At 33.4% G+C, this 132,115-nt stretch overlaps 3 protein-coding genes across 8 annotated transcripts; 1 reads left to right on the top strand and 2 right to left on the bottom strand.

Moving 5' to 3' along the window:
• Positions 1-49,787: 49,787 nt before the first annotated feature.
• On the bottom strand, positions 49,788-96,799 carry LOC125062473 (forkhead box protein L2-like). The gene is made up of 11 exons (XM_047668440.1): positions 96,396-96,799; positions 91,365-91,534; positions 76,961-77,069; positions 66,248-66,356; positions 65,407-65,720; positions 64,997-65,207; positions 59,611-59,731; positions 54,759-54,828; positions 53,647-53,751; positions 52,570-52,686; positions 49,788-51,820 (listed from the first exon to the last, which is right to left on the bottom strand). The coding sequence occupies exons 2-11, from the start codon at positions 91,446-91,448 to the stop codon at positions 51,777-51,779; spliced, it is 1,284 nt and encodes a 427-aa protein (XP_047524396.1). The 5' UTR covers positions 91,449-91,534; positions 96,396-96,799; the 3' UTR covers positions 49,788-51,776.
• A 1,760-nt stretch (positions 96,800-98,559) lies between these two features.
• Positions 98,560-110,822, bottom strand: LOC125062673 (major facilitator superfamily domain-containing protein 6-A-like). 2 transcript variants are annotated; one of them, XM_047668740.1, is made up of 14 exons: positions 110,648-110,822; positions 110,332-110,431; positions 109,780-109,918; positions 108,732-108,951; positions 108,013-108,187; positions 107,633-107,841; positions 106,849-107,062; positions 105,332-105,429; positions 104,667-104,823; positions 103,954-104,138; positions 103,601-103,856; positions 102,704-102,915; positions 102,104-102,287; positions 98,560-99,498 (listed from the first exon to the last, which is right to left on the bottom strand). In XM_047668740.1, the coding sequence occupies exons 2-14, from the start codon at positions 110,402-110,404 to the stop codon at positions 99,425-99,427; spliced, it is 2,196 nt and encodes a 731-aa protein (XP_047524696.1). In that variant the 5' UTR covers positions 110,405-110,431; positions 110,648-110,822; the 3' UTR covers positions 98,560-99,424. The 2 variants fall into 2 exon arrangements, with proteins under 2 accessions (XP_047524696.1, XP_047524697.1); XM_047668741.1 differs by lacking the exons at positions 109,780-109,918; positions 110,648-110,822.
• Positions 110,823-112,203: 1,381 nt separating this feature from the next.
• On the top strand, positions 112,204-127,450 carry LOC125062462 (DENN domain-containing protein 1A-like). 5 transcript variants are annotated; one of them, XM_047668420.1, is made up of 15 exons: positions 112,204-112,503; positions 113,485-113,631; positions 113,762-113,899; positions 114,793-114,976; positions 115,225-115,482; positions 115,960-116,061; positions 116,417-116,529; positions 117,412-117,517; positions 118,505-118,693; positions 118,781-118,813; positions 120,885-120,991; positions 122,053-122,239; positions 123,228-123,569; positions 125,673-125,759; positions 125,922-126,059. In XM_047668420.1, the coding sequence occupies exons 1-14, from the start codon at positions 112,487-112,489 to the stop codon at positions 125,724-125,726; spliced, it is 1,977 nt and encodes a 658-aa protein (XP_047524376.1). In that variant the 5' UTR covers positions 112,204-112,486; the 3' UTR covers positions 125,727-125,759; positions 125,922-126,059. The 5 variants fall into 5 exon arrangements, with proteins under 5 accessions (XP_047524376.1, XP_047524373.1, XP_047524375.1 ...); XM_047668417.1 differs by lacking the exon at positions 125,673-125,759 and having other exon boundaries at positions 125,922-127,449; XM_047668419.1 differs by lacking the exon at positions 125,922-126,059 and having other exon boundaries at positions 125,673-125,915.
• Positions 127,451-132,115: the final 4,665 nt, after the last annotated feature.

Below are 132,115 nucleotides of genomic sequence, written 5' to 3'. Positions count from 1 at the left end.
GAACTGATCAATCACGCTAATGTTACGAAGCTTAGACGGCAACCGATTAAACAATTGCACACCCTCATACCTAATAGATCTCTTTAAATAATTTGTGCGCGGCTTTGGCAAGATAAGCAAACTCGCTCGACGAGTATTGCGTGTAGTGGTGTATTTGATTTTATTAAATGATAAGTTACTATGTAGAGAGTTATTTAAAATTTTTTTAATAAGGATACAGGTGCTATAAACATATAGTTGTTTAATCGTCATAATTTTAGTTTCTTGGTAGATTTTATTAGTAGGTGTTAAAAAATTGTATCTGAATAGTGCTTTTATTAATTTATTTTGTAGTGTTTGTATTGTAGAAATTTTGTTTTTGCATGCTGTACCCCATATTTCAATTAGGTATATGAAATGTGGCTTGACTAAACAATTATAGATCAAATGACGTACAGATTGCGGAATGCATTTAGATATTGACCAAAATCTGCCTATAAGTGATTTTAGTTTGGTAATTATGTGTGATATATGAAAGTTCCATTTTAAATTTGTATCCATTCTAAGACCCAGATATTTCTCCCATTTTTTGTTATGGATTTCAACGTCTTGAACTTTAAGCGGTTGAAAGATAGGAATGAGTTTATTTGTTGCCTTGAATATTACATAAGATGTTTTTGAAATATTAATTGTTAGAAGATTTTGTTGAAACCAAGAAGATAGAACATTTAGGTCTGATTGAGCTTGAGCAACCATAGTCTGGATATTTGAACCAAAGTAAAATAAGCAGGTGTCATCAGCGTAGAGAGTGATTCGGCCGTGTAAACCGAGTTCGTGAATGTTGTTAATATATATTAAAAATAACAATGGACCTAATATAGATCCTTGTGGGACGCCGCATGTTATTGGTATTTCTGAACTTTGAGCATTACCTATTTTTACTATCTGGGTTCTGTTTGATAGATATGATTTGAATAATTTTAGTGCACGATCTTTTATTCCTATGCATTCTAATTTTTTAAGCAATAAGTTGTGGCTTACGGTGTCAAACGCTTTTTTCAGATCAATAAAGACACCCAGCACCATTTTCTTAGAGTCAATATTTTGTTTTATGTCGCTAACGAGATCGGCTGTGGCTGATAAAGTGCTGCTTTTTGATCTAAAACCATATTGACGTTTAAAAATGAAATTGTTAGTTTGCAAGTAAGTGTCAAGTCGTGAGTAAATAATCTTTTCTAATATTTTTGATATTGTAGGTAGAATAGATATTGGTCTGTAATTGCCGGGTTCGGTTTTGGGGCCAGATTTATGGATAGGAGCAACTCTGGCCTTTTTAAGAGAATCCGGAAATTCACCATTATGCAGCAGCTTATTAAAGCAGATCGAGAGATATTCAGAAATATGATCAACTACGCATTTTATTGTTTTAGTATTGATCCCATCTATTCCACTACTACAATTCGTGTTTAGTGTTTTTATTATATTAGTGATTTCAAGTGTTGTGCATGGATTAAAGTTAGATAGTTCAGAGTTAAGACTTTGAGGAAGTGCTAGTGTAAAATTAATGTGAAATTGTGTTGGTATTTCATTGGCTAGTTTTAGCCCTATGGTAGAAAAGTATGTATTAAAAGCAGCACAAATATCAGTTGTTTGAGTTAACTCTTTAGTGTCTATAATAAGTTTGGAAGGTGTGCAATCTTTATTTAGCTTGTTACTAGCCAATTTATTTATTAGACTCCACATTTTTTTAGGGTTTTTAGCGTGTTTAATAAATTCGTTGGAGAAGTAATTATCTTTAGTTTCCCTTATTTTCCTTTTGACCGTATCTCTTGTAGTAGTATATTGTGCTTGAACAACTATATTTGTAGGATCTTTTTTTAGTTCAGCCCATAATTGGTTTCTAAAGTGAATTGCACTAATGACTTCTCCACTTATCCAATCTTTCTGAGGTGGATTAAGTATCTTTTTCTTTACTTGTTTGCATTTCCTTACACAGTCCTTAATCGTATCTTCTAGTAAAGAATAATCAAGTGTTGCTACATCTAAATTGTAGGTCGTGAATAGTTTGTTAAATTTAGCATAGTCAATGGCTTCATATTCAGAGTATATTAACTGCGGGGCTTTGGATTTTTTTAACTCGATATAAAGTTGCCTATGGTCGGACATTCCTGTCTCAATAAATGCCATATGAAAACGGTCACTTCTTAAATTTGAGCACACGTGGTCGATTATTGATTTACGTGTTTTCGAGTCACGTGTACAATATTTTTTCCTAATTTTATTTATGATGTTATATCCAGCCTCGTCCATTACATCCATATACTGCTTAGTTTGTTTTTCATTCTTTTTCACTAGATCTATATTAAAATCCCCAAAGACTACAGCCCTCTTTCTTTCTCTTAGTTGCAAGCGAAGTTCTTCCAAAAACTTTGAGAAGTTTGTATCTCCAGGATTATACACAAGTCCAATTTCGGTGGCATATCTGTCTAATTTGACCCATAGGTAGTTGTTGCCATCTTTATATGTTGACTCTTTATATTGTTAATCGTACCGTATCACAATGGTGCAAGACTAACTACATGTATTTAAATATAGACAAGTGTTTTGTCATATCGTTTACTAATAAACGAAACAAAATCGTATGGAACTACGACATAGATGGTCAATTAGTTAACAGATCAGATGTTGCAAAAGACCTAGGTATCCTGTTCGATGACAAGCTTTCATTCCGTGCCCACTATAGTCACATCACGTCTAAAGCAAACCATCTACTGGGTTTTATTCTTAGATCCACAAAAGGTTTTAAAAATCTTCGTAGCACCTTGTACTTATACTTCAGCCTCGTAAGAAGTATATTAGAATACGGTAGTCGTATATGGTCGCCGAATTATAAGGTACAAATTGACGAAATTGAACGAATTCAGAGGAAATTTGTTTTGTATTTATATTGTTAATCGTTGTAAAATTTCAGGACACAATATGGCAAGCTACAGACGGCTCTCGCAAGGTTTCGAAGTATAGACTTGGATCATTGTCTGTAGTATAACCGGTGCATCTACCAGCGAGGCATTGGTCCCAATTTAAGTACGAGTGTGTTAATATTTTCGTGCTTGACCTGGGATCTCTTGCCTAGCTTGTTTTCGAAATCAACTTTCATTCTTAAATATGCAATTTCATCAACCTTTATTTTGTTTTGTATTTATATTGTTAATCGTACCGTATCACAATGGTGCAAGACTAACTACATGTATTTAAATATAGACAAGTGTTTTGTCATATCGTTTACTAATAAACGAAACAAAATCGTATGGAACTACGACATAGATGGTCAATTAGTTAACAGATCAGATGTTGCAAAAGACCTAGGTATCCTGTTCGATGACAAGCTTTCATTCCGTGCCCACTATAGTCACATCACGTCTAAAACAAACCATCTACTGGGTTTTATTCTTAGATCCACAAAAGGTTTTAAAAATCTTCGTAGCACCTTGTACTTATACTTCAGCCTCGTAAGAAGTATATTAGAATACGGTAGTCGTATATGGTCGCCGAATTATAAGGTACACATTGACGAAATTGAACGAATTCAGAGGAAATTTGTTTTGTATTTATATTGTTAATCGTTGTAAAATTTCAGGACACAATATGGCAAGCTACAGACGGCTCTCGCAAGGTTTCGAAGTATAGACTTGGATCATTGTCTGTAGTATAACCGGTGCATCTACCAGCGAGGCATTGGTCCCAATTTAAGTACGAGTGTGTTAATATTTTCGTGCTTGACCTGGGATCTCTTGCCTAGCTTGTTTTCGAAATCAACTTTCATTCTTAAATATGCAATTTCATCAACCTTTATTTTGTTTTGTATTTATATTGTTAATCGTACCGTATCACAATGGTGCAAGACTAACTACATGTATTTAAATATAGACAAGTGTTTTGTCATATCGTTTACTAATAAACGAAACAAAATCGTATGGAACTACGACATAGATGGTCAATTAGTTAACAGATCAGATGTTGCAAAAGACCTAGGTATCCTGTTCGATGACAAGCTTTCATTCCGTGCCCACTATAGTCACATCACGTCTAAAGCAAACCATCTACTGGGTTTTATTCTTAGATCCACAAAAGGTTTTAAAAATCTTCGTAGCACCTTGTACTTATACTTCAGCCTCGTAAGAAGTATATTAGAATACGGTAGTCGTATATGGTCGCCGAATTATAAGGTACACATTGACGAAATTGAACGAATTCAGAGGAAATTTGTTTTGTATTTATATTGTTAATCGTTGTAAAATTTTAGGACACAATATGGCAAGCTACAGACGGCTCTCGCAAGGTTTCGAAGTATAGACTTGGATCATTGTCTGTAGTATAACCGGTGCATCTACCAGCGAGGCATTGGTCCCAATTTAAGAACGAGTGTGTTAATATTTTCGTTCTTGACCTGGGATCTCTTGCCTAGCTTGTTTTCGAAATCAACTTTCATTCTTAAATATGCAATTTCATCAACCTTTATTTTGTTTTGTATTTATATTGTTAATCGTACCGTATCACAATGGTGCAAGACTAACTACATGTATTTAAATATAGACAAGTGTTTTGTCATATCGTTTACTAATAAACGAAACAAAATCGTATGGAACTACGACATAGATGGTCAATTAGTTAACAGATCAGATGTTGCAAAAGACCTAGGTATCCTGTTCGATGACAAGCTTTCATTCCGTGCCCACTATAGTCACATCACGTCTAAAGCAAACCATCTACTGGGTTTTATTCTTAGATCCACAAAAGGTTTTAAAAATCTTCGTAGCACCTTGTACTTATACTTCAGCCTCGTAAGAAGTATATTAGAATACGGTAGTCGTATATGGTCGCCGAATTATAAGGTACACATTGACGAAATTGAACGAATTCAGAGGAAATTTGTTTTGTATTTATATTGTTAATCGTTGTAAAATTTCAGGACACAATATGGCAAGCTACAGACGGCTCTCGCAAGGTTTCGAAGTATAGACTTGGATCATTGTCTGTAGTATAACCGGTGCATCTACCAGCGAGGCATTGGTCCCAATTTAAGTACGAGTGTGTTAATATTTTCGTGCTTGACCTGGGATCTCTTGCCTAGCTTGTTTTCGAAATCAACTTTCATTCTTAAATATGCAATTTCATCAACCTTTATTTTGTTTTGTATTTATATTGTTAATCGTACCGTATCACAATGGTGCAAGACTAACTACATGTATTTAAATATAGACAAGTGTTTTGTCATATCGTTTACTAATAAACGAAACAAAATCGTATGGAACTACGACATAGATGGTCAATTAGTTAACAGATCAGATGTTGCAAAAGACCTAGGTATCCTGTTCGATGACAAGCTTTCATTCCGTGCCCACTATAGTCACATCACGTCTAAAGCAAACCATCTACTGGGTTTTATTCTTAGATCCACAAAAGGTTTTAAAAATCTTCGTAGCACCTTGTACTTATACTTCAGCCTCGTAAGAAGTATATTAGAATACGGTAGTCGTATATGGTCGCCGAATTATAAGGTACACATTGACGAAATTGAACGAATTCAGAGGAAATTTGTTTTGTATTTATATTGTTAATCGTTGTAAAATTTCAGGACACAATATGGCAAGCTACAGACGGCTCTCGCAAGGTTTCGAAGTATAGATTTGGATCATTGTCTGTAGTATAACCGGTGCATCTACCAGCGAGGCATTGGTCCCAATTTAAGAACGAGTGTGTTAATATTTTCGTTCTTGACCTGGGATCTCTTGCCTAGCTTGTTTTCGAAATCAACTTTCATTCTTAAATATGCAATTTCATCAACCTTTATTTTGTTTTGTATTTATATTGTTAATCGTACCGTATCACAATGGTGCAAGACTAACTACATGTATTTAAATATAGACAAGTGTTTTGTCATATCGTTTACTAATAAACGAAACAAAATCGTATGGAACTACGACATAGATGGTCAATTAGTTAACAGATCAGATGTTGCAAAAGACCTAGGTATCCTGTTCGATGACAAGCTTTCATTCCGTGCCCACTATAGTCACATCACGTCTAAAGCAAACCATCTACTGGGTTTTATTCTTAGATCCACAAAAGGTTTTAAAAATCCTCGTAGCACCTTGTAGTTATACTTCAGCCTCGTAAGAAGTATATTAGAATACGGTAGTCGTATATGGTCGCGGAATTATAAGGTGCACATTGACGAAATTGAACGAATTCAGAGGAAATTTGTTTTGTATTTATATTGTTAATCGTTGTAAAATTTCAGGACACAATATGGCAAGCTACAGACGGCTCTCGCAAGGTTTCGAAGTATAGACTTGGATCATTGTCTGTAGTATAACCGGTGCATCTACCAGCGAGGCATTGGTCCCAATTTAAGTACGAGTGTGTTAATATTTTCGTGCTTGACCTGGGATCTCTTGCCTAGCTTGTTTTCGAAATCAACTTTCATTCTTAAATATGCAATTTCATCAACCTTTATTTTGTTTTGTATTTATATTGTTAATCGTACCGTATCACAATGGTGCAAGACTAACTACATGTATTTAAATATAGACAAGTGTTTTGTCATATCGTTTACTAATAAACGAAACAAAATCGTATGGAACTACGACATAGATGGTCAATTAGTTAACAGATCAGATGTTGCAAAAGACCTAGGTATCCTGTTCGATGACAAGCTTTCATTCCGTGCCCACTATAGTCACATCACGTCTAAAGCAAACCATCTACTGGGTTTTATTCTTAGATCCACAAAAGGTTTTAAAAATCCTCGTAGCACCTTGTACTTATACTTCAGCCTCGTAAGAAGTATATTAGAATACGGTAGTCGTATATGGTCGCCGAATTATAAGGTGCACATTGACGAAATTGAACGAATTCAGAGGAAATTTGTTTTGTATTTATATTGTCAATCGTTGTAAAATTTCAGGACACAATATGGCACGCTACAGACGGCTCTCGCAAGGTCACGCTCTACAGACATTAAACACTATCTGCAATCCAACTGCGGCTGAAAATATCAACTCACTGGAACATGACTGGAAAGATAAAAGGCAAGTGTGTTAAAATTTTTACCTCGACTCATCCTGTCTTGCTTCGCTTGTTTTCGAAATCAAGTATTGAATCTAAAATATGCAATTTCATTAACCTTTATTTTGTTTTGTATTTATATTGTCAATCGTTGTAAAATTTCAGGACACAATATGGCAAGCTACAGACGGCTCTCACAAGGTCACGCTCTACAGACATTAAACACTATCTGCAATCTAACTGCGGCTGAAAATATCAACTCACTGGAATATGACTGGCAAGATAAAAGGCAAGTGTGTTAAAATTTTTACCTCGACTCATCCTGTCTTGCTTCGCTTGTTTTCGAAATCAAGTTTTTAATCTAAAATATGCAATTTGATTAACCTTTATTTTGTTTTGTATTTATATTGTCAATCGTTGTAAAATTTCAGGACACAATATGGCAAGCTACAGACGGCTCTCACAAGGTCACGCTCTACAGACATTAAACACTATCTGCAATCTAACTGCGGCTGAAAATATCAACTCACTGGAATATGACTGGCAAGATAAAAGGCAAGTGTGTTAAAATTTTTACCTCGACTCATCCTGTCTTGCTTCGCTTCTTTTCGAAATCAACTTTGAATCTTAAATATGCAATTTCATCAACCTTTATTTTGTTTTGTATTTATATTGTTTATCATTGTAAAATTTCAGGACACAATATGGCAAGCTACAGACGGCTCTCGCAAGGTCACGCTCTACAGACATTAAACAGTATCTGCAATCTAACTGCGGCTGAAAATATCAACTCACTGGAACTTGACTGGAAAGATAAAAGGCAAGTGTGTTAATATTTTTACCTCGACTCATCCTGTCTTGCCTAGCTTGTACTCTGCATCAAGTTTTGAATCTAAAATATGCAATTTCATCAAGCTATATTTTGTTTTGTATTTAAATTGTTAATCATTGTTAAATTTCAGGACACAAAATGGCAAGCTACACACGGCTCTTGCAAGGTTTCGAAGTATAGACTTGGATCATTGTCTGTAGTATAACCGGTGCATCTACCAGCGAGGCATTAGACCACAAATTAAGTACGAGTGTGTTAATATTTTCGCGCTTGACCTGTGATCTCTTGCCAAGCTTGTTCTCATCTCTTCTTCTCATCAAGGTTTGTATCGAAAACATGCAATTTCATCCAATTATATTTTGTTTTCTATTTGAATTGTTAATCATTGTACAACTTCAGGACACAATATGGCAAGCTACAGACGGCTCTCGCAAAGTTACGCTCTACAGACATTAATCACTATCTGCAATCTAACTGCGGCTGAAAATATCAACTCACTGGGACAGTACTGAAAAGATAAAAGGCAAGTGTGTTAATATTTTTACCTCGACTCATCCTGTCTTGCTTCGCTTGTTTTCGAAATCAAGTTTTGAATCTTAAATATGAAATTTCATCAAGCTTTTTTTTGTTTTGTATTAATATTGTCAATCGTTGTAAAATTTCAGGACACAATATGGCACGCTACAGACGGCTCTCACAAGGTCACGCTCTACAGACATTAAACACTATCTGCAATCTAACTGCGACTGAAAATATCAACTCACTGGAACATGACTGGAAAGATAAAAGGCAAGTGTGTTAATATTTTTACCTCGACTCATCCTGTCTTGCTTCGCTTGTTTTCGAAATCAAGTTTTTAATCTAAAATATGCAATTTCATTAACCTTTATTTTGTTTTGTATTTATATTGTTAATCGTTGTAAAATTTCAGGACACAATATGGCAAGCTACAGACGGCTCTCGCAAGGTCACGCTCTACAGACATTTAACACTATCTGCAATCTAACTGCGGCTGAAAATATCAACTCACTGGAACGTGACTGGAAAGATAAAAGGCAAGTGTGTTAATATTTTTACCTCGACTCATCCTGTTTTGCTTCGCTTGTTTTCGAAATGAAGTGTATTTATATTGTTAATCGTTGTAAAATTTCTGGACACAATGTGGAAAGCTACAGACGGCTCTCGCAAGGTTTTGAAGTATAGACTTGGATCATTGTCTGTAGTATAACCGGTGCATCTACCAGTGAGGCATTTGGTCCCAATTTAAGTACGAGTGTGTTAATATTTTCGCGCTTGACCTGGGATCTCTTGTCTAGCTTGTTTTCGAAATCAACTTTCATTCTTAAATATGCAATTTTATCAACCTTTATTTTGTTTTGTATTTATATTGTTAATCGTTGTAAAATTTCAGGATACAATATGGCAAGCTACAGACGGCTCTCGCAAGGTCACGCTCTACAGACATTAGACACTATCTGCAATCTAACTGCGGCTGAAAATATGAACTCACTGGGACAGTACTGAAAAGATAAAAGGCAAGTGTGTTAATATTTTTACCTCGACTCATCCTGTCTTGCTTCGCTTGTTTTCGAAATCAAGTTTTGAATCTTAAATATGAAATTTCATCAAGCTTTTTTTTGTTTTGTATTAATATTGTCAATCGTTGTAAAATTTCAGGACACAATATGGCACGCTACAGACGGCTCTCACAAGGTCACGCTCTACAGACATTAAACACTATCTGCAATCTAACTGCGACTGAAAATATCAACTCACTGGAACATGACTGGAAAGATAAAAGGCAAGTGTGTTAATATTTTTACCTCGACTCATCCTGTCTTGCTTCGCTTGTTTTCGAAATCAAGTTTTTAATCTAAAATATGCAATTTCATTAACCTTTATTTTGTTTTGTATTTATATTGTTAATCGTTGTAAAATTTCAGGACACAATATGGCAAGCTACAGACGGCTCTCGCAAGGTCACGCTCTACAGACATTTAACACTATCTGCAATCTAACTGCGGCTGAAAATATCAACTCACTGGAACGTGACTGGAAAGATAAAAGGCAAGTGTGTTAATATTTTTACCTCGACTCATCCTGTTTTGCTTCTAGTATAAGATCCCGCTATACAACGACCTTCACCGAGATGCTTATTTAATGAAACGTATTTTATATTTAATTTAAAATGTCAATAAATATAATCCATATGGGTTGTCTAGCAAATTTCAGTCCAGAGTATGTTTAATTAATAATTTAAAAAAAATATTTTTTGAAACATTTCACCGGTGTGATTATTAGATAAATTCTATACCAATCGAAAGTATGAAGCCCATAGAATATGCAAACTTTATGCTGCCCATTCTTTTCCGGTCACAACTATCGGGTTGCCAGGTATAAACAGGTAAATCTGTACTAGCATTTGCAACGGTCTGTTTATTGAATGAAATTTAAATGAAATTAAAGATTATTTTATTCTGAACACGGTGGTATAGGGTTGGCTGCGAAAAATCAGTCCAGAATTGCGGTTGTCGAATTTTAAAAAGTAAAATATTGCTCCAAGTGAATGTGTGCGACTTAGAGGTCCCAACCGACCATCCCATGCGATAGAAGAGGACACAGCATAGCAGCTGTTTAAAGTCCACCCACTTAAAGAAAGAGAGTGCGCATGCTATTTGGGCTTGGAAAAGAAAAGGATAGCGATGGACTCGTATATACTATGCATCATTTTGAAGTAGTTTATTATTTAAATAGAGAAATAGTTATTTAAGTTTTTTTTAATAAATTAATTATTTATGTGTACCTATATTTTTTGTGACACTAAAGTATATATATGTCACCGTAAAATTGTAAACACCGTTAGATTGTAATCTATCTCGCGAGATTGTAAACTGTCGAAATATTGTGAACCTCAACGAACTGCTTACAATTTAACGTATTATTATTCGGTAGATTGTAATCTATCGAAGTGAAACCGTCAAATTGTGAAACGGATCGCACCTCGCGCGCTGATTAATAGAACAGAATATGCCCCGCGCCACCATATTTGTTTGTTTGTTGTCGAATGTAAATTGATTGTTTTGATGAATGTAAATTGATGTCGTGTTGTAAGTAACTCACAGCTTTAGAATTAGTTATATGAAATTATTGGGAAGTAAAATTAATCTGTGATTGACCAAAGAAGTTTGAATGATAACTAAGTTAGTGTTGGAAATGAAATGAAAGAAAATTGAACTAATTTTTCAATTTTAATTTGTGTTTGAAGAGAAAATATTGTTACGTTTCTGATTTTTTTTATTTTGATATATTTTTTTTTATCATGTGATGTCAGAATTATTGATTACCTACTAAGTAATAAATACTAATTTTTGAAGTGCATTAATTTTATTTGACCGATACCCTTGTTTCATTCCTAACTCTATGGACATATAACGGTCTACTATAAAGCCGACCAATCAGCGCTCGAGGTGCGTACCGTTTCACAATTTGACGGCTTCACTTCGATAGATTACAATCTACCGAATAATAATACGTTAAATTGTAAGCAGTACGCTGAGGTTCACAATCTTTCGACAGTTTATAATCTCGCGAAATAGATTACAATCTAACGGTATTTACAATTTTACGTTAACATATACATCTTTAGTAAAAAAGAAGGTTATAGTGATTCATATATAATACTAGCCTGATTAAAAATATTGATTGAAAAAAATTCAAAAATTGACTACATGCAAATTATAAATGTATAAATGTAAACAGAGAAATTGAAATCAATTGAAACTATTGGAAACAATTCAAAACCCATAAAAGTGAATTTTTTTAATCAGGGTAATCTTGCAAATTTTATTTTTATCATAAGAAGAAAAAATAAAAAAACAACAATTAAAAAATTACTTCTATTTATTGTAAAAAATTAAAAATACAATTTTTTTTTTTAATTATTCAGAATCCGAGTCATCGGACATAAAACTACGATCTTCAACTTCTGAATCTTCTTCGTCATCACTCTCTGTTTCACTTTTTTCGACAATGTCTTCTATCTTTAAAGGTGTATGATCCCCAATGAATCCTACTGGTTTTAAATATTCATCTAAGAACCATCCGCACTTCTCAGGCTCAAGTTTCACATATATTTATAGATTTATAATTTGCATGTAGTGATTTTTTTAATTTTTTTCAATCAATATTTTTAATCAGGCTAGTATTATATATGAATCACTATAACCTTCTTTTTTACTAAAGATGTAAATATACTTTAGTGTCACATAAAAAATATACAAATAAATAATTAATTGATAAAAAAAAATTAAATAACAATTTCTCTATTTAAATAATAAACTACTCCAAAATGATGCATAGTATATACGAGTCCATCGCTATCCTTTTCTTTTCCAAGCCCAAATAGCATGCGCACTCTCTTTCTTTAAGTGGGTGGACTTTAAACAGCTGCTATGCTGTGTCCTCTTCTATCGCATGGGATGGTCGGTTGGGACCTCTAAGTCGCACACATTCACTTGGAGCAATATTTTACTTTTTAAAATTCGACAACCGCAATTCTGGACTGATTTTTCGCAGCCAACCCTATACCACCGTGTTCAGAATAAAATAATCTTTAATTTCATTTAAATTTCATTCAATAAACAGACCGTTGCAAATGCTAGTACAGATTTACCTGTTTATACCTGGCAACCCGATAGTTGTGACCGGAAAAGAATGGGCAGCATAAAGTTTGCATATTCTATGGGCTTCATACTTTCGATTGGTATAGAATTTATCTAATAATCACACCGGTGAAATGTTTCAAAAAATATTTTTTTTAAATTATTAATTAAACATACTCTGGACTGAAATTTGCTAGACAACCCATATGGATTATATTTATTGACATATTAAATTAAATATAAAATACGTTTCATTAAATAAGCATCTCGGTGAAGGTCGTTGTATAGCGGGATCTTAGACCATTCGCTTGTTTTCGAAATGAAGTGTATTTATATTGTTAATCGTTGTAAAATTTCTGGACACAATGTGGAAAGCTACAGACGGCTCTCGCAAGGTTTTGAAGTATAGACTTGGATCATTTTCTGTAGTATAACCGGTGCATCTACCAGTGAGGCATTTGGTCCCAATTTAAGTACGAGTGTGTTAATATTTTCGCGCTTGACCTGGGATCTCTTGTCTAGCTTGTTTTCGAAATCAACTTTCATTCTTAAATATGCAATTTTATCAACCTTTATTTTGTTTTGTATTTATATTGTTAATCGTTGTAAAATTTCAGGATACAATATGGCAAGCTACAGACGGCTCTCGCAAGGTCACGCTCTACAGACATTAGACACTATCTGCAATCTAACTGCGGCTGAAAATATGAACTCACTGGGACAGTACTGAAAAGATAAAAGGCAAGTGTGTTAATATTTTTACCTCGACTCATCCTGTCTTGCTTCGCTTGTTTTCGAAATCAAGTTTTGAATCTTAAATATGAAATTTCATCAAGCTTTTTTTTGTTTTGTATTAATATTGTCAATCGTTGTAAAATTTCAGGACACAATATGGCACGCTACAGACGGCTCTCACAAGGTCACGCTCTACAGACATTAAACACTATCTGCAATCTAACTGCGACTGAAAATATCAACTCACTGGAACATGACTGGAAAGATAAAAGGCAAGTGTGTTAATATTTTTACCTCGACTCATCCTGTCTTGCTTCGCTTGTTTTCGAAATCAAGTTTTTAATCTAAAATATGCAATTTCATTAACCTTTATTTTGTTTTGTATTTATATTGTCAATCGTTGTAAAATTTCAGGACACAATATGGCAAGCTACAGACGGCTCTCGCAAGGTTTCGAAGTATAGACTTGGATCATTGTCTGTAGTATAACCGGTGCATCTACCAGCGAGGCATTGGTCCCAATTTAAGAACGAGTGTGTTAATATTTTCGTTCTTGACCTGGGATCTCTTGCCTAGCTTGTTTTCGAAATCAACTTTCATTCTTAAATATGCAATTTCATCAACCTTTATTTTGTTTTGTATTTATATTGTTAATCGTACCGTATCACAATAGTGCAAGACTAACTACATGTATTTAAATATAGACAAGTGTTTTGTCATATCGTTTACTAATAAACGAAACAAAATCGTATGGAACTACGACATAGATGGTCAATTAGTTAACAGATCAGATGTTGCAAAAGACCTAGGTATCCTGTTCGATGACAAGCTTTCATTCCGTGCCCACTATAGTCACATCACGTCTAAAGCAAACCATCTACTGGGTTTTATTCTTAGATCCACAAAAGGTTTTAAAAATCTTCGTAGCACCTTGTACTTATACTTCAGCCTCGTAAGAAGTATATTAGAATACGGTAGTCGTATATTATGGTCGCCGAATTATAAGGTGCACATTGACGAAATTGAACGAATTCAGAGGAAATTTGTTTTGTATTTATATTGTTAATCGTTGTAAAATTTCAGGACACAATATGGCAAGCTACAGACGGCTCTCGCAAGGTTTCGAAGTATAGACTTGGATCATTGTCTGTAGTATAACCGGTGCATCTACCAGCGAGGCATTGGTCCCAATTTAAGTACGAGTGTGTTAATATTTTCGTGCTTGACCTGGGATCTCTTGCCTAGCTTGTTTTCGAAATCAACTTTCATTCTTAAATATGCAATTTCATCAACCTTTATTTTGTTTTGTATTTATATTGTTAATCGTACCGTATCACAATGGTGCAAGACTAACTACGTGTATTTAAATATAGACAAGTGTTTTGTCATATCGTTTACTAATAAACGAAACAAAATCGTATGGAACTACGACATAGATGGTCAATTAGTTAACAGATCAGATGTTGCAAAAGACCTAGGTATCCTGTTCGATGACAAGCTTTCATTCCGTGCCCACTATAGTCACATCACGTCTAAAGCAAACCATCTACTGGGTTTTATTCTTAGATCCACAAAAGGTTTTAAAAATCCTCGTAGCACCTTGTACTTATACTTCAGCCTCGTAAGAAGTATATTAGAATACGGTAGTCGTATATGGTCGCCGAATTATAAGGTGCACATTGACGAAATTGAACGAATTCAGAGGAAATTTGTTTTGTATTTATATTGTCAATCGTTGTAAAATTTCAGGACACAATATGGCACGCTACAGACGGCTCTCGCAAGGTCACGCTCTACAGACATTAAACACTATCTGCAACCTAACTGCGGCTGAAAATATCAACTCACTGGAATATGACTGGCAAGATAAAAGGCAAGTGTGTTAAAATTTTTACCTCGACTCATCCTGTCTTGCTTCGCTTGTTTTCAAAATCAAGTTTTTAATCTAAAATATGCAATTTGATTAACCTTTATTTTGTTTTGTATTTATATTGTCAATCGTTGTAAAATTTCAGGACACAATATGGCAAGCTACAGACGGCTCTCACAAGGTGACGCTCTACAGACATTAAACACTATCTGCAATCTAACTGCGGCTGAAAATATCAACTCACTGGAATATGACTGGCAAGATAAAAGGCAAGTGTGTTAAAAATTTACCTCGACTCATCCTGTGTTGCTTCGCTTGTTTTCGAAATCAAGTTTTTAATCTAAAATATGCAATTTCATTAACCTTTATTTTGTTTTGTATTTATATTGTCAATCGTTGTAAAATTTCAGGACACAATATGGCAAGCTACAGACGGCTCTCACAAGGTCACGCTCTACAGACATTAAACACTATCTGCAATCTAATTGCGGCTGAAAATATCAACTCACTGGAATATGACTGGCAAGATAAAAGGCAAGTGTGTTAAAATTTTTACCTCGACTCATCCTGTCTTGCTTCGCTTGTTTTCGAAATGAAGTGTATTTATATTGTTAATCGTTGTAAAATTTCAGGACACAATATGGCAAGCTACAGACGGCTCTCGCAAGGTTTCGAAGTATAGACTTGGATCATTGTCTGTAGTATAACCGGTGCATCTACCAGCGAGGCATTTGGTCCCAATTTAAGTACGAGTGTGTTAATATTTTCGCGCTTGACCTGGGATCTCTTGCCTAGCTTGTTTTCGAAACCATTTTTCATTCTTAAATATGCAATTTCATCAACCTTTATTTTGTTTTGTATTTATATTGTTAATCGTTGTAAAATTTCAGGATACAATATGGCAAGCTACAAACGGCTCTCACAAGGTCACGCTCTACAGACATTAAACACTATCTGCAATCTTACTGCGGCTGAAAATATCAACTCACTGGAATATGACTGGCAAGATAAAAGGCAAGTGTGTTAAAATTTTTACCTCGACTCATCCTGTCTTGCTTCGCTTGTTTTCGAAATCAAGTTTTTAATCTAAAATATGCAATTTCATTAACCTTTATTTTGTTTTGTATTTATATTGTTAATCGTTGTAAAATTTCAGGACACAATATGGCAAGCTACAGACGGCTCTCGCAAGGTTTCGAAGTATAGACTTGGATCATTGTCTGTAGTATAACCGGTGCATCTACCAGCGAGGCATTTGCTCCCAATTTAAGTACGAGTGTGTTAATATTTTCGTGCTTGACCTGGGATCTCTTGCCTAGCTTGTTTTCGAAATCAACTTTCATTCTTAAATATGCAATTTCATCAACCTTTATTTTGTTTTGTATTTATATTGTTAATCGTACCGTATCACAATGGTGCAAGACTAACTACATGTATTTAAATATAGACAAGTGTTTTGTCATATCGTTTACTAATAAACGAAACAAAATCGTATGGAACTACGAACTAGATGGTCAATTAGTTAACAGATCAGATGTTGCAAAAGACCTAGGTATCCTGTTCGATGACAAGCTTTCATTCCGTGCCCACTATAGTCACATCACGTCTAAAGCAAACCATCTACTGGGTTTTATTCTTAGATCCACAAAAGGTTTTAAAAATCCTCGTAGCACCTTGTACTTATACTTCAGCCTTGTAAGAAGTATATTAGAATACGGTAGTCGTATATGGTCGCCGAATTATAAGATGCACATTGACGAAATTGAACGAATTCAGAGGAAATTTGTTTTGTATTTATATTGTCAATCGTTGTAAAATTTCAGGACACAATATGGCACGCTACAGACGGCTCTCGCAAGGTCACGCTCTACAGACATTAAACACTATCTGCAATCTAACTGCGGCTGAAAATATCAACTCACTGGAACATGACTGGAAAGATAAAAGGCAAGTGTGTTAAAATTTTTACCTCGACTCATCCTGTCTTGCTTCGCTTGTTTTCGAAATCAAGTTTTGAATCTAAAATATGCAATTTCATTAACCTTTATTTTGTTTTGTATTTATATTGTTAATCGTTGTAAAATTTCAGGACACAATATGGCAAGCTACAGACGGCTCTCACAAGGTCACGCTCTACAGACATTAAACACTATCTGCAATCTAATTGCGGCTGAAAATATCAACTCACTGGAATATGACTGGCAAGATAAAAGGCAAGTGTGTTAAAATTTTTACCTCGACTCATCCTGTCTTGCTTCGCTTGTTTTCGAAATCAAGTTTTTAATCTAAAATATGCAATTTCATTAACCTTTATTTTGTTTTGTATTTATATTGTCAATCGTTGTAAAATTTCAGGACACAATATGGCAAGATACAGACGGCTCTCACAAGGTCACGCTCTACAGACATTAAACACTATCTGCAATCTAATTGCGGCTGAAAATATCAACTCACTGGAATATGACTGGCAAGATAAAAGGCAAGTGTGTTAAAATTTTTACCTCGACTCATCCTGTCTTGCTTCGCTTGTTTTCGAAATGAAGTGTATTTATATTGTTAATCGTTGTAAAATTTCAGGACACAATATGGCAAGCTACAGACGGCTCTCGCAAGGTTTCGAAGTATAGACTTGGATCATTGTCTGTAGTATAACCGGTGCATCTACCAGCGAGGCATTGGTCCCAATTTAAGAACGAGTGTGTTAATATTTTCGTTCTTGACCTGGGATCTCTTGCCTAGCTTGTTTTCGAAATCAACTTTCATTCTTAAATATGCAATTTCATCAACCTTTATTTTGTTTTGTATTTATATTGTTAATCGTACCGTATCACAATGGTGCAAGACTAACTACATGTATTTAAATATAGACAAGTGTTTTGTCATATCGTTTACTAATAAACGAAACAAAATCGTATGGAACTACGAACTAGATGGTCAATTAGTTAACAGATCAGATGTTGCAAAAGACCTAGGTATCCTGTTCGATGACAAGCTTTCATTCCGTGCCCACTATAGTCACATCACGTCTAAAGCAAACCATCTACTGGGTTTTATTCTTAGATCCACAAAAGGTTTTAAAAATCCTCGTAGCACCTTGTACTTATACTTCAGCCTTGTAAGAAGTATATTAGAATACGGTAGTCGTATATGGTCGCCGAATTATAAGATGCACATTGACGAAATTGAACGAATTCAGAGGAAATTTGTTTTGTATTTATATTGTCAATCGTTGTAAAATTTCAGGACACAATATGGCACGCTACAGACGGCTCTCGCAAGGTCACGCTCTACAGACATTAAACACTATCTGCAATCTAACTGCGGCTGAAAATATCAACTCACTGGAACATGACTGGCAAGATAAAAGGCAAGTGTGTTAAAATTTTTACCTCGACTCATCCTGTCTTGCTTCGCTTGTTTTCGAAATCAAGTTTTGAATCTAAAATATGCAATTTCATTAACCTTTATTTTGTTTTGTATTTATATTGTCAATCGTTGTAAAATTTCAGGACACAATATGGCAAGCTACAGACGGCTCTCACAAGGTGACGCTCTACAGACATTAAACACTATCTGCAATCTAACTGCGGCTGAAAATATCAACTCACTGGAATATGACTGGCAAGATAAAAGGCAAGTGTGTTAAAATTTTTACCTCGACTCATCCTGTCTTGCTTCGCTTGTTTTCGAAATCAAGTTTTTAATCTAAAATATGCAATTTCATTAACCTTTATTTTGTTTTGTATTTATATTGTCAATCGTTGTAAAATTTCAGGACACAATATGGCAAGCTACAGACGGCTCTCACAAGGTCACGCTCTACAGACATTAAACACTATCTGCAATCTAATTGCGGCTGAAAATATCAACTCACTGGAATATGACTGGCAAGATAAAAGGCAAGTGTGTTAAAATTTTTACCTCGACTCATCCTGTCTTGCTTCGCTTGTTTTCGAAATGAAGTGTATTTATATTGTTAATCGTTGTAAAATTTCAGGACACAATATGGCAAGCTACAGACGGCTCTCGCAAGGTTTCGAAGTATAGACTTGGATCATTGTCTGTAGTATAACCGGTGCATCTACCAGCGAGGCATTGGTCCCAATTTAAGAACGAGTGTGTTAATATTTTCGTTCTTGACCTGGGATCTCTTGCCTAGCTTGTTTTCGAAATCAACTTTCATTCTTAAATATGCAATTTCATCAACCTTTATTTTGTTTTGTATTTATATTGTTAATCGTACCGTATCACAATGGTGCAAGACTAACTACATGTATTTAAATATAGACAAGTGTTTTGTCATATCGTTTACTAATAAACGAAACAAAATCGTATGGAACTACGACATAGATGGTCAATTAGTTAACAGATCAGATGTTGCAAAAGACCTAGGTATCCTGTTCGATGACAAGCTTTCATTCCGTGCCCACTATAGTCACATCACGTCTAAAGCAAACCATCTACTGGGTTTTATTCTTAGATCCACAAAAGGTTTTAAAAATCCTCGTAGCACCTTTTACTTATACTTCAGCCTCGTAAGTATTATATTAGAATACGGTAGTCGTATATTATGGTCGCCGAATTATAAGGTGCACATTGACGAAATTGAACGAATTCAGAGGAAATTTGTTTTGTATTTATATTGTTAATCGTTGTAAAATTTCAGGACACAATATGGCAAGCTACAGACGGCTCTCGCAAGGTTTCGAAGTATAGACTTGGATCATTGTCTGTAGTATAACCGGTGCATCTACCAGCGAGGCATTGGTCCCAATTTAAGTACGAGTGTGTTAATATTTTCGTGCTTGACCTGGGATCTCTTGCCTAGCTTGTTTTCGAAATCAACTGTCATTCTTAAATATGCAATTTCATCAACCTTTATTTTGTTTTGTATTTATATTGTTAATCGTACCGTATCACAATGGTGCAAGACTAACTACGTGTATTTAAATATAGACAAGTGTTTTGTCATATCGTTTACTAATAAACGAAACAAAATCGTATGGAACTACGACATAGATGGTCAATTAGTTAACAGATCAGATGTTGCAAAAGACCTAGGTATCCTGTTCGATGACAAGCTTTCATTCCGTGCCCACTATAGTCACATCACGTCTAAAGCAAACCATCTACTGGGTTTTATTCTTAGATCCACAAAAGGTTTTAAAAATCCTCGTAGCACCTTGTACTTATACTTCAGCCTCGTAAGAAGTATATTAGAATACGGTAGTCGTATATGGTCGCCGAATTATAAGGTGCACATTGACGAAATTGAACGAATTCAGAGGAAATTTGTTTTGTATTTATATTGTCAATCGTTGTAAAATTTCAGGACACAATATGGCACGCTACAGACGGCTCTCGCAAGGTCACGCTCTACAGACATTAAACACTATCTGCAATCTAACTGCGGCTGAAAATATCAACTCACTGGAATATGACTGGCAAGATAAAAGGCAAGTGTGTTAAAATTTTTACCTCGACTCATCCTGTCTTGCTTCGCTTGTTTTCGAAATCAAGTTTTTAATCTAAAATATGCAATTTGATTAACCTTTATTTTGTTTTGTATTTATATTGTCAATCGTTGTAAAATTTCAGGACACAATATGGCAAGCTACAGACGGCTCTCACAAGGTGACGCTCTACAGACATTAAACACTATCTGCAATCTAACTGCGGCTGAAAATATCAACTCACTGGAATATGACTGGCAAGATAAAAGGCAAGTGTGTTAAAAATTTACCTCGACTCATCCTGTCTTGCTTCGCTTGTTTTCGAAATCAAGTTTTTAATCTAAAATATGCAATTTCATTAACCTTTATTTTGTTTTGTATTTATATTGTCAATCGTTGTAAAATTTCAGGACACAATATGGCAAGCTACAGACGGCTCTCACAAGGTCACGCTCTACAGACATTAAACACTATCTGCAATCTAATTGCGGCTGAAAATATCAACTCACTGGAATATGACTGGCAAGATAAAAGGCAAGTGTGTTAAAATTTTTACCTCGACTCATCCTGTCTTGCTTCGCTTGTTTTCGAAATGAAGTGTATTTATATTGTTAATCGTTGTAAAATTTCAGGACACAATATGGCAAGCTACAGACGGCTCTCGCAAGGTTTCGAAGTATAGACTTGGATCATTGTCTGTAGTATAACCGGTGCATCTACCAGCGAGGCATTTGGTCCCAATTTAAGTACGAGTGTGTTAATATTTTCGCGCTTGACCTGGGATCTCTTGCCTAGCTTGTTTTCGAAACCAACTTTCATTCTTAAATATGCAATTTCATCAACCTTTATTTTGTTTTGTATTTATATTGTTAATCGTTGTAAAATTTCAGGATACAATATGGCAAGCTACAAACGGCTCTCACAAGGTCACGCTCTACAGACATTAAACACTATCTGCAATCTTACTGCGGCTGAAAATATCAACTCACTGGAATATGACTGGCAAGATAAAAGGCAAGTGTGTTAAAATTTTTACCTCGACTCATCCTGTCTTGCTTCGCTTGTTTTCGAAATCAAGTTTTTAATCTAAAATATGCAATTTCATTAACCTTTATTTTGTTTTGTATTTATATTGTCAATCGTTGTAAAATTTCAGGACACAATATGGCAAGATACAGACGGCTCTCACAAGGTCACGCTCTACAGACATTAAACACTATCTGCAATCTAATTGCGGCTGAAAATATCAACTCACTGGAATATGACTGGCAAGATAAAAGGCAAGTGTGTTAAAATTTTTACCTCGACTCATCCTGTCTTGCTTCGCTTGTTTTCGAAATGAAGTGTATTTATATTGTTAATCGTTGTAAAATTTCAGGACACAATATGGCAAGCTACAGACGGCTCTCGCAAGGTTTCGAAGTATAGACTTGGATCATTGTCTGTAGTATAACCGGTGCATCTACCAGCGAGGCATTGGTCCCAATTTAAGAACGAGTGTGTTAATATTTTCGTTCTTGACCTGGGATCTCTTGCCTAGCTTGTTTTCGAAATCAACTTTCATTCTTAAATATGCAATTTCATCAACCTTTATTTTGTTTTGTATTTATATTGTTAATCGTACCGTATCACAATGGTGCAAGACTAACTACATGTATTTAAATATAGACAAGTGTTTTGTCATATCGTTTACTAATAAACGAAACAAAATCGTATGGAACTACGAACTAGATGGTCAATTAGTTAACAGATCAGATGTTGCAAAAGACCTAGGTATCCTGTTCGATGACAAGCTTTCATTCCGTGCCCACTATAGTCACATCACGTCTAAAGCAAACCATCTACTGGGTTTTATTCTTAGATCCACAAAAGGTTTTAAAAATCCTCGTAGCACCTTGTACTTATACTTCAGCCTTGTAAGAAGTATATTAGAATACGGTAGTCGTATATGGTCGCCGAATTATAAGATGCACATTGACGAAATTGAACGAATTCAGAGGAAATTTGTTTTGTATTTATATTGTCAATCGTTGTAAAATTTCAGGACACAATATGGCACGCTACAGACGGCTCTCGCAAGGTCACGCTCTACAGACATTAAACACTATCTGCAATCTAACTGCGGCTGAAAATATCAACTCACTGGAACATGACTGGAAAGATAAAAGGCAAGTGTGTTAAAATTTTTACCTCGACTCATCCTGTCTTGCTTCGCTTGTTTTCGAAATCAAGTTTTTAATCTAAAATATGCAATTTCATTAACCTTTATTTTGTTTTGTATTTATATTGTCAATCGTTGTAAAATTTCAGGACACAATATGGCAAGCTACAGACGGCTCTCACAAGGTCACGCTCTACAGACATTAAACACTATCTGCAATCTTACTGCGGCTGAAAATATCAACTCACTGGAATATGACTGGCAAGATAAAAGGCAAGTGTGTTAAAATTTTTACCTCGACTCATCCTGTCTTGCTTCGCTTGTTTTCGAAATCAAGTTTTTAATCTAAAATATGCAATTTCATTAACCTTTATTTTGTTTTGTATTTATATTGTCAATCGTTGTAAAATTTCAGGACACAATATGGCAAGATACAGACGGCTCTCACAAGGTCACGCTCTACAGACATTAAACACTATCTGCAATCTAATTGCGGCTGAAAATATCAACTCACTGGAATATGACTGGCAAGATAAAAGGCAAGTGTGTTAAAATTTTTACCTCGACTCATCCTGTCTTGCTTCGCTTGTTTTCGAAATGAAGTGTATTTATATTGTTAATCGTTGTAAAATTTCAGGACACAATATGGCAAGCTACAGACGGCTCTCGCAAGGTTTCGAAGTATAGACTTGGATCATTGTCTGTAGTATAACCGGTGCATCTACCAGCGAGGCATTGGTCCCAATTTAAGAACGAGTGTGTTAATATTTTCGTTCTTGACCTGGGATCTCTTGCCTAGCTTGTTTTCGAAATCAACTTTCATTCTTAAATATGCAATTTCATCAACCTTTATTTTGTTTTGTATTTATATTGTTAATCGTACCGTATCACAATGGTGCAAGACTAACTACATGTATTTAAATATAGACAAGTGTTTTGTCATATCGTTTACTAATAAACGAAACAAAATCGTATGGAACTACGACATAGATGGTCAATTAGTTAACAGATCAGATGTTGCAAAAGACCTAGGTATCCTGTTCGATGACAAGCTTTCATTCCGTGCCCACTATAGTCACATCACGTCTAAAGCAAACCATCTACTGGGTTTTATTCTTAGATCCACAAAAGGTTTTAAAAATCCTCGTAGCACCTTTTACTTATACTTCAGCCTCGTAAGTATTATATTAGAATACGGTAGTCGTATATTATGGTCGCCGAATTATAAGGTGCACATTGACGAAATTGAACGAATTCAGAGGAAATTTGTTTTGTATTTATATTGTTAATCGTTGTAAAATTTCAGGACACAATATGGCAAGCTACAGACGGCTCTCGCAAGGTTTCGAAGTATAGACTTGGATCATTGTCTGTAGTATAACCGGTGCATCTACCAGCGAGGCATTGGTCCCAATTTAAGTACGAGTGTGTTAATATTTTCGTGCTTGACCTGGGATCTCTTGCCTAGCTTGTTTTCGAAATCAACTGTCATTCTTAAATATGCAATTTCATCAACCTTTATTTTGTTTTGTATTTATATTGTTAATCGTACCGTATCACAATGGTGCAAGACTAACTACGTGTATTTAAATATAGACAAGTGTTTTGTCATATCGTTTACTAATAAACGAAACAAAATCGTATGGAACTACGACATAGATGGTCAATTAGTTAACAGATCAGATGTTGCAAAAGACCTAGGTATCCTGTTCGATGACAAGCTTTCATTCCGTGCCCACTATAGTCACATCACGTCTAAAGCAAACCATCTACTGGGTTTTATTCTTAGATCCACAAAAGGTTTTAAAAATCCTCGTAGCACCTTGTACTTATACTTCAGCCTCGTAAGAAGTATATTAGAATACGGTAGTCGTATATGGTCGCCGAATTATAAGGTGCACATTGACGAAATTGAACGAATTCAGAGGAAATTTGTTTTGTATTTATATTGTCAATCGTTGTAAAATTTCAGGACACAATATGGCACGCTACAGACGGCTCTCGCAAGGTCACGCTCTACAGACATTAAACACTATCTGCAATCTAACTGCGGCTGAAAATATCAACTCACTGGAATATGACTGGCAAGATAAAAGGCAAGTGTGTTAAAATTTTTACCTCGACTCATCCTGTCTTGCTTCGCTTGTTTTCGAAATCAAGTTTTTGATCTAAAATATGCAATTTGATTAACCTTTATTTTGTTTTGTATTTATATTGTCAATCGTTGTAAAATTTCAGGACACAATATGGCAAGCTACAGACGGCTCTCACAAGGTGACGCTCTACAGACATTAAACACTATCTGCAATCTAACTGCGGCTGAAAATATCAACTCACTGGAATATGACTGGCAAGATAAAAGGCAAGTGTGTTAAAAATTTACCTCGACTCATCCTGTCTTGCTTCGCTTGTTTTCGAAATCAAGTTTTTAATCTAAAATATGCAATTTCATTAACCTTTATTTTGTTTTGTATTTATATTGTCAATCGTTGTAAAATTTCAGGACACAATATGGCAAGCTACAGACGGCTCTCACAAGGTCACGCTCTACAGACATTAAACACTATCTGCAATCTAATTGCGGCTGAAAATATCAACTCACTGGAATATGACTGGCAAGATAAAAGGCAAGTGTGTTAAAATTTTTACCTCGACTCATCCTGTCTTGCTTCGCTTGTTTTCGAAATGAAGTGTATTTATATTGTTAATCGTTGTAAAATTTCAGGACACAATATGGCAAGCTACAGACGGCTCTCGCAAGGTTTCGAAGTATAGACTTGGATCATTGTCTGTAGTATAACCGGTGCATCTACCAGCGAGGCATTTGGTCCCAATTTAAGTACGAGTGTGTTAATATTTTCGCGCTTGACCTGGGATCTCTTGCCTAGCTTGTTTTCGAAACCAACTTTCATTCTTAAATATGCAATTTCATCAACCTTTATTTTGTTTTGTATTTATATTGTTAATCGTTGTAAAATTTCAGGATACAATATGGCAAGCTACAAACGGCTCTCACAAGGTCACGCTCTACAGACATTAAACACTATCTGCAATCTTACTGCGGCTGAAAATATCAACTCACTGGAATATGACTGGCAAGATAAAAGGCAAGTGTGTTAAAATTTTTACCTCGACTCATCCTGTCTTGCTTCGCTTGTTTTCGAAATGAAGTGTATTTATATTGTTAATCGTTGTAAAATTTCAGGACACAATATGGCAAGCTACAGACGGCTCTCGCAAGGTTTCGAAGTATAGACTTGGATCATTGTCTGTAGTATAACCGGTGCATCTACCAGCGAGGCATTTGGTCCCAATTTAAGTACGAGTGTGTTAATATTTTCGCGCTTGACCTGGGATCTCTTGCCTAGCTTGTTTTCGAAACCAACTTTCATTCTTAAATATGCAATTTCATCAACCTTTATTTTGTTTTGTATTTATATTGTTAATCGTTGTAAAATTTCAGGATACAATATGGCAAGCTACAAACGGCTCTCACAAGGTCACGCTCTACAGACATTAAACACTATCTGCAATCTTACTGCGGCTGAAAATATCAACTCACTGGAATATGACTGGCAAGATAAAAGGCAAGTGTGTTAAAATTTTTACCTCGACTCATCCTGTCTTGCTTCGCTTGTTTTCGAAATCAAGTTTTTAATCTAAAATATGCAATTTCATTAACCTTTATTTTGTTTTGTATTTATATTGTTAATCGTTGTAAAATTTCAGGACACAATATGGCAAGCTACAGACGGCTCTCGCAAGGTTTCGAAGTATAGACTTGGATCATTGTCTGTAGTATAACCGGTGCATCTACCAGCGAGGCATTTGCTCCCAATTTAAGTACGAGTGTGTTAATATTTTCGTGCTTGACCTGGGATCTCTTGCCTAGCTTGTTTTCGAAATCAACTTTCATTCTTAAATATGCAATTTCATCAACCTTTATTTTGTTTTGTATTTATATTGTTAATCGTACCGTATCACAATGGTGCAAGACTAACTACATGTATTTAAATATAGACAAGTGTTTTGTCATATCGTTTACTAATAAACGAAACAAAATCGTATGGAACTACGAACTAGATGGTCAATTAGTTAACAGATCAGATGTTGCAAAAGACCTAGGTATCCTGTTCGATGACAAGCTTTCATTCCGTGCCCACTATAGTCACATCACGTCTAAAGCAAACCATCTACTGGGTTTTATTCTTAGATCCACAAAAGGTTTTAAAAATCCTCGTAGCACCTTGTACTTATACTTCAGCCTTGTAAGAAGTATATTAGAATACGGTAGTCGTATATGGTCGCCGAATTATAAGATGCACATTGACGAAATTGAACGAATTCAGAGGAAATTTGTTTTGTATTTATATTGTCAATCGTTGTAAAATTTCAGGACACAATATGGCACGCTACAGACGGCTCTCGCAAGGTCACACTCTACAGACATTAAACACTATCTGCAATCTAACTGCGGCTGAAAATATCAACTCACTGGAACATGACTGGAAAGATAAAAGGCAAGTGTGTTAAAATTTTTACCTCGACTCATCCTGTCTTGCTTCGCTTGTTTTCGAAATCAAGTTTTGAATCTAAAATATGCAATTTCATTAACCTTTATTTTGTTTTGTATTTATATTGTCAATCGTTGTAAAATTTCAGGACACAATATGGCAAGCTACAGACGGCTCTCACAAGGTCACGCTCTACAGACATTAAACACTATCTGCAATCTAACTGCGGCTGAAAATATCAACTCACTGGAATATGACTGGCAAGATAAAAGGCAAGTGTGTTAAAATTTTTACCTCGACTCATCCTGTCTTGCTTCGCTTGTTTTCGAAATCAAGTTTTTAATCTAAAATATGCAATTTCATTAACCTTTATTTTGTTTTGTATTTATATTGTCAATCGTTGTAAAATTTCAGGACACAATATGGCAAGATACAGACGGCTCTCACAAGGTCACGCTCTACAGACATTAAACACTATCTGCAATCTAATTGCGGCTGAAAATATCAACTCACTGGAATATGACTGGCAAGATAAAAGGCAAGTGTGTTAAAATTTTTACCTCGACTCATCCTGTCTTGCTTCGCTTGTTTTCGAAATGAAGTGTATTTATATTGTTAATCGTTGTAAAATTTCAGGACACAATATGGCAAGCTACAGACGGCTCTCGCAAGGTTTCGAAGTATAGACTTGGATCATTGTCTGTAGTATAACCGGTGCATCTACCAGCGAGGCATTTGGTCCCAATTTAAGTACGAGTGTGTTAATATTTTCGCGCTTGACCTGGGATCTCTTGCCTAGCTTGTTTTCGAAACCAACTTTCATTCTTAAATATGCAATTTCATCAACCTTTATTTTGTTTTGTATTTATATTGTTAATCGTTGTAAAATTTCAGGATACAATATGGCAAGCTACAGACGGCTCTCACAAGGTCACGCTCTACAGACATTAAACACTATCTGCAATCTAACTGCGGCTGAAAATATCAACTCACTGGAATATGACTGGCAAGATAAAAGGCAAGTGTGTTAAAATTTTTACCTCGACTCATCCTGTCTTGCTTCGCTTGTTTTCGAAATCAAGTTTTTAATCTAAAATATGCAATTTCATTAACCTTTATTTTGTTTTGTATTTATATTGTTAATCGTTGTAAAATTTCAGGACACAATATGGCAAGCTACAGACGGCTCTCGCAAGGTTTCGAAGTATAGACTTGGATCATTGTCTGTAGTATAACCGGTGCATCTACCAGCGAGGCATTGGTCCCAATTTAAGTACGAGTGTGTTAATATTTTCGTGCTTAACCTGGGATGTCTTGCCTAGCTTGTTTTCGAAATCAACTTTCATTCTTAAATATGCAATTTCATCAACCTTTATTTTGTTTTGTATTTATATTGTTAATCGTTGTAAAATTTCAGGACACAATATGGCAAGCTACAGACGGCTCTCGCAAGGTCACGCTCTACAGACATTAAACACTATCTGCAATCTAATTGCGGCTGAAAATATCAACTCACTGGAATATGACTGGCAAGATAAAAGGCAAGTGTGTTAAAATTTTTACCTCGACTCATCCTGTCTTGCTTCGCTTGTTTTCGAAATGAAGTGTATTTATATTGTTAATCGTTGTAAAATTTCAGGACACAATATGGCAAGCTACAGACGGCTCTCGCAAGGTTTCGAAGTATAGACTTGGATCATTGTCTGTAGTATAACCGGTGCATCTACCAGCGAGGCATTTGCTCCCAATTTAAGTACGAGTGTGTTAATATTTTCGCGCTTGACCTGGGATCTCTTGCCTAGCTTGTTTTCGAAATCAACTTTCATTCTTAAATATGCAATTTCATCAACCTTTATTTTGTTTTGTATTTATATTGTTAATCGTTGTAAAATTTCAGGATACAATATGGCAAGCTACAGACGGCTCTCACAAGGTCACGCTCTACAGACATTAAACACTATCTGCAATCTAACTGCGGCTGAAAATATCAACTCACTGGAATATGACTGGCAAGATAAAAGGCAAGTGTGTTAAAATTTTTACCTCGACTCATCCTGTCTTGCTTCGCTTGTTTTCGAAATCAAGTTTTTAATCTAAAATATGCAATTTCATTAACCTTTATTTTGTGTTGTATTTATATTGTTAATCGATGTAAAATTTCAGGACACAATATGGCAAGCTACAGACGGCTCTCGCAAGGTATATACTTGGATCATTGTCTGTAGTATAACCGGTGCATCTACCAGCGAGGCATTGGTCCCAATTTAAGTACGAGTGTGTTAATATTTTCGTGCTTGACCTGGGATCTCTTGCCTAGCTTGTTTTCGAAATCAACTTTCATTCTTAAATATGCAATTTCATCAACCATTATTTTGTTTTGTATTTATATTGTTAATCGTACCGTATCACAATGGTGCAAGACTAACTACATGTATTTAAATATAGACAAGTGTTTTGTCATATCGTTTACTAATAAACGAAACAAAATCGTATGGAACTACGACATTGATGGTCAATTAGTTAACAGATCAGATGTTGCAAAAGACCTAGGTATCCTGTTCGATGACAAGCTTTCATTCCGTGCCCACTATAGTCACATCACGTCTAAAGCAAACCATCTACTGGGTTTTATTCTTAGATCCACAAAAGGTTTTAAAAATCCTCGTAGCACCTTGTACTTATACTTCAGCCTCGTAAGAAGTATATTAGAATACGGTAGTCGTATATGGTCGCCGAATTATAAGGTGCACATTGACGAAATTGAACGAATTCAGAGGAAATTTGTTTTGTATTTTATTTTGTTTTGTATTTATATTGTTAATCGTACCGTATCACAATGGTGCAAGACTAACTACGTGTATTTAAATATAGACAAGTGTTTTGTCATATCGTTTACTAATAAACGAAACAAAATCGTATGGAACTACGACATAGATGGTCAATTAGTTAACAGATCAGATGTTGCAAAAGACCTAGGTATCCTGTTCGATGACAAGCTTTCATTCCGTGCCCACTATAGTCACATCACGTCTAAAGCAAACCATCTACTGGGTTTTATTCTTAGATCCACAAAAGATTTTAAAAATCCTCGTAGCACCTTGTACTTATACTTCAGCCTCGTAAGAAGTATATTAGAATACGGTAGTCGTATATGGTCGCCGAATTATAAGGTGCACATTGACGAAATTGAACGAATTCAGAGGAAATTTCTCAGAATTTTATGTTATCGTATAAAACCTGGCCGGTCTAACTTAAATTATTGCGATAGACTCCTGAAATTTTAAGTTCAACCATTAGAATCCAGACGCATAGTCTTCGACTTAGTTTACCTTTACAAAATCACCCACTCCATTATAGACTCTCCCGAACTACTAGCTTACATAAGCCTTAATATTAAATTTAGTGCCCGTAGATCTAATGAAGTCAATTTATTTTCCCTACAAATTTATAAAATAACATCTCGTTTTACAACCCTTTGACCAGGATGGCTCGTCAATATAACGAGATGGCAAAGAGCAACCATTTACTCGTGGACATATTCTGTCACAATATTAATAAATTCATTAGTGTAATTAAAGACATCCTCCATCGTAGGTTAAGTGCTGACCCTTGTGGTCCTGGTTGACGTTAACGTTAAATTGGTATCGAGGAACTTATTATTATTTTTTTTACTATGTTACCTTTGATTGTTATGAGCCTTTTATTATTGTAACATTAATTTTGCAGTGTGCACATGGTTTTACATTAGAATCCTGTTCATAACTTTTAGTTTTAAGTTTATTTTTGTAAAGATTATAATGTGTTTTGTGCATCAAATAAATAAATAAATAAATAAATAAATCGTTGTAAAATTTCAGGATACAATATGGCAAGCTACAGACGGCTCTCGCAAGTTTCGAAGTATAGACTTGGATCATTGTCTGTAGTTTAACCGGTGCATCTACCAGCGAGGCATTAGGTCCCAATTTAAGTACGAGTGTGTTAATATTTTCGCACTTGACCTGGGATCTCTTGCCTAGCTTGTTTTCGAAATCAACTTTCATTCTTAAATATGCAATTTCATCAACCTTTATTTTGTTTTGTATTTAAATTGTTAATCGTTGTAAAATTTCAGGACACAATATGGCAAGCTACAGACGGCTCTCGCAAGGTCACGCTCTACAGACATTAAACACTATCTGCAATCTAACTGCGGCTGTAAATATCAACTCACTGGAATATGACTGGCAAGATAAAAGGCAAGTCTGTTAAAATTTTTACCTCGACTCATCCTGTCTTGCTTCGCTTGTTTTCGAAATGAAGTGTATTTATATTGTTAATCGTTGTAAAATTTCAGGACACAATATGGCAAGCTACAGACGGCTCTCGCAAGGTTTCGAAGTATAGACTTGGATCATTGTCTGTAGTATAACCGGTGCATCTACCAGCAAGGCATTTGGTCCCAATTTAAGTACGAGTGTGTTAATATTTTCGCGCTTGACCTGGGATCTCTTGCCTAGCTTGTTTTCGAAATCAACTTTCATTCTTAAATATGCAATTTCATCAACCTTTATTTTGTTTTGTATTTATATTGTTAATCGTTGTAAAATTTCAGGACACAATATGGCAAGCTACAGACGGCTCTCACAAGGTCACGCTCTACAGACATTAAACACTATCTGCAATCTAACTGCGGCTGAAAATATCAACTCACTGGAATATGACTGGCAAGATAAAAGGCAAGTGTGTTAAAATTTTTACCTCGACTCATCCTGTCTTGCTTCGCTTGTTTTCGAAATCAAGTTTTTAATCTAAAATATGCAATTTCATTAACCTTTATTTTGTTTTGTATTTATATTGTTAATCGTTGTAAAATTTCAGGACACAATATGGCAAGCTACAGACGGCTCTCGCAAGGTCACGCTCTACAGACATTAAACACTATCTGCAATCTAACTGCGGCTGAAAATATCAACTCACTGGAACATGACTGGAAAGATAAAAGGCAAGTGTGTTAAAATTTTTACCTCGACTCATCCTGTCTTGCTTCGCTTGTTTTCGAAATGAAGTGTATTTATATTGTTAATCGTTGTAAAATTTCAGGACACAATATGGCAAGCTACAGACGGCTCTCGCAAGGTTTCGAAGTATAGACTTGGATCATTGTCTGTAGTATAACCGGTGCATCTACCAGCGAGGCATTTGGTCCCAATTTAAGTACGAGTGTGTTAATATTTTCGCGCTTGACCTGGGATCTCTTGCCTAGCTTGTTTTCGAAATCAACTTTCATTCTTAAATATGCAATTTCATCAACCTTTATTTTGTTTTGTATTTATATTGTTAATCGTTGTAAAATTTCAGGACACAATATGGCAAGCTACAGACGGCTCTCACAAGGTCACGCTCTACAGACATTAAACACTATCTGCAATCTAACTGCGGCTGAAAATATCAACTCACTGGAATATGACTGGCATGATGTTAAAATTTTTACCTCGACTCATCTTGTCTTGCTTCGCTTGATTTCGAAATCAAGTTTTTAATCTAAAATATGCAATTTCATTAACCTTTATTTTGTTTTGTATTTATATTGTTAATCGTTGTAAAATTTCAGGACACAATATGGCAAGCTACAGACGGCTCTCGCAAGGTCACGCTCTACAGACATTAAACACTATCTGCAATCTAACTGCGGCTGAAAATATCAACTCACTGGAACGTGACTGGAAAGATAAAAGGCAAGTGTGTTAAAATTTTTACCTCGACTCATCCTGTCTTGCTTCGCTTGTTTTCGAAATCAAGTTTTGAATCTAAAATATGCAATTTCATTAACCTTTATTTTGTTTTGTATTTATATTGTCAATCGTTGTAAAATTTCAGGACACAATATGGCAAGCTACAGACGGCTCTCACAAGGTCACGCTCTACAGACATTAAACACTATCTGCAATCTAACTGCGGCTGAAAATATCAACTCACTGGAATATGACTGGCAAGATAAAAGGCAAGTGTGTTAAAATTTTTACCTCGACTCATCCTGTCTTGCTTCGCTTGTTTTCGAAATCAAGTTTTTAATCTAAAATATGCAATTTCATTAACCTTTATTTTGTTTTGTATTTATATTGTCAATCGTTGTAAAATTTCAGGACACAATATGGCAAGATACAGACGGCTCTCACAAGGTCACGCTCTACAGACATTAAACACTATCTGCAATCTAATTGCGGCTGAAAATATCAACTCACTGGAATATGACTGGCAAGATAAAAGGCAAGTGTGTTAAAATTTTTACCTCGACTCATCCTGTCTTGCTTCGCTTGTTTTCGAAATGAAGTGTATTTATATTGTTAATCGTTGTAAAATTTCAGGACACAATATGGCAAGCTACAGACGGCTCTCGCAAGGTTTCGAAGTATAGACTTGGATCATTGTCTGTAGTATAACCGGTGCATCTACCAGCGAGGCATTTGGTCCCAATTTAAGTACGAGTGTGTTAATATTTTCGCGCTTGACCTGGGATCTCTTGCCTAGCTTGTTTTCGAAACCAACTTTCATTCTTAAATATGCAATTTCATCAACCTTTATTTTGTTTTGTATTTATATTGTTAATCGTTGTAAAATTTCAGGATACAATATGGCAAGCTACAGACGGCTCTCACAAGGTCACGCTCTACAGACATTAAACACTATCTGCAATCTAACTGCGGCTGAAAATATCAACTCACTGGAATATGACTGGCAAGATAAAAGGCAAGTGTGTTAAAATTTTTACCTCGACTCATCCTGTCTTGCTTCGCTTGTTTTCGAAATCAAGTTTTTAATCTAAAATATGCAATTTCATTAACCTTTATTTTGTTTTGTATTTATATTGTTAATCGTTGTAAAATTTCAGGACACAATATGGCAAGCTACAGACGGCTCTCGCAAGGTTTCGAAGTATAGACTTGGATCATTGTCTGTAGTATAACCGGTGCATCTACCAGCGAGGCATTGGTCCCAATTTAAGTACGAGTGTGTTAATATTTTCGTGCTTAACCTGGGATGTCTTGCCTAGCTTGTTTTCGAAATCAACTTTCATTCTTAAATATGCAATTTCATCAACCTTTATTTTGTTTTGTATTTATATTGTTAATCGTTGTAAAATTTCAGGACACAATATGGCAAGCTACAGACGGCTCTCGCAAGGTCACGCTCTACAGACATTAAACACTATCTGCAATCTAATTGCGGCTGAAAATATCAACTCACTGGAATATGACTGGCAAGATAAAAGGCAAGTGTGTTAAAATTTTTACCTCGACTCATCCTGTCTTGCTTCGCTTGTTTTCGAAATGAAGTGTATTTATATTGTTAATCGTTGTAAAATTTCAGGACACAATATGGCAAGCTACAGACGGCTCTCGCAAGGTTTCGAAGTATAGACTTGGATCATTGTCTGTAGTATAACCGGTGCATCTACCAGCGAGGCATTTGCTCCCAATTTAAGTACGAGTGTGTTAATATTTTCGCGCTTGACCTGGGATCTCTTGCCTAGCTTGTTTTCGAAATCAACTTTCATTCTTAAATATGCAATTTCATCAACCTTTATTTTGTTTTGTATTTATATTGTTAATCGTTGTAAAATTTCAGGATACAATATGGCAAGCTACAGACGGCTCTCACAAGGTCACGCTCTACAGACATTAAACACTATCTGCAATCTAACTGCGGCTGAAAATATCAACTCACTGGAATATGACTGGCAAGATAAAAGGCAAGTGTGTTAAAATTTTTACCTCGACTCATCCTGTCTTGCTTCGCTTGTTTTCGAAATCAAGTTTTTAATCTAAAATATGCAATTTCATTAACCTTTATTTTGTGTTGTATTTATATTGTTAATCGATGTAAAATTTCAGGACACAATATGGCAAGCTACAGACGGCTCTCGCAAGGTATATACTTGGATCATTGTCTGTAGTATAACCGGTGCATCTACCAGCGAGGCATTGGTCCCAATTTAAGTACGAGTGTGTTAATATTTTCGTGCTTGACCTGGGATCTCTTGCCTAGCTTGTTTTCGAAATCAACTTTCATTCTTAAATATGCAATTTCATCAACCATTATTTTGTTTTGTATTTATATTGTTAATCGTACCGTATCACAATGGTGCAAGACTAACTACATGTATTTAAATATAGACAAGTGTTTTGTCATATCGTTTACTAATAAACGAAACAAAATCGTATGGAACTACGACATTGATGGTCAATTAGTTAACAGATCAGATGTTGCAAAAGACCTAGGTATCCTGTTCGATGACAAGCTTTCATTCCGTGCCCACTATAGTCACATCACGTCTAAAGCAAACCATCTACTGGGTTTTATTCTTAGATCCACAAAAGGTTTTAAAAATCCTCGTAGCACCTTGTACTTATACTTCAGCCTCGTAAGAAGTATATTAGAATACGGTAGTCGTATATGGTCGCCGAATTATAAGGTGCACATTGACGAAATTGAACGAATTCAGAGGAAATTTGTTTTGTATTTTATTTTGTTTTGTATTTATATTGTTAATCGTACCGTATCACAATGGTGCAAGACTAACTACGTGTATTTAAATATAGACAAGTGTTTTGTCATATCGTTTACTAATAAACGAAACAAAATCGTATGGAACTACGACATAGATGGTCAATTAGTTAACAGATCAGATGTTGCAAAAGACCTAGGTATCCTGTTCGATGACAAGCTTTCATTCCGTGCCCACTATAGTCACATCACGTCTAAAGCAAACCATCTACTGGGTTTTATTCTTAGATCCACAAAAGATTTTAAAAATCCTCGTAGCACCTTGTACTTATACTTCAGCCTCGTAAGAAGTATATTAGAATACGGTAGTCGTATATGGTCGCCGAATTATAAGGTGCACATTGACGAAATTGAACGAATTCAGAGGAAATTTCTCAGAATTTTATGTTATCGTATAAAACCTGGCCGGTCTAACTTAAATTATTGCGATAGACTCCTGAAATTTTAAGTTCAACCATTAGAATCCAGACGCATAGTCTTCGACTTAGTTTACCTTTACAAAATCACCCACTCCATTATAGACTCTCCCGAACTACTAGCTTACATAAGCCTTAATATTAAATTTAGTGCCCGTAGATCTAATGAAGTCAATTTATTTTCCCTACAAATTTATAAAATAACATCTCGTTTTACAACCCTTTGACCAGGATGGCTCGTCAATATAACGAGATGGCAAAGAGCAACCATTTACTCGTGGACATATTCTGTCACAATATTAATAAATTCATTAGTGTAATTAAAGACATCCTCCATCGTAGGTTAAGTGCTGACCCTTGTGGTCCTGGTTGACGTTAACGTTAAATTGGTATCGAGGAACTTATTATTATTTTTTTTACTATGTTACCTTTGATTGTTATGAGCCTTTTATTATTGTAACATTAATTTTGCAGTGTGCACATGGTTTTACATTAGAATCCTGTTCATAACTTTTAGTTTTAAGTTTATTTTTGTAAAGATTATAATGTGTTTTGTGCATCAAATAAATAAATAAATAAATAAATAAATCGTTGTAAAATTTCAGGATACAATATGGCAAGCTACAGACGGCTCTCGCAAGTTTCGAAGTATAGACTTGGATCATTGTCTGTAGTTTAACCGGTGCATCTACCAGCGAGGCATTAGGTCCCAATTTAAGTACGAGTGTGTTAATATTTTCGCACTTGACCTGGGATCTCTTGCCTAGCTTGTTTTCGAAATCAACTTTCATTCTTAAATATGCAATTTCATCAACCTTTATTTTGTTTTGTATTTAAATTGTTAATCGTTGTAAAATTTCAGGACACAATATGGCAAGCTACAGACGGCTCTCGCAAGGTCACGCTCTACAGACATTAAACACTATCTGCAATCTAACTGCGGCTGTAAATATCAACTCACTGGAATATGACTGGCAAGATAAAAGGCAAGTCTGTTAAAATTTTTACCTCGACTCATCCTGTCTTGCTTCGCTTGTTTTCGAAATGAAGTGTATTTATATTGTTAATCGTTGTAAAATTTCAGGACACAATATGGCAAGCTACAGACGGCTCTCGCAAGGTTTCGAAGTATAGACTTGGATCATTGTCTGTAGTATAACCGGTGCATCTACCAGCAAGGCATTTGGTCCCAATTTAAGTACGAGTGTGTTAATATTTTCGCGCTTGACCTGGGATCTCTTGCCTAGCTTGTTTTCGAAATCAACTTTCATTCTTAAATATGCAATTTCATCAACCTTTATTTTGTTTTGTATTTATATTGTTAATCGTTGTAAAATTTCAGGACACAATATGGCAAGCTACAGACGGCTCTCACAAGGTCACGCTCTACAGACATTAAACACTATCTGCAATCTAACTGCGGCTGAAAATATCAACTCACTGGAATATGACTGGCAAGATAAAAGGCAAGTGTGTTAAAATTTTTACCTCGACTCATCCTGTCTTGCTTCGCTTGTTTTCGAAATCAAGTTTTTAATCTAAAATATGCAATTTCATTAACCTTTATTTTGTTTTGTATTTATATTGTTAATCGTTGTAAAATTTCAGGACACAATATGGCAAGCTACAGACGGCTCTCGCAAGGTCACGCTCTACAGACATTAAACACTATCTGCAATCTAACTGCGGCTGAAAATATCAACTCACTGGAACATGACTGGAAAGATAAAAGGCAAGTGTGTTAAAATTTTTACCTCGACTCATCCTGTCTTGCTTCGCTTGTTTTCGAAATGAAGTGTATTTATATTGTTAATCGTTGTAAAATTTCAGGACACAATATGGCAAGCTACAGACGGCTCTCGCAAGGTTTCGAAGTATAGACTTGGATCATTGTCTGTAGTATAACCGGTGCATCTACCAGCGAGGCATTTGGTCCCAATTTAAGTACGAGTGTGTTAATATTTTCGCGCTTGACCTGGGATCTCTTGCCTAGCTTGTTTTCGAAATCAACTTTCATTCTTAAATATGCAATTTCATCAACCTTTATTTTGTTTTGTATTTATATTGTTAATCGTTGTAAAATTTCAGGACACAATATGGCAAGCTACAGACGGCTCTCACAAGGTCACGCTCTACAGACATTAAACACTATCTGCAATCTAACTGCGGCTGAAAATATCAACTCACTGGAATATGACTGGCATGATGTTAAAATTTTTACCTCGACTCATCTTGTCTTGCTTCGCTTGATTTCGAAATCAAGTTTTTAATCTAAAATATGCAATTTCATTAACCTTTATTTTGTTTTGTATTTATATTGTTAATCGTTGTAAAATTTCAGGACACAATATGGCAAGCTACAGACGGCTCTCGCAAGGTCACGCTCTACAGACATTAAACACTATCTGCAATCTAACTGCGGCTGAAAATATCAACTCACTGGAACGTGACTGGAAAGATAAAAGGCAAGTGTGTTAATATTTTTACCTCGACTCATCCTGTCTTGCTTCGCTTGTTTTCGAAATCAAGTTTTGAATCTAAAATATGCAATTTCATCAAGCTATATTTTGTTTTGTATTTATATTGTTAATCATTGTAAAATTTCAGGACACAATATGGCAAGCTACAGACGGCTCTCGCAAGGTCACGCTCTACAGACATTAAACACTTTCTGCAATCTAACTGCGGCTGAAAATATCAACTGACTGGAACTTGACTGGAAAGATAAAAGGCAAGTGTGTTAATATTTTTACCTCGACTCATCCTGTCTTGCTTCGCTTGTTTTCGAAATCAAGTTTTGAATCTTAAATATTCAATTTCATCAACCTTTATTTTGTTTTGTTATTATTTATTATTTTATTATTTATATTGTTAATCGTTGTAAAATTTCAGGACACAATATGGCAAGCTATAGACGGCTCTCGCAAGGTTTCGAAGTATAGACTTGGATCATTGTCTGTAGTATAACCGGTGCATCTACCAGCGAGGCATTTGGTCACAAGTTAAGTTCGAGTGTGTTAATATTTACGCGTTTCATCTGTAATCTCTTGCCTAGCTTGCAATTTCATCCAATTATATTTTGTTTTGTATTTATATTGTTAATCATTGTAAAATTTCAGGACACCAAATGGCAAGGTACAGCTGGCTCTCGCAAGGTTTTGAAGTATAGACCAAGGGAAGTCTGTAGTTTAACCGGTGCATCTACTCAGCGAGGCATCTGGTTATAAATGAAGCACGAGTGTGTTAATATTTACTCGCTTCATCTGTAATCTCTTGCCTAGCTTTTTCACCTAGATTACACTGACGCAATATTGGAAAGCTTTGAATTTAATATTGCAAAGTGACAGCAACCGGGAAACAGACTTGACTAAATATGCCCACATGGCACAACATCTCCTAATCTTAGGAGATAATATTGAAGACTTGTACGAAGAGATGCAGAAGTTAGAAAATACTTTATCTTTTATTCGTGCATCGAGAACTTCATATTCTATTTTTTAGTTTAAATAACATTAAAGATATGATAGATAAACTTAGGATTTTATACTCTTGTAATGAAGTGCTCGAGTAAGATTTAGACAGTTTTATAAAAAGTGTTAAATTAGGTTATTTTTACGTATCTAAGCAAGTAGTCATAGTTAAAAAGGTCCCAATTATCATTACTTTGTCATATGAACTCTACCAATTATCCCTTGTTCCTAGCACTCTCTAGCCAAGATTCTCGGTACATGGAGACAGAATGTTCGAATCTAAACTCACTATTTCTCTGCGAGGCCAAATCTAACTTCAAAATCCAGGAGAAGCTCGATTGCATACAACAACTTATTACTCACCAAGAAGTCCAGCCGACATGCAAACTGACTCCAGTAACTCTAACGACCTAAGCCCTGGAAGCCTTAGATAACAAGCACTACACAATGAGCTTCCCCGAACCGACCAAAGTGAAAATATCATGCAGCCAAGAACAATACCGGAAAAGCTCCCTACAAGGGAGCTTTAAAATCATTCCATTGAACTGCAACCTGAAGACGCCCGCATTAACCATCTCCAACAATAACGATCAAATAAAAGGACATGTCATAAGGATAACGGAAATGCCTCTGTGTGACGAGTCGAGGCCCAAAGAACATCCAAAGCCTATCCTCAATTCACTTAATCTGCAAAAACTCTCTCCTTGGATACAGAAGTACCAGCTGAACCATCCATCCATCTCGATGACGTTACTGATCCAGCTATATATCACACAACTATCCACATCTACTTAATACTACTCTGCGCAGGCGCATTCATCGCTGCACTGTACTGCCACACCAGAGGATCGACAAAAGGCAATGAAACTGCAGAAGCCCCTACCAGTGATCCTGAAACATTGTTTGCAGCCCCAACACCTCGGAGCATTAACCCTAACCAAGTGCAGATGGAGCACAGATACATCTCATGGACCATCTCGGAAAAGCCCAGCAATAGTAGCTGTTCTTCGGGGGGAGGTGTTACGCAAAGCCACCTCGCCTTAATCGCAGCGTTGCATCGACCCGACAAACATTCCACATGGCACCAGTGGAGGCACAAGGCGCATGGTCGGGATAACGTGCACGTTGACGTCAATCGCCCCGCGGAAGATCGGATTCCATTTTATATTGTATCATAATTAGTTATTATTAGTTCTTACATCGATAATTTAGCACCTATTTGTAATTTTAATTTATTGTAAATTCTTTTAAATAATCTTGCATTTTTTTTGCATCCCTCGGCTGCACCCTACGTATTTGACGCACTAAAAATGTACATACTATATTGTGTAGTATTTTATATAAGATTTTGATGTATGTGGCAACATAAATATAGGACACTAAGAAAAGAAGAACAGACGTCACTCAGAACAGACTTTTAAGACGACTGAATATACATGTTTTTTTACTTGAGCGTTTTTATAAGAATATAAATTATTTACTCTTGTTTGTGAAGAATAAATCAATTAACAAAGATAAAAATGGGTTGTATTTATAACAAGATAGAACTTCCCATAACTTCTTAGCCAATATTCTGCCCTGCGATTCTGTAACTCACTTTTCGAACTCACACAGCGGTTTTCACACCGGCGCGCCGGTCGCGCTCAAATCAGTAGTCTAGTCGACAAGTTGAAAATGGAACAAAATAGAGATACTACTCCTAAAATTATGTGCGATAGCTCATTGGATCCGGAATGGCGTCTAGAAAAATGTACTAAAAGCGTGTATTAGCACATAAAAAATTGCAAAAGTTATAGACCATTAAAGATGAAAAAATAATGGCATTTAGTTTTTTGCCAATATTTAATAAACTATTAATATTTCAGAAATTTCAAATAAAGATTCTGAAAGAGGAGGAAATTTCTAATAAAAAACTCCTGACTCCCAGAACTCTATCTCCATTATTTATAATGTTAATTTAACGCTGAAAATAGGTCTGCGGGTGACATTTTTAGGATTCGCGCGTGGCGTCAAAAGCGACTACGGCACATTAATTAATTTATTTAAGGTATTGAATATTTTTTTTTAAATTTGAAAAAATTATGGTGTGTTCTGAACACTATAATTAATTTATTCCCGTTGAAAATTTTACTTAAAGTTAAAGACTATTCAGGTAAACTGCCTCTTTTATCGCCAAATTTAAACTAATATATTCGGCTTCGCACGTTGAAGTTGCTACGCATTTCTGTTTCTGGGATTTCCATGAAATCGCAGCCCCTCCTAACAAAAAAGCATACCCGGAGTATGACTTCCTATCTATAGGACAATTTGCCCAGTCAGCATCCGAATAACCAATTAAGCTCTTACCTGTTTTTCGATAAATCAGTCCATAATCGGCTGTCCTCTTAAGATAACGAAGTAATCTTTTCACCGCATTCCACTGTATCTGTCCAGGATTATCACAAAACGCTGCTAATCTTGTCACGGCGTGTGTGATATCCGGACGAGTTCCTGCTGAAAGATAAATCAAGCTTCCGATTAATTCTCTATATGGACATTCCTTCTCCAGCGGAATTTGTGAACCATCGGGTCTAAAATTCACCTCCATCGGCGTGGTCACTATTTCTTTACAATTCTCCATGCCGAATTTTATCATCAAATCATTAATATATTTTTGTTGTGACAGTTTCGTGGCATACTCATTTTTGACAATGTCAATGCCTAAAATATATTTCGCCAGTCCATAGTCTTTTAAATCAAACTCTTTGGAAAGTTCATCTTTGAAAGATTGTATGAGACCTTTATTGCGTGAAACTATCAGTAAATCATCAACATAAACCGCTAAGTATATAGACGTATCAATGGAGTTACCGTCCAAATAGTAGAGACACGGTTCCTTCAAAGACTGTTTAAAATGCATTGACTTCAATTTATTGTCAAGTCTTTTGTTCCATTGACGTCCAGCTTGTTTCAAGCCATACAGTGATTTCTTCAATCGACATACATCTCCACCTGTCTTCAGATCATTTAACATCTTACGAGCCTGCTCTTTTAAGCTTTCGTCTCTTTCTTCTTTAATAATTCTACCTAAGCACTCTGTCAACAATTCTGGAACCTCCATATAAATTTCCTCGTCAAGATATCCATTCAGATATGCAGTATTGATATCCAACTGGTGTATCTCCATGTCTAATTCAACCGCGAGCGCTGTAAGCAGTCTTATCGTGTCTAGTCGGACGACAGGTGAAAAAGTGTTTCGGTAATCGATGCCATATCGTTGACTGTAGCCCTTGGCTACCAACCGTGCTTTCTTCTTCTCGGTTTTGTCAACGTTAAGCTTCGTTGTCAATACATATCGGCATCCTACCGCTTTTCGATTTCTCGGCTTTTGAACAATTTCCCATGTTTCATTTTTTACAAGACTTTTGACCTCAGACAATATTGCTTCCTCCCATAGAGCACGTTCAGCGCTACTTAGGGCATCCCCTAAGGAAGTTTCCACAGTCAACGCAACATCCTCAGGTAAAGTTTCTTCTGCACGGCCATTATTATCATTGGGTATCATTTTATAGACCTTCTTAGGTCGGCCAACTTGGCCTTTCTGAAGTTTTGGTCTTCCGGGACCTCTCTTATACGTTACCTCTGTATCAGCTTGCGCTATTTCACTATCTTCCTCATGACATAGAGAAGGTGAACCAAGGGGTGAATCAGTCGTCTCCACGATCATTTCTCGAGTTCCTGAATAAGATGTACTTGGTATTACGTCCACCTCTACATATTTCGGCTTCGGTGTATCAACATCAGCAGAAAATTGATCTAGCTGAAAAGGATCATGAGTAATTGCCGATTTCCTGTCACCATTGGTATCGAGCCTCGTCTTGCAGAATTTCACATCCCATTATAGCTAATAATGGTTTTATGGTCTACTGGTATCCATACCTTATATCCCTTTTGGTTCATTGGATATCCAATAAATATTCCATTGACACTTCTGGCAGCAAATTTGTCCTTGGTTGGACTCTTGTCTAGAACATAAACTTCAGCTCCAAACTTCTGAAGATACTCAATCTTCACTGGAGAGCCAAACCACTTCTCGTACGGAATTGTACCACCCAAACTACTCGTGGGACAACGATTCCTAATATGACATGCCACCAATACAGCATCTCCCCAAAAACCTGCTGAGAGATTAGATGAAAGTAACATACACCTAGCCATTTCAACTAATGTCCTGTTCATTCGTTCTGCTACGCCATTCTGCTATGGGGTTTGAGGTATAGTCAGTCTTCTTATTATCCCCTCTTGTTTCAGGAATTGATCAAACTTATTATTACAGTATTCTCCACCGTTATCAGTTTGTAAATACTTTATTCTCTTAGCGGTAAGGTTCTCAACATAGCTCTTGTATTCTTTGAAACATTCCAGAACACCACTCTTACTCTTCAGTAAGTAAACTTCGCACCATCTAGTACAATCGTCAATAAACGTGACAAAATATTTTGCACCACCGACAGTTTCATTTCGAATTGGCCCAACTACATCGGAATGGATGATGGACAGTTTTTCGTCACATGGTCCACTCGACTTGGAAAATGGGAAAGAAGTCATCTTACCCTGCACACAATACTTACAGTCGTATAAAATATTTATATTTGACATATCAACTTTAATGCCCACATGACCTAATACTTTTATTAAATCCTTCACATTTAAGTGACCTAAACGTTCGTGCCAGGATAGTAAATCGTTCTTAGTTTCGGAAATCGCAGAAACAGAAGCATGGCCCTCCCGCATATAATAAAGGTTGTTTTTTCGATCTGCTATGAACTTAATATTCCCTTCAGAATCGGTTACATAAGCTGAATCTTTCTTAAAAGTTACATTAAAACCTTTGCTTGTAATTTTAGATACGGAAATTAAGTTGCATCGCAAATCGGGAACATATAAAGTGTCTGATAGTTTTATCGGAACCTCCCCATTCAAACTCACATTTCCTTTACCTTTTGCAAATGTACTCACATTAGTGGCCAAACTTAACTTACTACTGCAATTTGTCAAGGTGTCAAATTTTCCTTTCGATCTACAAAGGTGCGATGTACACCCACTATCTATGAGCCAGTTTCCTCCACATCCCGAACCAATCACTCCGTTACACTCTGAAACAGATAGAACACATGAGTTAAAATTCTCACTAGCACCTAACTCACTAACACATTTTGAGTCCTGCCTTGTTCCTTTACACGGGCATTCCGAAGCTTTATGCCCAAATTTATGACATCTGTAACATTTAAATTTAAACGCTTGATCCGGTTTATAATTCTGCGGATTTTTAGATGTAGAACTCTTCGTGGTTTTTCTCCTAGCGAACATTGCTGACGACCCCCTCTCTGTCTCCTTCCTTTGCTGTCGCCTAGAGGCATCTTCTTCAAGAATTTTAACTTTCAAAGAATTCGGGTCTGGCAATGAATCTCTAGTCTCCATCGCACATCTAAAGTTCTCATAACTTGGGGGCAGACTATAGAGTAAAATAATAGATGCAAGATCATTATTTATATTTATGTCCATGTCTAGTAACTTTTCTTTGGCTTCAAAGAAGCTTAACAGATATTCACGCATGTCGTCCTCCTCACACATCTTGTGTAATATGAGCTGCTTTAACAGTGTCGCTTTCTTAGCGGGACCCGAAGACGCGAAGATGCTTTCTAATTTGAACCAACATTCTCGCGACGTACTCGTTCCCTTAATGTGTCGTAGCTCACCTGGACTAATTGAGAGAATAATCTCCGCTCTCGCCTTTGCATCCGCCGCTTCCCAAAGCAACGCCTCTGCTGGCTCAGCTGGCTTCTTAATGCTACCATCCACATAGCCCCACACATCGCTCTTGATCAATAGAGCATGGGCCTGGATTCGCCATGAGTCGTAATTATCACGGCTTAGTAATTCTATCCGCACACTCGCCATCGTTACTAGGTTAAGCACTCTAGTTCCCCCTTTTTTTTTTTTATTAATTTACTAGACTATGACTGGGCCCATAACCTTTGTTGGGTTATAAGTGTGCAGCGGTAGTCGCATGCAGCAGTCCAGTTTATTAATAATTGACAATATAAAAACATAACAAGACCATAGCAACGCCAACTTTAAATAACGAACTATGACGATATAATATGTATGCAAATTACCAAAGAGTTTCCTCTAATATCATCATATAATCGTTTTTTTATTAATACAAGATATTTATTAATTTGCAAAAAAAAAAATTCCCGCCATTTGTTGATAAATTTTTTTTAAACAAATTGATTAAATCAATATTTAAAAAAAAAAATTTAACACAACTTTATTACATTAAAAATTTTATGATTTAAAAAAAAATTTTTTCCTTAATAACAATTTTTAATTGTTTATAATCGTTTTTTTTAATTTTCTATTGTTTAAATATTTAGTTAAGAAATTTTTTTTTCCTAAAAATCATAATTGACAGTCTTCTATAAAGTAAAAGAAAAATTTTTTTTTTTAATCAACAATTCTATTGTTTATTAACTTACCAATTTGTTATAAACAAATATTCAACTTTTGTTTATTTTTTTTCTAAAACTTCTAAAATTAACAAAAACAACCATATATAACAAAGTATAGAAAACATTTTTTTGTAAATTTTTTGATTATCATGAATATTACTTTTATTTAAAATTAAAAAAAATTTTTTCTATACTTTGTTATATATGGTTGTTTTTGTTAATTTTAGAAGTTTTAGAAAAAAAATAAACCAAAGTTAAATATTTGTTTATAACAAATTGTTAAGTTAATAAACAATAGAATTGTTGATTAAAAAAAAATTTTTTTCTGTTACTTTATAGAAGACTGTCAATTATGATTTTTAGGAAAAAAAAATTTCTTAACTAAATATTTAAACAATAGAAAATTAAAAAAAACGATTATAAACAATTAAAAATTGTTATTAAGGAAAAATTATTTTTTTTAAATCATAAAATTTTTAATGTAATAAAGTTGTGTTAAATTTTTTTTTTAAAATATTGATTTAATCAATTTGTTTAAAAAAAATTTATCAACAAATGGCGGGAATTTTTTTTTTTGCAAATTAATAAATATCTTGTATTAATAAAAAAACGATTATATGATGATTGAGAAAAAAAAAATTTTTTTTAACATCATTACATGGATTTTTAAGTTTTTGTTTAAGTAAAAAAATTGTTATAAACAAAGTATAAATATTTTTTTAACTTTTATGGCACGATCTTGTTAAGTATGTATGTAAGAAAGGCTCTACGAAGCGAAATATTTTTACGACCATTATTTAAACATTTTTTTTCACTTACAATTAAGACGGTCGTTCGAGAAAATTTCGTTAGTTAACAATTATTTAACTTGTTGAAAAATTAACTTTAAGTAAAATTTTCAACGGGAATAAATTAATTATAGTGTTCAGAACACACCATAATTTTTTCAAATTTAAAAAAAAATATTCAATACCTTAAATAAATTAATTAATGTGCCGTAGTCGCTTTTGACGCCACGCGCGAATCCTAAAAATGTCACCCGCAGACCTATTTTCAGCGTTAAATTAACATTATAAATAATGGAGATAGAGTTCTGGGGGTCAGGAGTTTTTTATTAGAAATTTCCTCCTCTTTCAGAATCTTTATTTGAAATTTCTTAAATATTAATAGTTTATTAAATATTGGCAAAAAACTAAATGCCATTATTTTTTCATCTTTAATGGTCTATAAATTTTGCAATTTTTTATGTGCTAATACACGCTTTTAGCACATTTTTCTAGACGCCATTCCGGATCCAATGAGCTATCGCACATAATTTTAGGAGTAGTATCTCTATTTTGTTCCATTTTCAACTTGTCGACTAGACTACAGTCGTAAAGCAGTCATTTTACGATTTGGCATTCTGATAAACAATAAACTACAAGCTCCCTTCTTATCAGAAATTCAGCGAGGCATGATGGTACATGTCAAGTGTGGATGTATGAATATTTTCGCGCTTGACCTGTCCTCGCTTCTGCCTTGCCTCGCTAGTTCTCGGCTGCGGGTTTTTTGTCTAAGACATGCAATTTTTCTATTTTGTTTTGAAATTTTACTGTTCTTCTTAAAATGCCATTTCCATGCGAAGGTTGGCAATCATCATGGCAAGTTTAATTTTGGGTTCCGAGCTTCTAAACAGTGACTTGGTGCTACGACCAAACCATTGTTCAGCTTTTTCCACCAAGAAGTGAGTCTGCAGCCAGTTCTCCTTCTACCTGCCACTTTGCCTTGTATGATTAGTTGAAGGAGCTCGTATTAAATAGGAAATACTAAAGTTTCCTTTTCTTAACCGTCATAAGCAGCTTCTTTGTTCTTCTACAGTCTGTCCAGCACGGTGGTATTTCGTATGCGGTCCCTTCAAGGTATTTTAAGCAAACGTCGATAAACCCAGATTTCGAAAGCTTCCAGTTTTTTGGACATAGTCTCTGTTAGCGTCCGAGTTTCTACGCCGCTGAGCAGCACAGAGAAGTTACATCGCGCAGTGCACTTGTCACAAAAAAAATTTAGTTTTGAAAACGTGTTCGGCTTATCGTCATATATTTTGACTTTTTGGCGCTGATGCTTTTACCAAATTCAGAATTTACAGCGGCAACTGAATTGACTAAATACTGATTAAAAGCGTGTTCTCAGCGTATCTTAAGTTATAGAGCAGTTTGCCATTAATTGCCATGCCATGGCCCATATGAACAATTATCTAGATCTTATAAATAAAACACTATTTTGACCGGATTGAAGTTATGTATTATTATAAATTTACAAATATTTAACATAATTTTAAATTTATCCGACGTTTCGCGTGCTTTACAGCGTCCGTGGTCACCGTGACCACGGACGAGCACGTATAATAATACATAACTTCAATCCGGTCAAAATAGTGTTTTATTTAAATGAATAAAAGTTATGTCAATCAAAGACAATACTATCTATGTCTTGTGAAATTTTGCAATTATTATTATTGAATTGAGTAACAAAATAAAAAACCAATACATTTACTATTATTTATTTGAATATTTTAATCTGTTCAACAGATTAACAATAAAATATCTATAGATAAAAACAAATTAACATAAATGCTATCGATAAAACAGTTCCACAAGCTTAGCATATCCAACATACACTTATATCTATGGTTCATAAAATCTGCAATAAGAAGGAACGTCAAACTATGCGTGATTTACTTGCACAACAACTAACTTAGAAGTCTAGAAACACTGGTAAACACCCAATGAACTTAATACTAAAGACATCTAAATAAATAATAATGTCAATAGAAATGTTTTTTGCCTAATCTATCGTGATTTCTTTCTTATAAGTATCACGGAAAACGATTTTTAAATATGCCGTAACTTTCTAGTTTAGTATTAAGCTGCGTATACATTAAGCGCGGCAAACCATCGAACATTGGCGCGCGCGGCGGCCGCGCTCTATGTAGACGGGATCGCCGCGCGCGGCGACTCGAACATTGCCGCGCTCGAACGTGCCGCGGGTCGATCCGCTCGATGTCGGTTTTTGAGACCGCATCAAAGGAGCTTCAGTCGTTGGCTCGCGCGCAGTTGGGACGGTTATAGTTTTGGTGATTTGGCTCGCGCGGCGAATACGTAAAAAAGGGTGCGTGTACTTATGTACGCGCGTAAGTTATACTTCTCTGGCATTATTAAAAATAGTTTTTGATGGCATGCAAATAATTAATTACAATTAAATAATCAAAGACTGGAAAAGGAGTCATTATAGTCAATAAAGTTCAGTTTACATTTGAAAAATTAAATAAATAATTATATTTATTTTTCTTTTATTTTTTTTTTAAATAAGATGGTGAATCACAATGAAAGCGGCAGCCGCCCGACCACGCGCGTCCATACTCGCAGGTTTACAAGAGTGAACTGGTCTGACTATCTGCCGCGGTCTGTTTGTGATCGATCGCCTGCCGCGCGCGGCAGTCACGTCCAACTAAATTTACATCTTCATATTGGCTCGCGCGGCAAATGAAGGTCAACTCTGGTCGAACATTGGCTCGCGCGGCTGCCGCGCTTTATTTATACGCAGCTTTACAAAGTAAATGACATTAAAGATCAATGCTTCATAATATTACAATTTCTTCTAGTTTTACGACACGACAGACGCATTACACACGTTTGACACAACATTTAACTATTTGAGGAAGATGGCGCCACGTATATTTTGAAGTTTGTTATTATAATGAAAAGTATGTATGTACAAACAAACATTACCTGTACAGTTAATATTTGTCTTAGATATATGCCTCAGATTAAGATTCAGAATAAAGACATGGACTATCACTATGAGAAAGCCGATTCAAGGCGAATCTGGTGCCATCAAACGGGATAACACGTAATTAAAAACATTAAATATTAATATGCTTTTAAGTATTAAATTATTTATTATAAAAAACGAATGATTAACGACTCTGAATCCTATCCTAAGTTATTTTGTATTAAATGAATAGATAGTTTAATAAATTTTGAGAGTATATAGTTATAATTTTACTATTTATTTTATACCCTGAACGGTACAGAAAATTTCCAAAAATACTTTCTATTTCAGTCGGTGATAGACGGATTTTTATGTAGAAAAAAAAAACATTTATCTATCAGTTATCTTCATAAATTAGGTACAATAGTAGAATTATCAAATAATTGAAGATTATATAAGCCATAACATATCGTAATATTAATAGTTTTCAAATATTTTAACACATTTATTAATAGATCAAGTATAAATTATAAAGAGTCTATACAAAAGCACAGTAGAGATAAAAGATGGCGCTGATAAATCACTTATCGCAATGCCTTATATAAACATAAACGTAATCAGTTAAACCTTTTAAAATTATTTACAACGAGTCATAGAAAGCCCCCTTATTCATGAAAAATAAATTTAATAGAATTTTAACTAAAGAACTCTCTATCTCTTTTTGGCACAATAATTTGAAAGAGACGTAAGGTTACTTTAGTTAAAAGTGTGCAATTAGATTAGTTTTTATAGGAAGGCCGTTTCAATTATAAATAAAAAACGTTAGTTGAAAAATGTAATTGCTTACAATACTCGATATAGTCTAGAGAAAGATATAGTTTTAATCAATATTTATTTAGCGTGAGTAGCCCAAATGGTAGTAAGTAAGGTAGCCTAGTAAGGCTCTTAAAAAACAAGAATGGTCCATAATTTATTTGGTCAATAAATTCATTTAAAAATTGTTGCTTACCGATACACATCACATCAAAAAGCTCGCAATTTGATTTTATAGATAATTCGTTATGATCTTCATTTAGTCGATTTGGTAATATGGTTGCCTATAGGTGAACGTTTAGTATCGAATAGTAAAAGAAGTAATATAATAATGCATTATTATTTTATAAATTATTAATTGTATTAAAGTAGTATTAAATCGTAATATCAAGAATTCAAGTTTAAATGTATGAGAGTTCAAACGACTACCACTGATTAAAAAAAAACATTGGAAACCTTTAAATTGCAGTCAGGTAGTATCAATTAAGGATATAAATTTGCATTTTAAGTGCTATATGGCAATTTTTGTATCATCGGTCCAATTGTACCGTTTTAACAAAAGTACTCCATCTCTTTACATGACAGCGAGAACAATTTGATAGAAAAGGGACGAAAGAGTACCTAATTTTGTTAAAAGTACTGATTTCTAATATTTTTTATCTATAAACCATAGTCCCTTTTTATGGGTTTTATAAAATTTTAGTCTCTTAGCACTAATCACATTTATAGAATGAGCTCGTTAGATAAAATGTATTATTTAGATTTAGTTATAAGAGGAAGTAGTTAACATAAGTGATTTTCACGTACATCTATAAAGCAGTTGTTAGAACACATCAACTACATCATTTGGAAATTAGCTATTTATATTAAGCATACCCATCTGATACACAGAAAACGTATTGACGGAAAAATTTCTAAAGAATTTTTATTTGAAAATGAAATCTATGAAATATTATTATATCCTGTTGACGGTGGGCCTTTAATAAATCGCTTTAATTCTCTCTTAGTCCTTTAACTTAGGTCTCACCAGAAGGGAACGTTAACGAATCATCCTTTCCCACTGTAAAAAAAAATAGTGTAATTTAGAAACGAGTTAACTCAGACAGAGTACGTCAAAAATATATTGGATTTAGATATACGGGAATCTTAGTTCGCGCTGTCTCGTTTTGGAATTCCACCCTTAACAGTTCTCTCTAAACCAATTCATTATAGTGACATCTACAATATGTGGCTACAATCACTACGACGACGTCCTGAATCGCGCTATCGAAGTATTTCCCTGTCAGGTCAACAGCGAGATGCCATTAAAAAAACAGTTACTGGATAATACTAGTTAAGGATTCGAATGGTTGAGAATTACCATCTCATAATATATCATTTATATTTAATAGTCTGAGTCTATAATGTAGTCAACGTTTGCTTTTCGTTTTCTGTTGACAGCGAACTAGTTTTTTTTTCTACTAGTTCTACTCTCTTCTCACTTTGAACGTGTTCACGCAATGCACGACGTTTAAAGACCGATCTAAATGTCGTTTAAGTATATACTAATTAACTATTTGACGATAAACTAGTTTGTTAAAAAAAATCATTATATAAACTGTTTGTTTACTTAACGACTGTCAATGTGTCCTGATTAGTATCTATCTGAACACTTACATATAGGTCAGAGACATCATACTGAAGAGTCATAGATGGGCCCATTAAAGACTAAAAAACTAATGTTAAATTAGTCCGTCTATCATAACAATAAATATATTTTTAAAGTCTAGTATATTCGTAATCGCAATAATAATATTAAAATTTAAGTACCATCAGACCATAGCAGATATCTGGCAGCTGATTCGGCCATGTCGATGCCTTCATCATGAGAGGCAGGACGTACCGTGCTTGGGTGCTCGTATGTTCTGGGATGACTGGCGTTGGAATCTGGAATACATAAATTACAATAAAAATATATATTGTTTAGTTAGAAACGGCAGATAAACAAACGAACCAAACTCAATAAATATTTTTTTAGCAGTTCTTGGAATTTATAATATTATTTTTCTTAAATTTACATTTTCTTAGTTTGGTATATGTGCTGCTTGTTTCCTTTAAAACTAATTATGAAATCAGTAAAAATATATTCGCATCGTCCAGGCACGACCTGGAGCAACAAATGCAGATGACTGTAGACCGCAACGGCCTACAGGACATGTTAATAAAGCATAGATCGTGCCTGGAACGGTTCTGCGATAAAATTGTTAAATATATTAAGGCGGCAAACAAAACTGAAAGAGCGGGTCCCGCGAGCAATTGCGCCCCGGCTCGCCCATGAATATTGTTAATAAAAAAATTACCGATATAGCCGGCGCCACACCATTCCTGACATGTTTATTGTAATTAATATAATGTATCTGGTTTTTTTTGGGAAAATTTGAGATAATATAGATAATGTACCTGGACACAATGGCAGGGCATTATTAATAATTGATTTAAAAAAACAATAATACATTGTTATTTAGCTTCTGTTTCCGCGATATAGGTATTTAATGACATCTTCCCTTTTACTGAAGCAATAAACATTTTCCTAACGATTTATAAAAAACTAATTGCACCCTTTTAACCAAAGTACTCTTCATCACAGCGTAACAACAATTAGACAGAAAGGTAGGAAAGGGTCCTTTAAAAGGGTGGAGTAAAAGTGAATAAGTTTTTTTATGAATAAAGGGGTTAGTTTACATGTATGGTATTTGGTAACACTTCAAGTGTAATAATAGTAACTTCAAGTGCTTAATAACAATGAACAATTATAGGTTAAAACACAAGATCTAAAAAACGATTCACGATCAAACTATTCATGTTACCGTTTCCTATTTTTCAGTTAGATTATTAAATTTATTTTACCTGTCACCCAGTAATGAGCAGGCCCATCACCGCCGCTAACATCGTGATGAGATATTGGGTGATTGTCACCCGTCGTGTATGATGGAGCGGAGTTAGGTGATGAATCTGTAAAATGGTAATTTAAAATACACTAATAAACTGGTTGAAAAGATTTTCAAAACCATTTAAGTTTATTTATAACTGACTATAGATTCTATACAAATTGTTTATACAAATATATAATTATAGAGCTATTACTGTTAAGAAGTGGCTTTACAACTGAAACGCTTCTCTAGGCAAAACGACGTAACACATTAATTTACGATTACATTAAATTACGAAATAAAAGCATACTGTATCTACTAATCTGTGACCGATTTGTGTCACACGACTGACTTATAGAAATCAATATTTTCTAAAAATTTATAAATTAATGATTGTATTCAATTAAAATAATGTTTTCTCTATAACTTTTTGAACACATGTTTTATATAGATTACTTTTTCATCAAATAGCCCATTATATATAAAGTAGAGCAGTGATAAGCCTAGTGGATTGACCGTGCTACTACGAAAACTGCGTCCCGATCACGGTACTCCACCGATGGACTTCTTTTTCTATACGCGTAACCAGCGAAAGACTAAATATCATGAGTCTTTTCTGGCATGGTAATGTATTATATTTATTCAGTGGCGTAACAATAGGGTGGCATGGCTGGCAAAATGCCACGGGCCCGACCCAAGAGGGCCCCTGCCCAAGAGATATTATGTTCTGTGGATGAATGTGAAGTCTCCAATACACATCGGACTAGCTTGGGGACTACAGACCAATCCCTCTCGCCTAAGAGAGGAGGTCTATGGCCATTAGTGGGACATATACAACGTGTAATTAAGTACTCTAAAAATTTCGAAGTTTAGATATTAAAATTAAACCGAGTACAACGTGACAATTTTTTACTGATAAGGCCCCATCAAAAGAATTTGCTACGGGCCCCAGTTGGTATAGTTACGCCACTGTATTTATTATAAATAAAAATAAACAATGTCAGTTTTAACGACCACTTAACGAATCATCAGAAAAGCAACATATTGCTTACGAATAGATAGGTAAAAAATATCATTAAAAAAACTTACCAAAACTCGGAAAACTCATGGAATACGGCGTATTCATAGAAATTGGAATGGGTTGTAGCGGACTCTGCAACTGTAATATAAATAGTATGTTTAGTAACATTTCAAATAAATATGATTCAAACAAATTCGACTCCTTTTAATTGTTTCCTGGCACAAATTTTATCAGCTTCTCTAAACGCTATGTGCAAAACTATTGAGATTTTTATTTCACAAACTCGTAACAATTATTAACGTTTTGATCAGTATATTATTTACCATTATAATAAAATATTATGTTATACGAATACTTAAAGTACCTATCTTGGAAATTATCACAAACCGATAATAAATTAAGAACTTTGTTTGTCTTGGGTTGCTCTAACTTGTAGGATACAACAAGTATCCTGATATATTACTACTACTAATAATTCAGGACCTTACTATCACATATTTTTTTAAGGTCTTTAAAGGTAGAATATACTCGTATAATGCGGAAATGGGGCTGCGAGTGCCAAATAATCACACTCGGCGTGGTAAGCGGTCGCAATTGCTGGCAGTGCCTCGAGCGCGTACAAATTTACTCAAAGAAGCGCCATTTACGCGTGTCTTGCGTACCCTGAATATTATTGCATTACGGATTTATATAGTGGCACACTGGCTGTATTCACAAGAATTGCTTTATATATAATTAGTTATACAAAGGTAAGGTTTTAGGTTTTGTTCACATTATTTTTTAGTTTAATTTTATATTTTTATTGTTATTAAGTTACTGTATAAATAGTAAATAAACAAAAAATATATTATTAAAAAAAAAATTAAGCATTAAAAAAGAGCAGAGTCTTAGGCGAACAAGTCTCAACACTGAGATCATTCAATCAACTATATGGATTTTTATTTCTATGTGAGCAATGAACACTTGCTCCTAGAGTAGAGGCGAACATCGTGAGGACTTCCAAAAATTAAAATTACCTACTTGTCTATAGAAATATAAATAATCAAAGACACGAATGAAATTCACGACGAGAGGCCACGACTCAATAGAGGGACAACCTTTATATACATTAATTCAGTTAATATAATATATAACCTTATTAAATCATTAAAACACAGATTAGGATGTATTACCTAATAATAAAAAAAACTGTTAAGTAATTAGAGATCGATTATGAATTCTTAGTTCAGACAGGAAACCATTGAAATAGGGATATTTTTAATTTATAATTATTGTTACTCATTATAATGTGTAACTGGTTGGGTTGATAGTGTCAAACAATTTTTTTTTTCAACAAGACATACGCTTCCGCTATTCCCTGTAAAAACGAAGGCGTCAATTACAGGAAAACGAGTCTTTATTCATTTTCCTGTAAGTGACACCTACTTAGACTCAGACTTTTGTGATGAGCTTATAAGGAGTAATTTTATAATAAATGTTTTTCCTGACTAATGCCAATTGCATATTCTGTATTTAGAACAATACTAGCAAGTTCATGCACGTGTCGAATAAAATATACTCTTTTAAAGAAAAAACTTTTTAACCGGATTAAAGTTATGTACGGAAACAAACATATTTTCTTGACGATTAATACATTATATAAAAAAGAGAGTATATTTTGGTATTGTCTTTGATTAACATAACCTTTACACATTTAAAGAAAAATCTTTTTAACCGGACTAAAGTTATGTATTATTATAAATTTACAATTATTTAACATAATTTTAAATTTATCCGACGTTTTGCATGCTTTACAGCGTGCGTGGTCACGGTGACTGAAGACAAAAGGTGTTGGATGTCAAAAAGTATCACAGCTGTAGAGAAAGTTGCATTATCTGTATTTATTTCCCCGGAGTTGGTATCGACTAAAAGATGGAGGATTTGGCAAAAATGGCTCACGGTGTCCTCTATTTTCGCGGATTGTTTTTCTTGAGATTTTAATTTGGATATTATTGGATCCCAGGTGTTTGACAATTTTAGGCCGTCCAACACCTTTTGTCTTCAGTCACCGTGACCACGCACGCTGTAAAGCGCGCGAAACGTCGGATAAATTTAAAATTATGTTAAATAATTGTAAATTTATAATAATACATAACTTTAATCCGGTTAAAAAGTTTTTCCTTTAAATGTGTAAAGGTTATGTTAATCAAAGACAATACCAAAATATACTCTCTTTTTTATATAATGTATTAATCGTCAAGAAAATATGTTTGTTTCCGTTTGTAAGGCAAGCAAGATTAAATTACGCGTAGGTGGTTCTAGAAACTGAGCTAGCTAGGACCACCATAGTACCACATCAATTTGCAAGTAAGGAGTTTTATTGGTTATTGCAACGGTTGTAAAATTTTAATCTGTAATGAAACAGTGCTAGCACGCTATTAAACTTCTTTAGAGCATAACTTAATATTTACACCCTATATTTGCTGATTGTGATAATGTAACTCATAAAATCGTAACCGTTATGTCTCAAGAGTATAAGATTCGTGGAGTAACATTATATCTTACATTGGAGTATTGAAAACAAATATTTTTATTATTTAAAGGCGGGTAACATACTCGAGATACCTCTGGCAATGAGAGTGTCCATGGGTGGCGGTATCACTTAAACAGGTCAGCCTTTTGCCCCCTGTTCTATAATTAAAAAAAAGCAGCAGTGTTAGCCAAGTAGCTCCAGAGACTTCCATCCCTGAGGTCGTAAATTCGATCCTCGGCTGTGCACCAATAGTCTTTCTATGTGCACATTTAACACTCGCTCGTATTGTGAAGAAAAAATCATGAGGTAATCAACTAGTCTGATGAACAGATGGGTGTATTGTCTCGAATTTAAGATTCGGCGCAAACTAGCTGCTGTGGTCTCTGGCAGAATGACCAGCGCTGTGGAACTTTCTGCTCCTCAGCATAATGCTGAGCCAGGGCCAATTACAACCACAGCACACACACATTGCATACCTACTTGAAGCGAACCGAATGGGAAAAGGGAACTTTTAATTTTTATTGTTTTTGATATGTCTTATTTTATTTTTTCTTTGAGTATTGTTATTTTATGTGTTTATGTGTGTGTGTTTTCGTATGTAATAAATGTTATGTCTATGTCTAATTTAAACTTGTCTCTGTAGTTAAGTATTTAAGGGTGGACTAATTCTATACATCTGAATACGATCATCAAAAAGGAGAAGAGAGGAGAGTTGGTTCGGAAGGTTCACGGTATAAGGTCAAGTATGAGTGTTGTCGTGCAGGGTTTAGTTCACCAAACGTATCCTAGCAATGTCAATAAAAATCTTATAATATTTTCAAGCAGTCTTCAGATATAATGACATTTGGAATAACAGAGATGTTAGAGGCGCCAACGGCTTCGGGCACACGCTTAAGTATTTATGTTTCTTTGACAGTAAATAGAAAATTACCATTTGCAATAATTAATGTACCAATAATTACCTTTTTAGATTTGTAGAGTGTAATAAAACTACATATATGTTTTTTACGTACGCATATGCTTTTGTATCATATTCTAATTATTATATAAGTCATCGAAAAGTGTAATACGATTCTTGTAATCAGGCCAATGGCATTTACTATATGTATGTTAGCGTCTATAAGAACACAATTGAATATTCATTCGAAATATTAAATATTGATTTAAAATTTAACTATCGGTACCATTGTACCCCCATTAAACCAAACCTAATAAGGTACCACTTATTTACATACAAATCAAAGCCAAATATAATTTATTAGTACATTTATGAACGGCAGTAAATAAAATTAATAGTTAACATTTACTGCCAGTTCTCAAATCAGCCACGTAGATGTCCGTTGTACGGCTGAACTAGCAATAAACTGTTACTCATATAAAGAATGATGTGAGCTTCTATACTTTTCAAGCCGCCATCGTTATTTCAACAAGAATCGACACCCATACGAATAGAATATTTTAAAATACAAATAAAAATTGATTCAAATTGTTGTAGTTAAAACAAACAGGTCAGAGATGGAGATGTATGTGCTAATCTAGTTTCTTAAGTTACACTGGGTTCTCATCAGAACCATCAGTGCTTTTATAACAGCCTTGCGATTCTGTAACTCTAGTGAGAGTTCGAAAAGTGAGTTACAGAATCGCAAGGCAGGGGGCAAACATGGATGACTCTCACTTGTGATAATACTACCCACACACTTACAATGGCAGAAGGGTCGCGAGTATCTTGCGATTTTTTTTTCAGTGTTTTATTTGAAAACATGAACGATAAGATTTAATTAAATCTTAATGGGAAGTGAGAATGAAGCGTCACTATAGAAAATATTAAAAACTAAAATTGAAGACTGGCTAAAAATTATAAACGCTTTGATAAAAAACATATTCAGTATCAATTAAAATTTGTTTTTGTGTTTAATAATCCATTTAAGGAGGAATGTTATATGCTGAATTGCATATATGCTAACTAATAATGAAACCAAATGATGGCGACAGTGGTTCTACAAAAACTGACTTTTGAAGATCTCTATCTCTCTCTCTAATCTTTTTTTATACTGAGGTTGTAATTTAAAAAATTAAAATAAATCAGTGGCGCTACAACCACTTTTAGGTCTTGGCCTCAGATTTCTGAATATGTTTCATGATCATTTTTCAATCTAATAAGCAAGTAGGTGATCAGCCTCCAGTGCCTGACACGCGCCATCGACTTTTTAAATCTAAGACATATCGGTTTCCTCACGATGTTTTCCTTCACCGTTCGAGCGAATGTTAAATGCGCACATAGAAAAAAAGTCCATTGGTGCACAGCCGGGGATCGAACCTACGACATCAGGTATGTGAGTCGCACGCTGAAGCCACTAGACCGATACTGCTCAAGGTTGTAACTTACTTGTACTAAAAGAAAAACTTACCTGTTCTTGTAATTGCTGAGTGATATATGATCCGAACGGCGACGCCTGGTGTTGAATGTTGGAGTGTGGCGAGCAAGCACTTCCATAGCCCAAGCTGGATGTCGGTTGACTTAGCCAACTCCTGAAAGAAACATTTACTGCTGTGTAATAATCGTTTTTTGATATATAATAATGATGAATAATATATAGGATACAACTTTATATCGCCTTAAAACCTACTTGTGATACACCGATTTCTATAAAATTATTATTTTTTTTTAATTTGAAATGGAATTGTTTTATTATTTATTACCACATTCTTCAATTAACACATTTTCTGAATTCAAAATTTAATAAACATTAATAAAGAAACATGTTTTCTATGGAAAAAATATTATCCTTCAAAGTTCTGCGTAGGCTAAGAAAGTATATCTCATATGACGTTTTCGTGGTTCATGAAAGATCGCAGATAAGCAAATATCGCGGAAAATTACTAGAATGCTATTCATTACATAGCTCAAACGTACGCAAAATGCCGCGCTATGTGCTAATATCAAGGTGAAAAAACTACGTTTATTGCAACAATCTTACTTTTTCTTTTGTTTAGAATTGGAACAGGAAGTGTTTTCGAATGTATGTTGTAAGAAAATATTAATACAATACGAATAACGGTACGAATTCACCGATTATTTGAAGTACTACCTCCCCAAATGGAGGCAAAACAGGCAAAATTGCAGCTGTTTAATTTATAACATTTAAAAGAAAATTAATTCATTTATTATACTTTGCTTAAAAGCGAAAATATATATAATATATAATAGCAGTGTTGGCCTAGTGGCTTCAGCGTGCGACTCTCATCCCTGAGTGGAAGTCCCTCAATGGAATTTCTTTCTATGCGCGCATCTAACATTCGCTAGAATTGTGAAGGAATACATTGTGAGGAAACCGACATGTCTTAGACCCAAAAAGTCTACCATGTGTGTAGGCACAGGAGGCTGTTCACCTACTTGCCTATTAGATTGAAAAATGATCAAGAAACCGATTCAGAAATCTGAGGTCCAGACCTAAAAATGGTTGTAGCGCCACTGATTTTTTTTTATTTAAAAGCGAAATCATCTGCTGTGTTTACTAAAAATCTGCACCAAAATATCTATTATGATAAGTTGGGTCGACATGTGAGTACTACTTTTCTCCTGATTTTTTTATGCTTCCCAGCCATGTCTTGTAACTTATTGTAATTGTGTTCCACTTTTCGAACTGACTCCAAAACCTTAAAGATGTTAGTATCAGAAGCCACCTTGATACCCTTAATCATAAAAAATAATCCGGCCAATTGCTATCTTTAAACTAAAGTACTCTTACGTCTTGTGTTTACAAAATACTAAAAAGAGACCAACATGTACTTATATTAAGACGGTTACAATTCTATTGATATAATTCTTATGAATAAGGAAAATATCATATTTTTGGCATCGTAAGAAGGTTAGTGAGATAACCGATTAGCGAATCCCATTTGTGAATCGGTTTAATTTTAGAACATGTAACGTCCTATTAATACTTTATATTCACTGTAAAATGAATTGTTTAAGATCGGACCTTTTATAACTCTGGACATGATATAACGATCAGAATAAATGATCACATTGTGATGTGGAATTCAAAAATAGACCAAAGGCGGATTAGTAACGGAATTCGGCGTTTTTTGGTCTCATATAATCCGTTCCTGTAGTAAGAGCCATTATTGGCAGACATGGGAACAAATGAATGTTCGATGTTCGATGTTCGAACTATAGTTGAAAATAGAACAATGTTTTATAATAAAACTCACCTTAATGTGATTTTACTTAGCCTACCTTTTGAGTAGATATAATATTACCTACGCAATTATACACGTGGAACATTTTGTAATGCTACCCCAGAGTGTTCGGGTTTCTGGAATGTTAAAACTTTTTTGGGGATTTCTGTGAATTTTTCTAAATAAACCTAAGAGTTCAAGTCATAAGATATTGATTAACAAATAAAAAAAAGGTGTTGATCGTAGAGGGGTGTATGTCTTTTGTATGTTGTTTCATTATAAATAAAAACAAAAAAATAAACATACAAATTTAGGGTTCTAAAAGATAGATAGTAAATAAAACATAAGAATCGGTCGAGCCGTTTCGGAACATTGTGACACGAAAATTTTATATATTAGATTGATAGAAATGTTCCAGTAGGACAACAGGTCATGTAGCGAAAGGATAGAATATATCTCTAAAATAACGATAAAGTGAAAAATATTTTAATAACACCTTGTACAAAATGTCACTAAATATAACATGCTATAAAATTGTCATTTTGCAATCATAATATATAATCGGTTACCGGGCCACCTCTTGACATTATTTATCACTACAAAAATAAGAAAAACACAATGGCGGGCGAAGATACGCAATAATATGTTTTTTAAACGACACGTGTCAATATAATTAATAGACAACGAAAGAAAAACTTTATTATACACAATATGTAAATAAAATAAAGTGCACTACACTAAGATTCCCTGCGTCGTGGGCAGTGGCGTAGCTAGTGGCGTGCCCCGGGGCCCTCAAGCTCAGGGGGCCCTCAAATACTTACCAGAAATCTCGATCGAAATGAAATTTTGGAAATCTCCCATTTATTTAATAAATATGACAGGTTGCAACCCCACTTTAATCATGACAACTCAGTTGAGAGAAATTCAAAAGTTATGCTTAGGGAATTCCCCTAAATTCATTCTGTAGGTTGGCAGTGTCGTCAATTTGACGGATAGTGATATGTGCATTTTGGAATTCGAGATTGGAAGCATTTATAAGAAAGAATGAAACAACACAGTTGTTCGAGTGCCCTGCAGTGCACAAAATAGCTTAAGTAGCTTAGCATTTTTAAAGTATTTGTATATTCATATTTGTATGTGATAAAACCTAATCAGTTTACACAACAGCGGGCCCCATCAATTTGCCCCAGGGCCCTTGGTTGCCTAGCTACGCCACAGGTCGTGGGCAGCTATCTGTCTAGCTATGGTCTTCCATTTGACATGTTAACTGTACTTGACAAAAATTTCTGCATAACACATTTGATTTTCTGTATCAGCATAGTATATGTTGTAATTTAATGTGAGTTTTGAAATCTTAGTGAAAATTTTGTTTATAAGAAGTTAAAGACGAAAGGGCCTCGGAAGGGGAAAATGTTGTTGGGCGAAAAAATTTTGTTGCGTTTTTTGAGTTACTTCTATTTAAATTCAATTCAAAAGTTTGAACCCCAAAAAAAGTTTTAAAGCTATTTTGTCATCATGAGAAACCATGTCTCCCCACCCCTCATGTTGACCCCATATTATATATAACCCATATTTGCTATACTTAGTAAATACTATAATCAAGTCAATATACGCAGAATGTTAATTAAAGAACAGGAATTCACCTGAAATTCAGTGGTCCCAAATCCTAAGTATTAGTTCTTAAATAATTCTGACTAATAGTAATCCGCCAAACGAGTAGGTACATCGATTCAAATGAATGAACTTTTCATCAATATATAATAAATGTAGATATTAAAAGTATACCTTTTCATATAGCTAATGATAAAATATAAAACGGATCGACTTGTTTGCTAATAATAACATCTTTGAAATCAATATTACAACATCGTGAATGTCTATTACGTATTAGTAATTCAGAATTAACTTTCAGGCTTAGTATTGCTTACGTAGAGCTTCAAATCTTGAATCGTACAATAAACTTTACTAGAAATTTCCAACGTATTAAATTTCTCTGCAAACGTTCATTTTCGATATTCATTTTTCATAGTGATATAGATCTCAATCACTTAGGGCTCATATTTCTGTATCAGTTACGCGATCATTTGTTTTTTTTTTTTTTTCTAATAGGCAAGTAGGCGATCAGCCGTCTGTGCCTGTGTGCCCACGTCGACTTTATGAGTGTAAGGCTTGCCGGTTTCCTTCAACGTGCAGCCAGGATCGAACCTACGACCTCTCTCAGTCGCACAACATTGTTATCTATCATAATTATGCAAGGTTACAAAATACTAAATTCACTACATGTCTTTATATAGTATCAATATTATAAATATTTCAAATATAACGATATTAAATGTAATAATGTAAAAAATGGATTTGAGAACTGGCAGTTAATGTAAAATTAGGAGCATTAAATATGTATTTCTTTTATTGACGTTCATAAGTGTATATTGTGTTACCTACATGAATAAATGATTTTAATTTTATTTGATTTGAATATTAATTATAGTAAATTTAATATTAAAAGGCTCAATGGCCGAAGGAAGAGTTTTTTTTATAATAGGAATAATAAGTTAAAATGTATTTAAATTTATAGCTACAATATCTTTTTTCTAGTACAAGAGAAGCCTCATAAAAAAGCTTGTATTCAACTTACAAAACTTTGCGGTTAAAAAATTTGTAAGCTTGAAACTTCTCTAACTCTTGAACGAAATAAGAATAGTTCATAAAATGCTATAAGATTGAAGCGTTTGTTTTGTAAACTTGTAATGCGAAACGTAAATATTTATTATAATTAATTAATTTGTTTTATTATTTGTCACAGGCGGGTTACTGTTACATTTATGGGTCGTTGTTAACGTAAGGTTATATTAACAAAGGTTAGTTATTGTTTACTAAACGTCATTACTTTCTTGTAACAACTATTACGACAATTAAAAGCGTAAATAATAATAGGTAACTAATTTTATTTAATTAATATTAAAATACATTTCTAAATAATATATGAATCTTATCAAGGTATGAACTCGGGAAGAACACTATTTTCTGATATCATTGGTGACGTGCGACATGATTTTGTTTTTGTTGTAAAAACGGGAAAAACTCGAATTATGCTGTCAGAAAAGCCACGGATATTACCCAGTAACTGCTCCTTGACCTAGTGGTAAAGTGATAACTCTATAGAGGTCAGATGTCGAATCCTATTGATAACAAGATTTAAGTAAAAAGAAATTAAAAGAATCTCAACGAGCACATAATAGTAATGTATCAATTGCACAATATAATTTAATATTGGTTTCACACGTAAGTACGGCGTGCTGTTATCGATTCCTATTTTGAAAATTTTACAATTATTTGCAAAAGACTTAAGTGATGTTGGGCTAAACATAAAGTATTCCTTACCGTCAAACACAATATTAAATATCATAATAAATAGTAAAACATCCTTCACACCGTGTATAAATAAGAACTATTGATTTCGCATCCTTCAGAAAAATCAAAGTTAAAGTTCGTTACCCTTAGAAACTTAAAATTCTTCGATTATTTCTATTGTGTTTTTAATTCATCACTAATGTGGTCGTCAAATATAATTCAACTCGCATTTGTTTATTATTACATAAAAAAACTACTTACGGGTCAAATGGAGGATAAGAAGGTGAGTAGGTGCCAGGCCCGAAGTAATTTGCGGAAATGGAAAGGGACTGCACATGCGGTTGGCCCATTGGGCCCGCGTGGTAAGTTTCTCCATACAGTCCTTTGCCATAAGGAGTTCCACGGAAAGGTCTCTTCATCCGGCGGCGCCGTCGGAAATTTCCATTTTCAAACATGTCACCGCATTGTGGATCTAAAACAATGCTTCACTCACAACATAGTATAATTTTTATACCTCAAATCGCAAGCTAATCGCATCAGCATTTCGCAATACTTTCGCATTTCTTATCTATGGGAAGTACTTCCGAGGGAAACAATGGTAATTCTTTACCCCTGTTATGAAATATGCCCAAAAACTACCATTGTTTTAGTTAAATTTGAAGCTTTCTTACCAAGAGTCCAGTAATTGCCTTTGCGTTCACCACCGCCTTCCCGTGGTACTTTGACGAAGCATTCGTTAAGACTCAAGTTGTGTCGAATGGAATTCTGCCAGCCTTTTTTGTTCTTTTGAAAGTATGGAAATTCCTTTGTAATATATGCGTAGATTTCACTGAGAGTCGCCTTTTTCGTTTCGCTATTTTGTATAGCCATTGTTATGAGCGCTACGTAGGAATAGGGCGGCTTCGTTGCTTCTGAATTTGTGGTAGATTTGTCTGAATTTCCCGAACTGGAACTTGATGTTGCATCTACTTTCGGTTCGGAGTTACTATAAATTCATAAAACACAATTTATTTTTAGAAAACTATTCATGGAAATGCAATTAAGTAAGGAGGAGATAAATTAAATAGGTAATTTTATTTTATCGGTGTTCCAGATATTGAACGTTCCATTTCTATCGCCCACATGCCTTCTTGGCCTCGAGCAGCCGTGGTAGTGCTAAGTAGCAAAATAATATTCTTGGAAGTAAAGAACTTTATTTAAACTGTTCAATGAGATTTAAAACTAATACCAAAGAGGGACTTGTGGGCGCTATTGATATCTCGATTGCAATATAAACAAACATAATTCAATTCAATCGTTACAAGTGGATATTTTCAGAAAAGTCAGCGAGTGAAAGATCTTTTAAAAAACTAGGAGTAACCCCCTGTTTCACGAAAAACTATTTTACGACCTTATAAAACATAAAATAGAGTCTGTACTGTATAAGTTAATCAATATTAACAATTTACTATTCTTTATATAAAAATAAAATCGATGGTAAATACATTTTATATCAATGAAACTTAATATTACCTTATAGCTTCAGACAACGTGGTAGACACGGCTGGTATGGACTTCATTCTAGAGATGAGCGGAGAGTTCCCTCTTTCATAGTGATTGCAGGCTCTCTCTAGCCTTTTATCTATAATATAAAATACATAATCAGAAAATATACAATAAAGCACAATATATAACTGAATTCATCGCTACAATCCTTTTAATACCTTTGGGTTTCTGACGTTTCACAATACGAGAGAAAGTGTATAAAACTCGAGCATGTGTTGTATTAAACTCAGAAGTAAAAGACGTAAGCGGTATAATTATGTATACTACGTTTAAGCTTTGTTGAAAGTTTGATAAATAAATAATACGACATTCCTAAAAAGTAATTTAAAATTTTATCAATTACCTCTATATGCAAGTGACAAGTTGTATAATTGATCTATATGAAAGCAAAGAGGAAAGAAAACCTTCTTCCTGTAATTTTTACACTTAAAGATATGTTTGGTATATAACTAGGCAAGTCTTATGTAAAGAAATCCTGTCCTGTAAGAATTCCTTAGACTAGATTCTTTAGATAACTAAATATATATTATGTGTTAACTGATGATTCATTTAATTTGTTTGTTAGTCTGTTGAATACGCTAGTTTTGGCTTGACATTTAAATTTTAATTCGAAGTTTTTTGTTAGAAATTTTTGGTTTATAAAAGAAGTAGGATAAAAGTGATTGTTTTTCAAGTAAAATAGCAAACTCTTAATGTTGTTTCTTAAAATACATATTTCAGCAACACATTTGAGTTTCATTCTTCATAAAACAATAAAGTTATATATATAATGTATATATATGAAACCAAAGAAAAAGAAAATCTTCTTTTTTTATTGTTACACTTAAAGAGGTGTTTGGTATATATCTAAGTATAAGTCTTAGTCACCTCAATCACACCCGGCCTACGTGTGGTTTCAATGACTTTACTACCATTTTGTTTTTCTATACAAAAGAACGGCTGCCAAATGCGTTTCAACGCAACCTAAATGGAAGTACGCCTAATATTTTAGATATAAAGCCCTTATTTATTTTAATAATAAAAACAAAAATTGTTTCGAATTCTGTGTCTACTAACCATAACTGACTTGCCTTAAAAATTTCAACGATTTCCTATAAATTGGAACATACTTAATTATTATATATACATATATATATATCTTTGTGATAGTATGAATAAGATTCGATTGTTATACAAAAATTATTTGTTCTTCAACCCTTGATCTCATATACGTATGTATCTATTTTGATTACATCCCCCATTTCATTTCCTAATTATTAATTGGTTCGAATGACGCGTAGCTACTAGGGCAATACAGCTGAATTAAAATTAAAGGCTGATTAATTTTAGCAGCAAGCAATACAATATAGGTTGTTTGGAAGGCGTGCGGTATCGAACGTGCCTCCCGATACGGTTTTCTTAGAATCATTTGTTTCGTTATATTTGAATAATGAAAACAATTTCGCTCGTGCTCACTCAAATATTTAAAATTATATCAATTTCACACTGTATTTATTTATATACAATGTTATTGTCCTTGTAAGATCCGTTACAAAATAATTATTTTGTATGTGTTATGCATGCAACACGTTGCCGGAATGATTTCAGGTATTGGGTCCAGGACTTACATGTTTCCTCACAGTGTCAACGTTTAACTGCATTAATACAGAAAGAAAAGACTTTGGTGCCTAGCCAAGGTTTTAACTTACCTACTCAGGGTGGTAATGCAATGCGTTTAGCTACAGGTGCTATATTAAGCATAATTATATAATATTAGGAGATTTTTAAGAATTTACAAATCTAGTGATGTTAAAGTGTTAAAGTCTTTCAATCTCTTCACAATTGACAAATGCCATAAATGGAATTCACATTTAAACATGTTTATGTTGCACAGTTAACAATTATTATCTAAGAACGTAAAAATAAAAAGACAATCATTCAAAGTAAAACATTCTTTATCGATTCGATCGTTAAGATGATTCGCAATGATTCGTGTCTACTATTTAACCAATTGCTCAGTAAGTTTATGGAACAACATACCTAACTTTAGCTGACAGTTCGTCCAAATAGGAGTCCCGAACTCTAAAGTTTCCATGTCTTATTAGACATCAAAAAAGTACTTATCCAAAGAAAGTGCATTGAACACAATGAATTGCGCCACCTAGGTTTAGCAGCTAACTCATATTAGCGTATTCTATTTTTTGTGTATCCAATTAAAGGCGATATTGCATTCTGCTAATTATTAATTATTGATTAAATACCACTGCGCACGGACATTCAATATACTCATGCGCAATGATATTTCGTCATGAACATATTCGTAATAAATTATTGCAATTCGAATCATTCTTCGCGTACTGAAATTTTTTCAGCTTCATTGGTGATTGATAAGATTTTGCGTATCACGCGTGCTAAGTGTTGGAATGCGTCAGTCGACAAGTCGGTATCGTGTTCGAAGCTGCGAACAGCACTGTGCATTGTGTCGCATATAGAACAATGCATCGTATTTATAAAACATTTAAGACCGTATCGTTCGTGAAATTAATAACAAATAACAATTGTGAAGCGTTAGGTAGCGCGGTGCGAATTGCCCGAGTCGTTGAGTAACGTAGATTTTTTTTCCGATTACGCGATTGTTCTTACGTACGTTGATAACATTGAAGTAATTTTGAATTTATCGAATCTCGTTGTGTAATGATATAAAATCATTTTATGAATTTAATTCACCAAATTGCAGACATAGAGAGATATTAGACTACACTTGAAACAGTGTAATTAGACTGATAGATATGAGATAATATATGTGATAATTTTAGACATTTAATTGGGTTTCATAAAAAGTACCTAGGAAGTACCGGGAAGTGAGACTTCCCTATTTATATAAATAAAACGGATAAAATTCTCCTGAAATTCGTATTAAAAGAGTAAATTCGAAATACGGCACTTACAAAAAGTACACATGCTTTATAAACTTACATTATTTTCCTTTTAAAAGTTCATTTGGCAAAAACCACTAGTTACTTTAATTGAAATAAAATATCAGTTACGCTACAACCCTAATTGGGTCTGGGCCTCAGGTTTCTGAATCTGTTTCATGATCAATGATAAATCAATCATGTCAATCTAATAGGCGGCGTGTGTTTTTTGGGCGTCGACTTTTTGGGTATAAGGCAAGCTGATTTACTCACGATGTTTTCCTTCACCGTTCGAGCGAATGTTAAATGCGCTCATATAAAGAAAGTCCATTGGGAACGACAGGAATCGAACCTACGACTTCAGGAATGAGCGTCGTACGCTGAAGCCACTAGGCCAACACTGCTTAATTAATTCAATATACCTACTTATATTCTAAGCTTAAAATAAACAGTCGCACATGTGTTAAAAATGCCTTTAGTAAATTATTCTATGTAAAACGAATAATCACCCAATTAACACAACTTTTCATCATGCCGTAGGCTAATACGACCCCTTTTCTATTTATTATACGTACAGTTAAGTACAGACAAAGTTTTATGTTACGATGATTAAATCTTTTATTTCGTGTAACGATTACGAAAAGGGGCAAGATCTAGCCTTGAGCAGAGTAATACAATCTTTCCGCTTAATTAACTTACATACCCATTAATTTAATATTACCCCAAGCTATGAAACGACTGGTTAAAATGGCTTGTCATTGCGATATATATATTTTAATAGTACGGGAAGGCCTTAGCACTCAGGTGTTGTTAATGTTTTTGACAGCTCGAACATCAACTTTTCAAACAATTTTACTGTCTATAAATTCTATAACAATTAATGCATGTGCTACAAAATTTTTAGGTCTGGATCTCAGACTTCTGTATCTGTTTCACGATCATTTTTCAATCTAATAGGCAAGTAGATGATCAGCTTCTGTCTTCAACGACGTCTGTCAGGCACAGTAGGTGCCTGACAGACGTCGTCGACCTTTTGAGTCTAAGGCAAGCCGGTTTCCTCGCGATGTTTTCCTTCCCCTTTCGAGCGAATGTTAAATGCGTACCTAGAAATATTGTCTATTGGTACAAAGCCGAGAATCGAATCTATGACCGCAGCGATTAGAGTCGCACGGTAAAGCCACTAGTCCAACTCTGTGTGTAATAGAAAAGTTAAAAATACATATGTTAAATAAATAATTAAAACACAAAATCGGCTTAAACTTAAATGATAATACATACATGTGATTTAGTTTTTATAACATCTGTAACATAAAAGCACTAAACATTATTCCTTTGGAATTAGTACATATTAAGTGTTAGGTTGCAGAAACGAAACGAATGCTATTTTATTAAATCTAATTTATTCAGTAAAACCCTAAAACTTTTGCAATAATGAAAATAACTTATAATTGTGTTAATCAATGTAAATAATGAATAATTGCAAGTAAACATTGCGAATGGAGTCCCCGAGGCTTTAGATAGTAAAAATGCAAAGTACATAATTAATATAATATATAGTAGATAATTATAATAACGATGGTTTAAATAAAACATTTTAATGGTAGTAGAGTAGAATACATAGAGATATTTATTATCATACGGCTGATCTTGGTAGTATTTATTAAAGATCAGGATCTACACAATTGCTTTTCAACTGTACCCTCTTCTACTTTGCGATTACTCAATTTTCCCGGGGTTTTTTTCGACAATAATAATGGTTGGAAACAGTGTATAATTGTTTAAACGTACTATGCACTAATACATACGCAAATAAGACTCTTTCATACAGACGAAACTTATCGCTGTGTGAATAAAATCGTATTGATACCCCAAAATATTTGCGTCCTATGCCTTGTCGAAGACAGGGGGGGAGTGGAGGAAGTGCGGTGCCACTAACAAGACCATAAGAATTGAAGAGCGTGACTGAAGAAGAAAGAAGAAGTCCTGTGTCTCTTGTCCATAAAAGAAAATGATGAGAACAAGAAGAAGAGGAAGAGGCCCTCACCTTGTGTATTATGTTTATGGTTATTAATATTTTATGTCCGTAAAAATACACCATTTATATATATATGATAATTTTTTTTAATGGGGTATTAATTTGATTAAATTAGCAGGCTTTCAAATGATAAATTGTTTAACTAATTATTTATACAAATATTTAAACATTCCGACGAGTTCTTTAATTTTGGCAAGACATCTGAAAATATACAATATATATATGAATATAGACAATTTTGTATCTCGGAGCATTCTTTTGTCTCGATAAAGACGGGCTTGTTTAATAAACCGTGCCTACAAAATACTGGACCCGTGCCTAACTATTGAATGCGGAGAATGTAATAATATATTATGTTATATGCGTTTGATCTCAGGGTCTTATATTATTTAATAACAATTATAAATAATGATAGGACAAATCGCTTGTAAACAATAACGTCGCCAATTATATGTATCACGTGGGCTGTCGAGAAATTATAAATTACGTTAAATCATCCTGTAAGTATGGCAACAATTTCTTCAAAATCAAAGTTTCAAATATCAAGTGAAAACAAAGAGTTATTAAGATTAAATAATCACTACTTAACTTTCAGAATTTGATACTGATAGTCTCGATAAGTCACTAATACAAAAGGTAATTGTTCTTTTCAACGTTAACACGCATGAGTAGGCTGTTAGATAATACATTGTAATCCGTATAAAGTAAAATGAACTCAATTGCCTACTACTTACGTACAAATTTGCTTAAAATAAAGTTTTTCTCAAGCCAAACGCGTAACTGACGATTACCTAACCGGCTAAGAAAAGGGTAGAATAGGCGGAACCTTTACTATGAACAGCCAATAGAATTACTTCATATATTGTTTAAAATACTGTATACATTTAAATGGCGTATATTCATTTAAATATATTAGTACACATGTAATTCACAAAACGCCAAAACAAGCTACAGTATTGCAATGCAATTATAGAAACTAGAAATATAATTGACATTTACATACGGAAGTAATACTTAGTTAAGATCGACTCTTAATGTCGGCATGTTAACATTAAGAGTCGATCTTAACTAAGTATTACTTCCGTATGTAAATGTCAATTATATTTCTAGTTTCTATAATTGATTTCTTATATTATGCGATCGAGGCTTCCTTGGCGCAGCCTGGGTTCGAATGATACCAGGGTAGCAAAACACAAAACGTCTGTGAAATGAATAGTTTAATTTTTAGATACAAACATTGATTGTGTCAAAAACATTTATTCACTAAACTTCAAAACATTATTTTCAATTCGAACCATACAAATTATATAATTATAAACAATGTCGAACACGTAAACAGCACGTAAACAAATTTGAAGCGAGTCGAACAGAAATCAAAGCAACATTTTTCCGCATATTACCGTAAAACATTACGCGATAAATGCAACGTCGTGAAAATTCCTCACGATGTCTAATTGATTAAGCTGTAAGCGCTCTACATCGATAAACACTTTCCTATTTGTATTCGATTCGATGCGGGGATAAAAACGTTCACAATTTTTAATTACCCTGATAAAACAATATTTAATAAACAAACTACATCTAGAGATGAGTCCTGATATATTCGGAAAATTTTTGAAGCACTTTCAGTGTACAAACCAATTCAGTCATAATAGGATCGCGAATCAAGCTGTCAATCTATTTCGACGTTGCGTTTTATATTTCAGTTAATACTAAATTAGTAAGATAATTGTAAAGAAGAATAAAATATTAGTATGACTTTTCTAATATAAAATCAACCACGTAACACACTACTGATACAGAATACTTTATAAGGCGTGTTAAATGTAAACAATCTCCATTTATTTCGCAAATGGAATATATATTTGTGAAATTACTCAGTTTTCTTGGAAAGATATCATCACTACCCAGCCTTTAGGAGAGATGCTTTTAGAGAATTATGTTTAATTGGTACTTCACATTCACAAATTTACTTTACGACGAATCGCGAAGTTTCAGGGATAGGTGTATAAACATCTACCAAGTTAATCAAATTAATTAGATGATAACTATTGGAAACTGAAGGAACTATATTAAGAAAACAACCTCAGATATGAACAGGGCAAAAAAGCGCCTGGTGTCTATGTGTATGGTGGTGGAAGTGATTAGTTTAAGGAAAGATAAATTATACAGCGAAAATCAATTAATATTTGGGACAGAATTAGTTAGGTCAATGTTTATTCATTTAATGAGAACACGATTATGTTTTTGTATAATGTATAGATTAAACTATAATCAAAGTAAGTTTATTTTCAGTTTAAATCGAGTCACGCTAAATCCTTTAAAAGGCAAATATTGAAAAAAAATTATATAGTATTTTTTTTTCTTTAAAAATTTATATAATATATTACAGTAATAAAAAATAAAGTAAACAATAAATCTAAAACATTGTGATGCAAACAGTGAAAGAAGGCTGATCAGTTGAATTTTAATTAAATCTGTTTATCTCTATATATATAAAAGTAAGTCTGAGAATCGGCTACTATTTATCTATCTTTTCAAACCATACACCACAAAATTTTTATTTTTATTTTTTTATATCATACAAAAATACATACAACAAAATACCCCTAATTTTCACCCCTCTAAGATCAACCACTATTTTTTATTATTGTAGATAGTCATTTTTATTGAACTAAAATACTGTTTCCTAGAAATAATATACATAGCAAAACAACGTTTGCCGGGTCAGCTAGTTTATTTATAATAATATATATAGGAAAGTGTCATGTCTGCCCCATGGACTTCAGAACAGGGAATATTTTTTTTTTGAAACCCAAAGTTTCGAGTTTTGCAAATACGAAATTATAGTTAGCGATGTGTGGGGTACCGATTACTTGAAATATGATAAACATGAATAAATTGCTGATGTATAAAACAACTCGAAGAAAGTTCAATTAATGGTACATAAACAATGTGTGGGATGTTCAGGTTACATTTTATTCTTTGTTCATAAGTTATTTAAGTCTGACTACAATTCTCGAACTAAAAATGCTACTGCGTAGTGTTTTATTTAATTTATTTATTAACACTTCGTTGCATGACAATATAAAAATTTAACATAATTAAATGAAATGGAGGGCAACTGGCGGCCTTATCGCTTTCGAGCGATCTCTTCCAGGCAACCACTGTGAGAAAAGAAAAAAATGTATTACATTACATAAGGTAGGCAAGTAGTGCAAAAATACATATTAAGAAAAAAAAATCTAAACAGGAACAAATAACTAACTAAACTAATAAAGGATACATGAAAAATAAAAAGTGCATATGAATCATGTTAATTTAATTTAAGATCAGTCTCACGCCAGTTAGTAGTTAGTGCGTGTTTATGATATCAAAGCACAAAATGTAATTTGTAAAAAGTTTAAAAATCGAAGTGCTGTGTGGTTCGAATGCTTCCCTTAATTTCAATCACGAAATTTTACTCTGCGACTAACTTTTATTTAAAGTCAAAAATTACAGAGATATTTTCGTTGGATATGTACAATATTTAATTTTATTAATTGAAATTAAGTACCAAATGTTTTTCGTCAAATAAAGTGATTTTTATTTATTTTATTATTATTTTTATTTTGTTTACTGATAGTGCTCTGAACCTTTACGTCAAGTTAACAATTAAATGTCCCGATTTGTAAAGGAAAAAATCGAATCTTTTATGATATTTAATATGTTAGTTATGTAAAAATGTTTGATGTTCCTAATAATATTTAAAGAATATAGGACCTACGAAACAACAAACGTATGACGTACGAACATATGAGCTCAGAATAGTTTTTAGTGCATAAGACCGGACGGCATTAACTTCGTAATTCAGTACTCGAATCAAAATTATTTCCAGGGCGATTAAATCTATCAATGAGTTTCCGGCAGCTTGACACTTAATTTCGTACTGAATCGAAACCGTTCAACGAACAATGGGGGTTAGGTCATAAACTAAATGCGCCCTACGTTACGAGGTAGGGCTGCCAAAAATGCGTGAAAAAGCAAAATCGCATAAAGCTACGTTACAATAAAATCAACAATTAAACAAAGTCTAGGCGAATGACCGAGTTTTGATTTAACTCACATCTGAAGTTCAATTTAAAACCAAAATATCCGAACCAATATGCAATACGAGTGGGATTCGTGGCTTGTGGCAACCCTACTCCTATTAATACGCAAAGGCATTGTTTTAAAATACGAAACATATTTGTATGTTTGCTTGTTTTTGACATACTACCGATGTATGTGTATGTAATAGTGGCTATATATTGTAAATATTTAACCGAATAAAAGGCGGAGATTTCTCTATGAGCCCATTTTAGTAATTGCGTTGACGGCCTTTTCTTCAGTTTACATCAGGCTCGGCTAATACCAGAAACTGTAGATCAAGTATGCGCTATTTTAGTAAGGTATCGCTTCACACACTTATGTATAATTAAACAGAGAAAACATAATCACAATAATACGTAATCCCAAAATAGTTTCATAAAATATACTTTGTAATCTTAATAACAGTGATTTAAATGGCAACCTTACCAGCCTTATTAGAATCAATTAACCACCCTAATTGTAACTGAATCCCATCATACAGATTACATCTTCAGGGCTTTAAGCGTTACAGAAATAACTCCTCGTAATTCTAATTCTACGAGGAGCTTTCACGTAAAATCAGTTTTTTCAGTTTTTTTTAATAATATTGAATACCATAGATTTCCACAAATTCGCCGGTCGACAAAATCGGTCTGTTGTTTTGTTATCACTATCCACGTATTTCTGACGTAAATTTATCAATCACGTGTCTAAGTTATTGAAATAATTAATTTGGAAAACAGGAATATTATCAATACATTTTGTATTTGTGTTGTTAACTGCCTTTAATCGTCTATGGCTGGCATGTTTGACTGCGGATAATGAGGTAGTGAGGGTTTTGAACAACCTCGAGAATTAACAGTTGGTCTTGCGTATTCATACGGTTTTTTTTTATAGGGGAAAAAAGGGCAGTCATTATAATCCATGTACACCAATTATAGTGCGTGTCATATAAAGAACACATCTACGCTCGCCTATGAGATACGTACGGAGAACATTGTTAGGAGATTATAAAACAAACTTTGAATTAAACAACTTAAAAACCTTAGACACAATGCCAGCTAGCGGCCTTCTAACAAAGCTTAAAGTTGTGAAGGTAAAACTTGGACTTTTATTTAGACGTACTAAAATAATCTTAACTGAAACAAAAAAGAAATATTTTTGAAAAATTGAATAAAAAGTATTTAATTTTTCGTACAACGTAAAGGTCCTTGATCAGCCTCACTAGCAGCCTGTAAGTCCCCAGTAGCTTTTTTAAGGGATCTTGCAGTTGGTCGGAAGTGCGTTGATAAGCTCGGAATGTTTTGGCCAGCTCTGTCTAACCGTGGGCCGTCGCCATCCCCGGTTTTTACCTTAATCTAATGTGACTTTGGGCGGCTTTTAATGTGCTAACAACAATTACTGTAATGGGATCATCCGGAAGCGTTAGATTGTATCTAATCCTCCTACGGGCGTTCGTTGTTGGTGGCTTATATCGAGATGTTGTATATGTCGTTCGGAAAGATTTTGCACAGGGCGCGTCATTACGTGCTGATTGTAATCGCTGATCGTAAATGTTGATAGGTTTGTACTACAAAACTGAAAGACTTTTGTTCGTGGCTTTGTACTTGGACTCATTTTAATAATACAAAAAGTACATACTTGTATGTGACAGGTTAACAGTGCAATGCTCAGGCGAGGCCAGACTGTATGGAGGTTCCTCTTTGGGCTTCAACAGGTCATGGGTAGGAACAGCGTGGATCGACAGCTCCTGTTGGAAATACATCACCATTCATATTACTTATATAAAAATGGATATTAAATAAACAATATATGCATTCAAATAAATATTATGAAAAAAAATTATATCGTTATTTTATCTTCTATATTATTAAATAAAGGTCCTTACTAAAATAATTTTGATACAATATTTTTGTTAAGTACCACACAAATACTTAAACTGCGAATATCATCCTTATACTAGAGTTCTATATAACGATAGATTAATTTATATTATTCAATTCCACGTGTATTAACAAATCTTTGCTCAAATCCTTGTGTCATTAACGCTACCAACTAAAGAAATTAGCGGCAATCAAATAAACACGTGCCTACGATATTTTTCCTGCGTTAATATTAAATCGAATCTAAAAAGATTCGTAATAAATACTCAACAATATCTATTTTTAAATACTTGAGACGCTTTCTCCAATCTTGAATGAACGTCTACCCTCCGCGAGTACTGTTCCATGTAACGTATAAGCGGTAGCGAATAGAACACCAAAGATACAGGACGACAAAAAGGATTTTTGAAGTTATACTTCTTTAGGCGCGTTATGAAAAATTGATGAGAGTGAAATTTTACGATGCCCGCGCACTGTGACACAAAATTAACAAAATGAAGTTGCCCACGGAAGATGCTACGACATTGGACATAATTTAAAAACAACATTCGAATAATAATATAATTTATGTTACACTTAATGTAAGAGAATAATAATAAATATTTATTTATTAAATTTTTCAAATGTAAACTGAACTTTATTGAGTATAATGACTCCTTTTCCAGTCTTTGATTATTTAATTGTAATTAATTATTTGCATGCAATCAAAAACTATTTTTAATAATGCCAAAGAAGTATAACTTCTTACGCGCGCACATAAGTACAAGCACCCTTTTTTCCTGATAATTTTATTTCTGTATTTTAATTTACGGAGGTAAAGAAAGCAATTTAGGATGTTCGGACATAGAAATTTAGTTTTCATACATTTTTTTTATTTATTTAACAACAAACAATTTTTTACACTTTTTTTTTCAAACTCGAGCAATATATGCTATTAAAATGTATAACTTTTATTAAAGCAATTTACTAGACACAATATAACAATGACATGATTATTATTAATTTTCCGAAATTAAAACAACGTTTTACTCGCTCCAACGCGTAGATTACGCCGTTCCGTTCGCTTTTTGACAGTGGCATTTATATCCGATCTGATTTGTTCGCAACAGCTGCATGAACGCACCTATTAACCGCTGATACATGTTTGTCAGCCGGCTATTAGGGAGAAAGAGAGAAAATCCGAATACCACCGAGATGAGCGGGATCGATACACTTCTTCGATTCAAGACCAATTTATATGCTGCATCGTGACACTCGAAAAATTCCCGTCTTGAAAATTTTTGAATCGGCGTATTAACGTGGCATGTGGCAGGTCATTTCTCTTGTTTCTATATAAAGAAAATATTGGTCAAGAACGTTAATTCGATTTGAGAAATTCAAAGCTCCAAGTTGTTTCAAACCTTCAAGACAACATTTTACAAAAGTTATAAAAAATATTAATTAAGGCTTGCAAGTTGCAATAGATGGGCAAAAAAGTTAACAGTGAATACCGAGAAATAGGAAAAAAGGAGAGATCTGTTGCCCACTTTGAAATTCTTTGGCTAGGAAGAATAATATATATGGAAAGGATTGGGGAAGCCAACACTCACTTTTCTACAAATAATGTATTATTTACGATAGAAGTGTTTATATATAAGTTATTAGATAAATTAAATTTTCCACAAAATAATTACCATTTTATGTGTATTGTATTCAAAATTCTAGACACAAATAATTTACAATATACAAGGAAAAGACGTCGAAATTTTTAGTATTCACTTTCTTGACGAAAGTTTATAAACAAATGTTGGATGGTTTATAAACAAACCAGAATAATTGCAGATGTCAAATGATTTATAAATTAGCTAAGAATACATTTTCACACATTTTTGGTCCATTTCGTCCAAGTCTAAGAAAAAAAATTATTTTGATTGCCAGACATTTTATATGAAAATTACAGTTTCAGAATATGTGTTTTTAACCTGTACGAGTATACTGATTTATATGATCCCTACAGATCAGATTTAGATGGCACGTTCTGTGTGCCGTTATGGATGAAAATAATTGTTATATTAATAAAATCTTAAATACTAGTTTCATTCTTACACTGACTATAATACCATGTGTCTGGTAGTGCTAATAACAGTATTAGAAGCTTGTAGGTTTTCATAACTTTATCATAATATACCAATAAATAAATAATAAAGCTATAGGCCATTCTGTCTCATTGTAATCTAAGCCAATGCACATAACAATCGATCTGATTTTTTAAATTATAAGCAAGCCATCAGTAACACATTTATGGGACTCCCAGTTATAAATGGTAACAAAATCATTTATTAAGTAAATCTAAGCCAAAAAAAAATTATTACCAGTTCTTCTCGTCCGTTCGACGCCCTTGATTTGAGAACTGGCAGTAAATGTAAAATTAGAAGCATATAATGTATATTTCTTTTTTGACGTTCATAAGTGTACATTGTGTTACATATATGATTTTGACTTTAAGTAAAAATGGCTACGGAGCTTTAAAGTATGTTTTAAATAGTAAACACTCAATTAAAAAGTCGTTGGAACGCATACAATCGTATTAGATGTCTTTTTCTGAATTTTATCGCCGTAATGATTCTTAATTAGTGGCCGTTAATTAGTCAGAGCGATAAATGCCAAAAATGATTTGAATTTTCACGTAATCCTACAATGGATTTACTAATTATTTTACTACCGAGTTTTAACTCTAATCACATAAATGCTAATGTCATTTATTTACAACGATATTAAACCTTTGTAATTCTTTACATTTTCAACAAAAACTTGTTGGACGTTTAAAATTTTATAATGTTGTTAAATATATATAATATTAATAATATAATATTATGTAAAAAATTGCTTAAAGTAATGTCTATTTTATTTTTTATTCAAACTATATTTAAATAGATCTGTACATCTTGTTTAACTCTTTAACTATCGTCTTAAAAACGTTAATAAATATTTACTCAATTATATTTAGAATGTATGAAAAATATTCGCTCTGAGACGATCTCGGGGTAGGATTTAACGAAAATAGAAATATAATTCATGGGTCGTTGTCCACGCTCCCAAATTAAGTCTTCAAGCAGTTCATCTTTCTTAGTGCATACATAATATAAACGTTTAACTAAATTAATCAATATAATCCTACAAACATAGCACCCACTACTAAAATTAGTACTAACTAAAACCTCTTCCGAATTTGCTGATCATATGAAATATAAGTAACGCAATACAATTTTCTGTATCAATCAAATCTATTGTTACAAAATAGTGATATGCAACAAAGTTAACCCTCTCATGAAACAAGCCCATTGTGTAAGTGAAACGAACCAAATAGGAGAGGTAGCGAAAGAAGTCAGAGCACATTTTGCCACCTTATAGGATCGAGTTTCCAATGAAATGTTAGAATAAAACTGGCAGACTTGCACGTATTTAAAAATGTCGGCCACCCACGAACAAGCAACGCTTTTCTTATGAACACTACATCAATAGTTGTAATTCAGCATTTTGCATGCATTATGAAATATTAAAGGAAAACTTTTTATTGATACAAATTTATTTATTTATAACTTCGACTCAATAATTACCAGGTATTGTTTATAGTTAATGGTATAATATCGTCTGATGAGCAGACTAAACAAACAAGGTTTTAAGAAATTGTAAAGAATATTTTTATATGTGCGCAATTATATACCTACCTATGAAACATATACAGAAATCTTATAGTCTAGTCGACAAGTTGAAAATGGTACAAAATAGAGATAATGCTCTTAAAATTATGTGCGATAGCTCATTGGATCTGGAATGACGTCTAGAAAAATGTGCCAAAAGCGTGTATTAGCACATAAAAAATTGCAAAAGTTATAAACAATTAAAGATGAAAAAAAATGGCATTTCGTTTTTTGCCAATATTTAATAAACTATTAATATTTAGAGTAGAGTAAGTTTATAAGTTTATAGCTCGGATTTTAAATAGGAGTACCAGAGTATAGTTAGTCGCATTTCCATCTACGTAAAAACATGTTTACGGAACTTACGTAGATTATCTTATTCAAAGAGCAAGGCAATTTTTGAGTCGTAGTTTATAAAGTCTTAACATGCATCAAAGAAGTCGCGCCTACTGAATGCTGTCTCCGACACTACATTTTATATGTTCGCAGAGTGAATTCACAGTAGAAATATTGTGTATATTATGTGTTTAATATTTATACTTTACTATATATTTTTTTTCTCGACATTATCGTATTGGCACAGTCTGTAAGGATAATGTATGTATTTCTGTAATCTATATATATAAAAATGAAACCCGTTTTCCGTTGTCACGACATAACATGAAAACGGCTTGACCGATTTGTCTGATTTTTTTTTATAATATACCTTGAAATACGAAGATGGTTCTTACGGAGAAAAATTAAAATAAAATTGAGTGAATCAGTCTAAAAACAACACTTTTCTATATTCCCATACAAAATATTCGTAATAATACTTAAAAGTGAATTTGAACTTTAATACCATAGCATAAAGTTCAAGTGTTAGTGGAGGGGTTCCGGGAAGGTAAATTTTTATTTTTTGACGTAATGTATTTGTTGTATTATCAACTTTCTTTTTTTTATTTTTAGCTAGACCGGTGTCCCGAATAGACTGTTAGGCGGTACGATGTTCGCCAGGCCAGCTAGTAAATAAATAAACATATTCTTTTATAAATCCAATTATTGCTATGTGAATTTTACTAAGTACTTTTTGTTTATAGAAAAGATTTCAACAGAGACACCTGTTCGCTCTTACACTGATAATTGCTTAATTTACAAGGAACCGTCTTGTGTGGTAATAAGCCACACAAGCGCAAACAGTTTACTGTGAGAATTTCAGAAAACTCCTTCGAAAGACAGCCATCGTCTCCGTAAAATACCATTCATAGTTTGGATATAGTTTATAGTTTTAAATGGTCGTAGATAGAACCAACATAAAACTAGGTTTCACTTCAGATGTTACCCCATTATTCAGATCTCAAGGGAACTATTAACGACAGACGTTTTCGACTACGGTCTAGCAACTTTTACTTCAGCGCCTTTATTCACATTACTATTATTTATTCAAAATATAAAATAATGTTGTTTCAGTTAAGATTTTTTTATTTTTCACACTTTTACAATACAGCATAATTAAACATGTTGTAATCATATTTTTATACTTGTTTACGACTCTATCACAACACACACAATTTTTTTTTAAGTTATACTTCTTTAGGCGCGTTATGAAAAATTGATGAGAGTGAAATGTTACGATGCGCGCGCACCGTGACACAAAATTGACATAATTTAAAAACAACACTTAATGTAAGGGAATAATAATAAATATTTATTTAATTTTTCAAATGTAAACTGAACTGAACTGAACAGTCTTTGATTATTTAATTGTAATTAATTATTGGCATGCAATCAAAAACTATTTTTAATAATGCCAAAGAAGTAGAACTTCTTACGCGCGTACATAAGTACACGCACCCTTTTTTTGAATATATTTTGACGAATCGGGCTTGAAAAATTAATCGAACCTGACCTATTTCTTTCAGTTTATTCGGTCATTACAATTAAAACCCACGGTAGCCCAAATTTCAATTACGTCCTGTCATTTATGCTGTTCGATCTGAATTTATTCGGCGATTTCACAAATCCTGTAAAATATCCTACAACATTTTACAAATAAATTAAATTCATTAATCATTATATTAAACCATTTTTTTAATAATTCTTACGGAATTTATTATATTATTAGCAGTTCGACGATTTGAGTGAATGACATCGACATCAAAGCCAAATTAGAGCTTATTAAAATGTCTTATTACGTCATCTTTGCCCCGTGTTGGTATTTAAATATGAGGATTTGTCTAAACCAAAGATATATTACAGTTAAATGTTTAATACCACAGGTGCGCCTCATACCTTCAAAGACTTGTTTTCGAATTCATTAATATTTTACATATTTACGAACAAATTAATCTTCTTCTTCTTCAGTCGCGCTCTTTATTTATGAAGGTCGTGTTATTTAACCGCACAACTTCCTCCACTATTCCCTGTCTTCGACAATCCTCTGTGCCTGCGCGACCGTAAGAACCTGTAAGGACCTTTATCGGTCCAGCCAGTAGGGTATCGGCCTCGAGGTATGGTACCCTCCACTCTGCCAGTCACGATAAGTTTATCTGAATTTTCTGGAGAAACCCGCAGGGGTGTTACATGTGCTAAAAAACTCAGGATCCGTTGGTAACAAAGGGTCGATTTTTTACCTGTTACCATCTTAGTAAGGACACGTTTGTTTCATTAGCTGTTCAGAGAAATGTTAAATGTAACACCACTTTTCCAGAGCATTTATTTTCCTCCTTTCAGATATTCGTAGTGTCCATTATTCAGCACCATAAATGAAAATCAGTCTCAGCCAGATTTCATTAAGTTTTAACTGTCACTTATAGATATATAGAAATTCATTAATATTCTGATCTCGTTATTCTATCATTAGGTAATTTGATATAGCACTCTGTGCAAACGGTATACATTTATACATTACAGTTACAGCCTAATAATAAGACTTTGCGCAAAAAAAAATCAAAAAAATATTGGGTTTTCTTTCGTATTAATTTTCTACTTGTATGAAGTCCTTTTTATTTTATATAGACCAAGTTTGAGTAGGGGTAATATTGCAGACAATATTAAGTATATTACGTATGTCAAAAACATTGGATATGACATACCTTCAGCGTTAACATGCATTTAAAAAGAAATATTGATTAGTGAGGGTTTAATTTTTTCCTATTTTCAATACAGTTACCACTACCATTCACATTTTATTCCGAATTCAAAATTCAAGGACTTGACCATAAGTGACCTCAATGAAATGGTATAGATTACAAATTGAAGTGAAATTATATGGTGTGCAATTGTGCAATAAGAGAACCGGGCAAGGCATACTAAAAATGCAATACTTTTCGCATTTGTCACAGGCGGACGGCTCGAATTACAAGAGGCCATTCGAGTCGTGAGCGCCGATGGACTGTACGAGTACTAGGGCTGACTCTTTAAACCATACAGTTTTACTAGATTTAAGCGCATTTGTTTTATTTTAACGTAAATAAAACTGTCCAGTCCTGTATGTCTAATAAATTTTTGATTGACAAGTGAGTTTTATTTTAAACGTGTGTCACGGCACGTAATGCAAAGTGCATTGTATTAGGAAAAACCCTAAAACGAGTTTTGTTCTTGATTCCGGGTGACTCTGTTGTGAATTATTCGCAAATAAAACACAATACTCGGGGCTTATTAATTTTTAATATCTTTTAGATAAAGATCATTATTTAGCTACATCTACAGAGGCAATGTGCAATAAAGTTTTATTTTTTGGTAAAATTCCTTTGACAAACTTTAATTGTAATGTATTGTATGTTTAAATTGTATGTTTCTTGGAGGTTTATAAATTTGCGAATAAGCGCGTAAATTATTTTGCTAATATTACAGAAATGTAATTTTAGCACGATAGCATTTTTTATATAAAAATTAATATTGCATAAATATAATACTAAGTATTACGTTACAGGTAACAAGAAACCTATCAAATATCATAGACAATTATAAATTTTTCGTTTTTAATTACGCAGTTTCGCATTATAACTGTACAACATATTTGTAACACAAATAATTGTTCAAATCAAAAATGAAAAATTAATTACTTGAGATAATACACGTTTTGCTGACCCTACATATTTCTCAATAAAATGTTCCGTAATTTTTATTTCTCCGAGTTTTAAAGTATGGCTTGCACCAAATTTATTGATAATTCATCAAATCGACACTTTGGTAAAACAAAGAAGTCTTTCAACCAACTTTAGCGACTACGATTTGCTTTTTGTTTTCTATATCCAGACTTATTAAAACTTGGTAACTTTCTGTGTTCGTAATATAAAGCGCTTGAAGTGCAAACAAATATGTAGTTTATATGACAAAGTCTCACACAAAAACAAAACTTCCTAAACGCACATACATGTTTTTAAGTTGTCGTATAACACCCAGTTGGCCGATACAAATATAATCAATACGTAAAATAGCCTTGCAATTATACCGAAGTTTTGTATAAAAGCTTTGATATCTTCTTAATACCGCTTCAATTTCGCACGATTCTAATTACGATTCTCGCGCGTAAGCTTCGCTGCTTTGATTGGAGCACCCTTATAAAAATAGAGAATCATCGTTATGCTTCCAATTCCTGATGTTTGTTAAAAATCCTTTAATCTTAAATGTGAATAATTGTTGGACTAGTGGCGTACACCTCTCAACCGGTCATGCGTTCGATTCCCGGTATGCACCAATTAATTGTATGTGCGCATTTATTACTCGCTTGTAGTAGGAAAAACATGAAGAAACCGGCATGACTTAGACCCTAAAATAGACGGCGGGTCAGGCACTCATCACCTAGTTGCCTATTAAGAAAATAAATGATCACGAAACATAGAAATCTAATCCAAGGATATATACTTGTTTTTTATCTTGAATGTTATAAATCAAATTGTATGGGAGTAAACATTTAACAATTATATAATGTGATACTTAAAAAAAACACTATTTTTAAAAACAGAATAGGGTTAGAAAATAAAATAATTAAATATTAAGAACTTGTTAAATTAACTACGAAATCATTTATAGTTACGAAAAAACGATTTACTGTAATTACAAATTTTATCTTTTATATTTTCTCATGTCCGTTTTTCCTTGGTACAAATATATAGACAAGAGTTTAGGCTTATTTCATCATCATTTTTAATCTCATGTGATTTGTTATTGACCATATCTAGTTGGTTATAATCTGAACCTGTGTCATGGTCGCTTGATAATATACTCATATTATTTTTACGACTGATTTTTTACCAGTAAATTATATATAGATTGCATCTCCAGGGCTTGCTTGATTCAACTTAAACACAGTTTTGCACATTGACAATTACCGCATGTACCAAGAGAACATTGCATGAAGTTGTTAGATATCCTATTTTAAACAAACTAAAAAATCTTATACAAAGTATATTGATGACGAGGCAAACAAACAAAATATTAATTTACATTAATTATTATTTGTGTTGTAATAAAATTTGGTCAATATTCAAACTGAATGGGATTCGGTTTAACAAGTATCTACTTATCTAGCATGAGCAATAATCCAATATCCACTTTATTAAACCATATTTGGAAAATCGAATTGTTGAATGATCAAATAATTAAGAGGATTCATTTATTTCATTTAAATATCTAATTCACGTTAATTTGTATTTCTTATAAAGAAATTGCTAATTAGCGAATAAAAGGAAAATAATAAAACAATCCTTTTAAGGAATTCAATTCAATTAGACGAAATATCTCACTGTTCATCCTAATCCTAATTTTTTTGGGCAAGTTAGGGGTGAAGTATTCGTGGGTCCCGTCAGAAAGATTACATTAAAGCCCTTATAATTTCTTAAGAAAAATATTTTCAAAACACTACGCAATTAGTATAAATCCTAATACTTGGCACACAGAAGTTGACCTCCTTATTACTGTGAAACCTGACCGAGCCGGGAGACTTAATTTTGTAATATTTAAGTTTTGCCGGTATAGTGTAAATACTTTAAACAATAATGAGTAACTTAAAGGATTTAACAATAATTAACAACACAAAACATTTCTTAATAAATTCAGGCTTATAACTTCTTATAGTCTGGAACAAAACATTGCGTGAAGTCTTATAGAAATTCGATTTGATAACAATATTTTTTGTTTTAATTAGTGGGTAAAATGTGAGATAAAAAATCTTAGTTCTTTATTTCTTTGAATCGATCGCAAAACTGTTAATGTAATACAATTATTCAATCCTTACTGTCATTATAATTTTTATTATACTTACAGTAATTTTAGGAACATATTACCTAATACTATTTGAAAAAAATCAGTGGTCGACAACCCGTGGTCTTGGCTTCTTCTTCTGTGTCTTCGTATGGCGTCCGAATATAAAAAAAAGCTTTACATACACGAGTCATAGTTCGCGCTATTACGCGACTCTTAATACCATATAATTTATTTTAATTAAGCCTATTATAATTGAACCATACAAATGTTTAGTAAACAAAAATGCGATAATAGAAGAATACAAAATCAGATTATATTTTGAAGAATGTAGCAATCAAATAGTTTTTCATAAATAAATACAACTTTATCTCGCTTTTACAATAATATTCAATATTGTAAGGCTTGGGTTAATTATATTCAATATTAAACAAACACAAGTATTATTGAAGTTTAATTCTGTTTTTGCATTCGTTCGTTATAATACATTAAATTAAAAAACGCGATAAATAAGTTTCGACGATATTTTGCAAGAAAAGTCAAACAAACAAGGTCGGTGATGTAACTGTCAGTGACGAAGAGGAGATAACAAGAGTTCATATTGATAACTTCATAATAAGAAAACGTCACATATTATTATTACAAATCCAATGCTGTTCGGAAAGTCACTGGTGATAAACAATTCATTTTATACGCACTTGTATCTATGGTAAAATATTCTATACAACGTCGAATGTTCCGTACCAGATTTAGGACGGACAAAAGCACCTATCACCAAGCGTGTTCAATGAATGCAAACGAGATATGTTAGAAATTAATGTTTTGGCTTACCTCTTTAGGAAAAGATGGGGCGATTCTGTAATTGTCAATTAGCTCGTTCGCGAACCCACTTCATCCAACGATTAGCTAAAAGGGAGTTGTCCTATGAACTCGTGTACAATTGTGGCGTCAACTTTTAGTTGAGCTTCATGAATTGCCCTAGCGCATTTATAATAAAGAAATAACTCCTACATAAGAAGACAAGGAATTTTATCAGTATTTGTTATGATTCGTTGGCATGACTTGTAGTCTCAAATACAATCACATATTGCAAATTAGTCATTGCGGCTTTTTGTTGGTAAAAAATATTCAAGAGCGACTGTAATATTAAACTTCAGGTGTTAAAAATCGCACTGTTCTTTAGATATAATTATAAACCTAGAATTAATTCGTACGGCTTGAAGTGTGATTAATAAACAAGTGAATGTTAAACTAAACCAAAATTGAGCCGAACTCAGCTTTCAGAAATTGATTGACGTACCATCTATTTTAAATAGAAGTTGTGTTCGTGGTGACGGGTATATCAACAAAATTATTAAATTTCATAGAAACTGTTTTCAGCTTTATAATAACGTAATAGTGTACAAAAATAATAACAACTTTTTATTGTGTTTGATCTTATTTACTAAAAATGGTACAAACGGAAAGTTGGTACTTACGAGTACTTGTATATTTTATAACATAGCCATTGTTGTTTTAAACTGTAATACGATGTCAAATAACACCTTTAATTCATACAAACTGAACCAGCATAGAACATCGTTGATTTGAATTGTTTTCTCATGTTGGCGTTTTAAGTGCGAAATTAATCCCCTTGACCCCACGTTTACGAAATTGAATATATTTTCATTTGAGTAATTCCTCTTCTCATTATATTCATTCTTATAGGCCATTAGTGATTGAAATAATAAGTGGGTTTTTATTTCTTACTCGTGTCGGCTGATACATTTAATATATTATAAAGATGTGAAATATTTGTACGGACGAGAATTAAGATGAAATTGTGGATTAAAATGTGCTCTAAACCCAAAATTCAATAACATAGCTTCCATACCGTTACGCGAGTTTTATACTTTTTACGAAACATAAGCTTGAAAAATAAATTGTTTTTGATAGACACAATTTATATACAATTAAAACATGGAACCAACAATAGAGCTAATGCAGCTTGTGAAGCGGCTGAAAAAGCTGATATATATAAAATATATTTGTATCCAATTATCATTTATGCCATCGAAATATGTATCTCCCATGCTTGCCTGGAATGACTCCAAAACTTTGGTTATCTAACCTCAAAGATAGATAGTCTAATAAGTAATATTGGGGATTAAGGTTGAGTGAAGCGGAATATCTGATATTTAACATGTCTATCAAATACTCACCAACTCCTCTCCCAACTACACGTCCACTCAACACTATCATCCCTGTGTCCTATTTGCAACAGCAGAGAGTCAAGCAGACGAAATTACTAAGCCCAGATATCAAGCACTGGCAGCAGGGTGTACAGAGCACAAAAAATGGTTTTGGAGGCTGATGCGAAGGAATCCTGGACTTAAAGTCGTCTTTCGACACTTTGTGATCAACGCATCCTGTTATTTTTTGGATATGTAACAAACACGCAGAAATCCTTTCTCTGCGTGTTACATATCTAGAAAAACTCAACGTGACTGGCAGAGTACAAGGACCTCGGGGCCGATCCCCTACTCGCTGGACCGATCAAGTATAGACCCTTACGGGTCTTACCAGAGAGGCTTGTCGAAGACAGGGGAGAGAGGAGGAAGCTGTGCGGCGTCTCTAACACGACCTTCAGAAATGTATATAAAACAAAGTCGAGTTTATTCGAATACTTAACTCGAAAACGGCTGGACCAATTTTCATGGTTTTTTAATTTGTTGTATTTGTCTTCTACACACGACATAGGAAAATTTACGAAAATAAATTCCAATACAAAATGTTCAGAGGTTTCGTAACTGTTAAACATTTTATTAACGTATTAAATAAAGGTTGCGAATCGACAAGATAATATCTTGTATATTCACAATGTAACGTTAGTAATTAAAAAGTATTGACATAATATATATGTATCGTTTAATATTTGTGCGAGCGTTCTGAAATTTATTTTGTACAAACTAACGAAAACAAGATAATAAGCTACACAAACTTTCATCTGTTAGGCGGTACGAAGTTCGCCCGGTCAATAGCCGTCAATAGCAGTCAATATCAATATTCAAATATTTTAAACCTTTTAAATTGTGACAAATATTATAAGGATCCGAAAGATTATATAAAAAAATTGTCCGTCGACAACGGTAAATGTAACATGAAGTAAATATCACTTGATTGTTAATAGTTCCATTGAAATATGTACAAAGGCACTTAGGGTGTCTTATCGCAGAGTTCTGAAACATTCCCGTTACCGTCGGCTTACAGATACTCAGAATTCAATAAAAATGTTTTTCGGTAGTCATATGTACTATGTTACATGTGAATTATGAATGTCTATTTAAGTTCAATCTAAGAAGAGAATAATAACTGTTATTGTTAATATGATAATACAGGTGCTTATTAGTTGGGGAATAATGGATATATTCGGTAAGCTATTACGACGACGGCGAGTCGTCCATAAAAATGGAATGCTCGCCAGCAACGTTGACAACAGAAACATGCAAGAAATTGGGATCCGTCGTTTAGATTGGCCAGCTCGAAATCCTGACCTTAATCCAATTGAGGATGTTTGGGATGTTCTTAAGAGTGTTCAGTGCAACCTGCTCTACAAAACAACAGGGAGCTATAAAGTGTCATTGCAGAAGAGTGGATGCCCAGAAGCATGCTGTGCTTTTCGGAAGAGGTTGTTATTAGGGTTTTACATTTGTAACATTATTAAAGTAAGTTAAAAATTCTTCTTGTGTTTAATGCCGCCCATTTGCCGTGTACAACTTGTAGACGTCCAGTTTTAAAGAGTTCATAATAAAATAATTTAAAAAAGGCAAGATACTTCACGCATATTCAATTACACGATTATAAGAAAACTACGTCACACAGTTAAATTTCATTTTATTGACAGAAATTTAGAACGTTTCTTAAAGAATTTTTTGTCTCAACGATTTATTTGCAAGTAACATGAGTAATGAACACTGAATATTTATTTGACGCGTAATAATAATCGACCAAACTAATTATAGTACGAAAGTAATCTTTATATATATAATTCTTCTGTGAGTGTGTATGTCACTGAACTTCTCTCAAATCTCTGGACCGATTTTGATGAAATTTTTTGTGTGTGTTCAAGGGGATCTGGGAATGGTTTAGATTCACAAATCAGCCCGCCAGATGGCGCTGCAGTCGGTACTTTCATACTTTGCTTTACTAATCGCTTGAAATATCATGCAGGACAACGTCTGTCGGGTCCACTAGTATTATATATATATGTATATATTATTAGAGATGGAAATACTAGATAGATAGATAAATACTTACTCTATGACTGACATGTGGGTGTGTATATAGTTGCATTCTGCGTGCCTCGGCGGCGTAAGAACTGGCTGAAATATCGTTCATCATAGCGTCGGAAGCAACGTGAAAGCCCGCGGCCGTCAGCGGACATGCGTCGGCGCATTGAATGCGCGCGCCATCTGATCCTTGGCTCACTGAAAACGGAACATTTTTTTATTTTTATGAAATATATAATAATTCAGTATAATTCGTATAGACATAAGTTTAATATATCAAAAGGGGGAAACGGGCAAGAGGCTCACTAGATGTTAAGATACCGCCGTCGATGGACCAGTGTCCAGATTCAGTAATCTGAACAATGAAACACTGAAATTGTCGGTTAAATACAGAGAAAACTCTATCAATATATATTCATAATCATATTTGCCAATTACATAATAATTATTTCAAATACCAATGGATACTTTGAAAATTAGTGAATAATAACGATTGAAATGTCAGGAATAAGCCGCATTATTCACACAGGGTGGTTTTTGATTGATATGTCGAAGCCGGATTGTGGAATATATCATTTTATGAAATAGTTGATCGTGGCGTATCGTTCCATGGTATACCAGCGTGTGGCCACTTTATGATAAGGCCAATTAATGTAATGCATGTGGGGTTTTTGAAGTGGTGTGACCACTGACCACAGTCCTAAAAGGTTGGCCGAGTTTTTTGGTATTTTTTTTATATAGGTAGGACTGATATTGGATTGTATAACCCCTAAGTAAGGACCAGCCCAAATTTTAATTTTTTTGACAATTTTTTTTGCTCTTTTCACAGTTTGGCAATTTATATGGCAAAGTTTATCGTATGACGTGATGCATTTAACATACAATTGTACTTACAAATAATGTTTATATAGCATGTTCAGACGACTAAAGCAAGTACATAAGTTTAAAATATCCGACCAAATTATAAAAAAGTGCTCGACACAAACTTTTTTAAATAAATTTTAATTAATACGTATAAAAATTCAAAATAAATGGCCTTATAAGCTAAGGCGCAAAATAACCCTAGCATTTAATCAGAATTGAAAATAAAGAAGGCAAAGAAATTAATACTACAGAATATGTGTCTCAATATGAAATTTCAATTATTTTGTCAAATACAATGTGATAAAATTAATCGTTGTGTAAAGTGTCCTTAATCATTTATCTCCAAGGCCTTAATAAAACATTATACTTAAAGTACCAAACTCGAAAAAATATCGTAACCCTGGTAACGAACGAAATTATTGGGTCATGGTCTAATAGCTAGGGGATCTGATGAGCAAAATATGTATATGATTTGCTTATGTGGCAGTCTTTTTTAATAGAGATAATTATACGATAAGAAATAGGACCACGTCACCATGGTAGCGCTGCGTTGTCAATTGATAGACCTTTAAAAGTGTAAAAAAAACAGGTATACTATGTCATTTGCACGTGTCTGCCTTTAAGGCTGATGTTTAGAAACCTTGTCAAAATGAAAACAAATAAAAGGCAGTAATAGGACGACTCTGACGTTTCTAGTTATGAATTTTTATAATTTAAATAATAAAACATCTTTAAAAACTTATAAGTAGTAACTAAATGATATATGAAATGCAGTGTTCGTTTAAAAACCCAGCGAACGACAGCAGAAAAATAGTCTACCACCATCGTAGCGCTGCGTTATCTATTAAGGGCGGTTCAGAAGCGTCGACAAAAAAAAAGTGTGCTACTTATATCATTTGTTCGTGTCTGCCTCTTTGACTGTTGTAGGCCACTGATTTTCCGAATTTTTTTATAGTTATTTCTTCACTTTTTCCTGTTTTTTTTGGATCGAAATTCATATCAATAAAATTTCAAAACAAAAAAAAATTGCCGTACTACGAGCAATCGCAATTAGCCATAGTACCGGATTTTCCTTATATTTCAGGGGGTTCTAATAAATCGAATGGACCCAATTAAAGCTACGTGCAAATGATTTAGTAGTGATTTTTTTACATTATTACATCTACCTCCTGTGATAATTCAGAGACCTGGACGTCCGCTTTACAGATTGTTTTTCGTTATCGAAATGGTATTGACCATTAACCCTCGACACGAGCAAGTGATTTCGTATCGATTTTTTTTACAGATTTATACCCCTATAACTTAAAAACGCAGCAACGTAATTAATTAATACATTAAGAAAATTTTGTAGTATTGATCCGAACTTTCATTCCTTTTAATACGAAGCAAATCATATACTTAAATTCTCGCCAGCTATAAGGGTAATTCAGACTCAGACTTGGCGCTAAATCCGACTACAGCTTTTTAAAAATGTATTGGATTTTGACAAACAGGAGTAAGTCTTTGCGCTTACACTCATTCCTAAATCTCACGACTTATATTTTTCTTTAGGCAAGTACGTAAGGAAAGAAATTGTAATTGTATTGGAAGATATACTACAAGAATTTCGTCTAGAGCCCTTCCAAAATCCAAAGCCCAGCCTTGCCCTATATACTAGCTTGACCACCACGTACATTGAAGTCGCCTTGATTTGACTGACAAATTAAACCTTACACATTATGCATTCGCCCTAACTTACGTTTATTTATACACATATCATTTAATAATCATCTACTGTCAAACACCAAGAGCGTATTTGATTTAAAATAACGAAAACATTCCAAACAAATAAATGCATATTAATATTAAGCATTATTGAATGTGTTTCGGATATACCCTAAACATTACTACGTACATCGTAACAATGAACTATATGTCTTATGTTTTCAGGTAAGATCTGAATCTATGGAATAAAAGCCGCATTGGAGCTTGTAGATAACAATGTTTTACAGCGTGACTATAGCCAATTGAATATGTATGCAAATAGTGACGTGACAAGCGTGTAAGATTGTCACTTATAGTTAAGATGGAAATATGAACCTTGTAATCAAAGGTGTTTGCGGTTAAAACCATGAGGCGACAGTGTTAAACACTATTAGAAAACAGATATATAATGTCAATCAAAATAAATGTTTTAATTATAAAATGATGGATCCCTTATTAGTTTAGTCCTGCTAAATTAATCGTTTTCATCTAATTCTAAACTCTATATTCTACCACTGTCGACGCTACAGGTACTATAGACTTGTCAGCAAAAGTAAGCAGATCTCTCTAAAATAATAGTACATAAACGTATTAATTTTTATAGGAATCCTCAAAAATGCTTTTCGTTTTCGAGCAAAGTCAATGTGTTGGTAATATGAGTAAAAAAGTTAATAATTACTGTTGACGTAATCACCAAGTAAGAAAATCAAAGACCCCCGTCCCCTATAGTGCTAACGCAATACTTGAACGGCCCCCTAAGAGTCGGACCTCAACTATGAAGTTGGCGTATCAAGCCTGGCTCTGCCCCAATACACTTTGAATTGACACTCGCTCGACAATCGCTTGTGTGGCGAGGAAAATATTATATGGAAACCGAGGTACAACATACGCAGGCTCAATAAGTAATCGAATAGCTAACGTAATAGAAATGAAACTACATATTCTCTGAAACGCAGCGTGGGCATATTTGGAACTAAATGGAAGCACGTACATGCATCGATCTAATAGATATACAAATGTATGGCGTAAGGTTAGTTTCTGAGACTTAGCACGAACTAAGACTCCCGTAAGTTTTCTAATACACTTTCGAAGTACGGGCACCAAATCACGTTTCAGAATCTTACTCTTAGACCCGAAGTTTCACGGTTCTAAGGCATATTTAGACTTGTAACGCTATCGGATTGGGTTAGATCTCTAGTTTATATAGTTTTTAGTTAAGGTCGAGACGTGACGCGTGCATCATGCGCTTAATAAGGCAACTTGTAACTTGAGCCGAAATTGACTAAAGTCCGATATGAATTATATATTTTAAATTAATAATACACATTTTAATTTATTTATCACTGCATATGACCCTGTGTGAGATTGGGACTGTCATAACCTCTATCTTACAAAATCATCCAGGACCATCCAGGAAAATCATCCTGGTACTCTGAAACTCCCTTTAGCGATAGTGATTGCGATGCCGAGTTCAATGTTGGGTTTTATGGCTTTTTATACTACGGATCAGCGCTACGGATATTGAGAATTCTTTGCAATTGCATACAAAAAGGAACGGAAAAAACTACCGAAAATCTCTAGCCTCAAATGAAATAACGAGCGCGATTGAGTACTTAAAAAATACAAATTGGCAATAAAAATTAATGTGTCTTAATTAAACCTTTTTTATAAGGTCTTTGAAATATGTAATATAGGTCCCCCTTATTCATACTAAATGAGTCACAGCGTAAGCGTAGTTCAATAAATCATGAAGACTTTTTTATAAATGAAAATATATTTATGAAGTTAATCAAGGTCAAAAATATAAGATATTGGATTTGCTTACGTAATTAAATATAAAAAATGTCAACTGCTATGTTAGTAGTTATAATAAGGCCGTCTTATCTTTTAAATTCTTCGGGCAACCGAATAAATAAGATGAAATATTAATTGGTTATTGAATAATCAGTTAGGATTTCATTGATACAAATATCTACTGAAGAGTGTTTTTTTAAAATCATGGAATTCATATTTGTATGGAAACTGAAAACTACTAATGCAAGTTAATCAAAGACAGATTCAATTATAGTACGTAAGTAACAGTTATTAAAAATTCCAATCCTCGTTTGCTATATTTGCAATTCCGGCAATCAAAACTTCAAGGCATGCACATTTTTAAACTCATTGTTAGCATAGGCCGTTTAATTGTTGTTTATATTATTTGAAGAAATGATTTCCGGTATATTGCACAAGAATTTATATTATTTTACAATTAAAATTACGCATTAGCCTACTTTAGATATATATCAATTGACTATTTTTTGCTTTCCTTTGCTAGCCATTCTATTTATTATCATTCGCTATAATCATATTAAGAGCTTCCGTGTATTATTTTGATTAAAATATTGTAGAAATTGATTAATATTGTTTTAATTAAAAATCTCATATATTTGAAATATTAAAAAAATCTTACCCAGTTTGAAAAATTACTTATCACCTGTGCTGAAATCCGTATTCACTACGAAAAGGTAGAAATTACAGTTTTAAAATACACTAAAAAGTCTAAATAAGTCACCAAACACAATAATAGCACAAATAAGTCCAAATAATCTTCTAATTAATAAGTTTTCACTAGAGCGCGGCAAAACTTTATGCTTCAGTTACAGGGCGGGCGGACGTGTGTATGCCTCGAGTTCCGACCGAGAAAAGCGTTAGTTCGTCCGACACTACGACTGAAGCGCAGCGCAGTCAAATCACACTAAACTTACTAATACTCGTGTAGGTGAAAGCTGCGTTTAGAAAAACTTTATACGACCATTATAAAATTAAAACTTATACTTTATAAACTTTGGTAATTAATAATCAGTTATTAAGTCGGTTTTTGTGTTTCAAGTAGTTTCTAATCTTAGTAATTTGTGGTCGAGTGGGGAAGGCGGTGGCGTTATTGGTTGAGCTGGGCCGCGTAAGGCCAATCGCGACGGAAGGAGGAGTCGTGTCGGAATAGCCACGAAATTTGGCGAAAAGGCACCTCCTGTAAACAGCCTATAGCGTTACCTACTTCGATGAAGTTCTTTAAGAAACGTCGACTGTAAGTAGGTCAGGTAAACGGTACACTGTTATTTCAATCAGTTGTATAAGTCACCTTTAATGCGTTACATTTAAAGGTCAATTTGCGTGACCTCATTTCGCCAATCCAACTTGGGTTAAGACAAATTATAACAAAGACACCAACTTTATTACCAAGCCGTTTGGCCTTGTGATTACATTTAATACGTACGTATATATTGTTCTAGCCCTATTCGACAGCTTGTATCATTTATTATTCAGTTTTTTCTTCCATGAATTGTTTTGCTTTGCAACAGAAGCGATCGAAATTTTGGTAGTTTCGGGAAAACTCGACTTAACCAGGAACTGAAATAGGGCCTAACGTTACTATACAAGGTCTGTATATCGCTGTGGCATTCTATTTGTGACGTTGTCGTTACAGATGTGGTACCACACATTATACTTGGATATGGTCCGGTGACAATAACCGCGTTTGTGATTGCAGATGGGGCAAAGTAGTTATTGAAACGGCCTGATGCAGCATGCAGCAAACTAAGAAGCGATATTAGAGAATTATCGCTAAATAAATTCAAAGCCCTCGTTAAACGTAAATTAATCAATAATAATAAGATCCTAATCCTTGGGATTGATTTGCTTCAGTTCAAACAATTTGTTGTAGACTTGACGATTAAAAAGAGTGGCGGAAAGTTTCTTGCCAGTTCTTCTTACCCGCTCTACGCCCTTGACTTGCGAACTGGCAGTAAATGTAAATTTACAATTACTTTAACTTATTTTTGACGATTCATAAGTGTACTTGTTTACCTATATGAATAAAGATATTTTGAGTTTGAGTTAGGTCTTAAACTATTTTGATTGATGTGACAAATCCATTTTAGTATTACATAGTAAGAACACAAAATGATTAATTAGATTTTACTTACTTATATTAAGTTGAGCTTCACAATCATTCAGTATTGGAAGTATTATGTAAAAAGAAAGGTTTAATCAACACATTTTTTTTAATATTACATTTAAATTGGGATAGAACTAATACGTAGTACGTTTTTGATAAATGATGAGCCCCATTTTCGATACGAACCTACTAGAACGAACTTCTAAAAATGGTGTCAGCTTTTGCAAAAGACGAACAAATATATATGGTCAGGTGAATTCAAAATTTCTACAGAACCACTTATTTTATGCAAGAATTAAAACTTTCCCAATGATGACACTAAAACAAAACGTCGTCGATAAATGGCGCCAAAACATCGCGCCTGCGCTAATGCGGGCACAGATTATTTTGAATGAAACATGACAAAGACTGCGCGCTTTTTACAAGTATCATCATATAAATTGTTTTTAATATCAAAGCTGTGTCATAATAAACATAAAAGAGAAACTATAACTTATTTTTAAATTTAGAATTTATAAAGCTTGTTATTATGAATTAATTCATCAAATTCTATGATACGAGTGCGAGGTTTTTTTGTTGATATTAATGATATAATACATATAATTAATTCCGCGCCTATTCTAGTTCATAAATATTCGTGAATTATCTAATAAGGTACTAATAATAAAAAAAACACAATATAATAAACTTTATAATTTATTCACATAATAAAATTTCTCATGTTATACAAACAACACCCCACTTATAAAAATAATATATTACTATTAAGTACTGCAAGAACACATAAAAAATAATGCCATACCCCTAGCCCGTAAATAAAGTTATTGAGAAAACGAGGATAACTTGGCTCTATAATCTATTACTAATATCACTATCGTATACAAATTTCTGGCAGCAATAAAGCATGATTGTTAGGAGGTAAAATAACATAACTTTAAAAACCATAGATGTCAATTGTCAGATTTTGCGCCGTCAATTATCATATGTTTAAAAAAACAGAGCCGATTATAGTTTGAAATTCGAACATTTTTATAGTTAATAAATAAAATATATAAAAATGTCTTTGTTAAGTGGTGGCAGTAAAGTAGCCAATATCATTATGTAAAAAAAGTGACATCCACCAGATGATAAAAAAATTTAAGTAACTGGCCACTTATTTTAAAAACACAAAGTATTTGTTTTTAGTGTTTCAGACATAAAATATTAATTGGACAGCGCCACCAAAATATCTGTGAAGTAGCAAAAATAGGAACTAGAGTTGTCAGTCTTCGAACGCTGAATTACCATAATCTTTGCAAAAAGGTTTATATAAAATAATAAAGAGTATAATTTATTATTTACATTTTGGCATATACGAGTAAGTAAGCACATTAAGTACATTCCTTGTCTATAGTATTATTACAAAATCTAAAGGGTTTAAGGTTTTAACCTTTTTACTAATTACTTGGTAAATTTACCAAATTTTTGTAAACTTAATACACATAAATAAAACGACAGTGGCGACGCCATCCACAATAAAGTTGGTTCAATATAAATTTTGGAGTTTACATATCAGGGTCGTCGTCCAATATATTCACTGCATCATTCGTATGCCCATAGTGAATCACAGACGAATAACCTGAAAAAACCGCTAAGAATCAAACAATATCTACACTACAATTTACAAAATTTTACATAAAATCACAACCAATTTACCTTAAAATCTAAAACATTTCACCAATTAAACCCAAACCCATAGATACCCACTCAGTTACAACTTCATGTATAAAAATAAATAAAATATAAAGCTTAAGGCAGATAATACTTTAATTAATATCAAAACGGTCATAGCGTTATCCAAAAGTGTGACGTCTAAAAATTATTCATATATTTTAGATTGTTTGAACAACAGAACATTACCAACTCAATATTGACATCAACATACACGACCACTATTAGCAAAATTTTAATTACTTCGAATTCCCGAGAACTGTAATAGCGTCTTTGTTACGTTTGACTAAGGCGTATTTTACAATGAACAAAATTCGTCTCAGTCTTTAACGATTATGGCAACAAAACTATTCATTATCCTTTGTTTGTATTTTAGAAGCATTTTTAAAAGCTATATTACCTACGTGGGTAGTCTATTGACACTAAAGTCTCCGCCTCTAAGACTCACGTGAACGTCGTATCCATTTTTAGCTAAATATTGCGGGTACAATATGAAAAAAATCTCTAACTCGAAAAAATAAATATTTCTTTTGCATCCTCCTAACATTTTAGTACCCATGCATAATAAACATTACAATGAAAGCATTTTTTTACGGTTTTTATACGAAAGCATTTTCAATACTTTTGATCACTACAAAAATAATATTAGAACATTTTTTATTTCTGATTTCTCTTTTAAAATTCTACAAGTTTAAATTGGTTTTTTTACGTCAACTATTGACTGTACATGCTAAGGGTAGCTAATATGATAAACATGTATTCACCATATCAAAATCCATCACCTATATATACATAGATATACATAATATAACCTACTTAGAACACTAGCCGTGGTTACGAATCGGATAAATCAAATTATATGAATCCATCTTAGCTTCGAATTTAATTCGCCCAAAAAACTTTGATTATAAGCCGCCCATGAACGCTGTATTATATTATTCACATCAAATTAGCGAACAATTAACAAACATATAACACATTATGTACATATACTATATAAGCAAAGACTAACTCTTTACTAATAAAATCAGTCTTAACTAGTTTTACTTTCTGGTTTAAACGATATGACAATAGTTTATGTAAATGGTCAGTAGAATTGCATTTTTTGGTACACTTTCGTCCCTTTCTGTTCACGCTGTGATGAAAAGAGACAAATGAGTACTTTAAAATAGTCCAACTAGACTGATAAATAGTTAGGGTTAGTCTCTTAATAACAATATGTAAAATTATCGTGAACTTGATTATAGATAAATGCATCATTTACTTTAACACGCACATCTCCAAGCGAGCATTTTAATATTTATTAATACTTCGTTGCATTACAATATAAAAATTGAACATAATTAAATGAAAAGGAGGGAAACTGGCGGCCTTATCGCTTTCGTGCGATCTCTTCCAGGCAACCACAGCGTGAAAAGAAAAAATGTATTAAATTAGATAAGGTAGGCAAGAAGTGCAAAAATAAATAAAATATATAGTTATTAAGAAAAAAATATGAAAAATAAATAGTGCACATGAATCAAGATAATTTAAGATCAGTCTCACGTCAGTAGTAATTATGTAAATGATTAGTAAATTAAGGAAAGAACTAGCAATCCACCAAAGATTCTATTTTTTGTGCAAATATAATTATTATAAAGGCAAGTAAGACGCGCCGCGCCGTACAAAGAAAACAAATTATACCACCATTTTATAGGATATTAGGTAAAAATATTTTTGCATTATCAGCTAAGTCCCACGTTGCTAGCACAGCTGTGGGTACGACCATCTAGCACTGCGCTGTATTGAAAAAAAAGCTACGACAGTCAAACTATTTAATCAGTTTCCAACAGGTTACAAAACACTAACGTTCAAGCTTTCAAGGGGTGATTAGATTTAGATTATATGTTTTGAAATAGATTATATATAACATAGAATAGCTTTTAATTATACTTGGAAATGCATGCTTCGTTATGTAATTTGTATTCAGCCCTGTTGAACAGGCAGTGAGCAGTTACTGTTGATGTATTTATTGCAATATTGGCAAGTTGTATTGAATCAATTAACCTTTGGTTTAGTACTAAAGCGTGAGACTTGACTGTAAAGTAAATAAAAATCGCCTTTGTACCCGCTAAAGTTATCGACAGATGGCGCTGAATAATTTAACAACTGTGTGTGTAAAGCTGTGAATATTTCGTAACTTAGATATTTTTTTTAATATTTTGTGTCTTTGCCTGTGTCTGTGTCTTTTTGCTTTTCTTACATTTTGGTCACATTTTCAAAAAAGCCTTTTGTACTATTTTTATTTAAGTTTGTGATTCGTGTTTCTGAATTCTATTATAAACTATTTACAATTTGAATTTGATTAGAAATCTATATTTAAGTTCACGTTAATTTGCATATTAAGTAATGAAATCAATTACTTTATTAATAATAATAATTTTAATTAGATCAACATAAATTGCTAAGAAACGTCGAACATAAATGCTTCTTACAAAGCATTCTTCTAAATTACACTTCAGCCATTTCTTTACCTTGATCAAGATGCGGCTTATCTTTAAGTAAGTACTGCGCTATGACGTGAAGCACACCAATATTAATCGCCCCAAATCCGAACCAGCGGAATGTGTTCCAACCCTTATATGTTTGGTACAAGTAACCCCCAATCAAACTCCCAAGTGACGTACCAACACCTCCAAATATGGCGCCAACTAAGCCCTGAAATTAAACAAAAAATTATGTCTCTTTAAAAGTTCATTCATGGTAAACAATATCGTTCTAATATTTAAATCGCAAGAAGTTATTAAAATAATAAAAGGTTTATAGAGTCTTAGGAGATTATTGGTCTTAAAATAACTCCGTGTGTGGCTCGGCGAAAGCGCCCTTATGGAATTGGTTTCATTTTTGAAGGACCCTAAGTCGAGTTGGTATCGAAGGTTTCGGTTGGGCCTAGGGCTTGAGAAGTTATCCTCTACCGTCAATGAAATTTGTATGAAAATAGTCACGTGACTAATCGTGAGCTAATGTCATTCCCATACAAATTAATTAAGCGTTAGTGAGTTCTTCGAAATGTCTAGCCCCTGATAATATTATCCTATTGATAGTATTTATAAATTACATTAATATTTACTTACTTGGACAGTATTCTCCGTTCCCGGTGGTGATACAAGACTGGCGTATGACGTCATCGTTGGATAGAACATTCCGAAGGTGACACCTTGGAATAATTCTATTGGCAGCACCCACCAGGCGTTGGTGAGGAACGAGTATAGTACGAAACGCACGCCAAAAGCAATAAGTACAATACTCATCACGCTCACGTGTCCAATTTTCTTTATAATATAACCTGAAAAAAGACAATTTATAACCAGAATTTAAAAAGTGTTAATACAGTTTTTTTCTCTTCCCGTCTACATAACATTATTACTATTCTGGTCTAAGATCCCGATATACAACGACCTTCACCGAGATGCTTATTTAATGAAACGTATTTTATATTTAATCTAATATGTCAATAAATATAATCCATATGGGTTGCCTAGCAAATTTCAGTCCAGAGTATGTTTTATTAATATAAAAAAAAAAAAATTTTAAACATTTCACCGGTATGATTATTATATAAATTCTATACCAATCGAAAGTATGAAGCCCATAGAATATGCAAACGTTAGGTTGTTTTAAATCAATTAATTATTTATGTGTATATTTTTTATGTGACACTAAAGTATATATACATCTTTAGTAAAAAAGAAGGTTATAGTGATACATATATAATACTACTCTGATTAAAAATATTGATTGAAAAAAATTTAAAAATTTACTATATGCAAATTATAAAAAAATATTTTTTTTTTTAAATATTAATTAAACATACTCTGGACTTAAATTTGCTAGGCAACCCATACGGATTATATTTATTGACATATTAAATTAAATATAAAATACGTTTCATTAAATAAGCATCTCGGTGAAGGTCGTTGTATATCGGGATCTTATACTATTCGTTTTAGATCTTTTGCAAATAAAATTACCAGATAAAAACATGAAGGGTATCTCGCCACCAAATGTCTGTATGGCACTGACGAGCCCCTGTAATGTCTTCACATAATCCGCCCCGTCACAGGTCAATCTGGCCACATCCTCAATATGCCAGAACAAAAATTGCCAGAGCAACCCCGTACATAACCCGACACATATTGTCCATAACATGAAGACACAGTTGCGAGCAGATTTGAATAAAGTTCCAACATCGGATAATATGTTTAAAGAGAATGCCAAAGATTCTACCTAAAACAAATTATTGTTATAAACATTTTAGTAAAAATATGAAGGTTGTCATGGTCGTAACACATTGTAATAAAATAAAATAAATAAGTCCACTTACCTTCATAAAAGACGATACTACAACATCTCCGCACATAAAAACGAACATTAGAACAAAGGCTATAGTGTAGTCTTTGTATGCGCCAGCGCTGAATAAATCTATGAGACTCCCACTTATAAGCGACAATAGTCCGAAACCAACGGATCCCCATAACCGTTGCTTTCCATACGAATTCTTTTTACTACCTAAAATTATATTTAAATTGAATTATGAATAAAAAGTGATTTAATAGTAGAGTATAGAGGGTATTGTGGAAAATATATTTATGGCATATAAGGTCAGTTAGGTGCGTAGGAGTCGATTTTTAAGCGAACTCTTCCAGCACTAAAAATCTGTTAGTTATTTTGACCTCTGAATTTTACGTAATATTAATAATAATGATCCCCAAAATGGGACTTGGCCTCAAATTGCAGCCGTTTCTTTGATCTTTATTTCATAGACAAGTAGATGAACAGCCATATGTCATAATTTTAAGGTTTCCTCAAAATGTCCGTTACAGACGAGAAAATTTTAGATGCGGACCTGTGTCATTTGTCATAGTTTCCAGTTTGTCACTTGTCATCTTGTGCTGCTTGACACTCCTACGTCAAATCCAAAAATCGACTATGTGTCAGACACATAGTCTGTGAAGAGATCAAAGAAACGGATGCAATCTTACGCCAAGATATAGGGTTGCAGCTGGATTATTAACACATATATATAAATACACTTACCAAGCAGATTGAAACATATAGCATCAGCAAATGCAACAACTACTCCACCCGCAATCCAGTTCAAAATCATGAAAATAAAAAACATCCAAAACTGTTTCGTATACTGATAGGTCTCTTCGCTTGTACTATCTTTTGCCGATTGGAGAAGCTCGTTAACCTATTAATTTAATTAAAAATTATTTTAGTAGTAGTTAACTTTATCTACCAATTATCTCAACCTTACTTTTGAAGTGAAACTTCTTTAGGCGCATGAGGGTAAAATTTTTACGTTTTTGTCAAGAAAAGGGAGAGAGCGATTGATACCGATTGAGAGAGTCAGACGGGCAAATTACCTTGTAAAAATTTTATTTTTAAAATTAAAATTTCGTAAAGAGAATTTATGAAATATAAGTATTTTATATTTTATGCAAAATAATTTATTGAAATCTCAAATGTTGTAATTGAAGAACCTTAAGTCGATATTATTCCCATTAATTTAATAAATCAAACTTTTCAATCCACTAAGCAATCGTATATCACCTACACAAAGACGACTTTTCATTGTAATAATCTTTATCACTAAATGCGTATTTTACAATATATCATTTATGTTGCATAAAATTAATATACATACTCACTATATACTAAGAATATAATAAATATTTTACTAAAGTGAAAAAAAATACCTGCGCATGATCACAATCAATCTCACACAATGGATGGAACAAGTTCATCTCCATTTCATATTGAGCCTTGGTAATGCAATTCGGATAGTGCACTGTTCCTGTAAGACATTAATTATTATAAATGCCTCAAGATAGAAAAAAATCTGCGTCTGAGTAAACGATCACTTTTCAAGTCCTAATAAATCTTCGGGCCTAAAGCTACGCTTTCCTAGAAAGGCGGTACCGTTAACTAACGGCCGTAATGTAATGTTGGGTGACGTCACCCATACGTTGTCTATAAATAACATCGAAGTAGGTTTTCTAGAGAACGTTAAGTATCACCGTAACGTGAAATAGTGGTGCTGTCATTTGCATGACGGCCGTCATAGCGATGATAAACAGTAGTTCAACGTTTTTCGCGTGTGGCGGTGAGCATATTTAATTAATACAATGACTTGGCCAAGCGAAAATGATGAACAATTAATTGATTTTGTCAAAAATCATGAAGCTTTGTACAATATCAAATCCAAAGAGTACAGACTAGCTCAGATGAAGCAAAGTTTGTGGAACGAAATTGGAATAACACTTCAAAAATACGGTCGCACTACTTTCTAGGAAACCACAGCTTGGCCATTAACAACCGTAAAATGACGTAATGAAAATGAGTAACGGCACCGCTTTTCTAGGAAACCGTAGCTTTACGGTTGACACTTCCTTAACTATCGTAAAATATTTTGATATATAGGAGTCACAATTCCTGCAAAGAATCTCACCCTAAGTAGCGGTGTGCTCACGATCGAAAGTACGCTTGTAAGTTAAGATTTCTTACACTGTTCTAATATTCGCAAAAATTGTTTATAAGTGTACTTGGAAACGGAAATTAACTGTATTTTTGGACAAATATAGCATGCAAATTCCAAACCTATAAAGCAGATGCGATGTTAATGCTAATATTTTTTTAATATAACAAACAAATGGTCCGCAGTCTAACATCCCCTCAATCTCGACCACCACAAGTTAATAATAAAATTACTTTTTTTATATTATACAACTAACAAATAAACTGCGCTGTAGGTTTTAAGCGTTAATGTCTAACATAACAGAAGCAAGGCACACTTTACATCACATAATAGGCTCACCATACTGAAGTTATCCCAAATTCATTTAAACCAAACTTGTTTTTCGCATTTTTTGCTGGCAACAAAGAAAATGTTTAAAAAAATATTCTGTATTAACTATTATTTAAACCTAAAATTCGCATTCGCATTCATAAGTACCAAAAAAACGTGTAATTGTGAATCCAAACCATTCTCGAAATATCGGACCGAGACTGAACAGATCGAATCTATGTTAAACTCATTTATGCGATTAAATAATGTACTTTTTAGAATGTTTAATGGTTCAAACTTATTAATAATACTGACCTACTGCTATTAATAATTAAACAAATATAAAACCATGACAATCAGCCGTTCTCGAAGTGTTCATACAAACCCGACTTTTATGTATTAAGATGAATCTTATATAAATAAACTTACCATCAGGCATAACAATATCCGTAAGTCTTATAAAAACACAGCTGTGTTCTGTGACAGTTGACGACAAGCGAATGTTGCCAGTAAATGAGAGGGTTTTGGGCAAATGCTCACCCGCCGGTGTCTTTGGTTTACACACATCGGTGACGTCAGCTCCCCAGCCCGAACAAATCTCCATTAATTTCCACGGTGCTGAGGTATCAAGCTCACAATTAGCCTGAAATATATTAATTAGTGTTTCTATGGTTTTAAACGTGTGTTTTGTGTGCTGTCATGGGCAATGGACACGATATAGTAAAATATAGTAAGAAAAGCCACCATCCAATATGCGGATCACCCAAACCCTAATGTAAAGATTGTTGACTTAATTGACGTTGTAATTTAAAATAGACGCAGGTACCTATGTACGAATTGGCAAGAAGTACGTGGGTAACACTGAAAACGTAAAAAACTGGCCAGTTAGAAACATTGCTAATGAAAACTTTTTTTGAATTTTAATTTTAGAACTCTTTGGTAACCTAATGTAGTAGGTATATTGCATTCATTTGTCATTTGTTTTTGTGAATTGGCGGCAAATCTACGTACGTGGTACGTAGTACGTATTCGCAGGAACTGCTGGTTTTCATTGAAAAAAAGCAATGGTATTGGATAGTCCATTAATCGGGAAAAACTATGCTATTACAGCAAGATTCAGAGTCGCGTATGACATCCGTTTGTCAAAAACGTATTTGGCATACGCTAAGTCACGACCTACCCTAAACACACTAAACCATAAATCAATTCATACCTGACATTTATCCAATTGACTTCCCAATACCATATTCCCGACATCTTTATTGCACAAACGAAAATTTAATGTGTCATTTAAACATGTCATATTCGCCTTATTTTCCCCAAGTATGTTTGACAGCTGGTCATTTACACAGTCAAGGATACATGGTTCGTTGACATCGACAAATCCACCGCCAATGCGACAGCTCGGTTTAAAAGTGTACCCTGAAATGAAAATGTTTTAATTAAAAACCATATTTATAAGTGAGGGATTTCAGAGCCCTGTCTTATGTCAAAAGCATAATGGACTCATCTCTGAATCTATCATTTATAAAAAAAAATAACCTAATTTAATATGTTATCACAACGAATGTCTGCTAACAGATATTTTCTTACCTTCCAGCGTCACATTGTCTGTTGATATGTAAGCACACTTATCCTCTTTCATACTAATATTACTAATGAAAGACGTATAATTTATACTATTTGTATGACTGTAACAATATTTCGGTATATGCCAATGCTCACACACCGTTTGCCACATTTTTGGCGATGTCATATCACAGCTCATCTATAAAATGTAGGAAATAATTAATTATTAAGTACGCGCGTTATGAAAAATTTATGAGAGTGAAATTTTACGATGCGCGCGCACCGTGACACAAAATTAACAGAATGAACATTGAACATAATTTAAAAACAACATTCGAATAATAATGGTGTTTATGTTACACTTAATGTAAGAGAATGATAATAAATATTTATTTATTTAAATTTTTAAATGTAAACTGAACTTTATTGACTATAATGACTCCTTTTCCAGTCTTTGATTATTTAATTGTTATGAATTATTTGCATGCAATCAAAAACTATTTTTAATAAAGAGATATAACTTCTTACTTGCGTACATAAGTACACGCACATTTTTTTATAATGTAATAATAAATGAGCATTGTATAAGTTTGGTCTTTTAAAAACTGGTCCGATATTAAAAAAATCTAACTAATAGATGTGTCAACATAAATTTAAGGCAGATGTATCAATTAGTTTATTGTTCAAATACATTGTAGAGTTAGATATACTACTACATAAACCTTTTACATTTCAATACATACCTTGCATTGTGTAGTGGAATTTTGACTACCCAAAGACATGACACTGCATTGGTCAATTTCTCTAGCATTTTTATAACAACTTTTTAGTACTGTAGCACCATCACCACAATCTAGCTCTACCGTAAGATTTAATCCACTTTGAGGTATAAAATATATACTGGCGAAGCTTACAATTATTACTACTTGAAAGAATATGAATATGGATTTTTGTATTCTAAACCTGAAACATTACAATTATTTTATTTGGTAAATGTTAATGCTCATATTATAATAGTGCTTCTCTATCATGAATTCCAATAACATTTTCAAGCCTAAACAATTTTTATTTCTCAGAATGTTAATCCAAAACTACTGAGGTATAATAAATAAACCACTAATCTACAAATGCAATTTAATCAAAATAAGTATGCAGTTATATATTCTATGCATAGCCTTGTTGTATCAGTTATTTCATTTAACAATAAAAAGCATGAAGAACGTAATATGATAATCAACACTATATGCCACCTGCTGCCATATCAAATTGTATGATGCAATATTTCTGTTACATTTTTTTATTAATGTGTACAAAATACTGTCACATATTACTTACAAACTTATAATAACATGGCATAATTTATGATAATGAGAAAAATTCAATCATTTATATTTAATCTTATACATATACACATAATTTTTATTACAAATACCCATTTGATTTATCAGTGCATCTTGTATGAATTAAATTAAGGTCAACCTTAATTATGTATTTGATAGGCTTTGTTATTGTAGTATTTTGATGTTTCAATATAATATTTACTAGCACATATTGAAATTTTAGTTTGTTGTGGTACAATTACCAATTCTTTAAAATGTGAGCATTCTGGCAATGTGAGTGTCTCAAATGAGCCTCCTGCCCGTTTGCCTCCTATTACATAATATAAAAAAAATCAAGAAATTACTTTGGTATCACACCCAAAATAGATCTTTTGTGCTCCACAATTGAATGCATTATAGCTATAATTGTAATGTTAAAATTTTATGTACCAAATAATCAGCAATAACATACCTATCTGCTAAGAAACCGAAAATTGGTGTTGCTAAAAGACTAAAAATTGGTAGTATTGTGTAGATTAGGCCAACAGTAGTTGATGAAAATCCCAATTGTCTTGCATATGTAGACAAATAGGGGATAAGTGGAGCGGTACCTAAAAATAAAGATTTAGGGATCTTAGTTTGCTACAAAAAAAATAACCTCATATCCACTGACCTATTTGATAGTGATTTGATATGACAGAGATAACTGTTAATTGTGATAAAATGTTGTGAAGTATGTACATAAAACAAATAACTGTATAATGGTGGTCTAATAAAATATTAAAAAAATACTTAAATGTTAAAATATTAAGAAATGAATAGCAACGATATAAGTGACACACTTTACTACAATAACTACACACAACAAATGATTCTTTTAATTATAAAATAAGTTCCCTAGAAATAAAGGCAAGGTTACATCTGCTTAGGACTGTAAATGATTAGTCTGTTTCTACAACTCTATATTCTATAATATTGAAACTGTAACTACCAAGCATTTTTTGCAAGTTCTTTTTTTACTCACCAGCACTATAAAGTATAAAATGACCCTTAATTGGCAAAAGTTTCTTGTCTATTTTCATGTTTAATGACAGCATGAGTCCCAATAATTCTAAATATTGACCCTGAAGCATAAGAAAACATTCGTGGATTTTAAAAAACCAATGTTTACAAAGATAACTTTTTCACTTGTTGAAACAACAGGTCAGGTTTTACAACTAAAATATTGGGAGTTATTAAGTAAAAAAATAGAAGCTCCTGTAAGACAATGTAAGTAATAATAATGAACAATAAATGTTATTATATTTCAATTTATGAAATAAATCAAAAGAAATAACTACCGTATCAGCGGGGCCACAGATCAACTAATAAAATACTTAAACAATGGTTACTACACAAATCTAGTTTATTTTAATTTCAAAAATTAATTAATGAATTATTTAACATTGATAAACAATCATGGTAGCAATTGCGATGAGCCATTGGGTATTGAGTATTGACGGACAAATGACAATATGAATATTATGAATTAGGTTTAGGGTATGTTCCGATATACACTGCGACCACTGTACAGAGTACCGTCAATTTAGTATACTGTGAAACCGTTTCTCTATAGCCAGCTATACTGGTTACAATTTAAAACGGAACGCAGTCCAGTATACTAGTCAGCTTCGTTTTTCGACACAGTTTTCAAATGAGTGCATCAAAGTTTTTCAATTCAACAAGAAAAACTATTATTGGAGTATTATCGCATTAAAAAAATCTATATGAATATTAACTGTCAATTGAATTAATACTACAAAGAAAGTAAGTTAGAATTTTAAATGTTTGTTATTAAACTGTAAGTTATATCAGCCGTTAGGCATTCAATTGGTTTTGATTGATCACGTGATCAAAGCACTGCGAGTACCTTACCTCGAAAACGCCAGTGCTCGCAGTAGAAGTATAGCGGGGATTTGTGACGTCATATTATATTTCCTAGGACGCTGCGGCTGTATACTGCAGTCCATAGCGGAACAAATTTTTGAACAGTGGGAGCACTATACAGTACTCGCAGTGTATATCGGAACATACCCTTAGGTAAATTACGTTAATGTCAAGAAGTAGTATCAATATCTGACATTGACAATGATAATTAACCTCCTTAAGTTCATTATGCTTGAAAAAGAACTATTTACTATAGTATATAATATACTATACACTATTTTAGTGCGGTGCCTTTAGTATTTACACAATTTTTTGTACGCTAATACACTTAATTACTATATCTGGTGAGTGAGTATAGCATAAGCCTAAGTTGATACTATAATACTTAAAATAATAAGAATATTATTTCTTTATAATGCGGCATTTGACAAGATATTTTAAGAAAACCATATTAAATCATTTAATAGTGACTATAGAACGTAGTTTCTTAACTTTCCAATTAAAAAAAGATCTCACCAGAGAATCAATTATATATTATATACTTAATTTACGTAATGTTATTATATTATATTAGGAGCAATTAGGAAGTTTTGAGTATTATATTTTCATTATAATTTATGTCATTTAAATAACTTTAACAAATGCATTCTCAAATTATATTTAAAATGCTTATGGCATCTAACGTTCTAGCGTATTTGATAAATTGTATTTAGCCCACCAATCAATTTTTTTTATTACATTGTTTGTAGCCCTTGTAATTTAATGCATTGGGTTTCTCGAAGTTATGCTTTGAATAAGAATAATATTATTTTTAAAGTTATTGGTTACTCATCTGTGATAATACTTCTTTTGTGTTGAGCCTGTTGTGTATAATCTGTGTTGATGACTACCGTAAGAGTCCACAGAATATTGACCCAAACCTATGTACATTGTACTAAAACGCAGTCTGCACTCTGCAGTTCTGACTTTGTAGAATGTAGGAGCTTAGCAGTGATTTGAAGTTTGATATTTTGATGGCCTTCTTCCAGTTTCCGTTTTCGACCACGAAGTGATTATATGCTCATTGGTTTCCGCTTATGAACCGCCTACCTTCGTGCTTAAATTCATCGAATATTCGATTACAATATACAATACGATTTTAAAAGCGTAGCTATCAATCTCCTCCAACTGGGAACAATGCTGTCACAGCAACAGTAGCCTCAGAAGAAGGGTGCAGCTGAGGAAGTCGTTAGAAGAATATCTCCACCACCAGCATGGGTACACGGATCAAGTGAGCACCAATTAAATTTAATGTTTCAGGCGACGTCGATAAGTCTGCTGGACTTTCCAATTAATATCTTTAATACTGTTGCCCTGCTGCTGCTGTACCTTGGGAGAAATGCCACATAATACATAAACATGTTTTTTTTGTTGGTACATGTATATACAACATCTCATATTTAATCCCATACTCAAATATACACATTTAGTGACAAACATTTTTATTGAAAGTGATTAGAGATTATTCTTCTTCAGTGATGATCTGATATGACTGATACTAGATACTTAGTAATAATGGTTATAGAAGTTTAAAGTATTTGTATAGTGGCATAATTTAATTTCTTCCAGGTCTTTCATAGAATTATTAAGTAACATCATCATAACAAACTTGAAAACTTATTTTATGAGTAAGACAGTAAAATAATATATGTAGAAAGCATTGTGTTATACTTTAGTGTTGCAATGTGATGCTTCATTATATTACATTTACAATGTATACAATTTACATTATGGTAAAGCATACATTTTTATACCTATAAAAATAAGAGAATATAATGTGATTGTCTGGCAGGCAATATATGTTGGAATAACATACAAAATGTCTTAAAGCATTAATTTTATTAAGTTTTGTCAATCCTTATTATTGGGCTTTATATTCAATAAAGATATTGTAAATACTTAGTTTTTTTTTAGGTTTAAGAATAACCTTATTTCTCATAAGAATTGCATACATAATTCACTTACTGAGAAACAATATTAAAAATCAGAAATTAGAGCGCACAGATGTAGGTACATATATAAAATAACAAAACAAAACAGCAACAAAAATGTGAGACATAATAAACTTGATCAGTCAACCAAGCAAAACACAGATGTTTGAATTTGATTCTTTACTAGATGTGGCATTAATGGCAAAGTCTGATATAGCAAGTTTATATTAATAATTTTTTTATTTTTCATAACAATCCTAACCAGAAAATTTTGATTTCAGAGGATCTGTGCGCCATCTTTACGAATTGTTTTGTGAAGTGTCACCAATTAAGGAACCTTCAATAGTACAAAAATATCCTGAATCTTATGACAATGAAGAAAACTTAAAACACATCCCAAAATTTGCTTTCCCCTGCCCCCTTGATAAGTAAGATATACGTTATTGTTTTAATTGCACATTATAATACAAAATGGTGATGAAATTTTTACCATCTGTGATAATGATGATCTGTGTTTAGATGCCATAGTTATTTTTTATCTTATATATATTGTTACAGATCTTATGTCCAACACTATTCTTTTGTTCTGACCTCAGTAGATTCTAAGTACACATTTGGATTCTGCCGATATGATCCGAAGGCTAACACAACTCTGCTTTTGTTATCACACATTCCATGGCATGATATTTTTTATAAGTGAGTATGAAATAAGTTGATACACACAGATATTTCTACATATAAGTTAATATATTTACACTATCATTGATCGTGTACATATGTATCTTTATGCATTTTACTGTTACTTATAACATTTATTGTTACAAGTACTAGTAACAAGTAAGTTTATTAGCGTAGTTTACTTTTTAGTTTGCAACTGAACTGCTTGAAAAAAGTTTATTGTTTTTCTTTATTTATTGGTAAAAAATGACTTTGTTACTATATCTATCTATTCTGCTCTAAGATTCTTAAATTGAATGTGGTTACCCAAATGCTTGCGAGCTTGTAATGGTATACTATGTCTGATTATTACCCAAGATTTAATCAGATTTTTAGTGTCTATTTACACAAAACATTTCTATACTAGGTTTCAGTCTTATGAAATTTAATATTGTATTTAAATTAATTTGTGTTTTATATCGGGATTTTAATTAATAAACTTAATATAATATTCAAAATGCATGATATTATATACACTGCAATGATGCTATGCGATTTATGGAAAAATAACTTTGTATTATTATAATTTATTTAGTATGTATTTTGTATTATTATAGTTTATTTAATCCTTATCTAATTACATTTTAAGTAATCTCACATCATGCCATGAGTAGTTTAATTAAGTTAGTGTGTGATCAGCCTTATGTACTTCTCAATCCAAAGAATAATATTTTTGCTTTGCAATCACACTCAAATTCCCATCCAGCTTTATATTTGTAAAACATAGCGAGCTAAGCGTTGCCACAGCAATTATATTATTCCTTTACACTTATAGACTGAGCTTCTGCAAAACATTGTTTGTTTTTGTTATTAATGTGTTTCTAATGTTCATAAACACAGACAAAATTGCAAATTGTTATATATATTTTCAGATTATTAAACTGCATAGCAAACTTACTAAACAGTCCTGAGCGTGGTGAATTGAAATCATTTTTGGAAGCATGCAGAATTCGGCCCCCAATGCCTGGAGACACCTTAAAAGTGACATATAATGCTAGTCATAGTGTGTTCTCTTGCCAGTGTCCAGATGAAAAATTACCAAGTATTCCGGAGAATGTAAGTATGATATTTATTTCAAATATGCGTTCAAGAAGATAGCTTACAAAGATATTGTGCTAAAACTACTTTTAATCAACTTAAAAACCCCAAAGGATCTTTATACAATTTCACACTTTTTTTTAATAATAAGCGTATACTGTTACCAAATAAGTATCAAATATTTAAACTATTATATAGTAGTTTGTGCTAAGTTTACTTTTTAAATTAAAACAATATTTGAAAATATTTTCATTGTCTTTTCTCAGTGTAACCTGACGGAATTCTTCAGTGCCTTAGACGCTGATTGCATGATTGGTTTATGGGCGGCATTATTAAATGAGCGTCGGATAGCATTAGTTGCTTCGAAACCATCGCGCCTATCTGCATGTGTGCAAGCCGCTAATGCATTGTTATTTCCTATGTCCTGGCAACACATATACATTCCAATAGTTCCCAAATTTTTGGTGGATTACCTGCTTGCTCCAATGCCATTTCTTATCGGAGTTCCTAGATGTGTTTTTGAGGTATGTTATTGCTAATCGTAATTGCCTGAAGCACACATATAGTGGTTTATTCAAGCATTAAAGTGTTACCTATTATAATTGTTGAAGTAATTAAATAGGTATACAGTTGTATAAGATATTGAAACAAAAAACTATTACAAAATGGTTTACTTTCATATTTATAATCTTTTAAATTTAAAAGGGTTTAGTGGAACTTTGGGTTCTTTGACTTTGGCTCGGTGGCTCTCTTAAATTGTGTGTTCATGTGATATCACTTAAGACTCGGGCCACTTTTGCACCCTGTTCTATAATAAAGCTTCTTAATTTTATGTAAAATTTTAAAAAATAAGTTATCTATGCTTCTCTAGTGTACTAATGTTAATAGACAATTATATTCTTTTATAAAAGTTTTGTTTGAATATATTGTGTTAAAAAAATATTAGTTACACTTCCCCTTCAAGTGGTGTTAAAAATGTATCGTGTGTATTTTAATTTCAGACTGTGAGAATGTCAGATCTCGGTGAAATTGTGATAATAGATATAGATACAAACGAATTAAGATCTCCATTTAACGACTCTGAAAGTCTTCCGCACATGTTGGTAAGTAATACATTGTCAATTGTCCAACTTGTGTCAGTCTGAATTAGAAGACATTATTTTTTTTGTAATATTCTTGAAAACTTTTTATTTTATTTATTTATTATTTATTTATTATTTATTTATTTATTCTATACATGATCCTAAATAGAAAGAAGTTGGCGTGGTGGAAACACAAACTGGACACAGTTTTTCCGTCCACCAGGTCGTCGAACATATTTAAATAATTAACCTATTACACACTCAGGCCAGTGACATAGTATACAATATAACACCCCCACCAATAAATTAGTGATTAATTTGAAATTTTGTAGAGTAATAATTACTAAAAATGTTCTGAATGCTTAATTATTTTCAGGTTGTAAATTTAAAAAAATCTCTAGGCGATAAAAATGCATTAGGTGACGCTGTATCAAGAGCATTTCTTCGTGCGTTAGTTTGTTTGATTGGAGGATACAGGGACGCAATTTGGTAAGAAAATTTATATATCTTTATTACAGACTCGATTGACGTAAATAGCATAGATATTTCATATTTGTTTCCTATCTATATATATAAAAGAAAGTCGTGTTTGTTACAACACTTATAACTCGAGATCGGCTGGACCGATGTTAGTTATGTCTTTTTTGATGGATTTTTCTCCACTCCGAATAGCAGAATAAGTAATAAAATATCGGACAAGTTATCGAATAACAATAAATAAATTAATTAATTTTACGAATGCACACGGCATGTGGTGACATTTGTTGACAAAACTACGCATCATTTTACGTCGAATTCGTGTCACTTCAAGAAATTCCGAACTTGAGGTAAATGAGGAGATGCATAACCAGGCTTTGATCTTGATCGAAAACATGTGTTACCTCATCAAAAAATGTTGTAAAGCAGAAAGTGCTTTAACATGCAGTATCGCAATATTGGCGTTAGAGAGAAGAGGCCTAATGTGTAAAACTGCCATTCTTCTTTTGCAATGGCAAGCAATAAAACATTTCTCTATTTGCAAAAAAAGTTATCACCTTAATGAAATCCTAAAATAAGTTTAACTAAAGTAACAACGATATTATTATTAAGGCAGAACGAAGTTAGCCGGGTCAGCTAGTAATATATAAATATTGTATTTTACTGCTTGCTTGCTGCTACAAATACGGTCCTTTTGCCTGAGTGTTCTATGTAAAAATATATTGTTAACACAAATGTTTACGTATATGCTAAATGTAAAGGTTTATTCAGGACTAAGTTAAGCCGGCACCTCTATACTATGTGCCACAAGTTACAGAGTTACACTTAATTTATTAAGACTTATTATTAAAATACTTCATAATATCCCAAAAATATATAATAATTCAATTTCAGCATTGAGAACGAACAATTTGAATTCAGTTCTGAAACATTTCTAAAGACACGAAAACATATGCAACAATTTCTTAGTAAAATGCTGGAGTCGCAAATATTTCAGCAAGTAAGTACTTCATCATAATTGTTCAACTCATCTATATACCGTAAAGAAAAACCTTATGGAGTTCAGTACTCTAGTACTACTAGTTTCTATATCTGTTTCACGTTAATAAACTTAATATTGTGATCATCTATGTGTATCAACTAACCGGCTTTAAAAAAAATCAGTTTATCGGCTAAAGAGCTAAAGTGTTTGTATGTTTTACACAAAATTCATTTTTTCAGGATAAATAAAAGGTAGTGATATTATTACTAGAATACTAAGTACATTACATATACAAATATATATATCAAATGAGAGCAATTTCCTATTTGACGATTTAAACATTGTTATTTTATTAGTGTAAATAGTTAAAAAATAAATTAAAGCAATTTATGTAATTAGACTAAAGAGCAAAAGCGTTTTACTATTGTTTCACTATTCGTGCAATCTATAATTTAAAATGTAGGAAATCTCTGAGAGATAAATTCAAGGAAATTAATATACTTAACTTTTCACCCGCAATATATTTCTGAAAATATTATGTATGTGTACAAAAATACTGAGAAGTTTACTAGAATAGAACATACACATAATGTTAATACTCGGAACGAACGCAGGCTGCAATTTCCCCTACTAGACTATCTAAAGTTACTAATTATTTTTTGGAAAAAAAAGGCTTACTATCAAGTTAACGATTATCTAGTTGATAAAAGGGCCTAGGACTAGTGTTAGACAGTTCCCGTCTAATTAATTTGCGATATTTGTTTTAAAAGAGTTTTTTACTATTTTTTAAAATACCGAGAGTTTTTTACGCCGGCTTTTTCTCGCGGCCTACACCCTGTGTCTTCTTATATATAAATTCAAAACAAAGATTTGTCCTCTATCAGTCGGAGGCATGGTGAAATAGGACGCACGCACTTACATTCTCGTGGGATGATAGAGATTTAGAGATATGTAGATTAATATTTGTGTGCACCTGAATCTGATACAGTATTATTAAATTTTCAGTTTATAGAAGAGAGGCTGGACCTCATTAACTCTGGGAAAGGATTTAACGATGAATTCGAAATTGAATGCAACTTCTATTATGACAAAAGTAGCTCCAGTAGCGGTCAAAAGCTAAAACAACAATACAAGGACTGGGCTAAAAATGTTAAGAAAGAAGGTGGTGCCTTTTTCAAAACTGTCAAAGATAAGGTATTTACGGTTCTAACAGATGCGACAGGTAAAGTATATGCATGGTGTATATGGGAGTTTGTTGCTTTAAAATGTGAATATTTACAGGCGAATCCCGCGGTCCAATCGGCGGTGAAGACGGTGAGTTCATTTGTGTCTTTGTTATCATTGCTTGATGTTTAAAAATGTTTTATAAAATGTAATTAATTTTAAATATTAGGATGCTTAACAATTCTTAACAGCTTTATAATATTTTATACATATTTATCAATAAATTGGCTATCAGAAGACATTAAAAAGATTTATGTTTTTATGGATGTCCTTCGATACTTCATTATTACTAGAAGTGTTTAATAAAATGTGATAATGAGTATGACGCATCTTTTGTTAAATGTTATTTTATTCCTACCTTTCAAGTTTATAGATAAAATCATTATTCTAAATTAAAATTCCCTTTAAAAAAAATCTTTCTGTTCTTTTAAAATTGCGGCCACTTCTGTGTTCTCGTCATCATCAAAGTTCCTTTAAACGCAGAAATAGGTAGAAATCGCTAGGAGTCCGGTGAATATGAAGTACGTTTCATTCACGTCGAAGCCAGCTTATTGAATTGCTGCCATTTGGTCTAACTCTGGACATCTGCGCGTGGGCATAATCTCGCTGAAACAACTATAGGAGATTTCTCCCTGTAATATGTCTCCTCCTCCATGTATTTGATCATTACCACCCCTAGCTTTACCAGAAAAACGGACCATCATCGTACTGGTGGATGGGATTGCCTTGAATTTCTTTGGAGTCTGAGGTGACAGTATCTTCCAAGTCATAGTCATTTTGTTTCCGGGTCATAATAGAGATGCAATTTTTCGTTCATGAACCGAGCCAAAAATCGGTCAAAATCTTGATATAACAAATAAAAAAAAAACAAACACAGCTGGTGTGAAATTCTCTGTATCTTTTGTATCTGCGCGTCAGAAAGCATTCTGACATTGTCACTTTTTCATACCCTAGTTGTGTATCTGTAGAACATTTTCTATAGAAACGCATAGCAACGCGCAACTATACAACGTGAAGGAATTAACCCCTAATGTTACCCTCGAGTCTTGATTTACCGAATTTGTACGAACTTCAATTTTATCCACGTTCCGAAACGACGCAAACAAATAAACTATATTTTGAAAGGAAAGAGAATGGATTGCTTTATCTAAATCTGACGTCTTTGTTTTTTGCAAGGCGAATATAATCACATTATCACTATTTATTCAACACCCCCCCGTACATGAACATTTTAAACCCACTTGGATAATACTAGGTAAAAAGTTCTCAAAGGATACGTTATTTTTAATATAAAAAACTCGCTTGTACGATGAAGGAAAACATCGTGAGGAAACTGGTATTCCTTAGACCTAAAAAAGTAGCCTTGTCTCAGCAACTGATGGCTGGTCACCTACTTGCCTATTAGAAAAACCAAAGCATCACCAAACAGATAACAGAAATTTGAGGCCAGACCCTCAAAGATTGTTGTTGTTTGTTGACTTTTTATGTTATGATGTTCTGTATTAATGCTTTTTGTGATGTGATAAATGTTAAATTATTGGTTAAGTCGTCTTTTTAAATAATATAACTTTCAGTGCGCTATATTATTATATAAAAAAATAATTTTAATTTGGATTCAGTGATACAAGGACTTTTATCGTACATTTCACAAAGTAGTGTATATTATTGCATGTATATCGTAGTTGCGTGTTATCCATTTGATTTAAAGAGCGATTTAGAAGAAATATATTACAATTTTATCATATTAAATTAAATAAATGTTGGTAATGGTGCGTGCTTGCATGAATATAGCAGATTTATTTATTAATTAACTACTAATATATAACTAATATATAACGATTGCTATTATAACTACTTCATATTTAAAAAACTATAAGCAGGAAAATTCGTTTCATACAATTTTTGAACTCGTAATCAATAATACAAATTAATCTGGGATTCTAAGCTCCCGAGAATCAATGTATTGAAGCAATCTGATTTATATTGATCAAATCAAATGACCATGAAAATTGGGTCATAAAAATTATATATACATTTATGGAGATTGCCAGTATTCGCTACTTCTCAATGCAATATCTAATGACGCTCGCATGAATTAAGCCTATGTTTTCTATGCAGCAATTTAGGTTGTATATTTTATAATTAATATTTTTCTCAATAGGTTCGGCAAGGAGGTAAAAACGTGAAGTCGGCTGTAAAGGGATTGAAGATTAAAATGCCTAAATCGCGGTCTCGTCCTTCTTCAGTCACCACAACAGATGATAGCAGGTACAATGTCATTATTATTAACCATATGGTTAACATCGTGAAACCATGCATGATCAGATAAGATTAGATTCGGACAGAAGGCTGATCACTTATATATTTAAAAATATATTTAAAGACAATTTTTTTTAAAGATCTGACGCCCTGTTCATAAAGTACAAACACTTTAACTAACCCAGCGGCACTTTTTTGAAATTTTTATTCAAGAAGACGGCGGTCGTTGCCGACATTTTAAAAGAAAATTTACTCTAAAAAGTGAAAACTCGTAATGTGAGTAGCCTATGGTGTTAAAAAAATGAAATAGTTTTTATTTATTCACCCTTATACAAGCAAACAAACAAAACACAAGGGCGGCGATCTCATACGGATAAGGGGGCGTCCATAAATTACGTGAGGTGTTTAAGGGGGGGGGGGGGGGGGGGGTCGAGTTAAATCTCATTTAATATTACGTTGGAGAGAGGGGGGGTCTCGACAAATATAACGCAATTTTTTTTCTGATTGAAAAAAAAATTAGGAAAACGGTTGACCCTAAAGGCCATCTCTGCAACTTCCCGCTAACTCCATACCTAAACGCTCAACATTTCACTTATTTTGTTTTTGAGCTCTTCGAGCTCAATAGTACGAATTCTGTGTTATTTTGAGTTCTCTGAGATCAAAAAGATAGCTTCTTACGCGTTTACGTAAGAAACCGACATTTTGAAAAATCTCACGTGAGATTGGGGGTTGGGGGAGGGGGTTGAATAAAATCACACGACATCTCACCAGGGGGGGAGGGCGGTACAGAAAATTTAAAAAACACCTCACGTAATTTATGGACGCCCCCTAACCTAATGATAGAAAACATAAATGTGACAATAATTGTTTTTTAAGTTAATATAAGAAAGTTAAAATTAATGATTACATAAATTTTAAAATAACAAATTTACCAAAACAGAGAGGTTGAAATAAAAACAAAATATTATTAACGACAGCAAATTAGACGATAGAATACGGATAAGAATTGCTTAGATATGAGATTTTTGAAGGATCAAAACATAACATGAGTGTTATAAATTCCTTCGCAGATTCTCTTGCGGCTCAGTAACGCCGGTGTCGACATCATCTGACTCTTCCCCGACGAATGTACGCTCTCACGAACCACCGTCCACAGCATCCCTTGATCTCTTAACCGAGATGGAGTTCCTTCTTAATAGAAACGACAATTTCCCTAGCGCCGAGCACAGCCCCGAAATTAGCTTGCCCGACAAACCTGTGAGTTAACATTTGCACTTTACACCCGAAAATGTCTGACTTTTTAATATACCGTATTTTTATACACCCTCATAGTTAAATAGCTTTATTACGAGTGGTTAAGAGGTATTGTAATATATAAAGTGAAAAACAATTGTTAATGTTGGTTGACACGTTGCACTTGCGTACTAATTTTAGTATTCTAACTCGTCACTTAAGCTTTCCAACATGTCTTGGCAGACATTTTCGGTAATTTTTTCTGTTTTATTTCATCATATATTCTCATTTCACTCTATTCTTAGCTTTTGATACGTGATTATACTTAAAATAGTGAGTCAAACTATTGGGTCTTGCTCTCCTATGTAGCATGAAGTCAACGTGTCAAGAGTTATGAAATGTTTTGCGTTATTGAATGTTTGAATTAGTCGAAAAGTTCAGCTTTCTATGTGCTATGTGGGCATGATTAGAGGCAACATTCACAGGGATGAATAAAAAAAAAAATGATATCAAACATATTAATTATTCGTAAACATCCATGTAGGAAGCACGTGCCACAACCCGATTGCATTGTATGTACCTGTACTTGTTCTGCTTAACTATGTCGTTCAAATTCGAGATAAGACACCTAAACTTGAACAGAAAACCGATTAACGTAATGTAGTAAGAAGTTTCTAACTAAAAGACTGACTATCTATTTGATGTCATTCCTAATATAATAATATTGTATGTACGCAAAAATTGTTGTGTCATTTAATGAGACTTCAGAATAAATATGATTTTTACAAAAATCATTATTTTTTATGTTGGGCAAATAGGTTTCTGTACCGTGAAAAAGAAATTGCGTGTGCCATGAATTTTGCCGTTTCTACTAAACTCGATAATGTAATTTAACTATTCTATAAACTCAATTGGCTTTCTGTTTTATTCGCGCATTTAATAGTAAATGCGTATAAAGTTAAGTTGCTTTATCCTCGAATAGGACGATTCGTGCTTTACTTTTGTTTTGCAGAAAACCATGTTACCACAAATCCCACCTCGTTTACCGGCACGTCCCCAAACCCGTCACCGTTATCCAATTGTGTCAACCAAGAAATTAATAGATTTTTCTGAAGCCCCGATGCCTCCACCGCGGTCCATACAGCCTCCTAAGGCGTGTTTCGTAAGCAATATAACAAGAAATGAGCCAAAGGTGGCCGAATTCCGTACGAGCACATTCAGCTTCGCAGAAGGAACTAATAAGCCCAAATTACAATTAACCGTGAAGCATACACGACCTAATTGCAATGGGAATGCACAACCCAAGGCTGTGCAAGAAAAGCGGCCGGAAGCAATGAGAACGGGACGTGTAGAGGTAATTTTCTATTGCGTAGTTGTTTTCGTAATTACGTTAACATGCGAATTAATCATTAACTTCTTCATATATAACTAAGGATATCGCACTTACCGCGTATTAATTAATGCTGAATGTATTTTCTGACGCAGGTATTCCAATATGAACAAAAAGTTTCTATGTAAATTAGGTGATTTCAGTGAATGTTTCTTATAATTCAAACTTTAAAATGAATTTTGGCGTGGTTTTCTATTCTAGTCCTGTTTGCTTGTTATGCTTTATTTTTGTTATGCATGCTTTTCATGTAGAAATACTATTTATACTCATGTTTTCCATGCTCCACTATACATATGTCCGGCCTCATAACGTACATATATAATATACAAAAAAATATATTTTTGAAACTTTTCTAAGTCGTGTCTTGACTATTGACTGATATCATTAGTTTATAACAACTAGGTAGTTTTGAAATTACTCTCGTTATCTAGGGATTTAATGTGATACTAACTGTAATTAATAATAACATGTGACCAAGTCAGTTGTGATTGTATGAATAGGATGGCGTATTTTTATAAACTTTAAAAATATAAAAACGAATTAATAATTATTGTTATTGAGTCAAATTATATTGAAGAAAGCATTTTTTAAAGTTCTTTGTTGACTAAGCCTTGACAATGACACAATGTATAAAAGCTATATGTACTTTTTCATTTGTTATGTTAACTAATAAAAAAATGTATACAGTGCTCAATGTAATAATAAGTTTAAATTGAAAATAAATATATAATTCAATGAAAGAAGTTTTATTTTCATTATCCTTCAAACATAAAGGAATTTTAAAAAATGCGATCAATATTTTTGACATCTAACGACTTAAATGTTAATCTGGTTAAGCTTTAATGGTAGGGATGAAATTGAAAGGCAGCCCGTCAGATGTAACGATTTTAAAAGTAATTGATTTTGAAGATTCGCCCTTTCGCATGTACTATGTTGTTACTTAAAACGTCGGTTTTAATATTTCATAGTAATGATCGACGCTTGCTTAGTAGTAGTTATTTCAATTTTTTTTATATTTAGTGTAAACTCTTTATAACGTCATCGCTATAAACTCTTTATAACGTCATCGCTATAAACTCTTTATAACGAACAAAAAAATTGGTTGGTTAAATACAAAACCCTTACATTAATCCTTTTTTATAACGCAACAACCTATTACGAAGAAATATTTTCATATTTAGACATCAACAAAATACCTAAGTGTAATTGTTTTAATAATCAGATTACAAAACTATTGAGGAGCCGAAATTTCTAAAAAGGTACCCGAGGTCATAAACAGCCGTCACGCCTTCGTTATTGTTAATTGCGTTGTTAAAACGTGTGCCATTATTCCTAGATTACATTGCCTGTAGGAAATTTTGGTCTCAGTTACTAAACGCACCATTGTCAGCTATCTATATATAAATTATTGTAATTGGTTATATATGTGGTGTTTTTTCTCTTCTCTCCCTATAACGACAAAAATGCTCGTCCTTTGAAATTCGTTATAAAGAGTTTACACAGTATAATAAATCGAGAGACCTCTATTATTTGCTATCTTCACCAGTCTTGTTGCATGTCTGCACGGCACTATGTATGACTTTTTGCATCTAGAAAAATTGCATTCATATAAAATATTTATTGCTACATTTACGCGTGGTTTGTGTACATATTACTACATATGTATAGTACTTTTTAGTGCAATTCTGACCTGGAAATCAAACCAACCTGAATGTGGTGTATTGTTCCCGAGGGACAACTTTGATAACTTGCCACGGTTTATACACGGTTTTCGCACAATTTTGCTTGATTTTTAACATACGTGTAGTATGTATAGTAAGTAATGCTAAATGCATCGTAAGCTAATAAATAATACTTATTAATGAAAAAGTTCTATTGCAAATATTTTTGTTTGTAAATTATACTATTTTAAATACATTCTCTAGTCGATGTCTTACTACATTGATAAAAATTGTCTCATTAATTCCTTGCTAAAACTAAATAGGTGCTATAAATAGCCATATTTCAATAATTTAAAGTTTAAAATTGAATAAAGGGCGAAAGATTTTTTTAATAATTCTTTTTCAGATAATAATACCGACTAAGCTTGTAGTATGGAAGTTTGAAAACGAAAGTATTTAAGATTAACAGTCAAAATTTTATTATATTTATTTGGTAAGTTCTTATTAAATGAGTTTTGTATTTGTCCTGATTGTGTTTCGTTGTCCGTCCTCGTTATTTCGAATTCGTCCTGTTTGGTTGGTCCCGGTCAGTGTTGCAAGGTGGGTAGAGGTCTGCATTTTCTATCGCTTAGTGTTAACAGTGTGTTCTTTTCAGTCATGTGACCCAGATGTGGATCTTATTAAACTGGACGTTTCATCGCCAGCTCTCGAAGACTTTGATCCGCTCCGGTACCGAGATAAAAATGACAAAATCGAAAAACTTAACACAACTACCGATAGTGCGCTTTTACACGAGTACGGCTTAGATTTCAGTCAATTTAGTTTGAACTTTACGAGTAGTTCTAGTGACCAAGAGTCTAGTTCTATGTCTAAGGGCTGGACGACATTTAACTAGCGGTTAATATTTCACGCTGAAATTATAGACTGCATAATTATATGGAATTTATTTGATTTTCATACTCATGTTACATTGTGATTCTATAATTTATAATGTACATATTAGATATATTGGAAAACTCATAATTATATGTAATTTAGTTAAAATGGTATTTAAAATTTATTTATGTCACTTTGTATAGAATTTTTTACATATCAAGTTTTGTAATTGTAATGTTTTTGTATATATTGTATTATTGTGATTAATATCGTTATGCCGTGGCTCACGTAATGTACCGTTAGATTAAATGCGTTACATATATTATTTTTGTCAAGATGTTTGACATAGCTTATGTGAAGAAAGTATTTATTATATAAAGATTCTATTTCTAACCATTATTTTATTAAATTACTTTAAATTCATTCCTTTATATCGTCCAGTATACATTAAAAGCCGATATGTACATATATTTAAAAAGTAAAAACTCATAGGGTAAGATTTAGAGTCGAAAACTATTTGTAAATGCTAAGTTAACTTATAGAAGTTAACTACGTTATTTTTATTCAGATATTTAGAAAATTGTGACATACTAATAACTAAGTGATGGCCATCTGAGACTGGAGCGAGTTTAGATACAATAGATAGATAGATTAAATTTCTCCTCCCTATTAAAAAAACTACTTCATAACTGTTCTTTAACTACAAATATTGTCTTTCAACTTATTTTTAACGTCTCTTTTATCTAATCTAATTTAAAAAAAAAATATGTCTGCTTAAAAAGCTAATTATGTCTACCGTATGAATGTATATAATATACAAAAACGTATTTAATTTCGACATACACTTCGTAGTTCGTACCAAATCCTAAATCTTACCCTTATATCGAAAATTTTTGTTTCATTATTTCCTTTAAAATTACCTAAATTCGCACAAATACTTGTGACGTTTTGTTTGTAGATATTTCATGTATAGTTGTATTGTCTCGAGCTTGTTATATTTTAGAATGAATTTAAACAAAATTTTACTCACCGTCCGTGCGTCACCTAGCTAACTGTTTTTTTTTTTTTAATTTTATTATTGTTTGTGAAATATAATTAATTTATTGTTTGATTGTTAGATTTATTTGAAAACGTTAATATATAATTTATATCCGTGTGAAATGTCTAATTTATAAAATAAACGTTGTAAAATAAAAGTACAATAATTAGATTACGTTTTATCAATTATAGACCAATGTAATTAAGTTATATAATTTTTGTAATTAGTTATATAATTTTAATGTATAAATGAAGTAAAAAATAAACAATTAAAAATACTATTACCTCCATAATAAGTGTTTTTAATTCATTTGTCTGTGTAAAGTGGTTACTCGCGTATTGTATTTTCTTCTATAGTGTATGTAGGCTTGCTCTGAAAAATCCTAAAGTTCCAGCCTTGACAACCAAGGTAACAAATCAAATCAAATCAAAATTCGTTTATTCAATTTAGATGCTTCTGAGAGCATGCTTATGAATGTCAACAACGTTTACAAAATTCACGAAAGAGCAAGACTACGCCATCCGTTCGCAAAACTACCAGGAGGCCTTGTTCTGAGAAGAACGGGCAAGAAACTCAGCAAGTTTTGCCCTCCCTTTACATTACAATTATTCAAAGGAAAATGTCATAAACCACAACGTCATTAAAGTAAAGTTAACTTTGTGTCGTTTTAAATTAATATGTGATACAGCCTCATTTTAAATGTTTCATATTTCATAAAACCACATTTCAGCTAAAAACGCCTTTAAGTTGTAGTTAAATCGAGAAACATTTCATTCCACCCGTCTTCGTAACAGTTTGCATATATGAACCCGAATATACATAATACTTGCCTGAAAATACCTTCTATACACTATGTACTTGAATATGTAAAAATAGTGTTCGCCTCACTGTGTCTATTTTATTGATCGTTTTTTTATAATCAACAATAAGGTCTACCCTGGATATTATAGTTTTAACATCACAGAAAAACCTTATCTAAGATATATTGTAGAATAATCTGAGAAAGTTTAACATGATGTCAAACTTAGTCCATGTTAGTAACTGCGGCTCGGAATCTTTCCACGTGTCATTGATTCCGCCTGTCTGGCAGTACTTTTCTAGGCTTTTATACACTCGGTATGCGCTGTTTCTTGAAGAGTTTTAGTCAGAAATACTACGAAATATAGCGAGACTAACGATGACGGACATAGACAATACGGGTAAAATTACGTATTTTACTTCGACCTCCGATGAAATTTCAGCAGATTTTAATCCGTACAATTCCACCGACATAGTCATATCATTTATTACAAACAGAAACAAGTGTGCAATGCGTGTGTGCTGTGGCTGTAATAGGCTCTGGATCAGCATTATGCTGCGGAGCATAATGTTCCATAGCGCTGGTCATTCTGCCAGAGACCACAGCAGCTAGTTTGCTCCTCAGTTGCAAAAAAAGAAAGAAAAGGAACGAAAAAAAAAATAGTAAAAGTTAGCAGTGTAAGTAATGAAGTCTTGTGTAAAGGTGTGTAGTAAATAAAATAAAATTGAAAGTTAAAAATAAGAAGCAGTTAAATAATTTTTATTTGTTTTTTTTTTTCGGGTGGATAAAAAGCTACTTGCCTGCTAATCTGAGGATAGAACTATGCATGCTAAATAATTTGCGTCATATGTGACGTCTGGTACTTTAAAGTTTACAAGGTTGGCTGAGATACCAGAGTTCACCAGGTTTAGATTTTTATCCAACACATTGTGTAAATAGGATATGGTGCAACTCATTAACAAACACTACTATTGTTAAAGTACAACGTTAGTGACAGTGACGTTATAATATTACAATGTAGCCTTTGCATATGATTTAAATTTACTGAAAGCACTTATATTTCTCTCACGAATTTATTGTAAAGTCGTATAGAATATTACTGAAAATAATTACAGCGTAAACCTATATAAAACATCCTTATACGAACAGCAACAGCCACTTTCTGCTAATTTGAATTTTGACCTGCTTAATCAACAATTTTCCCGCCATTCCACTTTTGATCAAAGCATTAAATCTCAAACCATTGCATCTCTTAAGTTTTGTCCAACTACGAATATTACTTCTTTTTCGTTCCAGTCGATTGCAGAAGATGAAGTTGGGTGGAGCATGTCTGTCTCGTTTAAAGCCATTGGTTATGATTGCATTGGTCAGGATATGATCCTTCCTATTGTTGACATATTAATTCAGGTACTAGCACACATTTTTAACACCTCCGTCTCCTGAGACTGTAGTGCCTAAGTGTTTAACTAGGTCGGTCCATCGTATTGGGCTGCGTTCCTTCAATCTCTTTCCCTCCATTTTCCCAGTCATAATTTTTTGAACTAATCAATATGACATAGCATACTTGAAATACTGAAATCACCCTAGGGCTCACTTCGAGGGAGAAATAAAATAGATTTTAACTTGTTCTTAACTGTATACCTAATGGAGGTATTTATATTTTGCAATTCCGATACGCAACGAAAATTATCTAAAGTGTATGTTTAAGACAGATACAATTATTAATGGGCGTAATTGCTGATACTCAAGTTTACAGTGCATTGGACAAAAATGTATTCTAAACACCAGTATTTGGAAAATTCTTCTTTTAAAGCGTTCTTTCACCCGTAATTGGATGTTTTACCGTTATCACTCATCGGGCATATAAATTAACATGAAAATTTAATAAACTAATTTAGGTTTATACTATGTTTATGAATAAGGCTGTAATTTCAAAAGGCTTAGGAATAAATCACGTTTAAAGTTAAAATTGTGCATTGAATTATTTTGAGGGTAACAGTGACCTAGTTAAAGACAAATTGAAAGGGAAATTTCAAATTGAAACCGAAGAAACTGGATTGATTTGTTTATTTAATTGACTGAATATTATTTAAATAATAACCAAGAATAATTGAAAAACTGAACACGTTTAGTAGTATTAACTATACATTGTATCTTGAAAAAGCTTGGTGTGCTCAGCAAGGCAAGACGGTAGGTACTTCACTCTAGGCCACCGCTTGCGCCCACTGTATAAAGCGCAAATTCTGTCGCACATGGATTACTGTTCTCACCTCTGGGCAGGAGCTTCCCAGCTCCTTCCACTTGACCGTATTCAATGCTGCTTGTCTGTCGTTCCACAACTGAGCGTTTCTTAAGGTTTTTGCCGCGCACCACCACTATGTGGAACCAGCTGCCCACTGAAGTATTTCCAAACCAATTCGACTTTAGGGTCCTTTAAGAAAAGAGCGTACCAATTCTTAAGAGGCCGGCAAGACACTCGCGAGCCCTCTGGCATTGAGTGTCCATGGGCGGCTGTATCACTTATCAGCTGAGCTCCCTGTTCTATAAAAAAAAATACTAAAATATATTCTTGTTTACCTGAATTCCGCAATCGATCAGTGTTAGGCGGTGCTTAGGACTGGTATTGAATCATGTTATGCATCAAAGGATTTTCTATACATGAGCGTAAAATACTTACTCCTACGGTCCAGGGAAACATCGCGAAGAAACCAGAATATTAAAGATCAAAAACATCGTCAGTCTTATCCACTATAGAAAAAAGACTGTGAATTTGAGGCCAAGGCTTAATTCCCTTAACCCGTAACCTAAAAAGTTTGTGTTCCTCAAATTCGCCATTCGACCGGTTTATAAGCCGATATCAGTTTAATTGAAATCGCAAAATCACTATTGAGATCCTTTAAATGGTTTCACTGAAATTCAACGAGCAATTGCTCGAATAGGATGGTTTTGTCAGTAATAGCTCTACATCAAGGTATAATTACACTGGTTTCCGAAGTAAAAGCGTAGTTATATCAAACAAGCGATCAGCGATAGCTATTTAGAGTTTAAATCCTTAGAGTAATTAAAAACTACTTGATGAAAATGTGATATTTTGAAAATACATTACATTTATTATTGGGTTAAGGTACGTAATACTCTTCACATACCTTTCTCTACTAGAAAATTAAAATGAAAACATAAATTAATTCCAAAGCTAAGTGCACTTGAATAAAAAGTCCTACAATGCATCTTCAATAATAATGACCTACTTTCTGCCTTATTTTTAAAAAGAGGGCCAATACTTATGTTCTGATTTATTATGAAGATGTTTCATTAAATAATATTGTTCATATTATAAATCTACTGAGGGTGTATAATCCGTTGTTGTAATATTATTTTCATAATCAATCTCGACATTAAGTAGACCTTAAGTCTCCATTGAGCAGTGTTGGCCTAGTGGCTTCAGCGTGCGACCCTCATCCCTGAGGTCGTAGGTTCGATCCCCGTCTATGCACCAATGGACTTTATTGCTATGTGCGCATTTAACATTCGCTCGAACAGTGAAGGAAACCATCGTGAGCAAACAGACATGTCTTAGACCCAAAAAGTCGACGGCGTGTGTCAGGCACAGGAGTCTGATCCCCTACTTGCCTATTAGATTGAAAAATTATCATGAAACAGATGCAGAAATCTTGAAAATGGAAATCAGAAAAGTCCTAGACCTAAAGAGGATGTAGTGCCAATGATATAATATGATAAGTCTCCATGTAAAAAAAAAAAGAACCCGTTTAGACGAATTAACCGATCTGGTGGTCCTGTATCTAAACTATAAATGAATATTAAGATAAACAATATGTATGTATTCTGAATAATGTTTATTAAACGTATTTATATAATAAATTCTGTTTCAGCAATGCCAGCTTCGATAATAGCTGTAACATTATATCCAACTTTTCGTCTAAGCAAACTAAACTAAACCTATACTTTGTTTAAGATTTGTGTGATGCTAAGTTTTAGAGAGATGTTATTATAAATAATAGTCTATATTTATAAACGTTGGGCCAGGCTCAGAAGGCTTACTATTATTACTGCTTAATGAAAAGATAATACACCTTAAAATGTTGTAACGGCACATTTAAACGAGGTTGTTATCATA

This window comes from Pieris napi, chromosome Z (genome assembly GCF_905475465.1).
Source record: "Pieris napi chromosome Z, ilPieNapi1.2, whole genome shotgun sequence".
In the NCBI taxonomy this organism is placed as follows: Eukaryota; Metazoa; Arthropoda; class Insecta; order Lepidoptera; family Pieridae; genus Pieris; species Pieris napi.
This window is presented reverse-complemented; position numbering and strand designations above follow the sequence as displayed.

What these genes read in the sequence shown, in the direction of transcription:
- LOC125062473 (XM_047668440.1), bottom strand. Translation starts at nt 91,448, where the DNA reads ATGATGAACGATATTTCAGCCAGTTCTTACGCCGCCGAGGCACGCAGA. An exon ending in TGTTAACCTGTCACATACAA is followed by an intron (nt 66,357 to 76,960) that starts GTATGTACTTTT and finishes TTTATATTATAG; the next exon opens with ATAAAAGGCTAGAGAGAGCC. An exon ending in CTCAGCAATTACAAGAACAG is followed by an intron (nt 54,829 to 59,610) that starts GTAAGTTTTTCT and finishes TTTATATTACAG; the next exon opens with TTGCAGAGTCCGCTACAACC.
- LOC125062673 (XM_047668740.1), bottom strand. Translation starts at nt 110,404, where the DNA reads ATGCTGTCATTAAACATGAAAATAGACAAGAAACTTTTGCCAATTAAG. An exon ending in ATTCCACTACACAATGCAAG is followed by an intron (nt 108,188 to 108,731) that starts GTATGTATTGAA and finishes TACATTTTATAG; the next exon opens with ATGAGCTGTGATATGACATC. An exon ending in GTCAATTGGATAAATGTCAG is followed by an intron (nt 107,063 to 107,632) that starts GTATGAATTGAT and finishes AATATATTTCAG; the next exon opens with GCTAATTGTGAGCTTGATAC.
- LOC125062462 (XM_047668417.1), top strand. An exon ending in TTAGCTTGCCCGACAAACCT is followed by an intron (nt 122,240 to 123,227) that starts GTGAGTTAACAT and finishes TTTGTTTTGCAG; the next exon opens with AAAACCATGTTACCACAAAT. An exon ending in TGAGAACGGGACGTGTAGAG is followed by an intron (nt 123,570 to 125,921) that starts GTAATTTTCTAT and finishes TGTTCTTTTCAG; the next exon opens with TCATGTGACCCAGATGTGGA.